Consider the following 118,166-nt stretch of genomic DNA (forward strand, 5'->3'; position numbering starts at 1 on the left):
TGAAACCGTTTTCGACGAAAAAAAAAAGAAAAGATATCTTTCTGATATGCCATTCATTATTGTAAGTACATTGCAGTTAGTAGGAACTACTTCATCAGCGGTTCTCAACCTTTTAAGCTCGGCGACCCCTTTTTACAATCCCCCACTCTGCCGCGACCCCCCCCCCCCCCATACACATACAGCAATTTAAGAGTAGACAATAACAATCCATTTTTTCGATGGTCTTAGGCGACCCCTGGCAAATGGTCAATCGACCCCCAAGGGGGTCGCGACCCACAGGTTGAGAACCCCTGTACTAGATCAACAGGTTTCTATTCAAAATCTTTCAGATCAGTTTCTTTCCGTTTTTTTTTTTTTTGTACCTTTTTGGTCATGTGGCCCGCGACACGAGTGTCGGAAATTAATTTGGCCCGCAGGTTAAATTAGGTTGGGTATCACTGGCTTGGGAGGTCAAACTCATACCTTTCAAGAAGCCAGTAATAGGCCTACTTCTGACTGTTGAGGACTAATTATCACTAATTATCACTAATTATCACTAATTATCACTAATGATCGACACTTTGTAGTGTAACATGAATAAGTCTGTCAAATGAATAAGTCTGTCAAGTGAATAAGTCTGTCAAGTGAATAAGTCTGTCAAGTGAATAAGTCTGTCAAGTTGCTTTAAGTTGCTGCTTCCGCTGTCTTTATATTATTGACTATCAAAACCACAGGGTTTGTAAGATGATATTGTTTAAGGTTACCAAAACGTCGTCCTTTTTGAGGTCTTGTCCTCCGTCCGGCAGACTCAGATCTAAACGATGAAGGTGTCCGGATTTGGTTTAATTACTGAAACGTCATATATTTATCCAACAATGAATTCACTCCGTCTTATCTTATCTTATCTATTACAGACGATGCTTCAAATCAGAAGATAATTGCGTCTTCTGGTTTAAACTCATGAAACTCATTTATAAAATAACTAGTCGACCCATGGCGTAGCATACGCCGTTATTTTGCAGGGCCAATGCAACCAATAAAGGGGGCCGCGCACTTTCAAAAGACCAGCGCTAATTCTAGGTGAAAATTATTAAATTAAACCATTTTATAACTTATAACAGATTTCCCGCGCCGCCTGATTTACCAGGAGCTCTTTGAAATCTCCTGAAAGGGCAAAATATACGAAAAAGTCCTGGAAATCTCCTGAAATATATAAACAAAAAATTGTCATTTTGGAGTGTCATTCAAAATGGAAAACGCCAATCCTACGCGCGATGAAAAAAACGGCATTATGCAATACCCGTAATGTTTTGTAAAATGTTTTACATGTTTCGGATGTTCCTTCAGAGTTGAAGATAGTTTACTTCCTAGTCCAAACCTCCCGCAGGACGACGGGGGATGGCAGCGGGCAGGGTTTGAACCCTCGACCGTCGATAAATCCGAACGACAGTCCAGCGCGCTAACCGCACGACCAGGCAGCCATCCATCCATCCATCCCGTAATTGTGGAATCTGGTGAAAGAAACTTCTCGCGCCTCAAACTAATGAAGAATTACTTGAGGTCAACAATTCTCGAAGATAGATTGAAACATTTGGTAATTCTTGGTATTGAGCGTGATCTATGTAGGATATACTGTATGGTTTCGATACACTCAAGGCTCGTAAAGTAATTCTGTAGGTAGTAAAGAATGAATTAAATGCAAAGACGAATTTATTTTCTAATACAAATTCTTAATTTTCACGTATTATCCTTATCCCTACTCAAACTTGGCCCCGCCAAATCCGTTTTGCATAGGGCCCCACAACGGTTGGGTCCGGCCCTGCTATTTAGTGAAGGGTGAATACAGAGTAGATTACTTGTTCTCGTAGAAATAAAAAAAAGAGTGATCTTTCCATGACTTCATCTTAAAATCATTTGCAGGACAGAAGGATGACACTTTCTAAGATTTACTAGCTCCTCTACGAACAGTGGGGCTCGTAGGCATTACCCGTGGTCGTGAACACGGCCCTCAAGGTCTGTGCATTTATCTTTTGAGAATACGTTGTTTTTTTGGTTTTTGCTGTTCTACTCACAGTGGCCACACGGTGAACAAAAGAAATAAACCCTCCACACTTAGACTCATTGACTCGGAGTATCATTTTCTCACAAAGAACAAAATTAACAAATGTATTTTTTAAAATAATAAACTGAAGAAAATATAGCTTCAATTGAGAAAAATGATACTTGGTTTTACTGATATTAAGAGTAACAAAAAAATTAAAACAAATAAATTCCACTTATCTTATTCATGGTAAACCAGTAACACAGACTAAAAACGCAAAATACATAGGACCAAGGTGTTATAATAAATGAGAAACCATCATAGAATCCCCATATTGATGAAATAAACAAAAATCAAACAAAGCATTAGGGCTTATTAAAAGCAATTTCTATAAATCAAATAAGAACATAAAACTAAAATGTTATTTTACCTTGGTTTGGCCAATAATAGAATATGCATCCTCTGTTTGAGACCCCTCAACTCAAGAAAACATTAAGAAACTGGAACAGACACAAAATAGAGCTTCATAACAAACGAATATTCACATTTGACTAGAGTAACACCTTTAGTAAAATCACTAAATTTAGAAAACCTTCAGGACAGCAGACTTAAAAGTAAAGTAGCAATTATACATAAAACACTGAACCATAATATTCAAATACAAAATTTAATAAAATACACAGAAAGATGCAAAGATATAGGCACATTCCTCGTCCCATATGTTAGGACAGACTTGTACAAATACTCCTTCTTCCCTAGTGCTATTAGAGCATGGAATGGGTTGCCTGAGCTAGCCAGGAAAACCAGTGACTTAGTAGAATTTAAGTCGTTGGTTAACATACTTGACTAAATGCATGACGCGTAGGACGTAATCATCTTTTTTTAAGTAACGTCTATATTAGATAAGATTAGAAGATAAGATATTTTATCAATCAAATTTTAAAAAATGTAAAGGTTCCCTTTCAGACCTTGCGATCTATAGGGCAGATGAAGTAACGTCTGTATTATATAAGATAAGATAAGGTTAAGGTCATCTGTTTCTGAGGCCCACTGTTAACGAGGGTGTCACGTGGCTACTGCTTGTACTTACCTTACTTACATAGGAACACGCATAAGACGTAACCATATACTTTTTTTAAAAATAACGTCTGTATTTTATAAGATGGGAAGATAAGTCATGATTCGCCAAATCTGCGTGAGTGAACTCTCTTTGACAAGAACACAAATTGTAAACTCAGAGAGCGCTGTGTTATACCGAGACCAATCGTCATAGTCTAGTAATAGTTTAGCCCAATAGCCACGTCACAGATCTATACAACGTGGCAACGAGCAGGGCCGGTCTTAGGCCACTGCAACCTATGCGGTCGCAGTGGGCCCCGCGCTTTCATAGGCCCCGCGCTAATTCTATGTCTAATTATTAAATTGCAAAATATATACGAAAAATTCTTGGAAATCTCATGAATTTATTAAAATCTCCGGAAAAATAGACAAAATTGTCATCTGTGGGTGTCATTAATTTCGGAAAACGCCGACACTACACGCGATAAAAGAAAAAAAGCATTTTCAGCTTTCATGTAATAAATTGTAAATGTAATAAAATCGGGCGAATTTTCACCTTAATCGGAGGTTCCAATATTTTATTTACTTTTATAGTCACTGGCATATAAATATGCCATAGGTTGTAAGGTTCGTAAAGTAAAGTTAATTTGATCGCAATTTTGTACTAAGTAAAGAATGAATAAAATACAGAATCTTAATTTTCAATTATTATCATTATTTCCACACAGACTAGGCGCCGCGCAATCAGTTTCGCATAGGGCCCCGCAATTGTTAGGACCGGCCCTGGCAACGAGCTATTGGTCTCCACTGCCTACACGCTGCGAGTCAGTGTATAGGCCTTCTATAAGGAATAGTCTTTTTTACGTCATTTTCGCATGTTAAAATATCCCAATACTTGCTATTACACTGCGTTCTTCTCTAAATTTGTCACAAAATAATACATGGAACGGATTTCTGTATCAGCAATTCAACCAGCACAATGAATTAGTGGCACTGCTAACACCCACACACACACAAAGTGAATCTACGCTGGAGAAAATTGTTAAGAATACTGGTGAATAAAATTATTATTCTAAGAAAAAAAAGATCAATGTCACTAGCATATATACGTTCAATCAAAGTTTCAAATTATTACTTTTTCATTAGATAGACATTTTGTAGGTGCAATGCCCAGGCAAAGTAAGGAATAGAAAAGTTATTTTATCCTTTGAAAACGTCAGACATTTCAAGAATACTGCATGTACAATACCTAGGCAAAGTAAGGAATAGAAAAGTTATTTTATCCTTTGAAAACGTCAGACATTTCAAGAATACTGCATGTACAATACCTAGGCAAAGTAAGGAATAGAAAAGTTATTTTATCCTTTGAAAACGTCAGACATTTCAAGAATACTGCATGTACAATACCTAGGCAAAGTAAGGAATAGAAAAGTTATTTTATCCTTTGAAAACGTCAGACATTTCAAGAATACTGCATGTACAATACCTAGGCAAAGTAAGGAATAGAAAAGTTATTTTATCCTTTGAAAACGTCAGACATTTCAAGAATACTGCATGTACAATACCTAGGCAAAGTAGGAAATAGCAAGGTTATTTTTATACTTTGAAAACGTCAGGCATTCCATAGAATAGGCATACTGCATGTACAATACCTAGGCAAAGTAGGAAATAGCAAGGTTATTTTTATACTTTGAAAACGTCAGGCATCCCATAGAATACTGCATGTACAATACCTAGGCAAAGTAGGAAATAGCAAGGTTATTTTTATCCTTTGAAAACGTCAGGCATTCCATAGAATAGGCATACTGCATGTACAATACCTAGGCAAAGTAGGAAAGAGCAAGGTTATTTTATCCTTTGAAAACGTCAGGCATTCCATAGAATAGGCATAATGCATGTACAATACCTAGGCAAAGTAGGAAATAGCAAGGTTATTTTTATACTTTGAAAACGTCAGGCATCCCATAGAATACTGCATGTACAATACCTAGGCAAAGTAGGAAATAGCAAGGTTATTTTTATCCTTTGAAAACGTCAGGCATTCCATAGAATAGGCATACTGCATGTACAATACCTAGGCAAAGTAGGAAATAGCAAGGTTATTTTTATACTTTGAAAACGTCAGGCATCCCATAGAATAGGTATACTGCATGTACAATACCTAGGCAAAGTAGGACATAGCAAGGTTATTTTTATACTTTGAAAACGTCAGGCATCCCATAGAATAGGCATACTGCATGTACAATACCTAGGCAAAGTAGGAAATAGCAAGGTTATTTTTATACTTTGACAACGTCAAGCATTCCATAGAATAGGCATACTGCATGTACAATACCTAGGCAAAGTAGGAAATAGCAAGGTTATTTTTATACTTTGAAAACGTCAGGCATCCCATAGAATAGGTATACTGCATGTACAATACCTAGGCAAAGTAGGACATAGCAAGGTTATTTTTATACTTTGAAAACGTCAGGCATCCCATAGAATAGGCATACTGCATGTACAATACCTAGGCAAAGTAGGAAATAGCAAGGTTATTTTTATACTTTGACAACGTCAAGCATTCCATAGAATAGGCATACTGCATGTACAATACCTAGGCAAAGTAGGAAATAGCAAGGTTATTTTTATACTTTGAAAACGTCAGGCATTCCATAGAATAGGCATACTGCATGTACAATACCTAGGCAAAGTAGGAAATAGCAAGGTTATTTTTATACTTTGAAAACGTCAGGCATTACATAGAATAGGCATACTGCATGTACAATACCTAGGCAAAGTAGGAAATAGCAAGGTTATTTTTATACTTATTTTGAAAACGTCAGGCATTCCATAGAATAGGCATACTGCATGTACAATACCTAGGCAAAGTAGGAAATAGCAAGGTTATTTTTATACTTTGAAAACGTCAGGCATTCCATAGAATAGGCATACTGCATGTACAATACCTAGGCAAAGTAGGAAATAGCAAGGTTATTTTTATACTTTGAAAACGTCAGGCATTCCATAGAATAGGCATACTGCATGTACAACACCTAGGCAAAGTAGGAAATAGCAAGGTTATTTTTATACTTTGAAAACGTCAGGCATCCCATAGAATAGGCATACTGCATGTACAATACCTAGGCAAAGTAGGAAATAGCAAGGTTATTTTTATACTTTGAAAACGTCAGGCATTCCATAGAATAGGCATACTGCATGTACAATACCTAGGCAAAGTAGGAAATAGCAAGGTTATTTTTATACTTTGAAAACGTCAGGCATCCCATAGAATACTGCATGTACAATACCTAGGCAAAGTAGGAAATAGCAAGGCTATTTTTATCCTTTGAAAACGTCAGGCATTCCATAGAATAGGCATACTGCATGTACAATACCTAGGCAAAGTAGGAAAGAGCAAGGTTATTTTATCCTTTGAAAACGTCAGGCATTCCATAGAATAGGCATAATGCATGTACAATACCTAGGCAAAGTAGGAAATAGCAAGGTTATTTTTATACTTTGAAAACGTCAGGCATCCCATAGAATACTGCATGTACAATACCTAGGCAAAGTAGGAAATAGCAAGGTTATTTTTATCCTTTGAAAACGTCAGGCATTCCATAGAATAGGCATACTGCATGTACAATACCTAGGCAAAGTAGGAAATAGCAAGGTTATTTTTATACTTTGAAAACGTCAGGCATCCCATAGAATAGGTATACTGCATGTACAATACCTAGGCAAAGTAGGACATAGCAAGGTTATTTTTATACTTTGAAAACGTCAGGCATCCCATAGAATAGGCATACTGCATGTACAATACCTAGGCAAAGTAGGAAATAGCAAGGTTATTTTTATACTTTGAAAACGTCAGGCATCCCATAGAATAGGCATACTGCATGTACAATACCTAGGCAAAGTAGGAAATAGCAAGGTTATTTTTATACTTTGAAAACGTCAGGCATCCCATAGAATAGGCATACTGCATGTACAATACCTAGGCAAAGTAGGAAATAGCAAGGTTATTTTTATACTTTGAAAACGTCAGGCATTCCATAGAATAGGCATACTGCATGTACAATACCTAGGCAAAGTAGGAAATAGCAAGGTTATTTTTATACTTTGAAAACGTCAGGCATTCCATAGAATAGGCATACTGCATGTACAATACCTAGGCAAAGTAGGAAATAGCAAGGTTATTTTTATACTTTGAAAACGTCAGGCATCCCGTAGAATAGGCATACTGCATGTACAATACCTAGGCAAAGTAAGGAATAGAAATGATTTTTTTATCCTTTGACAACGTCAGGCATTCCATAGAATAGGCATACTGCATGTACAACACCTAGGCAAAGTAGGAAATAGCAAAGTACTTTTATCCTTTGAAAACGTCAAGCATCCCATAGAATAGGCATACAGCATGTAGGCATACTGCATGTAGGCACATTCTAAAATGAGAACTACATGTAAAGGCCAAGTTTGAAACGTGGATTGAAAGTATGCTATCAATAACATTGATCTAAAAGGTTCAGAATAATCTTTCTTTTCGACCACGACGGCACGAGGACTTAGCTCTGAAGTTGTTTCTGTTTGGACACATCTGCACCATACTTGGACGGTCTCCAACGTTTGTGTCTCATGTTGTAGTATAATTCTCCAGCTGTCTCTATCCGAAGATTCTTCCCTTGTTCTCTGTGTCAGTAATACTTTGCTGACGTCTGAGCTGGTCTTTTAAAGCTATGTTCGCTTCCTGATTGAAAAAAAAAAAAAAAAAAGAAAATTTGGAATGCGCTCATTCCACATAGGTGTTGCCTTTAAACTATCAACATTTGCGCACCAAAAAAAAAACAACAACATGGGTTGAGTAGTTCTGTCATATACATACGGACTATAGATAAAAATCTAGCTAAAAAAAATAATTATATTTATTATAATAATAATAATAATCTTTATTATCCGTAAGGAAATTTGTCTTACAATTTGTGCATTACACCAAACAAAAAACATTATAACTATAAGAAACCAAAGTGTACATTCACACCAGACTCACTCATAATTTACATGTGACAAAGTTTATACCAGATTGTTCTTATTTAATGATTTGATTGCCAGGGGAACAAAAGAGTGTTTGTGTCTGTTTGACTTTGCTATCGGTGTCTTGTATCTCTTTTGTGATGGTAAAATCACAAAATCCTGACACAAAGGGTGATTCTTTATTTCGAGGATCTAGTTAGCTTTTTTATAGATGTTTGTCTCAAACAACTGCCCAAATGGGGTTTGTTTTTTGCCAATGATTTTGCCAGCAGCATTTAGGATTCTATTAAGTTTATTTTTATTTTTAATGCTCAGATTGCCATATTCTAAGTGTTAGGCTAACGATGTTTTTTTTTTTTATCAATTCTTACTATTAGATCACATTTCATTCATAGCTAAAAGGGTGGAAGGTGGTGAAAAACTCACTAAAAAAAAATGAATCATTTATTTCTTGATAAAATTCCACACCTAGTATGTCTAGTAGTATGGGTAGTTAGCTAAGCTGGCAGAGTGCCGCACTAATGCGATTTAGTAGAGTTTAAGAAATGTTTTTTGTTTGGTGTAATGCACAAATTGTAAGACAAATTTCCTTACGGATAATAAAGATTATTATTATTATTATTATTATAAATTAACATGCAATAAGATTTAGTAGAGTTTAAGTCTTTAATTAACATGCAATAAGATTTAGTAGAGTTTAAGTCTTTAATTAACATGCACGACTAGTTTGACTTATGAATACGCGTTAGACGTAATTATCGTCTGCTAAGAAAGAACGTCAGTAATTTATAAGATAATAGCTTGTTAGTTTTTTTCTCCCCACTTCAATTTCTCTATGGCTTATTTGAGACGGCTTTGCTTTTATCTCTCTTTGTTTCGCGTTAAAGTTAAGCACCCGGCCCCCGATAGCAGTCCGACTAACTCAGCCGCACCCTGGCAGGGCGATACACCGAAAACAAGGGCGCCACCGTACATGCTCCCGACATATCACATAGAAATCACCCCCCCCCCCTTAGCTAGTTATATAAGTCCTACTATTAAATATGTCTATAAGTTACCCGATACGTTTAAATCATGACACTACTGTTTCCAATAGCGTATTCTTGTCTCACTGGTAGATTTACACGTTTTACTAGCATGATATCTCTCTCTCTCTTTCTCTCTATAATGAGATATACCTCCTTGCTAGGAAGCCCTCACAATGGATCTCATTCACCAATTGTAAACAAACAACATTTGGCCACGTGGTGCTCTATCTCTTCTATATAATTTACGATCTCATGTTTAATTCGTGATGGTTGTCACGTGACAGTTTTTTTTCCATTGTTTTCTCAATAAGATCACGTGACTAAATGTTGTTTGTTTACGATTGGTGAATGAGGTCCATTGTAAGATCGCTTCTGGATATTAGGTCCAGCTGTCATCGTCCAGCAGTGTGACGTCAGACCTGGGAAAAAAGGGGGGGGGACCTCAATAGTTTTATCCCAAGCTTTTTCTTTTCAAACAACTCAGTTATCTGTATTGACAAATGTAGGCGATCTAGGCGTCGGTAGGCAATCTATAGGGCGCGTAGGATTTTCATTGACACAGTAAAGACCAGCAGTGTACATGCATGCACACCACACACACAAACACACTAGCGCGTTATTTGCATAATTAAAACCCGCCATGTGCATTTCAAAAAGGTCAACCAAAAAAAAAAAAAAAGTTTGTTACAGAGTTTTCAAACAAATTCAACTGCTTTGGGACGATATTTAAGCGCAGGGTATTTCATATTCAGATGGAAAGGGTGAGCCTGCATGCTCAGTGATTTCAATATATATCTATATCTATACATATTGAATGGTTTTAGACCTACTGTTGGTTTAAACCAGTGAGCTATTAAGCGATTATATAATGCCTATAAATACTTTATTGTCTCTCCATCATATTGTTACGTGCGCATTGAAATGTGAATATGGAATGGTGCGCATGCGCGTTGAAAATTAGAACAGGAAGTCTCATGTGCTCGTAACACTTAGAAATAACTGACTTCCTCGAAAAGAGAAGCTAATGACGTCCTACGCGTGTCCTCTTGTTCATCTAGTCACGCTCTACCCCCTCCCCTCACCCGTTAAAAAAAAAAGTTTCCCCTTCCAACTCCAATGTTCTGGACTCTGTATCCGCCCCTACGCAGTATGTGTTTTGACTTAATGTGCGGCCTGCGCTCACTGTAACTGATCCTCCCGGGGAAAGTTTATTGGAAAGTCCTGGCTGTTGAAACGGATTAACTTTTGATGTCAGAGCTCTTCATGCGAACTTAACAAAGACACATATGTTTTTTCGTGGTTAATCCTCTGACATGGATACCATGATGGAATGTGACTTGAAAAGGATTGCGTTATGAAATTCATGCATGTATCGATTTAGAAATGGATCTATGTTTTGGGCTTATTTCCAGTATCCGAGATGTAAGCCTGACAAGAATGCTATTCATGTATTGTAAGGCCCAAGCGCTAAGAGGAGTAGAATTAGCGAAAATCATATTATTGCATTTGAGTAAACAATCTAATTCGCTTGGACATACCTACATCAACACACATTTGCATAAACTAAGCAAATTTCATATAACATTGCCTCATAGTTCATAAACACAAAACATTTGAGACCAAAGAAAGGCCTATATAAACACACAGAGATAGTAGGATAAGAAAGTCACGTTTCAGTGATGGTAGGATGATGAGAGTCAAGTTTCAGTGATGGTATTATGATGAGAGTCAAGTTTCAGTGATGGTAGGATGATGAGAGTCAAGTTTCAGTGATGGTATTATGATGAGTCAAGTTTCAGTGATGGTAGGATGATGAGAGTCAAGTTTCAGTGATGGTATTATGATGAGAGTCAAGTTTCAGTGATGGTAGGATGATAAAGGCAAGTTTCAGTGATGGTATCATGATGAGAAAGTCAAGTTTCAGTGATGGTATCATGATGAGAAAGTCAAGTTTCAGTGATGGCAGGATAAGAAAGGCAAGTTACAGTGATGGTATTATGATGATAAAGTCAGGTAACAGTGATAATAGGATGATAAGGAAAGATACAGTGATGGTAGGATGATAAAGGCATTACAGTGATGGTATCATGATGATAAAATCTAGTTACAGTGATGGTATTGTGATGATAGAGTCAAGTTACAGTGATGATATTATGATGATAAAATCAAGTTACAGTGATGGGTGAACGAGAAAGATGTCAAGCCTACACCCTGTACGGAGCAGTCCAGAACAACAAAGTGCTACTGTGCTTTTCACGACACACACACAAAGCCCATAAACCCTAAAGCTAAAGTCAGCAGAAAATAAAAAGTTCGCCTCGATCTGGACCTGGATAGAAGAAGCAATTCTCACATGAAACGTTACATATACATTTCGTTAAATTCAAATGAGCAGCAACTATGTCAATGTCTTGTATTGATATGTTTACTTTTTATATTCCTATAGTGCAGGGGTTCTCAACCTGTGGATCGCGACCACCTTGGAGGTCGATTGACGATTTGCCCAGGGGTCGCCAAAGACCATCGAAAAAATGGATTGTTATTGTCTATTCTTCTATTGCTGTATGTGTGTGTGGCAGGGGAGGGGGCGGGTCGCGGCAGAGTTGGGGGGGGGGGGTTGTAAAAAAGGGGTCGCCGAGCTTAAAAGGTTGAGAACCGCTGCTATAGTGACAAGACGTGAGTTGGAAGAAAGCAGACGCCAAAAGGAAGAGCACAGACTTTACTTTACACAGTTAACTTACCACACACTTAAGCAAATGTAGGCCTAGATATGATACAATACACTAAGTCATCAGAAGAAACACAAAGCAAACGTCTGTACCCGGCCTAGTCTATTTCAATCTATCTATAATATAAAGCAGAAAGTGAGGCGTATTTATTCATGTAAGCATGTCCCGAATAAAAATCAAAACCGTTTAACAAATCTTGATAAAACTTAGCATCGCGGAGACCAAAGTATAGGATTAATTTCCGTCCCACATCCAGAGGCCCCTAAAAATAGACAAAGATTACCTTATTGTATCTCTATTAAAGAACGAGACGTTTTAACAAATCGGGTAAACCCGTTTTCACAGTATTTAATATTGGATATGAATATGTTGGCTGAACGGGCAAACCCATTTTCACACCCTACTTTCATTTTCATGGCAAAATTTTAAAAAAATGTGTAAGGAACATTCCCCATGTTTGACATAGATCTAAATCCAATCCAGTAGATCAGTAGTACCCAAAATAAGGCCCACAGGCTAGTATTTCGATAAACATAAGCCGAATTCCAGTTGAATATTAAACCTTGAATCTGACTTATCCAGACCGGTGTACCAATGAATATAACATAAACTTCATTCTCTGCTAAAGCACGAAGTGTTGATATTGACATACGAAAAAATAAAGCATTGAGAATATCGATTAGGCTCCTTTTGTTTTTCAGTACCTCCTATCAGCTCACACTTTCTTTATAGTCACAAAGTGGAAGATGGCAGGATGATGGAAGATGGTCAAAAGACAACCATCAAAAACTTCTTTTTTGAAGTAACGTCTGTATTATATAAGACAAGATCAAGTAAAAAAACTGAATCGTTTATTTGAGGCGAGTTTGAGTCTAGAATTTCGCAGATTGTAGTGTGGCAGTGTAGATATATAAGTTGATAGAGCGTCCTTCTAATAACGAGAATGTCGAGAGTTTGATGCACACAGGGGCCACTAGTTTTTCTTTTTTTTTTCCAACGAGAAATGAAGGTTTAGTTTAAGTTTACTTTATTATTTGACCACAAAGTGACCAGCACATGGATTTAGTAATACCTATATACGGACATTTCCGTGTATGGCGGTTAAATACAAAGTGACCAGCATATGGATCTAGTAATATCTATATACAGATCTTTCCGTGTATGGCGGTTAAATACAAAGTGACCAGCATATGGATCTAGTAATACATATATACAGATCTTTCCGTGTATGGCGGTGAAATACAAAGTGACCAGCACATGGATCTAGTAATATCTATATACAGATCTTTCCGTGTATGGCGGTGAAATACAAAGTGACCAGCACATGGATCTAGTAATATCTATATACAGATCTTTCCGTGTATGGCGGTGAAATACAAAGTGACCAGCACATGGATCTAGTAATATCTATATACAGATCTTTCCGTGTATGGCGGCGAAATACAAAGTGACCAGCATATGGATCTAGTAATACCTATATATGCATAATTCCGTGTATGGCGGTAAAATGTAAATAATGAACTTATTTGTGTAACTGGTGTACAGAATATAAGAAGTGTTTTTCGAAATTTTACGATTTTTTTTAATGCACGTTTAAAGGACTGTAAAATCACCTTTCTAAGCTATATTTCCACGAAAGCGCACACATTTAAAAAAAAATATATATTTAGTAGGCTTAGGCTGCAGTGATCAATCAAAATGGCGTTCTTGACATTGTTTCGTTTGTAAAAGTCTTTTAAAATTTCTCCCGATTTTCTCTTTCTTTTTTAAACGTGTTTCTTTAGGTTTCCTTATATCCCCTCTCTTTTTCTCTATATAGCTTTCTCTTTCTTTTCTATGTTACTTGATTTCATTGCTCAAAGACTGTAAACCGGATCTTACAAATCGAAAGCTAAACAAAGAGGAGATAACTCTATTTGTAACATGCATCGTGAAGATAACCCACATACGCTTTACATGATCAATATAATCCCAGTACCACGTGATCAGCGCCTTTCCTAACACGTTTTTTAAAAGTCCTGGTTAACCTTCAAAAGAGGTCATGTCAATGTCATGTGAATGTCATCTCACGAGAACATCATATCATTAAAATGCCATGTCACAAGACTGCCATGTCATGGGAAGGTCATAGAACTTGAATCTGATGTCAAGAGAATTTCATGTTATGAGAATTTCATGTCACGAAGAATGTCATGTCAAGAGAATTTCGTGTCACGAGCGTGTCATATAAGAATGTCACGGTACATCACGAGAATTTCACGAATGGCATGCCATCATTGTCATGAGAATGTCATGACATGAAAATGTCATATCACGAAAATGTCATAACAAGAAATGTTCATGGGAATTTCATGTGACGAGAATGTTCATGGGAATGTCATGTGAAGAGAATATTCATTGGAATGTCATATCACGAGAATGTCATGTTACGAGAATGTCATGTCACGAAGAAATCAAATCTCGATAATGTCACCACGATGTCATATTATGAGAATGTCATCCTGGCTAGTAACCATATATGACACTGGTTTAAAAAGACACTGGTTTAAGTGCAATGTTTATACAACAAAAAGTACAGCCAGAGTGACGTTTAATGTACCAACATTAGTCTCAACAAATATGGCTACTATCCGATCTCTATTATTTTAGGCCTATATATACCGGTATTACATTTTACAAAAGTTTTTACAGATGCCATAAGGGTCTACGTATTATTTTCTAGAAAATAAATTAGGGCCTATTGTCTTATAATTTAAAAAAAAAAAAAAAACTCTTCACCAGTTGCATTACAGCCCCTGCGCATCGTTAATATTATAAAACATGTATCGGAATTTTTTGGGAGGGGTGCGCGGGGCGATGTCGAAGGCGCCGGCGGAGGTCCACTGATTAATTTATAGCACAAGCTGTTAGTTACATTGTTGTAATTTTTTTTTTATTTGCAAGGTAATTTGGAGATCTGTATGCTCAGAAACATGTGAATACAAAATTTATTTAAAATAAAATACAAACTGTATTTACAATCAATAACACCCAAATCATCTAATGTACTTTAATATATATATATATTTTTTAAAAAGCTTACGTTAAATTGTGTACACATTAAAACAAGACATGTATCTAGCACAAAACAAGACTGAAGCCCATTGGCTCAGTGCGGGGGGAAACCTCCGTGACCTACATTCAACGCTAAGCGAGAGCGGCATTAAATTCTCGTGTTTGATTAGTTGCCGCGCCTATCATGCCATGACTGGCGGTGTGGCGAAAAGTCTGATTATAAAAGCGAGGGTAAAAGGATCTTTGAAGTCCTGTCGGCTCTCGGATCTTTACGATCAAGTCATCTGCCTAACATTTCTTAGCCAAGCCAGTGTAGTGTTACTGTGTATTAGATTCCGGTGAAATCATTTTTGTCTTGAAGCCGCTGTTCCATTTTCCCCAGAGTTTTAAACGAGCCGAGAGTGTCGTCATCACCGACTAGTGGAATTTTCCTTCTAAAACACACAAGAGCCTCTCTCTTTTTTTCCCCTCTTAAAGTCGCATTCATCGCTACACGGCACAAATTACCATGGCTACGACAGGAACCGCTAAATGTGTATTATCTTCCGTGTTGAGGTCAGCAGCTACACAGCTATTGCAAAAAGGATCTAAAGGTATGTTACTAAACATTTTCATGTGTAGCCAACAATCAACATGTTTTATTTTTATCTTCTGCTACTGCCGGCTGCGAATGTGAACTTGGCGTGAGCTAAATTAGTGACTCAACGCCCCACACGAGACGAGTAGTGCCAGCTATTTTTAGGTACCATGCTTTTGGGTCATCCGCCCCTTTTTAACTTCCGCTTTCTAATTGTGATAATCGAAATATGAGAACTAGAAATGCGGTTCTTAAAGTAGACCTAGAAATCGTTATTAAATCTAGATCTAGTAAATCTATTTTAAATTTTAAGCTCGGATCCATGCTAAATTCTTTTAACATTATTTACTTACCGGGCTGGCCTCCAAGGGTAAGTGTATTTGGTGGTGCCTAATAATGAAATAAAATACAAAATAAAAAGCGAAAAAATAAAATAACGCAATTTATTTAAAACCTAGTCTAATCGATCACCGGCGGAAATGGTTATGCGTGCCCTGGATGTGGCAAAATATGTAGGTCACAGCTGGGGCTGCATACCACGGGAAATACTGCATTCCTCATAAATCTTCGGATTCGAAGACAAGCCTTATTATTATTATTAGTGTGCTCCATTAATAACATTGTGGACAAGTCTCGATCCTTCGTCTTTAAAAAAAAAAGTTATAGTCCTGAATGAGGCCCCCATCAATCGGTGGCTCTAGGCAGCTGCCTAGCTTGCCTATGCCTAAGGCCGGCCCTGCTACTTAAATCCAGTTTAAGTGCAGAAGACAGTATAGCTTATGAATCTAGTCTGTGTAGTTGACACCGTATACAGGGTCGTTATTTATACTGCTTTGTATTCCCACCTGAATATTATTCTGATAGATTTAGAGACCACACAACGCCTAGATTTGTGTTGTAGAAGTGCTTGTGGTTTCGCGTGTGTGTGTGTGTGTGTGTGTCGGCCCGGTTATAAGATCGTAAGTGAAAAATGGGATTAGCCCTGGGCGTGTCAGGTGCCACGTGACCCCCAGGTGGCAGACGTAATACTACGTTTAAAAAAAAAAAACGTGTGTCTATTGTTATAATTTGAGTTTGTTTGCTTGGTTGCTGATTCGTAGAGGGAGAGTTACACCGTATACTTTATAGGGTATAGATTATGGACTGGTACGTGAAACATACGATTAGATTTATCTTCTTTGGAGGAACGCCTGTGACTTAATAAGATAAGAAGATAATGGCTAGATCAGCGGTTCTCAAACTTTTAAACTCGGCTGCTCCTTTTTTTTTAATCCCCCACTCGGCCGCGACCCCCCCCCCTTTCCCCACAAACACAGCAAAAGAAGAATTGACAAAAACAATCCATATTTCCGATGGTCTTAGGCGACCCCTGGCAAATCGTCAATCGACCTACAAGGGGGGTCGCGACCCACAGGTTGAGAACCCCTGGGTTAGATGGACAACGATTGGAACGTTGAGCAGATTCTTTGAGTTCCGTAAAATTATAAGTAGCTTCCTCGATTCCAGATATACTGCTGGGTCGTGTTGCAGGGTTCACCTTGGTCAGCACTGGTCATGTTTAGTTCACTTTGCTTATTTCATAGTATTGACCTACAGCATCGCTACTTGAAATTCAGCGCAATCATTTCCACAGCACCAAGACACAGAATGCATCTATAGATACTAGTTAATACATCACACAGTTACATGGAGATGGAGACTTTCTCAAGCAGAGTCGACGAAGCATCTCTCTCACTTCATCTGTCTCTTGACATTCCTCGTAGGGTTGCTGTGACAGTTGCCGTGAGCCAATCCCTACACGTATCCCGTCGTTCAGACCAGCTTCTCTTTGGGCGACCGTTTCTTCGTGCTCCCTTGAAGGATGACTTTTTGACAGTCATGTCTTAGACAGTCTTACGACATGACCGAGCCAGCTTGGCATTCGTCTCTTCGCGGTATCGGGGAGTTCCCCCATTGTGCCAGCCAGAGTGTCGACTTGTATACGGGCAAGTTGAAGAGGCCTCTAGTGCATAACATCAGACGAAGATCTAACAAGGGAAAGTATGCACAGAAACAAAAATAATAGTAATAATTTTTAAAAAAAAATCTGAAAGCTATAATTTCGTCTCGCTGTCTTCTTTGGATCATATAGGTTTCATATAGGTTTCATATAGGTTTCTTATAGGTTTCATATAGGTTTCATATAGGTTTCTTATAGGTTTCATATAGGATTCTTATAGGTTTCTTATAGGTTTCATATAGGTTTCTTATAGGTTTCTTATAGGTTTCTTATAGGTTTCATATAGGTTTCATATAGGTTTCTTATAGGTTTCATATAGGTTTCATATAGGTTTCTTATAGGTTTCATATATGTTTCTTATAGGTGCTGACGTGTGGGCAGCCCAGCACTCGCAAATTTACCGCCCAGGCTTTCCCCCAGCAATGGAAGGTCACTCCATCTCTGACAGTAATGTCTTTGAAAAAACACACACGGAGAGTGGTAGTTACCGGTGATAAGTTCCTAGCTGATTGGCGTAAGATGGAACGCCAGGGACCACTCTTGACGGCAGGAGGGGCTTTTTAGCCTCACTGGATAGCTACTGCCTGACATACGCCCAACCTGCGATCGCAGCTGTGTATCAAGGATTGGCCTCTTTAGTCCCACAAGAAGTTGCAAAGGGAAAAGATCGTCTCGAGAGATGTAAAATGCCACAGATAGGTTTCATCATCTAGCTGCTTTAAAATCATAAAGATTAGTTTATCGAGATACTAATTTTATCACATTTTTTTTTCATTTCGATCTAGCTGACCTACTTCGATCTAGCTGACCTACTTGCTGGATACCATAGAGCCTACTTCGTCTATCAAAGTTGTTCTATAAATCTATGTATATCGTGTCGGGTGTCATCGATTAGGGCACGTGAACCTTATCCAGGTCCAATGCTTCCCCACAAAGTAAAACCTTCTTCTATTCAGGTTGCTTATATTAATTAGATTATTACAGTTTCACTTATTTGATACGTCTTCCGGTGAATCTGATTATGACGCAATTCGGATATTGAAAAGGTTTGTTTAATTGATCGCCGCTTTGAAACATTGATCGTCTAATTTTGGCAGCACGACCTCATTCGATTTTGCATCCACGAAGGCAGTGCTTAACAGAAGACAGCAGCGACATGACTACAATGGAATGATGAGGGGCAGTTGTTGGGGGGGGGGAGGGGCAGATAGATTGAGGTGAACAGCACGTGTCAGGTCGTATGACAGATAATTTATGCATATGGATCGCGCGAAACTTTCGGATACCGATAGGGGGCGGGGCTTTCAAACCGTGAGCTCGGAGGAGGGTGGGTGGGTGGGTGTATTGATCGACAGACTCATTACAACAAGGTGTTAGGGTCTTAATGACCTGCACGTGCAACATGTACCTGTATGAACTAGGGGGCGGGGGCGGGGGGTCGATCTAGTTTTCTTACCACTCGTGCCATGAATTGAGACTGCAGTGGGGCGTTGAGATAAAAAAAAAACCATTAGGGGCCTATATATTTAACTTTGGATGTTACAAAGTTAAACTGTAAAACAAAGTCATTATCATTGATGTAAGTGTGGTGGAGGTAGCCTTGGGGCTAGTTTCTTTTTTTTTTTTTGTTCTAAATGGTCACTTGTGGGGAATTAGGGAGATTTGAAGCGATATTTTTCCTTCGGAACTTAAGATCATTTTCCAGATCTAGCATTTTCAAGATCTAGCATTTTCCGGATCTAGCATTTTGCAGATCTTGCGAACACACTTTCATAGGTCGTGACGTGTAAACATTGCAAACGAGAGTAAGGGGTATATCAGAACACAGACGTGATAAGGTGACATTTTAAAGGGCGAGAAACCAGATTATTTAAAACTATAACTTTATAATCAAAATGATGGCAATATTGCTTCATATCTTCACAGGGGCGTAGCTATGAATTTTCTATTGTTTGTGGGCCCGGGGTGCTTGACCTCTTTGGGAGCCCCTGCATTTTGCGTAATGTTTCATTTTTAATGTAAAAAAACACTCATTTAGGGGCCCCTCTATCTAATGGTGGCCCTGGGGAATTTTCAAATTCTCCCCCCTCCTCCCCCACCCTAGCTACGCCACTGTATCTTCAGCCAGTCTGACAATGTGTGCCGTTTTTTTTTTATGGTAACAAGTGCAAACCTCTATGTCTCTGGTTCAAATCCTGGTATGGTATACTGATCTCACCCCAAACCATCTTATTGACGTCTTATGCCCCTCCCTAACCCACCTTTGGCAGACCCTACTTCCACTACAGCCCAACATAACCAACACCCTGTACGGCAGTGCTGAACAGCTGAAGAAAACAGCACACTTTTTTTTCTTGGCACAGTCTGCAAAAGAGCTCACAGCTCAGCAGCAAAAAAGCTGGCTAGAAGAAGAAGATGAGTTGATACAATACTCTCTAAGCCAGTCTAAGCTCTTCTGTCTTTTCATTTAACTCTCGGCCCTTACACTCTTATATTTGACAACGTCAACGCCTCCGCGTTATAAGATAATTGTATACCGTTAGTGAACGACAGGTCCAATGGGAGACAATCAGGTGGTCAGTAATAACACGTTTCTGCTTGTCACCTTCCCGCCTAAAGCTGTAGTTATCTACCCTGTCATTTCATTTCTGGTGGATTATTATTTATTACATCGTATTGTTTTCTTTACTTTGTGTGCACGCTGACGGGTTTATTGCCCCTATCGATCAGTACTGCATTGTCCTAACGGGATTTACAATGCTGCGCAACAGAAACGTACCCACGGGGCCCGGCTCATGTTTCTTAAACTCCTTCTTTAAATTCTATCGTTGAGTTTCTACTGCCCCCCCCCCCATCCGAATTCCTGTCTCCTGTGCTCATGAACTATGGGTGTGACCGCATAGTGAACAACTAGGCCTCCTGACGTCAGACTGATATAAAATAAGGATGTCAGTCCAGTAGTGTGACCTGGGATTTAATATAATATATGCATAACAAAATCCCGCTTGCACCCATATTATCAACAAACAAGGGAGGGGGGAAAAAAACCAGCAAATTAACATAACACTCATGATAAAGTTATGTTGTTTTAAAAGAAGAAATGACACATACATTTCAGGGTTTAGCTGAAAACACAAAAGTGTCGCTATTGTAGTTGCTGTTCTGTTACTACTGAAAAATAAGTTACTGTAGACTAATATTGTAGAATTAATAGAGGCTTCATAGAGGCTAGATTTAGCGTTGGTTTAAGCGGCCCACAGGTTGCGACGTTGCAGGTCAGTGTTCAGGCCTGCTATCACAAGTGGTCTCGACTGAACTCGTTTTTTAAAACTATTCTTAACCCCGGAGAAAGTCATTTCAATTCTGGGATCTATACAATACCTTAGCGAGGCAAGCCATGTGTGACGGACCACGTGACCTGGCATAGTCAAGGAAGCAGTCAAAAGGGGGTGTGTGGCGAACTGACCTTTCTTTACCAGAGGAGGCAAAAATATGTAACAAAAGTAAAAAAAAAAGAGCAGGGAAGATATTTAAGACTTGATGAAAACCAAAGAAGAAACATGGCGTCCTATTAGGTATCAGGGGAAAGTAAGGAAATTAAACGTTTGAGGCGAAGGGTAAGGGGTGGTGGTGGAGGGTCTTCTATAATCTATTTGTACAGACAGTATGATAATGTAGATTAACATGCACAATAATAGATCTATTCAACAGATAAGAGAGACGAGTTCCTGTTTATCAAGGTGAACCATGCCAGTTTTTTTTTTTCATATTGCGTCATATCCTGACAACCGTTGTCCACAAAAACAACAATAAATGATGACGCAATAATGTAACCGAAACACACCTGGGTGGAGGGAGTGTATATGTTAGCTCTTAGTATTCCGTTCGGCGTGTCGCTAAAACACGCTAGATTTAGCGTATTGTATTTTAATAACGTAGAATTGTTCCCTGCTGTAAAGAGGATAGATTTGGCATACCGGTGCTTGAAATAAACGACTTAACCTAATTAATATTGTTGGGATCGATACGGACTTGATCAGTCGTTGCCAAAAAAAAAAAAGAAAGATCGCTGTGAATGATTTTTATTATTTAAACTGTTTTCTAGGTCTATGCACGCAGTCTACCGTAAATTTCAAAACCCGGCCTCTGGTGGGTACCCGAACACAAGGGAAGCCGAACAGGCTAGCAGACTCTTTACTCTTTTTTTTTAACAAGCGGCAACCAATCAGACACATTGTCAACTGGGTCAACACCATGTACCTACTGTTAGAGTGACGTTCTTTGTAGAAACCCCCCCCCCACACACACACACACGCTACCACACACCCGCACACACACACACACCTTCTCCGGTACGTTACATTTTTTTGTTTTTATTGTAGTGTTGCTAGCGTACAGTACCATTGTGTAGGAGAGATATGAGTTCGCCTCTCCTCATTATCGCTAGTTTTTTTTTCTCTTCAGGCTTGAATAATGTTTAATAACTCTGGGGTGGTGGGGGGGGGTATAGATTTAAATTACATGTATGCCCCGCGGGTCCCCTTGCGAAATCTACACTATAATTCACTTACGAGGAAAAGGTGGAGGGTGAATTTAGGTTGTAAGAGGTCTTTTTTTTTTATTAAGAAGTTTTGCACTCCCAAAAAAAGATTCGCAATTTAAGATAAAAGTTGATAAAATAATAAGCTTGGAGTTACAATCTTCATTATTTAAATGGGAATGTTTTACAATGTAAAAAAGTACAGTATCTGTAATATATAAAACACTAAACCATAATTTACAAATAAAAAAACAAAACCTAATGAAATACTCAGAAAAACACAAAGATAGAGGCACATTTCTTATTCCATTCGCTAGAACAAATTCGTACAAGTGCTACTTCTTTCCTAGTGCTATTAGAGAATGTAATGGGTTGCCTGTATCAGCCAGGAAAACCAACGACTTAGCAGTCGTGGATTAACATGCTATCTTCTTTTTTTTTTTGAGTAACGTCTGTAATATATAAGATAAGATGTAAATGCATAATAGTTTGTATGATGCTTTAGAGAACCCCTTTGTTTTTTTAAATTTAGTTTGAATAAAGATCCGTTTGAGAACCAGTGTTCCAGTTTCCCTCGTGCTACATTATTCAATAACTTTGTTATCTAGTGGGTCAATGAACATTTCCAGGCCCGGTGAACCGCAATGTCGGCCGTGGTTCCAGTTATCAAATCGCGAGGGAGCGCAATAGCAGACGTTACACCGCGTCATCAATGCTGATAGTGATTATGCTAAACCACGTCACCAGTGCCGATAGGTGATGGGTGTACTGCGCCACCTATTGACTATCTTCAAATAGTTGTATGCCTTGTCACTACTTTCAGGGCAAACTTTGTCCTGACCAAGGAACGCTGGAATGTTGAACTTTATTCTTGTAGACTATTGACACTATAGCAATGTACTTCACTCACTAAGTAGTTCAGTGTACTTCTCACACAATTGAAGTATTTATCACACCATGTAGTAAAATGCTTTGTTTTACATGTTTTCGGATGTTCCTTCAGAGTTGAAGATAGTTTACTTCCTAGTCCAAACCTCCCGCAGGTTGACGGGGGATGGGAGCGGGCAGGGTTTGAACCGTCGATAAATCCGAACGACAGTCCAGCGCGCAAACCGCACGACCAGGCAGCCATCCATTTAGTACTTCTTGTACCATGTAGTACTTCTTGTTACATGTAGTACTTCTCATACCATGTAGTACTTTTCACACCAATGTGCACTTAATGTCAGGGTTGGGTTTTAAGCCTTAGCTCGTTTGCCCGGGCCCCTGACATTCAACATGCACCTTCGTGCTTACAATAAATAATTGACTAGATATTAACAATATACCTGTTTAATGAGATGAAAGTAATTTACAATGAATAAACTGATAAAGTAATATGTCATTGAATTTAACAAATATTATACTATAGCTGTTATGTTAATCAAATAACCATTCTGCACCTTGCTGTCCCCAAGTACCAACACAACACATTAGTAAGTATTTGGCCTCAACGCATCAAATGTACACCACTGGCCCACTGCTGACTCAAATGTAGAAGCCCATCACTAACTCCCTGTAGACAAGTAAGAACGACAAATTGAAAGGACTAATCTAATACACTATGGCAGCGAAACAGCTTAGATGCAGTAATGCCTTAGATACTCACCCTAAACAGGGGCACACAGACAAACCTCAAAGAAACCTAATATCAGCATAGTAACAGAAAAACTACATCAGCTAAAATGCAATGCAACAAAGAAGGTGCGTTCAAAAATTGTGGACCTAACAAGAATTGGTGCTAGAATAATATAACCTAAGTGCCGACACGCCACACACCATGTAGTACTTCTTGTATCATGCAGTACTTCTTGTACCATGCAGTACTTCTTGTACCATGCAGTACTTCTTGTACCATGCAGTACTTCCTGTATCATGTAGTACTTCTCGTACCATGTAGTACTTCTAGTGTCATGTAGTTCTTCTTGTATCATGTAGTACTTCTTGTATCATGTAGTACTTCTGGTATCATGCAGTACTTCTCGTATCATGTAGTACTTCTCGTATCATGTTGTAGCCTACTTCTCGTCTCATGTAGTACATCTCGTATCATGTAGTAGCCTACTTCTCTTATCATGTAGTACATCTCGTATCATGTAGTAGCCTACTTCTCTTATCATGTAGTACATCTCGTATCATGTAGTACTTCTCGTACCATTTGGTATACATGTAGTGCTTCACACATAGTACTACTTTTACACACGTATCGTAGTTCATAGATAGAAATACTTCCTTCACTATTGTGGTACTTCACAAACCATTTATCACTTCAAACACTATTTAGTATTTCATACACCATTTAGTTCTCCTGTATCATACAGAAACCCCACACACCATGTGACACTTCAGTCACATTGTGCTACGCGCCGAATAGGGAGACCAATCGCTTTACAAGGCAAGTGACGTGGCAACGAGCTATTGGTCTAAATTGCCTACAGGATGCGACGTCAGTGCTCAGGCCTTCTATAACGCTGTCTAAGGGAGTATCCATAAGTTGCGTGGGTCCGACCACATACCAGACACAGAAATCTTAAAGCTGTCCAACATGCACAGTATCAATGCGACAGTAAAAAGGTCCCAACTTCGATCGGCGGGACGTGTAGTCCGCATGCCAGACAATCGCCTTCGCAAGGGAGTTGTGTGCAGGAAAGCGCTCCCAGGGAGGCCAATACAAGCGCTACAAAGACACTCTCAAGAGCTCCTTCAAGGAATGCGATATCGACATTCGCGGCTGGGAAGCACTAGCTCTCGATCGCTCCTCATGGCGTGAAGCTGTGAATCTCGGAGTCTCAAGATTTGAAGCAGGAAGAGTGGCCATGGTGAAAGAGCGCCGAATCAACAAAAAAGCTGAGAGAAGAAGCAGGCCTATCTACAACTGACCTAACCCACCCATGCCATAAATGCGGCCGGCTTTTTTAAAGCGAGGATTGGACTTTACAGCCATCTTCGAGTCCATAGGAAATGAGAAATGTGCTCATCTTCGATCACGATGGAGGAGCTATATATATATAACGGTTGGTCTCGCATATAGTAGGCGTATTCCCTTCACGATTTAGTGTGTCACGCGTCTTGTGGCTATTCCCACGTAAATCTAAATCATAGAACTAGGAATCCTATTTAAAAGCAAGTTGCTAATCAATATCAAAATATATTTGTTGAAAGTCAAACCCCCGAAAATATTTTCCTTCTATTGTAAACTTTCTTGTATCAAAACATATACACAAAGATACCTCGTCAGCGTTTGCGATTGTTAGATGGTGGCGCATGTCTGGACCTTAGCACTGAGAATATTTCTCTGAATTATTATCGTGAAGCCTGTTTTCTGTAGGCTTTATAAAAAAAAAGGGGGTGGGTGGGAAGTACAATACTATTTACTACAACTCCTGGTTCCTGCGTCTCCTTAAACTAGTGTCTCTGCGTATGATAGCGATACATCTGTCTGTTGGTGTCTCATCTGTCTTGTGTGCTACAATGGGGCATACAGATGGATGACATTGATACATCTGTTCGTTCTCTCGCTGATGTCATCTAGGCTCCTGTAAGAAATAAAATGACATTCATTGATCTTAGGACTAAAGATGAAAACAAAGGCGACAATAAAAATATAAACCACAAGATCTCAATTGAAATGTTTCTACAGGACAATAAAAATATAAACTACAAGACCTCAATTGAAATGTTTCTACAGGACAATAAAAATATAAACTACAAGACCTCAATTGAAATGTTTCTACAGGACAATAAAAATATAAACTACAAGACCTCAATTGAAATGTTTCTACAGGACAATAAAAATATAAACTACAAGACCTCAATTGAAATGTTTCTACAGGACAATAAAAATATAAACTACAAGACCTCAATTGAAATGTTTCTACAGGACAATAAAAATATAAACTACAAGACCTCAATTGAAATGTTTCTACAGGACAATAAAAATATACAAACTACAAGACCTCAATTGAAATGTTTCTACAGGACAATAAAAATATAAACTACAAGACCTCAATTGAAATGTTTCTACAGGACAATAAAAATATAAACTACAAGACCTCAATTGAAATGTTTCTACAGGACAATAAAAATATAAACTACAAGACCTCAATTGAAATGTTTCTACAGGACAATAAAAATATAAACTACAAGATCTCAATTGAAATGTTTCTACAGGACAATAAAAATATAAACTACAAGACCTCAATTGAAATGTTTCTACAGGACAATAAAAATATAAACTACAAGACCTCAATTGAAATGTTTCTACAGGACAATAAAAATATAAACTACAAGACCTCAATTGAAATGTTTCTACAGGACAATAAAAATATAAACTACAAGACCTCAATTGAAATGTTTCTACAGGACAATAAAAATATAAACTACAAGACCTCAATTGAAATGTTTCTACAGGACAATAAAAATATAAACTACAAGACCTCAATTGAAATGTTTCTACAGGACAATAAAAATATACAAACTACAAGACCTCAATTGAAATGTTTCTACAGGACAATAAAAATATAAACTACAAGACCTCAATTGAAATGTTTCTACAGGACAATAAAAATATAAACTACAAGACCTCAATTGAAATGTTTCTACAGGACAATAAAAATATAAACTACAAGACCTCAATTGAAATGTTTCTACAGGACAATAAAAATATAAACTACAAGATCTCAATTGAAATGTTTCTACAGGACAATAAAAATATAAACTACAAGACCTCAATTGAAATGTTTCTACAGGACAATAAAAATATAAACTACAAGACCTCAATTGAAATGTTTCTACAGGACAATAAAAATATAAACTACAAGACCTCAATTGAAATGTTTCTACAGGACAATAAAAATATAAACTACAAGACCTCAATTGAAATGTTTCTACAGGACAATAAAAATATAAACTACAAGACCTCAATTGAAATGTTTCTACAGGACAATAAAAATATAAACTACAAGACCTCAATTGAAATGTTTCTACAGGACAATAAAAATATACAAACTACAAGACCTCAATTGAAATGTTTCTACAGGACAATAAAAATATAAACTACAAGACCTCAATTGAAATGTTTCTACAGGACAATAAAAATATAAACTACAAGACCTCAATTGAAATGTTTCTACAGGACAATAAAAATATAAACTACAAGATCTAAATTGAAATGTTTCTACGGGACAATAAAAATATAAACTACAAGACCTCAATTGAAATGTTTCTACAGGACAATAAAAATATAAACTACAAGACCTCAATTGAAATGTTTCTACAGGACAATAAAAATATAAACTACAAGACCTCAATTGAAATGTTTCTACAGGACAATAAAAATATACAAACTACAAGACCTCAATTGAAATGTTTCTACAGGACAATAAAAATATACAAACTACAAGACCTCAATTGAAATGTTTCTACAGGACAATAAAAATATACAAACTACAAGACCTCAATTGAAATGTTTCTACAGGACAATAAAAATATACAAACTACAAGACCTCAATTGAAATGTTTCTACAGGACAATAAAAATATACAAACTACAAGACCTCAATTGAAATGTTTCTACAGGACAATGAAAATATACAAACTACAAGACCTCAATTGAAATGTTTCTACAGGACAATAAAAATATAAACCACAAGATCTAAATTGAAATGTTTCTACAGGACAATAAAAATATACAAACTACAAGACCTCAATTGAAATGTTTCTACAGGACAATAAAAATATAAACTACAAGACCTCAATTGAAATGTTTCTACAGGACAATAAAAATATAAACTACAAGATCTAAATTGAAATGTTTCTACGGGTATGTCTTTGCTAACAAAACTGGTGTCAACTAATTAGAAATAAAACGCATGGAAAGATAATCGAAAGGCGGCCCCCTGCGGTTGTTCTCACAGGTTGCTCACAAATGTGACCCTTTACATAGATGTTGCAGGTGAATGATCGAGTATGCAGTATCTGACGTGGCTACAGACCCTGCTATGACCTAGATTTGACGCAATGTCACATTTGTTTTTTGCGGAATAATAAAGTCACTTCAAGCATTACAATTTGAAGGATAGCTTGTCTGAATGCTGTCTGGCAAGCTTAGCTCTGTGGTTGAACGAAACTGAGTCCTATACAAAACTTAAACAAGCAAACAGATGCAGTGTAGATTTAGCTCCTATATACTATATAGCCCATGTCGTTTACCTGATCTATGTGATAATTATTTTGTTTTTACTTTGTCGAGAATACTACAAACTCGAAAACAGTCTTTCACCCGATTAGTATGTTTGAACGTGTATTGCCGCCCCCCCCCCCCCCCCTCTATTTTTCCCATTCAAAAGCATTAATTGAATTCAAGAAATACTAAACCAAACCATATTTCCTTTCTTTATGCACATGGCATTTAAGGTAGACAACTCTAAGAACCCCAAATCTATTGCTGGTTGTTTTAAGTCGAAATCTGTGCCGCATGCCTTCCAAATAGATCTTTATGTTTCGTTGACGCAGAGCTAGGCGTATTTCTTCTTATCGCGGTGACATTTATATCAATGATCGATCAAAAGTACGTCCGGTGGCGTAGCTTCAAGTTTATATACCCTAGGCTTAGCGTCAAACACCCGTGCATGATGTGAGCTCTTCTGTCAGGGTGTGTTGTTTCACTCATAAACCCTATTGATCAGATTTGAACAATTTACTTGCTGATAATAAGGATTTACTTAATACTAAGCATGTTCAGATGTTTAGATTTTAACGTTTGCTGTAGTTTATTATTTAGCTAACTCACAAGAGAGTTCGTTTTTTTTGAGGAGTTGTAAAATTTAAGGACTCAACCATGACACGTCCATTGTATTAAAGATGTACTTGTATCCTTGTTGCTAAGTGTCAACAAACTCTTCTCTTGGCGTCTCTGCGTTACTAAGGGATTAGAGATTACTGCACTATTCCATATAGAATACTTGTCATTGCAAGTTCACGTCTGCAATTTCTGGTTATTATTCTGTCTAAATAGAAGGCACTCTCTAAAATGAAATATTCATGGGCGGCGACTGTTTTAGAAATAGGAGGTTCAAATTATTTGCTTTTTTTCAAGAGGTAGTTTTTTTTTTTTACTTTATTCAATTAGTAGTTGTTAATTTTTTCACCCAAGAAAGTTACGGGGGAATAAATCATGAAATAGTCTGCTGTATTTCACTTCCTCTTCACGGGATTCTTTTGTTCGTTGTTAGTTTTTGGATCAGATTTGGATTGGGCATGACGTCTGCTTAGGGACAAGTACATAATAATTGATTTTTTTTTTTTTGCACTCCATAATTCACCTTACTGTATTACTGACATTTCTTTTAGCCTAGTATAGATCTAGGCCTCTGTCTACATGGAACCCGCTCTCTCCGAAGAAAAATAGGCAGACATGTCTTTCAATACGTTTCCCTAGATCTAATGAATGAAAATGGTAACAAGTTTTCAATAGCAACATTGTTACGGTCTGTGTTGGGAAGCGCGTTTACAAATCCGGTAGCCTGAACACTGCCAGTTAATGTAACGCTTTATGGCTATTGAGCCTATTGGATCTTGCCTAGCTGTGACCTAGTAAACGTCTTAAGTTCGTAACCTGACCTTACCCATTTAAAAGGGGTCAGAAGTGTCAATTACGGAACTGGTCGGTGCCACTTTGTTGCTACTTCAGCATGTGTGAACATAGTTTCTGGGATCTAGATATTAGCAAGAGTTACAGTTCGACTTTGCAGGCCTACTGAAAGGAAAATAGTTTTATTAGCGCTACAATGCCGGCTCATCTAATAAGTCAACGAGGCGGCGACTCGTTATAAAAATATTTTACTTTAAAATTATACGTGGACTCTCTGTTACTGCCAAAAATATTTTGGCATTAAAATTGTTGCCAACTTCAAGTTGTTCAAGAAATGGGTTTATATATAGGAAATGTGTTGGATAAATGTATTTAGAAAGCGATCACCTAGATACACCATTCTTTCTCCCCATTTCCAACCCAGACAAGTGATAGGATCATAGCGTATTGAGAAAGCTAACAGCGTGATACTGCGCTAAACAAAAATAATTGGTAAAAATATTTTAATCGCACAGATTGTTAGTCTAGATCTATTATAAATTTAATTACAGGACTGATCCAAACTAATTGATATACTACGCTTAATATAAGCTTTTTTTAATTTTTTTTTTTTTTGTTTTTCATGTTAGTTTCCTAAAAAGGAACTTTTGGTTTTAAAATAAAATATTCAACTATCGCAAATAAAAGGGGGGGGGGCGGAGGTTCACTTTTCTTGTCCTGTCTAGAATCTTTTCACTAAACACTAGGTTTGAATATTTCCGCACAATTAAATGCTATACACTCTACAATTGTACGTATTCTCTATTATTATTTTGTGTCAAGTCAAAATTATATTTTTCCCTCTCCAGCTGAAGTGTCAGCCCCTTGTTTCTCTTGTCAGAGGCGTCGCTATGCTGTTGAAACGGGAGTCAAGGTGAGTCTATTCCTTCGCTGTAAGCAGCTTAAATTTGGCTAGTGGTATTGAGAACAATCTACTGGGGAGGAAGTGTGTAGTCTCCTGATATGTTCTGTCCAATCGATGTGCTGATCACGTTCCAAAATGCTTATCTTTCACCTATTTTACTTCCTGTTTCGTAACTTAACTTTCACCCAAAGAGAAATAGTAACAAGAGCCGGAAGACATGATTGCTGTTGCCAGGTGGACATAAGTTTAACAAGTTCATTGTTTTGAAAAATAAGGCCTGACATCTGTCCGTGATTGTGCAAGACAGAAACCCTCAATGATCTGTCTCAAAGAGCTGAGATAATAATTTCAGTACGCTTTTAAGAGTTGACCTGTATATGCTTCGCCCATAGACCATAATATTATAGGCCTATTTAGGTCTATGGCTTCGTCTCTTTGTTAAAATTCTCTCTTGACATTCACCAGGTTCTTAAGTCGTTTTTTTTTTAAAAAGAAGTTTTAATGGTGCTGATTATTATGAACGAATAATAACAAGACTCTGGATATAACTTATAAGACATGAAATCAGCAGTTTAAATCTAACGCCATTTTGGTTGTCAACAACATTTACAAGGGATGTTACTCCCAAACACCGAGTGGTGCAACCTATATAAAACACACATCAACAAATGGAGCTAGAAGCTTGAGTGTCGAAACAAACGAATGTGACTCTAGACCAGTGGTTCCCAAACTTTTTTGTCTCGTAGACCCCTTGCCATGTTTTCTTGTTTTCGGTAGACCCCCTGCTCAACTTGCTCAACTTGCACATTTTTGCAAATTCATTAACATTTTTTAAACAAATTTCTAACTGTAGTGAGTTGAGGAGTGAAAAAGTAATTTTAAACTACACAACTAGGATATTATGTTTAACATACGAATTTGTCGTTCTATGAAGTAGTCTTTCCAACATTAAATATTATTTAATTAATTATTATGCCTTAAGTATCATTGTAAAAGGTTTCGCAAAGAGCAGTTTCTCGTGTATTTCTTGATCTTTCAAGTGTGGTTCAAAAGTTGAATCTGCTGAACTGTTTTCATTAACAGGAGATGGGTCAAAGGCGAGTAACTGGAGCCTAAACCAGTGAACTTCGAGCAGGAGGGGCTCATTTGCCTTAGCTTGCTACCCACCTAGCAGAAGGAAAACTGAATTCAAACCTCTGCTGCCTTGCTACTATACCCAAACATGGGAAAGGTCTCGTGGGTCAACACTAAGAAAATATAAGGAGACGGTGACCATTAGCGCCATGTATTTCTGGGCCGTCCCCTCTTTCTCTTTTCTTGGGGGTTCCAGGTTAGGGCTCGCCTTGTTATGTTGGATGCAGGCTTGCGAAGGGTGTGAACTATCCATCTCCAGCGTCTCTGAAGGATATCTACTTCAGTGGGCTGTTCTTTGCCACAGTTCCTCATTCGAGATCTTGTCTGGCCACCGGATCATAAGAATCTTCCTCAGGCAGCTATTGATGAATAGTTGGATTTTTTTCTAGGTGGTGATGGTGGTTCTCCAGGTCTCCGCGATCTGAAAGCAGATGGGCAAGACGTGGCGACAGTTAGAGAGATTCGCTCAGAACCGAGATGCCTGGAGGAAGCTGGTTGGTAACCTATGCCCAGAAGGGACTACAGGCATAGATGAGATAAGATGGTGACCATTATATAGTTTGTAGCACACAGCGCTACACCTTGTCAGACCAAACTGTATTTATGTATTTTGCAAAGATTTACATAAGAAGCTTTTAATTTTATAACTCATGCCACCGAAGCGACATTGAACTGTATTGTTGCTTAAAGAAATTCTTTTAATAATAACAGATGTAGGTTGGTGTAAAACGACTGGTAGAATCAATGTTTGACCTTTGCTGTTTTCCGTATTTTGCTATAAGAAAAGAAATCTTGTAAGACGCTCACAAACCATCATCTTCTCTATATGATGTCGAACTATGATTTTGCGGGTCTATTTTGAACTTTGAGTGTTCGAAAGTTTTTAAAATCTTTATTTTTGTCAGGGTAGCATTGTCTCAGATGATCTTCCAGCGAACCTGGTTCATATCGTCATAAAAAAGTCACTTAGGCTTGTTCGACAAGGAAAGAATGAATCCCAATTTTAAATAATGAATGCTGTACTGTCTACATTTTTTTTTGTTCTAAATATTAGTTACGTGTAGACCAGTGGTCTTCAACGGGGGCGATATCGCTCCCTAGGGGGCGTTTTTGAGATTTTGGGGGGCGCTGAGAGCCAAAGGGGCGGTAGGAGGGCGCTGGGCACAAAATGGGGCGGTAAGGGGGCGCTGGGCATAAAGGCGGAAAGAAGAAACCTAAGGTGCTCTGAAACAAAACAAATTAAAAAATTATTCAACATTAAAGCTGGGAAACTAAATATAGACAAAGTATAGTTATCTTGTTTCTAATTTAAGAACAGAACAGCGTTAGAAATTGAGTTCGGGAATCCCATTTTCTATTTTTACATTCTTACTCTTTTGTTATGATCGGAGAGTATCTATTGTCCTTGAATATTTCGCGTATAAACGTTTAAGATTTGATCAACAAAGTAGGTAATACGCCTTTTAGATTATAGTTTATTTTATCTACATATGTTAATATATTGATATGTAAAAGTTAATTGCAAAAAACATTAAAGGTAACATTTAATAGAATAATTTAACTTTTTAAAAACAAAAAACATTGATAAAATGTTGTTACGAAAACTCACTGGTATGCAGGGGAGGACTGGCTATATGGGCATTCGGGCAAATGCCCGGTGGGCCGGTACCCAAATGGGCCGGTAGGGCAACCTAAATGGCTTCATATAGAAGATTTTATAAATATTTTATAATATCCCTTGTAAAAAGAGGCCCTCTAAGCTAATTAAATCTAACACATTATCCGAAAAAATGTAATAGCCTACATCCGTAGACAGTGCTACTAGTAGGCTTCATTATTTTAGGGCCTATATACTTAGTGACTAAAACTTTACATAAGACCTGTATTTCTTATAAAGATATAATGTTCTCTTTATCCATGCTTTTAGTTATCACTACATTTTACAACTTAATGCAATGATTTTGAGGACAGGGAGACCTAAAATTGGATGCCCATCATATGATATACTTTTTGTGGGCTGGGTTGTATAGAAATGCCCGAGCCGATTTTAATTCCCAGTCCACCCCTGCTGGAATGTCATGTAATATTTCCTTGAGATTTAGTGAATTGCCACTAGAAAAAAAATAAGTTCTACTTTGATGGCATTTTCAGATGAGGTTATGAAACCAAGTCGGCTTCACGAACATATAGCGATATCCAAAAATAAGTTAAGAATATTCATGAACAATTATAAAAATCTACAATTAAAACAATTTTAAAAACAAAAAACGGCAAAGCAGGATATGTTTTAATGGCTTTTTAGAAAAATGCATAGTTTTTTAAAAATTCGTATGATATTGTTGAAAAATTGATTAAAACTAAATTTATTTTAAAACATATGTAACACAAGAAGACTTTTTTTCTGTTAGAATTGAAATATTATTTCAAAATTTTCTAGTTATGTAGCTTATGAGGACATATAGGAAACCATCAGTGGTTGGACGCTACAATGACTTTATAGGTAATATAGAATAAAGAACAAATCTATCCAGTCTATATTTATTTATGTCTATGGTTATGATATACAAGAAAAGTTTAGCCCGCAATTTCATTTCTATTGGAATCTAATTATAAAACTGTAAATAAAATTCAAACCCATGCCGAAACAGTTTTGTGAAACAAATGATGAAAAAGATGTTAGACTCTTGTTGTAAAATGAAGTTCGCTGGATTTCGAAAGGGGTTTATTAATTGTTATGGCTCGTATTTTTAAGCTCTTAAATAATTTTCTTTTTTTTTTTTTTTTGAGAAACGGGAAGATTCAACGTTTGGCGATGACTTAAAGCAGGCTAAAAAATTGTTTTACAGGGTAGGCATCTCACACAAATGAATGAAACGAACCTCTGACTGCTAGGAAAGAAATTGACTTTTATTGATAATATCATTTTCTTCTTTTATCGAGATATTAAATCTATTTTACAGAGTTTTACAATCTCACATAATTTGTTTGTTAACTAATGAATTACTGCCCAAGGACATCGATATCTATGCAATTCCCATAGCAATGCTCTATGAAGAAATTAAGATTCGCTTCTAAAATTTAGAAAAAAAAATATAAATGACAATTATTAAACATCTGTTACTGACGTTCAAATTGAGTTGCATGAAAAAATAGATTTACAAAACTATGTCTTCAGTAAAAAGAATGTAAACATAGGAGGCACACAGCGGCGTAGCTAGGGTGGGGGTAAGGGAAAATTGAAAATCTCCCGGGCCCCCATTTAAGGGAGGGGCCCAAACTAGTGCTTTTTTAATTAATTAAATTAAATATTACGCAAAACGCAGCGGCTCCCAAAGATGTCAAGCCCCCTGGACCCCAAACGATGGAAATTCCTAGCTACGTCCCTGGAGGCACAACAGAGATGTGGCTGCATTTAAATGTTTCAGTAAAATTCCAAGACTGTTGTCGAAATTGGAATTATGTTTTAGCTTTTCAGTAAACATGGTTAACCTAGATTTAGTACGTAACAAAGTTAATGAATAAGCAAAGAAATAGACTGGATGTAGCCACTAGAGGAGACCTTCGCCTTGCTTTGGCTAAATTAAAGCTGGAAATTTCTAATATTGTCAGACCGCAGGGGACATAAGGTTCCCATTAGCTTAATTTCATTTTGTAGTGAATTCTGCAATAATAATATTTATATTAAAATATAAAGCTAAATTTACAATTAAACCTAAAAACAGTAGGCCCTAATATTCAAAAATTTAAACGGAGACTTTTCTTAGGATTTGAAAGAAAGTCTTTACAATTAATTTTTGTGTGTAATCACTGCAAATTATTTGGCAAAATTTTTGCATAATGATAATATTGGCTGTTTTTGCCTTTAATTCCCAAGATTACCGCTGAGTCCAGTGTTTCACATAACTACGCAAACACAACTGCGATCTACATATTTTCCCGAATTTGTATGCAGACAAAGCCGTTGTATGCTGGCTTTTCTTTGAGTATCAAATGTTTGTCCCGCAGTTTTTGTAAGAGCTCTCGAACTGTTTCTCTCAGAGGCTATCTGCTGCCAGAGAATGCTGCCAGTTACTTTCCTCTATGCCAGTGAGAGCGAAATGGCGCCTGAATGCCTGAATAAATCTTCATAGCGCTCACGGGGTAGGGGGGGGGCACCTCTGTAACTCAGTCCTCCTTAAAGCTCGTCAGACATAGGCCAAGGAGTTCACAACAATCGCCTTTGGCATGCGGTCGTCTCCCAAGCGGGATAAGTGTTATTGACAGCATACTAATTAATAGATAGATGATATTTTGTTCAAATTTGCCTTCTCGCGCTTCTGTATAACTGTTTTTCTTAGAGGGGGGGCGCTGGCGGATTTAAAAAAAAAAAAAATTCGAAAAGGGGGCGGTAGGCCAAAAAAGGTTGAAGACCCCTGGTGTAGACAAAATTAAGCTATTTAAATAAGTATTGAAATTGATTACAACAATTTTTCATTTGAATAGCAGGATAAATGTTTAAAGGATTAACGAAGATACAAATCATATATTAGTGTATGCAATAATTACATTAGTGGAATGTGAACATAAAATGTGCTTAAATGAAATCTGTTATCGTAGACCCCCGTGGGCATCTCATGGACCCCCAATTTAGTTTTTTACTTTCGTGGACCCCTTGGAGGTCTTCGTAGACCCCTGGGGGTCCATATAGACCACTTTGGGAATCACTGGTCTAGATCCTTGTTCAACATATGTAATATGACTGGTCGAAGCAAAAAAATAAAAATAATGTGCTGCGTACAATTAGCATTTCATTAAAACTCCAGACATTCTTCAGCATGTCATCACGCTAAGTGCTCGAGCTACACGTCTCTCGCGTCACCACGGACAACACACGTGCACGTCTGCCGTCTTTTGTCGCGTGGGCACGTGACTTGCGAAGAGCTAAAACAACAAACTTTGAGTTGTATCCTTGTAGACTGTGAGTGCTGTTAGGAAAGGAGTACAATATAGTGAGTGGTATAAGGAATGTGGGGGGCCAGGGTGTGATTGGATGAGAAAGGGGGGTAGGGTATAGCTCTCAGTTAATGTAACTAGTAGTAGTAAGTACTGAAATTAGCCGAAGCATGATAGCAAATAGTAGTAAGTACCGAAATTAGCCGAAGCATGATAGCAAATCGACGTCAGTACCGAAATTAACCGAACATGATAGCTAATCGAAGTCAGTACCGATACTAGCAAAGCATGATAGCAAATCGTAGTAAGTACCGAAATTAACCGAAGCATGATAGCAAATCGACGTCAGTACCGAAATTAGCCGAAGCATGATAGCAAATCGACGTCAGTACCGAAATTAGCCGAAGCATGATAGCTAATCGAAGTCAGTACCGATACTAGCCAAAGCATGATAGCAAATCGTAGTAAGTACCGAAATTAGCAGAAGCATGATAGCCAATCGACCTCAGTACCGAAATTAGCCGAAGCATGATAGCAAATCGTAGTAAGTACCGAAATTAGCCGAAGCATGATAGCAAATCGACGTCAGTACCGAAATTAACCGAACATGATAGCTAATCGAAGTCAGTACCGATACTAGCAAAGCATGATAGCAAATCGTAGTAAGTACCGAAATTAACCGAAGCATGATAGCAAATCGACGTCAGTACCGAAATTAGCCGAAGCATGATAGCAAATCGACGTCAGTACCGAAATTAGCCGAAGCATGATAGCTAATCGAAGTCAGTACCGATACTAGCCAAAGCATGATAGCAAATCGTAGTAAGTACCGAAATTAGCCGAAGCATGATAGCAAATCGACGTCAGTACCGAAATTAGCCGAAGCATGATAGCAAATCGACGTCAGTACCGAAATTAGCCGAAGCATGATAGCTAATCGAAGTCAGTACCGATACTAGCCAAAGCATGATAGCAAATCGTAGTAAGTACCGAAATTAGCCGAAGCATGATAGCCAATCGACCTCAGTACCGAAATTAGCCGAAGCATGATAGCATATCGTAGTAAGTACCGAAATTAGCCGAAGCATGATAGCTAATCGAAGTCAGTACCGATACTAGCCAAAGCATGATAGCAAATCGTAGTAAGTACCGAAATTAGCCGAAGCATGATAGCCAATCGACCTCAGTACCGAAATTAGCCGAAGCATGATAGCTAATCGAAGTCAGTACCGATACTAGCCAAAGCATGATAGCAAATCGTAGTAAGTACCGAAATTAGCCGAAGCATGATAGCAAATCGACGTCAGTACCGAAATTAGCCGAAGCATGATAGCAAATCGACGTCAGTACCGAAATTAACCGAACATGATAGCTAATCGAAGTCAGTACCGATACTAGCAAAGCATGATAGCAAATCGTAGTAAGTACCGAAATTAACCGAAGCATGATAGCAAATCGACGTCAGTACCGAAATTAGCCGAAGCATGATAGCAAATCGACGTCAGTACCGAAATTAACCGAACATGATAGCTAATCGAAGTCAGTACCGAAATTAGCCGAAGCATGATAGCATATCGAAGTAAGTACCGAAATTAACCGAAGCATGAAATAACGACAAGTTTTTCCATTGGTTTATCAGCTGTCGGAACAGAAATTCCCACTTTCAGTCCTGGTTTGACTTCAAAGGAGTTTCCACCAGTTCACGTGCAAGTTCATGATGCGAGTTACTTTTGGCCATTCTAAACTTCTGTTCATACAGTTCAGTGCTCTTGGACTTACATTGGCTGCGAGGGTAGGTCTACGTCTCCGTACCTTTGGGCGTGATTCTCCAACGTTCTGAATAGACTTGGCTAAATGCCGTTAGCCTTACCAATAGACAGCTCAGTCGTCATATTTCAGCAAAGAAATTGGGTTAACTTCATCGATCCAATGAGAAAATCTCACTGGATCACTTATCACACTCTGTCTCCTATCTCAGTGTTGTGTTTTACCAAGGAAATCTTGTCTGTGTCAGTAGAATGCTTCTGTTCGTAGACTAGGCCTACCATGATTTGCTCAACCTCACACCCTCACCTTCAGTGAAGTCCAGTAGGGAATCGGCGCCTTTGTGGGCGCCATTATCCCGTTGATTGTTAGAAAGGCTTTTATCCAACAACCAGGCCTGGACATTGCGTACAGAGCGCACCGTCCTCGTTTCTGGACCCCACTCGCTTCAAGTGGCCGAGAACAGTGCTGACTGCGGGGAGTTTATCTCATATTCCTATACTGTAACCGTCACTGTTCCTTGCAGGGACCGCCGCTCCAGCTAACGGGATACTGATGACGGCCCCCTTTGTGGAACGGCATGGCGGACTTTTTGGACCAGGGGTGCGGGCTACTTGTTCCATCCCTACCCCGAGTGAGATAAAAAAAAAAAAAAGCTTACACAGGGGGTCCCGCAAGGGCCTTGTTCGCTACTCGTACTTAGCTTATCTAGTTCCACTACTAGTTTCCACCGGAGGCGCCACGCTGAGGCGACGGGTAGCTGGAATCCTCCGGTACCCTCATCAAAAATAAGAGTTTTAGTTCATATTCATGATCCCACGTGTAGACGCCTCCTTTTGAGGGCGAGGCCCTTGGCAGCTACCGTAAATCGGACCCTGGACATCAGTGTTGGACTCAAGGCTGCTTATTTTACCCCTTATCCCTGTTATATCAGCTCTAGGCAGTTGGTCAAGCTATTTGATGCTTACCCTCATTATGTTGTCCAATACACACAGAAACACAATTAGTCTCCATTGCCACGTCTCGTGTGCCCCCCCCCCTCCTTCCCCATACCCTCCCTTTAGTACATCAATAATTAATCTACATGGGCGATGTTTGATTGTTGTTAGTTCCCCTGGTAAACCTACAACAGCTGCTGGGAGAGTTATCGTTTCTGATAATGCCTGTTTAAAAAAAAGGAAGTTTAGTTATCTGGACTAACAACTGTTAGTGTAATAGCAAGAAGTCAAAGATTTGTACGAGTGATAGACTTAGAGCTATACTACGTGTCCAGACATTCTTGTCCTACTAACACTGGCTGTGTGTGTCTGTCTGTCACTAATTGAAGGGGAGATAAGTCACTGATTAAGGGGCAGATAATCGATATTGTGTGTGTGAAGAATCCTTTAAAAACTCACATCATTAAATCATTCTAAAAAAGACCCTTTTTATATCCAGAAATTTTCCATAGTGATAAAAAAAAACACAACTTTTCTGGTGTTTATTCTAGTCTTTAACAATCATTCGTAGAAAGGAGTTACATGTTCATTCAAACATCTCCAGCTGTGTATTTGATTGTCAACGTACTACATTTGAATTATTGAATGTCCCAAATCAGTTAGCTTGGGTGGTTACTCCATGGGGTAGAAAAGTAAAGGTCAGAATGCGGACAATGTGTTTTTCAAAACTTTTCTAGGGTGACATAAGAAAAGCCTCTAAAAACAACTGTACCCAAATGCTACATTTTTATAAGTTAATGGGATCATAATGCTAAAAATTTGCTAGCTTATGTATAATCAACCACAGCCATACAATGTCTGTGTTAGATGCATCAAAATGTTCTCATCCTAGCTTGGTGAAATATTGCACTCTTTCCAAATGAACTTAAAGAGAAGTCTAATTTAATCAGAAGAAAAAGTTTACTGATTTAATTTCAATAAGATGCAACTGTTAAGTGATGGCATAAATTTAGTTTTAAAACACTACAAATTTAGACCCTGTAATTAACTTTTTTTTTTTTTTATTTTATTCCAGAAATCTACCAGGCTCAGGAAGATGCTATTATCTTCTGAGCTTGAGTTCATTATGGAAGCCCACAGTGGGATCAGTGCCTGTATAGCTGAAGAAGCAGGTAGAGCACTTTTAACAATATTTTAGTCTGAATCTAGAGAATCTGTTCTTATAGAATCTAGAGAATCAGTTCTTATAGAATCTAGAGAATCTGTTCTTATAGAATCTAGAGAATCAGTTCTTATAGAATCTAGAGAATCAGTTCTTATAGAATCTAGAGAATCTGTTCTTATAGAATCTGTTCTTATATAATCTAGAGAATCTGTTCTTATAGAATCTGTTCTTATATAATCTAGAGAATCTGTTCTTATAGAATCTAGCGAATCAGTTCTTATAGAATCTAGAGAATCTGTTCTTATAGAATCTAGAGAATCTCTTCCTATAGAATCTAGAGAATCTGTTCCTATAGAATCTAGAGAATCTGTTCCTATAGAATCTAGAGAATCTGTTCTTATAGAATCTAGAGAATCAGTTCTTATAGAATCTAGAGAATCAGTTGTTATAGAATCTAGAGAATCAGTTGTTATAGAATCTAGAGAATCAGTTCTTATAGAATCTAGAGAATCAGTTCTTACTAGAGTAGTGCTGATTTAACTTCAAATTTGTGTGTTTATTACTGCTATCCAAGAGATAAGACGGATTTTCCTTCAAAACTAACACAAGTACCATAGCAAATCATTCAAGTCAGACAGGGCAATGCTATGGCCAACACATAATACATTTTTTATTGCATCTGTGTATCACAGAACATGCTCAGTGTGTTGTGGTCCAATCACTTTTGTGGACATGTGGGGGGTGGGGGGAGAGGTATCTGGGAGAGGAATTCATTTTTTTAGGCACTCAGCAAACACTTATCAGCTTGAGTCAAGGTTTGAAAATGATAGGTAGCCAAAGTGATTTATGCCACGGCAGCAACACATCTCAAGACAGACTGTATTAGGATAGAACATAAACAAGACTGTCACATCTCAAGGCAGACTGTATTAGGGTAGAACATAAACAAGACTGTCACATCTCAAGACAGACTGTATTAGGATAGAACATAAACAAGACTGTCACATCTCAAGACAGACTGTATTAGGGTAGAACATAAACAAGACTGTCACATCTCAAGACAGACTGTATTAGGATAGAACATAAACAAGACTGTCACATCTCAAGACAGACTGTATTAGGGTAGAACATAAACAAGACTGTCACATCTCAAGACAGACTGTATTAGGGTAGAACATAAACAAGACTGTCACGTCTCAAGACAGACTGTATTAGGGTAGAACATAAACAAGACTGTCACGTCTCAAGACAGACTGTATTAAGATAGAACATAAACAAGACTGTCACATCTCAAGACAGACTGTATTAGGATGGAACATAAACAAGACTGTCACATCTCAAGACAGACTGTATTAGGGTAGAACATAAACAAGACTGTCACATCTCAAGACAGACTGTATTAGGATAGAACATAAACAAGACTGTCACGTCTCAAGACAGACTGTATTAGGATAGAACACAAGACTGTCACGTCTCAAGACAGACTGTATAAGGATAGAACATAAGACTGTCACGTCTCAAGACAGACTGTATTAGGATAGAACATAAGACATTCACGTCTCAAGACAGACTGTATTAGGATAGAACATAAGACTGTCACGTCTCAAGGCAGACTGTATTAGGATAGAACATAAACGACACTGTCACGTCTCAAGGCAGACTGTATTAGGATAGAACATAAGACTGTCACATCTCAAGACAGACTGTATTAGGATAGAACATAAGACATTCACGTCTCAAGACAGACTGTATTAGGATTGAACATAAGACTGTCACGTCTCAAGGCAGACTGTATTAGGATAGAACATAAACAAGACTGTCACATCTCAAGGCAGACTGTATTAGGATAGAACATAAGACTGTCACGTCTCAAGACAGACTGTATTAGGATAGAACATAAGACTGTCACATCTCAAGACAGACTGTATTAGGATAGAACATAAGACTGCCACGTCTCAAGACAGACTGTATTAGGATAGAACATAAGACTGTCACGTCTCAAGACAGACTGTATTAGGATAGAACATAAGACTGTCACGTCTCAAGACAGAGTGTATTAGGATAGAACATAAGACTGTCACGTCTCAAGACAGACTGTATTAAGATAGAACATAAACAAGACTGTCACATCTCAAGGCAGACTGTATTAGGGTAGAACATAAACAAGACTGTCACATCTCAAGACAGACTGTATTAGGATAGAACATAAACAAGACTGTCACATCTCAAGACAGACTGTATTAGGGTAGAACATAAACAAGACTGTCACATCTCAAGACAGACTGTATTAGGATAGAACATAAACAAGACTGTCACATCTCAAGACAGACTGTATTAGGGTAGAACATAAACAAGACTGTCACATCTCAAGACAGACTGTATTAGGGTAGAACATAAACAAGACTGTCACGTCTCAAGACAGACTGTATTAGGGTAGAACATAAACAAGACTGTCACGTCTCAAGACAGACTGTATTAAGATAGAACATAAACAAGACTGTCACATCTCAAGACAGACTGTATTAGGATGGAACATAAACAAGACTGTCACATCTCAAGACAGACTGTATTAGGGTAGAACATAAACAAGACTGTCACATCTCAAGACAGACTGTATTAGGATAGAACATAAACAAGACTGTCACGTCTCAAGACAGACTGTATTAGGATAGAACACAAGACTGTCACGTCTCAAGACAGACTGTATAAGGATAGAACATAAGACTGTCACGTCTCAAGACAGACTGTATTAGGATAGAACATAAGACATTCACGTCTCAAGACAGACTGTATTAGGATAGAACATAAGACTGTCACGTCTCAAGGCAGACTGTATTAGGATAGAACATAAACGACACTGTCACGTCTCAAGGCAGACTGTATTAGGATAGAACATAAGACTGTCACATCTCAAGACAGACTGTATTAGGATAGAACATAAGACATTCACGTCTCAAGACAGACTGTATTAGGATTGAACATAAGACTGTCACGTCTCAAGGCAGACTGTATTAGGATAGAACATAAACAAGACTGTCACATCTCAAGGCAGACTGTATTAGGATAGAACATAAGACTGTCACGTCTCAAGACAGACTGTATTAGGATAGAACATAAGACTGTCACATCTCAAGACAGACTGTATTAGGATAGAACATAAGACTGCCACGTCTCAAGACAGACTGTATTAGGATAGAACATAAGACTGTCACGTCTCAAGACAGACTGTATTAGGATAGAACATAAGACTGTCACGTCTCAAGACAGAGTGTATTAGGATAGAACATAAGACTGTCACGTCTCAAGACAGACTGTATTAGGATAGAACATTAACAAGACTGTCACGTCTCAAGACAGACTGTATTAGGATAGAACATAAACAAGACTGTCACGTCTCAAGGCAGAGTGTATTAGGATAGAACATAAGACTGTCACGTCTCAAGACAGACTGTATTAGGATAGAACATAAGACTGTCACGTCTCAAGACAGACTGTATTAGGATAGAACATAAGACTGTCACGTCTCAAGACAGACTGTATTAGGATAGAACATAAGACTGTCACGTCTCAAGACAGACTGTATTAGGATAGAACATAAGACTGTCACGTCTCAAGACAGACTGTATTAGGATAGAACATAAGACTGTCACGTCTCAAGACAGACTGTATTAGGATAGAACATAAGACTGTCACATCTCAAGACAGACTGTATTAGGATAGAACATAAGACTGTCACGTCTCAAGACAGACTGTATTAGGATAGAACATAAACAAGACTGTCACGTCTCAAGACAGACTGTATTAGGGTAGAACATAAGACTGTCACGTCTCAAGACAGACTGTATTAGGATAGAACACAAGACTGTCACGTCTCAAGACAGACTGTATAAGGATAGAACATAAGACTGTCACATCTCAAGACAGACTGTATTAGGATAGAACATAAGACTGTCACGTCTCAAGGCAGAGTGTATTAGGATAGAACATAAATAAGACTGTCACGTCTCAAGACAGACTGTATTAGGATAGAACATAAGACTGTCACGTCTCAAGACAGACTGTATTAGGATAGAACATAAGACTGTCACGTCTCAAGGCAGACTGTATTAGGATAGAACATAAGACTGTCACGTCTCAAGACAGACTGTATTAGGATAGAACATAAGACTGTCACGTCTCAAGACAGACTGTATTAGGATAGAACATAAGACTGTCACGTCTCAAAACAGACTGTATTAGGATAGAACATAAGACTGTCACGTCTCAAGACAGACTGTATTAGGATAGAACATAAGACTGTCACATCTCAAGACAGACTGTATTAGGATAGAACATAAGACATTCACGTCTCAAGACAGACTGTATTAGGATAGAACATAAACAAGACTGTCACGTCTCAATGCAGACTGTATTAGGATAGAACATAAGACTGTCACATCTCAAGACAGACTGTATTAGGATAGAACATAAGACATTCACGTCTCAAGACAGACTGTATTAGGATAGAACATAAGACTGTCACGTCTCAAGGCAGACTGTATTAGGATAGAACATAAACAAGACTGTCACATCTCAAGGCAGACTGTATTAGGATAGAACATAAGACTGTCACGTCTCAAGACAGACTGTATTAGGATAGAACATAAGACTGTCACATCTCAAGACAGACTGTATTAGGATAGAACATAAGACTGTCACGTCTCAAGACAGACTGTATTAGGATAGAACATAAGACTGTCACGTCTCAAGACAGACTGTATTAGGATAGAACATAAGACTGTCACGTCTCAAGACAGAGTGTATTAGGATAGAACATAAGACTGTCACGTCTCAAGGCAGATTGTATTAGGATAGAACATAAACAAGACTGTCATGTCTCAAGACAGACTCTATTAGGATAGAACATAAGACTGTCACGTCTCAAGACAGACTGTATTAGGATAGAACATAAACAAGACTGTCACGTCTCAAGACAGACTGTATTAGGATAGAACATAAGACTGTCACATCTCAAGACAGACTGTATTAGGATAGAACATAAGACTGTCACGTCTCAAGACAGACTGTATTAGGATAGAACATAAACAAGACTGTCACGTCTCAAGACAGACTGTATTAGGATAGAACATAAACAAGACTGTCACGTCTCAAGGCAGAGTGTATTAGGATAGAACATAAGACTGTCACGTCTCAAGACAGACTGTATTAGGATAGAACATAAACAAGACACTAATGAAATGATCACCACATACCATTCTAGATAAGCAGAATAATTATGGTTGCCTGGACTATGGCATGTGCTTCGGACTGCCATTACAACATTCTGATGGTTAACGAGGGTGTCATGTGGCCAGCATAACGACCATCTGCCTTTATTCCCTAATTAATATCAGGTAGCCATTAGAGTTGGATGGATTCAGGAGTGTCCTAAAAATCCCCAAATTCAAAATCCCATTCTTCACCAAGAATCAAACCTGTGACTTCTCAGTTCAGATGCTAAGTGCTTTAAAACTCAGCCACCACATCGCCCTAAGAATTTGACATACTTTTTTTCTTTTTATTGCACATTTCTTAAGGCCTGATGGATCATTCAGACCGAAATCTTCAAATACAAAAACAAAATTTAAAATACTCTGAAAGACACAAAGATAAAGGCACATTCCTCGTCCCATATGCTAGGGCAAATTTGTACAAATACTCCTTCTTCCCTGGTGCTATTAGAGCATGGAATGGGTTGCCTGAGCTAGCCAGGAAAACCAGTGACTTGGCAGTATTTAAGTCATTGGTTAATATGCATGACTAAATGCATGACGCGTAGGATGTAATCATCTTCTTTTTGAAGTAACGGTCTGTATTATATAAGATAAGATAAGAAATATCTTCCTATATCAAACACTTGGGTAGCTCTACCTTCAATGCTTAACATATCCATGTTGATGTGAGGTTTTGTTTGTCTTCAGTACTGAATGGAGAGAGATGTATTTCTAGTTCATGAAACCCTTTCTTATAAGCTAGCTGCATTTCAAAAGAGAGAGAAGGCTTACTTTTATGTTTTTTGACGTCATATGTAGAAAGCAAAACATTATAATAACTAAAAAAAATTAAATATAGACTATTATGACTATTGATCTAATACTAATGATGATGATAATACTAGTAGTATTCAGTAGTAAAATAGACTAATAGTTAATAGACTTAGACGTCACTAGACTCTAACTCTAGATCTAGTAAAAAGTTTTAAAATAAAAAGAGTCGACATTTCTTTTAGATCTATAGTAAAGCAAAATTCTTTGCCTGCAGCTATACAGGAACACACTGGTGTTTAATAAAAAAAGAAGCAAAATGTAGATCTATAGAATCAGGATTTATCAAGCAGTGAAACTTGCTAGAAATATAATGAACACGTGTATTTTTTTTTAAAGGCGGGAATAGCGGCCATTACAGGGTAAAGGTCAAAAGGCTTTCTAGTGACCTGTGCACCCTCTAGTTTATTCTCCTCTCTATTATTCATTAAATATATTCTCCAAATTACATATATAGATCTAAATATTTATTGGTGTGTATGTTAAAAAAGTTTGTAAAATTTGTAATTAAACTTTTTAGTTTGTAACTAAAAAAAAAATAATTAAACTAGGATTTTAACTAAACTTTTTTTTTTAAATTAAACTTTGGCCTTAACTAATTTTTTTTAGTTAAACTAAAAGTTAGCAACTTTTTAGTTAACTTTTGCCTATCACTATGTATCTGTATTACTTTAGTCTTTACCCTAATGCGCTGATTAAGTGTTTCTAAATTTTGTGACTAAATGGGGGGTGCGGTACATTATCTTATTATTCTAATTATGTTGGTAATCCTGAAAAAAAATGTGAAAATGTTTGCATAAAGTGTTGAGCAATACCTAATCACGAGACTGTTGCCCACAAAGTGATTGTAGCAGGAGCAACTGATAAAGTCATTTTAGTTAAAATGTAGAATACTTGAGCCTCAAAAATAAAATTTGATAAAAAGAAATGAAACAATTACTTGGTGACAAGCTGGCACACATTCTGTTGATATGGTGCGCAAAGGTGCACGCGTTCAATATAATAAAGTATCATTCTCCGCCATGACACTATTGGTTGTTGTTTGTTTATTGCTGACTGTGAACCTAGATCATAATTAACATGGTGGCAGCGGTATATTAATGATCAGAGGTAATCATTAATCAGTATATAAAGGTTTATTGTTTGCAATAATAAATAGGCAACAATTCAAGGCTACGCCGTGCAATGGCAGCTAGAAATTTCCTTCCTGTACCCGAGCCGCTCGAGGTAGAAGGAAACATGGCCGCTAATTGGCAAAAGTTTCACCGGAGCTGGCGAAACTATGAGTTAGCCACTAAAATGTCGGAAGAATCAGAGGAGGTCAGAGTGGCCACCTTTCTAACAATTATAGGGACAAAAGCGATGGACATATATGAAGGTCTTGAAATTGAGAAGGGAAAAGAAAGAAAGATGGAAGAAATAGTGAACAAATTTGAAAGTGTTTGCTTTGGAAAAACGAATGAAACTTATGAGCGCTATGTGTTCAATACTCGTGAACAGCAAGAAGGCGAGGACATTGACAAGTACATAACAAATCTGAGAAGACTAGCAAAAACGTGTTGTTTTGAACGCCTGGAAGATAGCTTGATTAGAGACAGAGTAGTTCTTGGTATTAGACATGAATGCCTCAAAATGAAATTGCTACAAGATAGTAGTCTCACATTGCAAAGGTGCAGAGACATTTGCAGAGCGTACGAGACCGCCAACAAACAGTTGAGACAAATGCAAGCCGACCCTCCAATCATAGAGAAAGTATCAACACCTTCAAGAACAAACATTCAGAAAGGTAAATGCAGGTATTGTGGAAAGATTCACGAATACATTAAAGAAAAGTGCCCTGCATGGGGTAAAATGTGCCTAGCATGCAAGGGGAGACATCATTTTGCTGTAATGTGCAAAAAGAAAATTCAGCAGGTGTCAGATGATATGTCTAACGATGAAAGACAGATACAGTCGGACACAAGAGATGATGTCATGATGGTAAAAAATGAATGGGTGATGTCTTTGGAGAACCACAAAACGAAAAGGATGACAGCAGTTATGACAGTAAATGGTCACCGTGTAAGGTTTCAAATGGATAGTGGAGCTGATGTAAATACCATCCAGGAAAAATACGTAAATAAGAATCAGATAGAAAAGGCAACGCAAAGATTACTAATGTGGAATAAGACTGAAATGAGACCCTTAGGGAAAGCCACTCTAACGACGAGAAATGAGAAAACTAACGAAACATTTGAGGTGGAATATATAGTTGTACCAAATAATCTAGCATGCCTTCTAGGTCATGAAACTTTAACAAGAATGAAGTTAATCAAAGTCAATAAAGATAGGTTCATAGCATCAGTAGTGAATAACCAAGAAGAAGACTGTAGTCCAAAGTTTACTGGTGATTTGGGTGACTTAGGAGAAGTGTCTTTAAAGATTGATAGCAGCATTAAGCCCAAGGTTCTGCCGTGTAGAAAGATCCCTATTGCTTTACAAGAAAGAGTTAAGGAGGAGTTAAAGACCCTAGTGCAGAGAGGAATCATAGAACCAGTGATAGAGCCTACAGAGTGGGTGAGTCAGATGGCAATTGTGGAAAAAGCTAATGGAAAAATTAGGATCTGCATAGATCCACAAGCCCTGAATAAAGTTTTACTAAGGGAATTCTATAATCTTGCTACTTTAGATGACATATTGGCAGATTTGAACGATGCCAAAATATTCAGCAAATTGGATGTGCAAGAAGCTTTCTGGCATGTCAGACTAGACACAGCGTCATCTAATTTGACAGCAATGATAACCCCTTTTGGTAGATACAAATGGAAACGATTACCATTTGGACTGAAAGTGAGTTCAGAAATTTTTCAGAGACGATTAAATCTAGCACTAGAAGGACTGAAAGGCTGTTTCAATTACGTTGATGATATTATAGTGGTAGGAAGAGGAAGAACGAAAGAAGAAGCACTCAGAAATCATGATATTAACCTAAGAGAGCTGATGAAGAGATGTCAAGAAAAGAAGATTAAACTGAACCATGAAAAGTCTGTTTTTAGAACAGCTGAAATTAATTTTTTGGGTCATATTATTACAGAAGCAGGAATAAAACCAGACCCGAACAAAGTATCTGCGATTTTGAGTTTGAATGCTCCAAAAGATATTTCATCAGTCCGAAGATTCTGTGGCATGGTTCAATATCTTGCAAGATTTGTTCCAGACTTGTCGACAGATTTACAGCCCATAACAGAGTTGGTCAGAAAGAACACACCATTTGTTTGGTCTGATCAATGCACACGAGCTTTCAACAAGATAAAACAGAAAATATCGACTCATGGCACATTGATATATTTTGACCCTAACAAAGAGCTTACATTACAAACAGATAGTAGCCAAAATGGGTTAGGAGCAGCGTTATTACAAGATGGCAGTCCAATAGCATATGCTTCTAGATCATTAACTGATACTCAGAAAAGATGGGCACAGATTGAAAAAGAATTGTTAGCAGTGGTTGTTGGTTTGGAACGTTTTGACCAGTATACGTATGGCAGGACAGTTATAGTTCAGAATGACCATAAACCACTGGAAAACATCCTTCAAAAACCACTCAGTTCTGCTCCAAGAAGGCTACAAAGTCTAATGATGCGTCTTTATCGTTACGATATCCAGTTTCAATATGTCAAAGGCAAAAATTTGTTCATAGCTGATACTTTGAGTAGAGACCCATCAGAGGAAAAGAGTGATATCCCTGATGTTTGTGTCAATACAGTGGGACTGGCAATACCAGATGCAGTGCTGGAGAAAGTCAGAATCGAGACAGAGAAAGATAGAACATTGCAAACACTTATTCAGTATATCCTAAATGGATGGCCAGACAAACATAATAGTTTACCTGAACTCAAACAATATTTTTCACTTAGAGACATGTTAACATACGAAGACGGACTCTTGTTGAAAGGAGAACAAATAATCATACCGATATCACTTCGCAAGGAAATAGAAGAAAAACTCCATGCAGCACATCTGGGAGTAGACTCAATGAAAAGAAGAGCAAAAGAAACAGTTTTCTGGCCTGGATTATCAGCTCGAATACAGGAAATAGCCAACTCATGCTACATTTGTCAGAAAAATAAACCAGCAAATCAGAGAGAAGAATTAATACAGCACGAAATAGGTTCTAATCCGTGGGACAAGATTGGAATTGATTTATTTCAAATGTGTGACCAACAATATCTAGCCATAGTGGACTATTATTCAAATTTCATAGAGGTAGAAAACATGCAGTTGACAACAACACACGCAATTATAAAGAAACTGAAAGTTTTATTTGCAAGATATGGGGTGCCCAAAGTTTGTATATCTGATAGCGGACCTCAGTTCACATCGGAATATTTTTCCAAATTTATGATGGAATGGGGAGTGACTCATTTGAAATCTTCTCCAGGACACCATCAATCCAATGGAAAGGCTGAGTCAGCAGTTAAAATTTTGAAGAACATAATGAAGAAATCTAGAGAATCAAAGTCAGATGCTTATGAAGCTCTTCTGGAATTTAGAAATACTCCAAGGCAAGACACAAATCTAAGCCCAGTTCAGATGTTTTTTGGTCGGATGACTCGAACACTGATACCAAACAAAAGGAGTAACATTAAGATTTCTACATGTCAAGAGAACATTATGAGAAGGAAAGAAAAACGTCAGATGAGTGTAAAAACATCTTATGATAAGAGGTCAAGAAATTTAAGTCAGCTGAAAACTGGACAGATGGTCTATTTCCAATCTCCTAATGACCCTACATGGAGACGTGGAAGAATCCAGTCTCAAGTCAATCAGAGAGCTTACATTATTCGAGGTGACAATGGTGCAGTGTATCAAAGAAACAGAGTGCATATTAACCCGAACAGAGAAACAGAAGAAGATATATTTCCCGATACTGATGCCAACTTACAGGACAATAGAACTCAGGATCAACACGTTCGCCACTCATCAACTCATCATTCCCTGCGACCAAGGGATCAGTTGAAGAAACCGACAAGATTCAATGACTATGTGTCTTAATGAACTATTGAATGTTGATTTTTAAATGTGATATGTTTCATATTGATTGAAGCGTATACATGTATGTTATGTTTAGTTGTTTATGTTGTGGTTTTGTTTTATTTTTTTTCTATGATACTCCCCGAAATGTTTTATTTTTTTTTAATTTTTTTTTAAAGAAAAGGGGATGTTGATATGGTGCGCAAAGGTGCACGCGTTCAATATAATAAAGTATCATTCTCCGCCATGACACTATTGGTTGTTGTTTGTTTATTGCTGACTGTGAACCTAGATCATAATTAACACATTCACTTGAGCTTGAACCTCAAAAAATAAAATTTGATAAAAAGAAATGAAACAATTACTTGGTGACAAACTGGCACACATTCACTTGAACTTGAGCCTCAAAAAATAAAATTTGATAAAAAGAAATGAAACAATTACTTTGTGACAAATTGGCACACATTCACTTGAACTTGAGCCTCAAAAAATAAAATTTGATAAAAAGAAATGAAACAATTACTTGGTGACAAACTGGCACACATTCACTTGAACTTGAGCCTCAAAAAATAAAATTTGATAAAAAGAAATGAAAAAATTACTTGGTGACAAACTGGCACACATTCACTTGAACTTGAGCCTCAAAAAATAAAATTTGATAAAAAGAAATGAAACAATTACTTGGTGACAAACTGGCACACATTCACTTCAACTTGAGCCTCAAAAAATAAAATTTGATAAAAAGAAATGAAACAATTACTTGGTGACGAACTGGCACACATTCATTTGAACTTGAGCCTCAAAAATTAAAATTTGATAAAAAGAAATGAAACAATTACTTGGTGACAAACTGGCACACATTCACTTGAGCTGAGAACATTTGATAAACTATCAGTGGATAATGTGATGACATTGTGAAACTTGAGAGATAACAAAAGAACTATTACAAAATAGAGAAGAAAAAAGTCAACCACTGTGTTAATGTACTGTTATAGTATTTCTCTGAGGAGATGTTGATAAGTGTTTGGTGACTTCATAGAACAGCGGTTCTCAACCTTTTATGCTCGGCGACCCCTTTTTACACACCAACCCCCCACTTTGCCGTGACCCCCCCCCCACGACACACACACACAGCAATAGAAGAATAGACAAAACTATTCATTTTTTAGATGGTCTTTGGCGACCCCTGGCAAATCGTCAATCGACCCCCAAGGGGGTCGCGACCCACAGGTTGAGAACCCCTGACATAGAACAAGCATGCGAGATTGCTCTAACACATGATGATGTATATGTCAGGACTGGGTTGACTAAAGAACAATATCCTCAATTACTTAATTGTAAAAACCTTGATTATCTGGCCCTGACTGATGGCTTGAAGCTTAACCTTTCATTGGCATGTCATCATCTACAGGCCTTTTCCCATCGATCCATCCCAGTGTCGCTACAGCACATAGAGGGCTCTGGCCTGCTTTAACACATCCTTCCATTCTGATCACTCCTGAGCCTTTCGTCTCCATGCCCTAACCCTAAGCTGTGGAAGATCTGCCTCACATCACCAATCCATCGCATTCGGGGTCTGCCTTTAGGTTGCCTTTTTGTTGTTCTGGTAATTAGTCTTATCTTTTTTTCCACTTTAAAATATTTTTTAAAAATATTTAAGTTTTTTTTTTTCTCCCATTCAGGTTTCAAGGGAATATGGGCCAGTGGGTTGTCCATGGCAACACAACTTGGAGTCAGAGATAGCAATGAAGCCTCATGGACACAGGTTCTTGAAGTTTTGGAGTTTATGAATGACGCCTGTACTGTGCCCATCCTCGTTGATGCCGACACTGGTTATGGCAATTTCAACAATGCCAGGAGATTGGTTCGGAAACTGGAAGATAGAGGAATCGCAGGTAGGCCTGCCTAAGAAATTTATAGATTAACTTGTTGCTCTGGGGTACAAGCACCAGAGATATCTTTGTGTCATCACTGGCCAGTTCATATTAATTTTGCAATGGTATAAAAAAAAGTAAATATTTGTATTCCAGGTGCTGCAGTAGAGGATAAACTGTTTCCAAAGACCAATTCTCTGTTAGATGGCAGGGCTCAACCACTGGCTGACATTAAGGAGTTTGCACTCAAAATACAGGTTAGCTTTTAGTGTGGGATTTAAACTTCAATGAGACATCATCTTCACCTTCACCTATCCCTTAGTCTGTTGGGCCTTTGGGGGACCACACAAGATTAATTGACCATTTTTCTCCATTCCTCACTGTCTTTTGTCATAGAATCTCTTTCAATGTCAGGCCATCCATTCTTTTATGCTGTCGTCCCATCACTTTCTCTACCTTCCTTTTCTTCTTTTTCCTGGTACTGTTCCCTGAAGGAAGGTCTTTGCGAACTTTGAGGAACTTGTATTATGGCCATAGAGTTTTAGTTTGTGCTTATTCACAGTAGTTAGCAGGTTGTTGTGGGGTCCAATCACTGTCTTGTGATGCAGTCTTTGTATGTGATACCTAGGATCTTCCTGTAGCATCTCAATTCCATAGCTAGGAGGATCTTTTATTTAGGTCAGTGAGTAACAACTCACAGTGCCATTGATAACAAATATCTGACTTCTGTCAACTTGATAGTCCAGGGTTCCCCCCCTTCCATTAAAAACCAAGTTTGAGCTAAAAAAATAACAATCTTCAAACTGGAAGGGATTTCTGTTATTTCATAATCTTGTTTTCTTTTATGAATACAGACTTTATGGATCTGTTCTAAAAGCATCTAAAAATGTGTAAACAATCTCATTGTAATGTCTTTGAAAATAAAAATAAATTTGTCAATAAAATTTTTAAAATGTAAATTACCCCTTTCAGACTATGCTGTCTATAGGCAGATAATGTAAAGGTCATCTGTTTCTAACCATTTCTAACCCTAACTGCATTTACTTATGCTCAACTAATGTAAGGTACCCATTAGAGACTTAGAGGTGCCCCAAGGATCCAAAAATTAAAAATCCCAGTCTTCACCAGGTTTTGAACATAGATTTTAACATAGGTTCCTCCAGTTCTGAAAGCAAGGGCTTTACCACTCAGCCATGTGCCACTTAGCTTACTTATGTCTTTTTATTGCACATTTCTTAAGGTTTAATGGACCTTTGAGACCAAAATGTCTTCCCATATTATTCACTAATTATACTTGTACAGAAGATTTCTCTAATGAAGATTCTTCCATCCTTTGATTCATTTCTAATTTGGTCTTTTGTTATTTCATAATTTTAAGTTTTTTTGTTTTTTTTTGCTAATATAAAGTAAAAATTAAATTTCCTGAATCATTCAGTATAACTTAATACAATTAAAATAACATAGATCAATACATTCATTAACAAACATTTTATATATAAATATATTGAATAAACTAGTTTTATCCAACCTCATAGTTTAAAATCCTAAGTAGATTTCAATAATATTGTGTATTAACAATATGTGATGTTTCTGCAGGCTATGAAAGATGCACAGCGAGATCCAGACTTCAACATTGTGGCAAGAGTTGAAGCTTTGATCGCTGGCTGGGGTGTTGATGAGGCCTTGAAGCGAGCAGATGCTTACCTGGCAGCAGGAGCCACAGCTGTACTCATGCACAGTAAACTGTCTGTGCCCAAAGAAATTGATGAATTTTTGAAAGCTTGGAACAACAAGGTTAGATTAATTTTTTTATGACTTAGACACGGCTAGCTGGTAGCATTAACTTTTTATTTTCTATGCTGGTGACATTAGAAAAAGGTGGTAACATTAGAAAAAGGTGGCGGCTGGTAGCATTAAGGATTAGCTGGTAGCATAGGGAACAGCTGGTAGCATTATGGATTATATATATATATGGCTCCTTTTGTCTCGAAAGGCAATGGATGCGCCCAAATGAGTCACTGGTTTTGGCTTAATCTTGAGACGGGGCAGAATCTGGTGTGGCTAATCAAGCCAATTCTAGAATGGCAGACTTTGCCACAATTCGTACATGTGTATGCCTCTGATTTAGGGCTAGCAGACAGGGCAGCTTTCTTTTTATCCCTCTTGATTAAAGCCGCTTCAATTCTTTTGTTCTCAGCAAGGGTTGTCCCAGCACGCACAGTCTGTCTCCATGCACTCCGGTCTTTGGCTATGTTTTCCCACATACTTTCGCTGATGCCTGAGGCTCTCATGTCTCGCTTGCAGACATCTCTATATGTTAGTCTTGGGCGGCCCTTGGGTCTGACTCCTTCCACAAGCTCAGCATATAAGATATCTTTCGGGATTCTGCCATCTAGCATGCGGGTGACATGTCCGAGCCAGCGTAATCTTCTTTGTGTCAGGAGAGCATACATGCTGTTCATATTGGCCAATCTTAAAACTTCCTGATTGGAGACATGGTCCCTCCAAGAGATGGCCATTATGCGTCTCAGGCAGCGCAAGTGGAAACTATTCAATCTGTGCTCTTGGTACATGTATGTTGACCAGCTCTCACTGCCATAAAGGAGAGTGCTCACAACACAGGCGTTGTAGACTAGGATTTTGGTCGCTGTGGTCAATTTACCATTTTCCCAGACGCGCTTGGAGAGTTTTGCCAATGCTGTGGTAGCTTTTCCTATCCTTTTTGTCAGCTCGATGTCTAAGTCTAGGTTACTGACAATTGTTGAACCCAAGTAGGTAAATTCCTGCACCACTGAAAGGGTGTGGTTCCCAATTTGTATTATAGGTATTTCTGCGACGTCTTGTGCCAGGATTTCGGTCTTGGAGAGACTTATAGTAAGGCTAAACTCTTGACAAGCAGCTGCTAAGGCGTTCACTAGCTTCTGTAGACCTCCTTGTGAGTGAGATACGAGTGCCGCGTCATCGGCAAACAGCAGCTCCCTTATCAAGATACGACGCCTTTTCGTTTTGGCTTTAAGACGTGCCAGGTTGAAGAGCCTTCCATCAGATCTGCTATGGATGTATATTCCGTCTTCCAGGGATTTAAAAGCACTGGATAGTACGACTGAGAAGAAGATGCCAAATAGTGTAGGGGCCAGTACACATCCTTGTTTGACACCGCTCTTAATGGAGAATGGCCTGGAGGAAGAACTTTCAAACTGAACGGTGCCCTGCATATTTTCGTGAAAAGCTGACACTAGTTTTCTTAACTTATTTGGGCAGCCGATTCTCTCTAGTACAGCAAACAGACCGCTTCTGCTAACAAGGTCAAAGGCCTTGGTCAAATCAATAAATGCTATGAAGAGGGGCTGCTTTTGTTCTCTGCTCTTCTCCTGTAGCTGCCGAAGAGAGAAAATCATATCTGTTGTAGATCTACCTGCCCTAAAGCCACACTGCGACTCTGGATAAACACGATCTGCCAGGATCTGTAATCGCTTTAGTAATACTCTAGCAAAAGCCTTTCCGACTATGCTAAGCAGTGAGATGCCTCTGTAATTGTTACAATCAGAGCGGTCGCCTTTATTTTTATAAATTGTAACAATGTTGGAGTCTTTCAATTCCTGGGGGACCATTCCTTGTTCCCAGCACAAGCTTAGCAGTTCATGGAGTGGTTAGATTAGGGCATGTTTTCCAGCCTGAATTACTTCAGCAGGAATGCCATCTCCTCCGGGTGTTTTCCCATGTGCAAGCATGTCAATGGCAATGCTCAGCTCCTTTACTGAGGGCGTTTCGTCTAATTCCGTCAAAACTGGAAGTGATGGGAAGTTGGAAACAGCATTTGGTGAGATGGCGTTTTCAATCTGGTAGAGTTCTGCATAGTGTTCAACCCATCGTTCCATTTGCAGCGCACGATCGCTGATGATTGAGCCATCTTTTGACTTGAGCGGAGCACACTTGCTGGTGTGAGGTCCAAAGGCTTTTCTCATGCCCTCATATAGTCCTCTTATGTTACCACAGTCGGCACAAGATTGAATATCTTCGCATAGCTCCTGCCAGTATTTGTTAGCACATTGTCTCGCTACTCTTTGGGCATTGTTACGTGCAGCTCTGAGCCTTTTTAAGTTGCTTGGGGTGGGATCCTTCTTGTAGATTAGCATGGCTGCTCTCTTGTTCGTAGTGGCAGTTTCCATTTCTGGTAGACTAGCTTCAAACCAGTCTTCGCTTTTCTTGGTTTTGTTTCCAAAGACCAGTGATGATGTTTGGTAGATTGTATCACGCATAAACGTCCAGCTTTTTTCTACCTCAGTCACAGAGAAGTTTTTAAAAGCTTCCTCTAATTTGTTCTCAAATTCGTTGCAAAGATCAGGATTTTTTGTGCTAGTAGTATTCAGGCGTGATTTTCTTTTTCCCTGTGATGTGTGGATCTTAGTTGGCAGCAGTCTTGTCCGCAGGACACTAAAGTATGATCAGTATCACAATCCGCGCTTTGGTAGCTACGTGTCAGCAGTATATTTCCAATGTCCTTTTTTCGTGTCAGTATCATATCCAGCTGGTGCCAGTGCCCAGACCTAGGGTGCCTCCATGAGACACAGTGCTGTGGTTTTGTTCTGAAGTATGTGTTGGTAATGCAGAGCTTATGGTATGTGCAGAATTCAAGCAGTCTTTGTCCGTTCTCATTCATCTTTCCGATTCCAAAAAGCCCAAGACAGTCTGGCCAGGTAGTGTGATCTGATCCTACTCTGGCATTGAAGTCACCTAGAAGGATCATATGTTCTTTTTGAGGAATGTTTGCAATGGCTTCTTTGAGGTCTTCATAGAACTTGTCTTTGTCCTCCTGAAGCGAGCTTAGTGTGGGGGCATAGGCACTAATTAGAGTGACTTTTCCAGATGCTGTCATCATACTTATGCTTAGTAGCCGTTCCGAGCCACCAACTGGAGGGACTATCATGGGAAGAAGACTGTTCTTGACAGCAAAGCCCACACCATGTATTCGAGTCTCATCCTGTGCTTTCCCTTTCCAAAAGAAAGTGTAGTCAGTCTCGCGGAGCATGCCGTTTTCGGCCAGTCGGGTTTCTTGCAGGGCTGCAATGTCGATATGTAGCCTTTTTAGCTCGTTGTTTATAACTGCCGTCTTCCTTGCATCGTCGATCTGCCTTAGATCATCAGTGAGACCAGGACACATTGTCCTGACATTCCAAGTGGCCAGTCGCATGACAGGGATTTTCTTTTTCAGTTTAATTTTTCTTCTTTAGTTGCTTGGTGCAAGTTTCCAGCCTACTTGTCGTTTTAAACTAAGCTCTAAGCACCCATTAGAGCAGGCAGGCTGTGGCGGATCAGCACCTAACTGACTGGGGGCTGCCCAGGTTGAGGCGGGCGGTAGCTGATCAGTGAGGCGCGAAGACCTCTCCCACCGTCAGAGACAACCCGTGGCGTCATAATGTATGCATTATGGATTAGCTGGTAGCATAAGGAACAGCTGGTAGCATTAAGGATTAGCTGGTAGCATTAATAATTAGCTGGTAGCATCAAGGATTAGCTGGTAGCATTAAGGATTAGCTGGTAACATTAAGGATTAGCTGGTAGCATAGGGAACAGCTGGTAGCATTAAGGATTAGCTGGTAGCATTAAGGATTAGCTGGTAGCATAGGGAACAGCTGGTAGCATTAAGGATTAGCTGGTAGCATTAAGGATTAGCTGGTAGCATAGGGAACAGCTGGTAGCATTAAGGATTAGCTGGTAGCATTAGGGGTTAGCTGGTAGCATCAAGGATTAGCTGGTAGCATTAAGGATTAGCTGGTAGCATCAAGGATTAGCTGGTAGCATTAAGGATTAGCTGGTAGCATAGGGAACAGCTGGTAGCATTAAGGATTAGCTGGTAGCATTAGGGATTAGCTGGTAGCATTAAGGATTAGCTGGTAGCATTAAGGATTGGCTGGTAGCATTAGGGAACAGCTGGTAACATTTGGAACAGCTGATAACATTAGGAACAGCTGGTAGCATTAGGCACAGTGTTCCAGTACCGCCTCATCATGGTCGCTGCTCATAGGGTGGCCAAGGGTACTGGTTGCTCGCTACTGATAAATGAGCAGGCAGTGAATGTAAAATTACACTAAGGGGTTATGTCTAGCCCCGCCACCCCTTATTGGGCCCTGTGGCAACGGTGAGTAAGAGATCTAACAGGATCTCTGAAAAGCAGGTAGCGCTGGACACCAACTCAAGGGTAGGTCAGGATCTCCTGGATCCTAGCCTATTTGCAGGTCTCTATATGGGCAAAAACTGGACTGACTGGTGAGGCCTTCGCAGGCTGTGCCGGGCGGACTGGTTGGCGCCCACGAACTAGTCTCTAACTAGCCCATTCCCTAGTGTGCTAGTAGAGAAATATGCCGCAAAAATGGTAATTTTGAAACTAGGAATGTCAAGGAGCATGCGACGACCTACTCCTGTCATGCAGGAAATTTGTATCCTAAACAGTGGTAGTGACACCTGAGGCAGGTTTTCTCTTATCTCAGGTAGCATTAGAAACAGCTGGCAAAATTAGGAATGGTTGGTAGCACTAACCTTTTCAGACAAAGTATTAGTGTGTAACACAAACTTTAAAACAGCTTGATTGGATAATATTGACATTTGAAAAGTTATCAACTCAAGCTCAGTTGTTGTTTTTCTAAAATCTGGACACAAAATGCTCAGCAATGTATGTGTGTGTGTGTGTGCAATCTAGTAGAGAAAATTAACAAAGTCCTATCTGAATAAGTTAAATAAAAAATTATTTAATATTTCTTACCTGTTACTGATATGCCATAGTGATGTAGGAGCCTATATTTTGTTGTTCACATAGATCTGTATGGGAGATGTTTGAAAAAAATAAACTAGAAGAATCTAATCTATAATGGAATAAGTGTAATTAATTCAACCACAATTTGTTTTTGAAGCCTAAAACTTTGCTTTAACTTTACAAACTGTACTGAAAGGTTGTTGAGCTTGCTAGGAAGTTGTCATGTTATAGGTATTCTACATCTAGTGACATCTCTGTTTGCCACGTCTTTGTGTCATTTCAAACTGTTAACATGCTAAAAATGTCATTCTCCAGGGACCAGTTGTTATAGTGCCCACAACCTATTACAAGACGCCTATGCAGCATTGGAGAGATCAGAAAGTTTCCATGGTGATATGGGCGAATCACTCTGTCAGAGCATCAGTCAAGGCCATGCAGGAAGTGACAGCTCAAATTTTTAAAGAGCAAAGCACTGTGGGAGTTGAAAAAAATGTAAATATTTAAATTAAATACACCCTAGAAAACTCAATCTTTTTAAAACTGCAATTTTGATTTGTTTTTTAGTGTGTCATAAAAAATATTTTTAAAAAGTGTAAAATTCCCCTCCAATTACACGATCATAGATACACACAGATAAATACACATGGGAAGCATGGTCGAGAGGCTAAGTACGCTTGAACTTGGCTTGGCTACCTTTGAAGGGGGCTCGAGGTTCAACACCAGACTCGAGCAGAATTGTGTCTACTGAATGCCTAAAGGCAGCACGGAAAACATTTTCCCAGATACTCCATCCCCCACTGGTCCACAAATGAGATTTGATGATAGCATTTTGAGCGTGCTATAAGCATGAAAATAGCGCTATATAAAGCTATAATTTTTTATATATATATATATATATAAATACAGGCATAAAAATACACACATATGTACATTGCCTACAGTCTATCTATTCTGTTTTCAGATTGCAACAGTAAAGGAGCTTTTCCGTTTGACAAAAGATGATGAACTGAAAGTTGCAGAGGATAAGTATTTGCCCAAAGCTTAACTGACACTTAACAGACACTGGTACTTCAGCTTCTAGCCCAAAAATATGCATTTTGAACCCAATGGAAACAAAGAATCATTTCATTTATTTTAGCTCATACATTTAATGTAATCATTTTGATGTAAAAAAAATAATTTTTGGATTGCATGGTTAAAATAGGAGAAATATAAATTGTTAAATATTTCAAGTTTTGTTTCGGTAAATTTAAATCTGTCATCTCAATTGATGTGTGAAAAATATATATGAAGTACTATCCATCATATTTATTGTTACTTTTATAAGATGGGAACATCTAGCCAGATTTTTTATTGAAAGCATGAGTTTTGTTCAGTATTCAGCATTATGTAAAGATGAGGAACAGGGTTACAAGTTTGACTGTATTGTGGGAACAATTGCAATGTAAGGAGTTGCCAGGAATGTTTTAATTCTGTCTCTGACTTATATTAGTGTGGACTATTGTTATGTAAGGAGTTGCCAGAAAAGCTTTTATTCTGTCTTTGACCTTTTTTATGTAGACGCTTGTGATTTTGCTTTCTTAAAAAAAATGCTTGTCTTTTTTTTAGTGCTTAAGTTTCAATATTTAAAAAAAAATATTCTATTTTTTGTTTTGTAAAATGTTCATTATTTATTTGAGCTTCTAGATCTAGTTTCTTTCCAATTTGTAATAAATTATATGGAGATTTTATTTATTTATTTTCATGTCGATCGTAAAGGACTCTTTTCTTTACCAAAGTTGTAGTTTATTATGTTACTCTGTCAGTAAGCTAGGATATAAATTAACTGAAGAAGTTTTAAAACTGAAGTCCACACCTGAAAATAAAGCATTACTATTATTGAGTGCGTGGATTTTCCGAAATGTTCTTTTAGAAGCCAAAAAATAATGTCCTAGCCCAAACCTTCTTCATGGACGTCAGAGGATTGCAGGGGCAGGAGTCCAAAACCATCTTATCGACTGTCACACATACCACATGACTAGTAGACTTAAGTCAATATTTCTACTTATAGCTTTCATTCAGCACCAAAATATTAGTCTTAGGATTAAATAGCTGAGTGCAAATATTTAAAAAAAATATCAGATTCTTATTTCAATCTGTCTTTTAATGTAAGCAAGTTTAAGTTTTGGTACTATGACCCTCAGCTGGGGTTGTTAGAGTTAGAGAAGAATAACAATGCTGATAATGATAACTTCAAAGTCTGAACTATTATATAAGTATATCATGTTTTTTTCTTATGATAACTGTGTGTATTATTCGTATATGATCAGTATATCATGGGCTAGAAGAATCACTTAATTTGGGCTCAGTGGGTTGAAAGTGAAAGAACCCCTGCAAGCTTTTTTTTTTCTTTTGCTTTCTGTTCAGTTTTACAACTTTTCAACTCCATGACACATGAGGCCCCAGTTGAAGCAGCCATCAAATGACCTGTCAGCACTATCAGTCATGATCTCTCTTAATGACTTGTGTGACGCTGGACAGTGATGATAGCTGATGAGGGTGACGAAACCTTTGACCGACCAACCGTTGACCCTTTCAACACTTGGGTCACTCATTTATTTCTTTGTATCTGCATAAAGCACTTCATGAACCCTAAAACCCTCAAAGTTTCTAATTTTTTTTTCCCCCACGACTTTTAGTTTAAATCTAATCCGATACAATAATACACAAACATGTTAACACATCCACATCCAGACTGTACAACCCGTTCAAGAGTTTAACATTATTCAGAGGTCGTTCATAGTCCATAAACATTTTTATTGTTCTATTTTTTTGTATTTAATCAGCAGAAGATTACATTGCCAGGAACAATGATCTATATACAAACCCTACTCGCCTTACATTTGATTGGCATGCTGCTTTACTTTATACATAATTACATTCAATGTTATTTTGGTGTTCTGTTTATGAATTCTGGCTCTGTTTAATATTCTGACATGTGTTTGGAAGTCATGAAAATGTAAACAGGAAAGGCACAAGGTAGTCTACTGAATTATTTCCCTTCATCACTGCACTGTGGCATGTACATATATTTGTATATGATTAGTGGTCTATTTATTCAATTGATTTCATATTACGGCTGCAAGTAATTATAGATTGTATGTGTGTGTGTGTTTACCAGTGACAGTGTATGAGGAGGTAGGAGAGGGGGGCAAAAGGAGAGAATAAAATGCAATGATCACCCCCACCCCACATCTAGCATGCTCACTAGTCTGTGTGTTATTAATGTCACATATCAGTATAACCTTTATGTCAACATAATCCAGTGTGGTCACCTCCCAGGCACATTCCTGAGTTGATCATAGTCACTAGCACAAGCCATCCGTTGTGTGACCCTCCCTAGCATGCTAGGTTTCTCTTCCAAAACCTGGTTTAGTCATAATATAACAGTACACACTTGTGTAGACTATTTAAGAATGATTGACACTCCAGATCTGTTCCTGGCTCCTAAAAGCAATTAGGCGTATGCAGTGACAATGGACTAGGGAAAAAATTTGAACCAAATTGATCCTTGGCCTGCTTTTTAACCTAACCCTTGGCGTGCTGGGATAGATTTGAATTATAGAAAAAAAAAAAAGGGAAGATGGTAGTAAAGAAACAAGTCTAGCTAGTCATTCGGTGGTGTCACTTGTTATAGACATCATAGTCATCTCTTGTTATAAACATCTCACAATATTTATTCAATAATAGGCATAAGCATCAATTGATAAGTAGAGATTGATGCTTTTAGGAGCTCAAATTTTTTAAAACCTTTACAAGTTCAGTTTCAGATCCACAACTGGTGATGATAGAAATGCATATGTTGTTACCTCACAGTTTTGACCCAGTCCAACTCACATGATATTGTGATCAGACAATCTTGTTCTATGTTGTTCGTTTTTTTTGTACTTTTTAACATTTTTTTTCCAGTGTCTTTTTTTTTTCTTTCAATGTTTTCTGAACATTTCTTACATATTATTTTATCTCTGCTAGAAGATGCTATTTTTAGAAGCTGTTTGCTAGGCTATTGCTTCATAGAGCCCTATTCTTTACTGCTGTCAGGTGCTGTCATTAATAAAAGCTGGAAGGGCTTTTATTAGACTTGAATGAACAGCATTAAAGTGTAGTGTGTGTACAGCATGTTGAGAAAACAATAAACACTCCCTACGTCTGATCTGAGGGAGCAGCCTTAATTTATTTTACATATACAACGTCTTTTTTTCCCCTCATTGTTATTGTCATATCTTTGTATTCTTCTCTATAAATATATATGTCACATTTTTGCATGCTGTATTTTATCCATTACATGGTCAGCTTTGGTTTATTGATAAGTTAATTTTTAATTTTTTTTTTTTTAAATTGTTTTTTTTTTTATGGATCATGTTTTACACCCTAAAGAAGTTTCACAAAGAATATTTTATTTTGAAGTTAAAGATATTTAATTCTGTAATGTCAGTCATGGGTAGTTGATTGGAACAAAGTTTTCTTAGTTTTTTTAATATTAAGAACAAAATGGAAACAAATTTTAAGTGGTTTCTTAACTCTTTCTCTCCGTAATTATTTACCACATTCAGGTGAAATCAACGTTGGTATCGTCTGTTAGGAGAGAAAGAGTTAATCTCATTGGGTTGCTTTGACATTTCTCCTCCCATACCCGATTCCTTTTTCAAAATAATGTTCACATTTTCAAGTTCTTTCCCCTGAACATCTTCATTGCCTTTGCTAGTGCTTGAAACCAAAGCTAAAAACAATAAAATAGAAGCCATGTAATTAAGGGATTGAACAAGTTTTATTCTCTTAAATATGCAAAATTTGATCAAGACATCTGGGGACAAGTTTGGGTGGTTAGCATATATATATATATATATATATATATATAATATGTAATTAGTTTATATTTTGTTGATAACTTTTAAATCAAAAATGTTAATGAGTGTATTGTAGATAAATGGTTTACAATTGTTTTTTTCCTTTCTGTCTATTGAAGCTAATGAAGGCTAGTGGATTTCAACTATTGTTTGTATTCTCAGTGTTACTATGTATAGATTAAAAGCTTTGAATATTTCTGCCAGACAATCTGGACATCTTGCTTTTTAACTGTCTGTTCATCTTTGTTAAAAGAAAACACTGGGGAAATGTAAATGCAAGGAAAACTTTGATTTGAAATTTTATAGTTGCTTAATTTTTGGTCCATTTTTTTTGTTTTTATTTGTACATGGGTCAATCTAAAATGTATCAGGAGGTCCCTATTTTTGTTTCCATGTCTTATATTTGTAATCCATTGCTCATTTATTGTCATGAATAAAAAAAAATATAAGTTTAATAAAATACATAAAACTAAAACTTAAAAAAAAATCTGGATCTACTTACGTCTAATTAGTTAATTTTATACGAATTATACAAATTCATCACTGACCTGTATAACTTACAAAAATAATATGATCATTAAAGTAAAATCATTTTTAATTAATATTATTCTTTTATTTATTTAGTTTCTGGGGTTTTTTTTTACCTATAAACTTTAAAGGATGAGAAAACAAACTTAATATGTGTCATGATTTATTTTTAATTATGTTTATGAAATTATTTAAATAAAACCTGAACCAAGTTCTTTTTTTTTTTTTTTTTTTAAAGGAAATTTGCTCACTGCTCTACCCAAACTGACCATTTTATAAATTGTTTATTTATATATTATTTGTTGACAAATTAGTTGATGTGCACCTGAATATTTATTATATACTTATTTATTTAACTTTCATTTATACTGCTTCCTAACTTTTTCTATTATCCTTAAATGTATTTTTTTTTTTATGCTGGGGAGAAAACTATTGGAAAATTTTGAATAACTATTTGGACATATTGTGCTGTGTAATGCAATCATTGGCTGAATGTTCTGAGGGGATTCACTCTGTGATAATTTTTAAAATACAAATCTTTTATCCATGTACATTTTGAATGTAGAGTTTGGTCTATGTTTTGACATTGTCGGTTCATTTCTTTATCATAGAGTTGAATTCTTTTGTGGGCTTCACTGTCATGTTTTTTTTTCCTTACTGAGAAATAAAATAAAGGGGGCTTTTAACAAACGAAATGTTCAAGTTTTCTGACTTATTTTGTTTCGAAACAAATGTGTCTCTTTGGAACTAATCTTCCTGCATATACAAATGTTATCTTATTGATGTGGAGATTTCCAGGATAAACTAAACAATGTCAAGGATGCTTAATTAAAACTTCAATGTTGCCAACTAAAAATCAAATTGAGCTACAAATGGAAGAGCTAAGATCATAGGATTCTTCACTACCAAAAAGTGCACAATAATGATTATATTCCTTTTAAAAATAACTAGCTTAGCAGCACTTTATTCTGTACAGGATACACCAAATAAAAACTAGCTATTTATAGTTTGTCTACCATAGATGGGAAAGTTTAATATTGTCTGGAAGAAGTATAGAATATCTTTATCTGAACAAGTATAGAATATCTTTATCTGAACAAGTATAGAATATCTTTATTTTAACAAGTATAGAATATCTTTATCTGAACAAGTATAGAATATCTTTATCTGAACAAGTATAGAATATCTTTATCTGAACAAGTATAGAATATCTTTATTTTAACAAGTATAGAATATCTTTATCTGAACAAGTATAGAATATCTTTATCTGAACAAGTATAGAATATCTTTATCTGAACAAGTATAAAATATCTTTATTTTAACAAGTATAGAATATCTTTATCTGAACAAGTATAGAATATCTTTATCTGAACAAGTATAGAATATCTTTATCTGAACAAGTATAGAATATCTTTATCTGAACAAGTATAGAATATCTTTATCTGAACAAACGTAGAATATCTTTATCTGAACAAGTATATAATATATTTATCTGAACAAGTATAGAATATCTTTATCTGAACAAACGTAGAATATCTTTATCTGAACAAGTATAGAATAACTATATCTGAACAAACATAGAATATCTTTATCTGAACAAGTATAGAATATCTTTAGCTGAATAAGTATAGAATATCTTTATCTGAACAAACGTAGAATATCTTTATCTGAACAAGTATAGAATATCTTTAGCTGAATAAGTATAGAATATCTTTAGCTGAATAAGTTTAGAATATCTTTATCTGAACAAACGTAGAATATCTTTATCTGAACAAGTATAGAATATCTTTAGCTGAATAAGTATAGAATATCTTTATCTGAACAAACGTAGAATATCTTTATCTGAACAAGTATAGAATATCTTTAGCTGAATAAGTATAGAATATCTTTAGCTGAACAAGTATAGAATATCTTTATCTGAATAAGTATAGAATATCTTTAGCTGAACAAGTATAGAATATCTTTAGCTGAATAAGTATAGAATATCTTTATCTGAATAAGTATAGATTATCTTTAGCTGAACAAGTTTAGAATATCTTTATCTGAACAAGTATAGAATATCTTTATCTGAACAAGTTAAGAATATCTTTAACTGAACAAGTTTAGAATATCTTTATCTGAACAAGTTTAGAATATCTTTATTTGAACATTCAACTGAAGTTTGTTTTGAATTCATCAATCTAACTTTACGCAAACGTACAGCAGATAGATGTATATATAGAATATGTTTATCCAAAGTTTACATTGTAGTTTGTTGTTACAAGAATCCTATCTTGAGGTATATTCAGTAGTTATTCCTAATTGACCTATCTTGAGGTATATTCAGTAGTTATTCCTAATTGACCTATCTTGAGGTATATTCAGTAGTTATTCCTAATTGACCTATCTTGAGGTATATTCAGTAGTTATTCCTAATTGACCTATCTTTAGCTATATTCAGTAGTTTCAGCATTGCCTTTTCTTCTTTCTTTGCTGTAGTTGACTTTAGTTCAAATAAATATGTAGGAGACAAAATCAAGAGACTGTATTTTGCTAGTAACTAATGAACAACACACACACGCACCTACATCAAGTGATTTATTTTGTTTTTACAATCAGCCTTGACATAGATATAACATAAAAAAAAAAAAGCACTTTTCAACAAAAACAAAAATTATCAACAGGCTCAAGAGGGAAAACTCAGACCTTGTGCCAGTGACCCAAATGTAAATGTTTGTATGATGTCCCCCTAGATATTGATATTCAAAATGAATAGTTTGTTGCTTTGCAAGACATTTTCATGGTTTTAGACATTTTATCAGCTCTACAGAGTTTTGTTGTGATTAACTAATCAGGGATTAGTTTTCTTTTACTAAGTAGAATTACTATTTTATGCCAGTGTGTATATAATTGTGTGTCTGAGAGTCTCAGAGGCTACAAGCAGAACTGACATCAAAAGTTTTTGATTCCCCGTTTTCTTTCTAATCTTCTAACACTTAATCTTGGGCAATGTTTAAGATATGAAGGACTAAAGTGATAGATGGAGATATAAATTTAGACTTTCTAAAGAGTACCTGGCCACTTCAGCAGCCAAATGTTTTCCTGCTGCCACCCCTTCCCCTCTTTTGTATTGTGAAGCCATTCAAGTATAAAATTGAAACTATTCTGGCAATCAATTTTTCTGGTATGAATGATGTTTGGAGAAAAACAAAATTGAAAAAGTTTAACCAATCAGATAAATACGAAACAATGTGTAAAAAAAGATAAAAGTTGTATGATATGATATTCTGTTTTGTTTTCAAGTTGACAACAAGCTATTTATTTCCTGTGTGTGGGTCATTGTGAACTTGATGAAGGTCAAATATTGTCTTTGCACTATGTTGTAAAGATCATTTAATGTTACTACCAAGGACTTTTTAAAAATGTTTTTTTACAGAAAATGATCAGAAATCAGACTACTTAATAATTTCTCCAGAGTAAAGAAGAATATTTAGCCTTTATCAATATAACTTTAGACTCAAAGTTATGATTGTTTAGCTTTGATCAATATAACCTAAGAGTTATGAGTGTTTAGTTTTCATCAATATTACCTAACAGTTATGATTGTTTAGCTTTTATCAATATTACCTAACAGTTATGACTGTTTAGTTTTTATCAATATTGCTCTTAGATCACACTGCTAGTCAGGTTGTCTCTTTCTACTTGACTTTAAAAAGTTTAATAGTCTTTTCAGTGCCCCATTACCATCATACATAGGTTGAACTGTTCTTTTTTTCCCTTTCTAATAATATTTATCTTTTCTTATGAAATACAGACATTACTTCAAAAAAGAAGATTACTACCTCCTGCGCATATTCCTAGGTCAATCTAGTCCTGCATGTTGATTTATCATTAAATACATATCTGCAATATTGTGAATCCTATTATTTTAACTCTTTCTCTCCGTAATTATTTACCACATTATGGTGGAATCAACGCTGGTAGCGTCAGCTAGGAGAGAAAGAGTTAATAAAGATCCAGTAATTAGCAACAGAACTGTAAAAGAAAACTGGAGGAGAAAAAGCTGAAAAGATAATTAAGCATAAATAACACTTCACTCATTATTATGATAGAGCCAATTATCTTTCACAAATGAGCTCTGTGGGAGGTTCTTTACACAAGCCAAATTCAAAAGAAGAACACATGTTGAAGTCAGGATGGCTGCCTGGTCGTGTGGTTTGCGCGCTGGACTGTCGTTCAGATTTATCGATGGTCGAGGGTTCAAACCCTGCCCGCTCCCATCCCCTGTCGTCCTGCGGGAGGTTTGGACTAGGAAGTAATTATCTTCAACTCTGAAGGAACATCCAAAACATGTAAAACATTTTACAAACATTTTTACAAACAAAAGGGAAAAAATATTTATAGGACTGGTAACAGAATGCTAAAAATAATTTAAAGAAATAAAAACAAAAAACTATTTTGTTTGATGTAATAAAGTCTGCCTCACTCATAATTAAATGTCTTCATGTTAAAAGTCTGCCTCACAATTAAATGTCTTCATGTAATAAAGTCTGCCTCACAATTAAATGTCTTCATGTAATAAAGTCTGCCTCACAATTAAATGTCTTTGTGTAATAAAGTCTGCCTTAGACATAAAATGTTTACTCTGATTATGTTTTGTTTCTTTGAGGATACATTCTCAAGTCATAGAATAAGTTGGAAAAACAAAATATTGTACCCTGAGGTCTGAAGCACTGGTGTTTGTGTTCGACAAGATACTTCCAAACCTGGCCCTAAAGGGCACAGCTTGAAACTTAAAGCATTCATTCGCAGACATTCCAACAAATGTGTTGGACTAATTATTTTTCAATTTTACAGATTTTATTTTCATTCTGTGCTACCGGTACTCTTGATTTAAATTAACCCACTAACTGCAAGATAGATTGCTACTTAGAAGTCCTTGAAATATTTCTGTTTTAGCGTATGTGAGGCTGGATTGTTCATGAATATTTTCCCTGTGACGCCCTCAGGTTGTGATGAAAATTCTAAATAAAATGTTTTTTAGCACAATGACCAACTGCCTTTACTCTTCTCAACTAATGTCAGATACCCCTAGAGTTGGATGGACTCCTGGCATCCTAAAAATCCAAAATTAAAAATGCCAATCTTCACTGAGATTGGAACCAGAGATCTCTCGTTTAGAAAGCCAAGCACTTAACCACCCATTCACCACGTTCCATAGAAATTCATCTTAGCTTGCTGTCATATAGATTATTTTTAATCAAAATTAAAGTGTAGAATATAAACACACAAAAACAACATAATAACAAACAAAAAATGATTGGTTATTTATTTTTATTATGACATTTCTCTTCAGTGTCAATGTTTTTGTTTTGTTCTGAATGATTACAAAGAATTCTTCAAAAGCTCAGATATTAAATCATGACTACACACTGTATTTATTTCTTGAGATTTCTCTTTGGGAAATTGATTGGAAAAAGTTATTAGTTATTAAGTTGATCAAGTTTTTAGCATAGAAGATTTTGAATTAGCATCAGCTTGGATCAAAATTTGATCATCAAGTATGAGGTCTTATTACAGAGACAGTAAGTTGTGGAATGAGAATCCTTGAATCAATTAATCAAATGTTTTTGTTCATAAAATGCTAGATTACAAGGAAGACATTGTCTAAACTACTCTCTCTTGTTATCCATTTTTAAAATGCTTAAAAATCCCAACAATTAAGAACTAGAAAAAAAACTAAAAATATCTTTCTGTCATGTGATCTGACGTCTCAGTTTGAGATTGATATTTGAATGAGCACTCAGAGAGCATGCTTGTCTCCCTTGAATCGATAAATGAAAGTATGTTCAATGGAGTACATCAATAGACGAATGCTCTGTACAGTATTTAACAAATGCAAGTAACATTTGAAGACTGCATAGCTCACGTAGGTAACTCTCAAGATTTTGTTGATCTTTATCAAATACTAAAAGTATCTGATAGTTTCCAGGTTGAATAAATAGATTTGGATATTTACTTGCTACTCTTAATGGACTTCTTAAAAAAAGATCACATTAATTGTTTGGTTAAACTGACTCGTCTAAAGAACACAGGAGTACTCAGTAGGCAGTTCTGAATTTTCCCTTAAAAAAAACTACTTGTAAAAAGTGATAATTATTTGCTCATATATTTTGTTTTTTAGTTAGCTTGTAAAATGTGAAAAGAACTTAAAACTTTTGAATGACATTGCAGGTAAATAAATATTTATACAATTTTAATCTGAGCAAACTGAACAAGTTAATCCTCCAAAAAGTAAATAAATAAATTGGATATGGTCCCTTCTATGTAGGATAATGGTCCCACCTTTGCGGGCCAACAATCTTTTGTTCAGCTTATGTATAAACAAACATTACTTGAACAAAACTTGTGAATGTAAAAATTTCATTGTACAAATATATAGTTTTTTTCTTTTTTTTTCAGGGGAATGAATCCAACATTTTCAAATAATAAATTAAAAAACATTTACAGTAGCCTGCCCTTGTCTAAACAAGTTACCTTATCTAGATACAAATTATTTCTACTTCACAATCAATATTAAGTTAAAATAAATGTTACCATCAAGTTGTAACTAGACTTCAACTAGTGGCATGGCAAAAAAACAACTTTCAGACTGCATTGAAACAGCCTGCACAATAAACACTTGGTGTTGCATAGGTTCAATTAGAGACTAAATGCCAGGCACTCAGTTGGCATGGACTCTGTTTTCAATGGCAGGGAACAGCTTATCATCTCACAAACTTTACAAACATTTTCCAGGGCCTAAAAGTGACAAGAACTTCAGGGCAGGACCTAAATGACATCTAGTACAAGGTAGGACCTACGTGTCATCTAGTACAGGGTAGGACCTAAGTGACATCTAGGGCAGATCTAAGTGACTTGTTAAGGGTAGGACCCAAATGACATCTAGTACAGAATAGGACCTAAGTGACATCTAGTACAGGGTAGAACCTAAGTGACATCTAGGGCAGATCTAAGTGACTTCTTAAGGGTATGACCCAAATGACATCTAGTACAGGGTAGGACCTAAGTGACATCTAGGGCAGATCTAAGTGACTTGTTAAGGGTAGGACCCAAATGACATCTAGTACAGGATAGGACCTAAGTGACATCTAGGGCAGATCTAAGTTACTTGTTAAGGGTAGGACCCAAATGACATCTAGTACAGGGTAGGGCCTAAGTGACATCTAGGGCAGATCTAAGTGACTTGTTAAGGGTAGGACCCAAATGACATCTAGTACAGGGTAGGGCCTAAGTGACATCTAGGGCAGATCTAAGTGACTTGTTAAGGGTAGGACCTAAATGACATTCACTTCCTAGCTACTAAAAAGGAACACTTTTACTTTTAACACAATTTGATTGTTAACATTGCAAGTACAAAGTAAACAAGTGTTTCAGCCTCAGGCTGCAGTAAAAAGTGATATTTCAATGACCTAAGATCATAACAATACATAATACCTGCTACTTATACTGTAATAAAACAATAGTCCAACAATATGTATAATGTTAAAATATATTTTATCATTTGATTTTGGCCAATGCAAAACATTCAATCACAGACTTATTTTTTTTACCACTGCTAGACTAACATTCAGTGGACATCAGGGCAGGCAATATAGAGCCTTTATATAACAAGTATTCCAACAAGTTCAAGTCTTACATTGGGGAGTTCATAAAGACTCACTTTCAACTTTTACAAAAAAACAGATTTCTTTATACATTAGTTTCATAAATAAAATTCATTGTGAATACATTGACAACCAGTGACACAACAATAATTACACTTCATTTTTGAGGCTGGAAATTTGGTCCGTAACATTGGGCCATACAGGCTACATCTTTAACACGTTTGTTTTGGTCCTTGACATTGGCCCATACAGTCTACATCTTTAACATGTTTGTTTTGGTCCTTGACATTGGCCCATACAGTCTACATCTTTAACATGTTTGTTTTGGTCCTTGACATTGGCCCATACAGTCTACATCTTTCACATGTTTGTTTTGGTCCTTGACATTGGCCCATACAGTCTACATCTTTAACACATGTTAGTTTTGGTCCTTGACATTTTCCTGTAGTCTCAGTCATTAAGTTAACACTTGTGCCGCAAGAAACAAATCAGATCCAAAAAGTGATATCAACAGCACTTACACATTTCCTTTTCGCAAATCTTGCAACGAGCGCCGCAGTCTTCTCCTAGATGAGCTGAGTCCTCGTTCATGCCCGGGGCTGAGAAAGAAAGGGAGAGTACTGTAGGACCAGTTTGGCTTATCCTGTTTGGCCGGAACATCTGGGCTGTTGCTGGTGGTCAGCTCCGCTAACATCTCGCAGGACTTTGATCTACTGTTTGAGAAAATAACACTGCTGTCCACGTCTAGAGTCAATGAGCACTGTTTGTCCAGTTTCCTATTCAGAGCGTCCATGGTGTTGTCCAGATGGTCCAAGTCTTCACATTTCTCTTCAATGGTGTCCATACTGTTGAGCTCCGTCTCGTATCCAGGGGAAGTAAATGCTGGCGAAGTGGAGTGGGCAGAGGAGTTAGAGCCAAGGTACACTAGACTTCGAGGTTTTGAGCCTGGCTTTGTGTCCTGGTTTGGTGAGGAAGGTGAAAGAAAGACGGAAATATTGGTGCCAGTGCTATGAGGGGGGGAAATCTGTATCCCAAACTCTAACTGCATTGTAGATCTGTCCTTAGACGGGGACTGGTCAGACGGTGAAGGAGAAGCTCCGGGCCGACTACTCAAGCAACAATCCACAGAGTGGTCAGTGTGGCTAAGAGCAGTGCTGGTAGACTCTTGATGTGTGGATCTCAATGATTGGCTGCTGGTGAGATCCAGTGTACTCTCATTGGATGATGAGCCACTCTGGGCTGAGACAAACTCTTCCACTGAGAGGCAAGGAGAACACGGGGAAAGGGAGGATGTGGCAGAGGAACAAGAAAAATAAGCCTGGTCCTCCGCAGTTGCTGGAGTCGTTGCGGTCACACTGGAATCAGTGAGGGTGACCCCTGCTGAGGGCTTGTTAAGTTCTTCCTCTGCCTCCTCCCCGTCACTGAACAAATTTCTGGCATTTTCTTGACTGGCGTTGGACCCACTACTTCCTGAGGAACAAGAAGCTAGCTGCATGCCGTCAACGACATCAAAAGGTTTGGGTTCTTTAACATTGTTCTGGTTCACATCAGTGCTGGGTTTATGCTCAGCCTGGGTACAGCTGTCCACGTCTTTAAAGTTCTCCCCATACAGTGACTGCTTAAGATTGCGGTAGAACTGGACGGTGCTGCCCTGAAGTTCTGGAGGCACTGCCATGCCATGTTCCACATGCAAGTCCAAGGCTTCACAAAGCATGTGAATTTTTTCAAAACTTGGTCTGGAAGAAAACAAATATTTGTACTTTCATTTTACAAAAGAGTGCTTAGTTTTAAAAATTATTTATTGGCGACCACACAATACAATTTGAGTTGTTTTCCATTATTTACTGGCGGACATTATACACATGAATAAATCATAATATTTGTTTAATCCAATAAAAGGTATTATAATTTTTAAAATAATAAAAAAAAGAGACATTGAAAGCCATATTATATTATAGCTTTTTTTTATATAGCGCTACTTTCATGCTTATAGCATGCTCAGAGCGCTCTGGTCCAATCTCATTTGTGGACCAGTGGGGAGAGGGGGTATCTGGGAGAAGGTTTTCCGTGCTTTCTTTAGGCGCTCAGTAATCACAACTCTGCTCGAGTCGGGTGTCGAACCTCGAGCCCCCTTCATAGGTAGCCAAGCCAAGCGTACTTAGCCTCTCGACCATGCTTCCCATAATGTGAATCAATTACTTAATATAATTAATTATTTTAAAAAGGCAAAGATGCCAAGTGATTCTGTGCCATGCCCTGTGACATTTCGCTAGTGCAGAATGAATTCAAGCTAATGATCACAAATTAAATCCCTTTTACCTCTGATCAGGTTCAATCTGGGCACACAGGACAGCTAACATGAAGTAGGGCTCAGGAGAATCTTGGCAGAACCTTTTGTGGAAGGCTTCAACATTTAATCCAAAGTCAATGGACCGTGGCAAATAATCTGGGTCAGCTGTGACTCTAGCAATAGTCTGTGGAGCAAATAAATGTGTAAACCAGATGATTTGAAAGCAGAGTACCGAGGAACAATAAGAATTGATCAAGTGTACACTGACCTTATAATATTTTTTTATGAACTAAGCATTGACCTCACTGACTATTAACATTTGGTATCAACTAAATATTAACCTCACAGACTAGAATATTTGTTATGAACTAAGCATTGACCTCACACACTATCAACATTTGGTATCAACTGACCTCACAACTATATATAATATTTGATATCAACTAAATACTGACCTCACAAACTAACAATTGCTATCAACTAAAAACTGACCTCACAAACTATTAACATTTGGTATCAACTGACCTCACAACTATATATAATATATTGTATGAACTAACTTCACAGACTAACATTTGTTATCAACTAAATACTGACCTCACAGACAATGATGCCATATGAAAACACATCCACCTTCTCATCATACTCTCCTTTGGTCATCATCTCCGGGGCCATCCAGTAAGGATTGCCCACCACTGTCTGACGTTTCCTCCTGGAGAATCTCTTCTTCTTGCCTCCCAGCTTACCACCTCCTCCTCCACCATTGTTGGCCTCTTTCTCCGCCTGGGAGTGCAAGTGAAAATTTTCATGATGTGGAAAAATCTTGGCCAGGCCAAAGTCAGCCACAACAACTCTGTGATCCTGTGAACACAAGGTGTTTGAACAGATGAACACAACGTGTTTGAACAGATGAACACAAGGTGTTTGAACAGATGAACACAAGGTGTTTGAACAGATGAACACAAGGTGTTTGAACAGATGAACACAAGGTGTTTGAACAGATGAACACATGGTGTTTGAACAGATGAACACAAGGTGTTTGAACAGATGAACACAACGTGTTTGAACAGATGAACACAAGGTGTTTGAACAGATGAACATAAGGTGTTTGAACAGATGAACACAAGGTGTTTGAACAGATGAACACAAGGTGTTTGAACAGATGAACACAAGGTGTTTGAACAGATGAACACAAGGTGTTTGAACAGATGAACACAAGGTGTTTGAACAGATGAACACAAGGTGTTTGAACAGATGAACACAAGGTGTTTGAACCGATGAACACAAGGTGTTTGAACAGATGAACACAAGGTGTTTGAACAGATGAACACATGGTGTTTGAACAGATGAACACAAGGTGTTTGAACGATGAAAACAAGGTGTTTGAACAGATGAACACAAGGTGTTTGAACAGATGAACACAAGGTGTTTCAACAGATGAACACAAGGTGTTTGAACAGATGAACACAAGGTGTTTGAACAGATGAACACAAGTTGTTTTAACAGATGAACACAGAGTATTTGAACAGAACAATACATTAATTTAGATCTTGATAACAAACACTAACTAATAAACTGGTTATATACTTTATAACAAACAGCATGGCTAAACCTCGAACATAAAAAATGGATATACCTTATAACAAACAGATAGCTATACCTAATAACAAACAAAATGGATATATTTATAACAAACAGAAAGGATATACCTAATAACAAACAAAATGGATATATTTATAACAAACAGAAAGGATATACCTAATAACAAACAAAATGGATATATTTATAACAAACAGAAAGGATATACCTAATAACAAACAAAATGGATATATTTATAACAAACAGAAAGGATATACCTAATAACAAACAAAATGGATATATTTATAACAAACAGAAAGGATATACCTAATAACAAACAAAATGGATATATTTATAACAAACAGAAAGGATATACCTAATAACAAACAAAATGGATATATTTATAACAAACAGAAAGGATATACCTAATAACAAACAAAATGGATATATTTATAACAAACAGAAAGGATATACCTAATAACAAACAAAATGGATATATTTATAACAAACAGAAAGGATATACCTAATAACAAACAAAATGGATATATTTATAACAAACAGAAAGGATATACCTAATAACAAACAAAATGGATATATTTATAACAAACAGAAAGGATATACCTAATAACAAACAAAATGGATATATTTATAACAAACAGAAAGGATATACCTAATAACAAACAAAATGGATATATTTATAACAAACAGAAAGGATATACCTAATAACAAACAAAATGGATATATTTATAACAAACAGAAAGGATATACCTAATAACAAGCAGAATGGATATATTTAAAACAAACAGAAAGGATATACCTAATAACAAACAAAATGGATATATTTATAACAAACAGAAAGGATATACCTAATAACAAACAAAATGGATATATTTATAACAAACAGAAAGGATATACCTAATAACAAACAAAATGGATATATTTATAACAAACAGAAAGGATATACCTAATAACAAACAAAATGGATATATTTATAACAAACAGAAAGGATATACCTAATAACAAACAAAATGGATATATTTATAACAAACAGAAAGGATATACCTAATAACAAACAAAATGGATATATTTATAACAAACAGAAAGGATATACCTAATAACAAACAAAATGGATATATTTATAACAAACAGAAAGGATATACCTAATAACAAACAAAATGGATATATTTATAACAAACAGAAAGGATATACCTAATAACAAACAAAATGGATATATTTATAACAAACAGAAAGGATATACCTAATAACAAGCAGAATGGATATATTTATAACAAACAGAAAGGATATACCTAATAACAAACAAAATGGATATATTTATAACAAACAGAAAGGATATACCTAATAACAAACAAAATGGATATATTTATAACAAACAGAAAGGATATACCTAATAACAAACAAAATGGATATATTTATAACAAACAGAAAGGATATACCTTATAACAAACAAAATGGATATATTTATAACAAACAGAAATGATATACCTTATAACAAACAGATAGCTATACCTAATAACAAACAAAATGGATATATTTATAACAAACAGAAAGGATATACCTTATAACAAACAGATAGCTATACCTAATAACAAACAAAATGGATATATTTATAACAAACAGAAAGGATATACCTTATAACAAACAGATAGCTATACCTAATAACAAACAAAATGGATATATTTATAACAAACAGAAAGGATATACCTTATAACAAACAGATAGCTATACCTAATAACAAACAAAATGGATATATTTATAACAAACAGAAAGGATATACCTTATAACAAACAGATAGCTATACCTAATAACAAACAAAATGGATATATTTATAACAAACAGAAAGGATATACCTTATAACAAACAGATAGCTATACCTAATAACAAACAAAATTGATATATTTATAACAAACAGAAAGGATATACCTTATAACAAACAGATAGCTATACCTAATAACAAACAAAATGGATATATTTATAACAAACAGAAAGGATATACCTTATAACAAACAGATAGCTATACCTAATAACAAACAAAATGGATATATTTATAACAAACAGAAAGGATATACCTTATAACAAACAGATAGCTATACCTAATAACAAACAAAATGGATATATTTATAACAAACAGAAAGGATATACCTAATAACAAGCAGAATGGATATATTTAGCAATAAAACAAATTTCATATTTCTAGTGACAATCAATTGGGATATAACAAGTAAATCTGATCAATATAGAATATACTGCCATTATGTCCCTTCCATTACCAGACCATTTTGAATTATGCAACAAAGTTATTTAGCTTTAAATTGTTTTAAGTCACTAGCTTGACAGTTTTATTCTTTGAGAACCATACCATTTTAAACTTGCTGAATGATTTTTCAAAACAGAAGGGAAATAAAAAAGCCCATCTCATCATAGAATTAATTTCTCTTGCTCATACTGAATTGTTTCAAGAGACACATCTCTGAATTGTTTCAAGAGACATCTGAGTTGTTTCAAGAGACACATCTCTGAATTGTTTCAAGAGACACATCTCTGAATTGTTTCAAGAGACACATCTCTGAATTGTTTCAAGAGACACATCTCTGAATTGTTTCAAGAGACACATCTCTGAATTGTTTCAAGAGACACATCTCTGAATTGTTTCAAGAGACACATCTCTGTATTGTTTCAAGAGACACATCTCTGAATTGTTTCAAAAGACACATCTCTGAATTGTTTCAAGACACATCTCTCAATTGTTTCAAGAGACATCTGAATTGTTTCAAGAGACATCTCTGAATTGTTTCAAGAGACATCTGAGTTGTTTCAAGAGACATCTCTGAATTGTTTCAAGAGACACATCTCTGAATTGTTTCAAGACACATCTCTGAATTGTTTCAAGAGACATCTGAATTGTTTCAAGAGACACATCTCTGAATTGTTTCAAGAGACACATCTCTGAATTGTTTCAAGAGACACATCTCTGAATTGTTTCAAGAGACACATCTCTGAATTGTTTCAAGACATATCTCTGAATTGTTTCAAGACACATCTCTGAATTTGTTTGATTGCAATGAACATAATTGCAGCAGGACACTTTAGTTTTTAAAAGAACATTAAGTCATTGATAGGATCTCAAATACAAGTTGGAAGAAACAAGTTAGTATCTCAACAGTTGATATCATAAAAAACAAGTGAACTATTCAAAAAATCACAAGGACTCTATACAAAGACAAACAAGGGTCACCCCCCAAAAAGATGTGGAAGTCTTTCCAATACAACTTACTGAGCCAATATTTACACTTGGTCCTATAGTGATGCTAGACCCAATATTCATACTGTTACTAAACTTTATATCTTTTGTATGGCCTACTAAATGAAGGAAAGCGTTCTCAAGGTGGTCAAAGAAAATGCTTCAGGAACACCCTCAAAGCTTCTCTGAAAGGGTTCAGCATAGACCCAGCCACCTGGAAGACAAAGGCACATGACAGAGCATCATGGCGTCGCGCTGTGAAAACTGGCGCACAGGTTGCTGAGGAAAAGAGAACAATGCAGGCAGAAGAAAAACACCAGAGAAGAAAAGCAAGGCAAACGACACTAGCTCCAGCTGGAATAACCTGACCAGTGTGCGTCCGAACATTCCGGGCTCACATAGGTCTCACCAGCCACATGAGGAGGCATAAACCCCAGTGCAAAGCCCTCAGCCCCCTGGATGACAAAATGGTCATCATCGAACCACGATGGACGAACTATATACAAAATAAAACTAAGATAAATTTAATGTATGCTTCCAAATCCAGTGTACTGACCTTTCTAACTAAACAATTTTGTGAGTTTAAGTCTCTATGGATGACATTCATGGAATGTAAGTATCTCTGGGGATAGAGAAAACAATAGAGAAAACAATTGATAAAAACATAGAAATAACTAAATTGCATTTAATTTTCATCAGATACAATCTCAATATAATTATCAGGGGAAAAAATATATAGGTCCAAAAGTTTACCATTCCTGCTGCTATGTCCTTGGCAAAAGCTACTCTCTGTTTCCAGGAGAGTTCTACACTGTGATCCAAAAGTAAGTCAGACAATGTACCACCATCAATAAATTCTAAAAAAAGGAAATACACAAAAAAAACAACAATTAATAACAAATAATAAGTCTTATAGAAAAAAAACATAATGATTACAATTACTTATGTATTTATCTATTTACAAGTTTCAGATATTCCTGCAAAATTATTAAAATGTTTGTTTGTTTTGTAAAATGTTTTACATAATTCGGATGTTGCTTCAGAGTTGAAGATAGTTTACTTCCTAGTCCAAACCTCCCGCAGGACGACGGGGGATGGGAGCGGGCAGGGTTTGAAACCTCGACCGTTGATAAATCCGAACGACAGTCCAGCGTGCAAACCGCACGACCAGGCAGCCATTCTAGCCCTAATCCCATGAAGGTCTGCAGGATGTAATGGCTAAAAACTCTGGTCCATCTAAACAACAGACTAATGTACCAGACCAGGTACCATTTGAAACAGAGTTTGAAGTAGAGTTTTTAAAGTTTAGAAGCAAAATCTAGATATTTTAAAATATTTTGTATTATATAGTATTATTATTGAAGTGGTGGAAAAAAGGTTCTAAAAATGAAATTTACAGTTGGTTAAAATTGGTGGCAACTTTTGGCACTAAGTTTGCCCTTAATGTTCAGAAGGTTGTCAGATATTTATTGCATGATGTATGCACTGCTGCATTGAATATGTGTTGCATAGCTTGTTTTGAATTTGTTTTGTCATGTGTTTAAAGAGCCTATTTCGTTTTATATGACAAGGGTCACAGATTATACCTAGAATTATCTCCCTCACCTGTTACAAGGTTCAGTTTCTTGTCTCGGTACAAAACTCCCATAAATTTGAGCACACAGGGGTGAGACAGACTTCTCAACATAGACACCTGAAAACATAAGGAAAGACACCCATTAACAAAACAACAGACACCTGAATGAAAACACAGCATAAGTAGAGAAATACATAAACAGACCAACTCAACAGACACCTGAAAACACAGCACAAGTAGAGAAGCACATAAGTCTGAAAACACTGCATAGTTGAGACACATAAATCTGAAAACACAACACAAGTAGAGAAACACATAAATCTGAAAACACAGCATAGTAGAGATATACATAAATCTGAATACACAGCACAAGTAGAGAAACACATAAACAGAGCAATTTGTTCAAGTCATCAGTGAAATTCAATAAAGGAAAGTTGTTTCAATTTTAAATCTTAAAAAATAACATTAAAAAACATTCTCAATTTACTTTTTTAAGGAACAAAAAAGAATTTAAAAAGAGCAATGTGAAGTTCTAAATGGCAAATTTCAACTGTCTTCCTAAAAGATTATCTGCTGCAGTGTAAACAAAATGAGTTCAAGGTCGTACCTCTCTAAGAAAACTTTTCTGGGCATCCTCATCGAAATTGTGAAGCTCTTTGAGAACCATTTGTTCCCCCGTGACACGGTGAGTGGCCTGGAAGTGCAAAGCAACAGTTCGGGTCATTAAGCTAACAAGGTTTATCCCCCCTTAACTTGTTAACTGACCTTTTTTTCTTTCTTTCTGCTAATTAGCTTCAAACAAATTAAATTACACTAATTAGATTTTTGTTTAAACCGCTAAGAACATACGAACATAATCTAACAGTGTTCCTACTTCTAAGCAATTAAATTGATCAACCGGATAGAACATACACACATGCTGCGCAGAGGAAAACTTCTTTATCTTTATATATAGAGGTAGAATTACTGAAGTTTAGTACTGCCTCTCCCTCTCCTCACAATAGGCACTAGCCCTCCACTTAAGTCTAGAATTACTGAAGTTTAGTACTGCCTCTCCCTCCCCTCACAAGAGGCACTAGTCCTCCACTTAAGTCTAGAATTACTGAAGTTTAGTACTGCCTCTCCCTCCCCTCACAAGAGGCACTAGCCCTCCACTTAAGTCTAGAATTACTGAAGTTTAGTACTGCCTCTCCCTCCCCTCACAAGAGGCACTAGCCCTCCACTTAAGTCTAAAATTACTGAAGTTTAGTACTGCCTCTCCCTCCCCTCACAAGAGGCACTAGCCCTCCACTTAAGTCTAGAATTACTGAAGTTTAGTACTACCTCTCCCTCCCCTCACAATAGGCACTAGCCCTCCACTTAAGTCTCCCTTCTTTGAAGATACACATTTACATTTAGGGTACAAAGTAAAAACAGGAGGCCAGCTAATGTCATGTAATACTTTAAAAAGTTCTGAGTGCTTCCAGACTGAGCCCACATCATAATTTCCCTTAGTCAGTTACCTTGATGGCCTGGCCAAAGAAGCCTTGACCAAGCAGGTCGCCAAGAATCAAGTCCACAGCTCGAAACACTCTGTGGTCCTGTTGGCGAGTGGAGAACGAATGAGATCTGTTCAGGTCGATACTTTTCTGCCGAGTCTGTGGGCACGGTGATGGGGACTTACTTCGCCTACGGGACGGACTGTGTCTAAAAATAGATGAAATATATCGCTATTAATGAATAAACAGTTTTTGTCCATGGACTATTAGGAAACATAGTTGCTTACTGAAGGAACTAAGATTATTTCATACATAATAATATGTGCTAATGAGACCTCAGAGGGTAAACAACGCAACAAAGAACAAACATATAGTTACACAAAGGGGGCTGTGACATCACTATTGCGGTACCATACATTTTATGCCAAAAATGATTTTCAATCAGACAGTCCTTTATGCTCATTAACAAAATTCACTTGCCCTACTCTCAGAGAGAGCGGACACAAATGATTATTTCAGAGAAATAAAAAAAATATTGAAAAATACTGTAATGATAATTTTTTTATATCAAATGTAAAAAAAAAGATGATTATTGATTTTTGTTGGGAAAAGAAAATGACACTGTTTCTGTAGGTGGAGAGAACATTGAAATAGTGCAGACTTTTAAACACCTTGGTATGTCTTAGACAATAAATAAAATTTTACAACAAATACTGTTTATATCACCAAACAAGCGCTAGAAAAAAAGATTATTTTTTAATAAACAAAGCTTATCTAAGGGAATGAACTGCTAATTACTTCCATTTAACCGAAAATGGCATGATTAGCTTCATTTATGCTGCATAAAACAAAATTAATTAATTAGTACTAATTGTTTAACTAATTGTTTAATTTTTTAGATTTATTTGTCGACAATGAAAAATGTTTCAAAATTAGTAATAGTCAAGTATGTTTGTTTGTACTATGATACTTATATTTTGATTATTTAATAAAAAAAACACATGCTCTTTTTCATAGTAATTCAATTCTTTGATTGACCTAGATATTTTTGGTCGCTAGTTTTGTGTCAGGAGTTTACAAATTATCAAGTACTAATTTCACGAGTGGAAAACAAACTAAGAGTCTAAAATGTCATTCTACTTTATTTGATAATCACCACTTTCAAGATGAAACAGTGACTTACCCTTTAGCCCTCAGAGATCCTTTAGGTCTTAGTTTGACAGGTGTTCCTTGCACCACAATAGTCTCGTTGTCTGAGGCTGCGGAGCTGTTGGGGTCATCCAGTGAGCTTCTGGACAGGGACTTGTTAAGCGGGCGAGGCGAGATCTGACCAGTGTCATCCTCTGGAGGCAGTCTCAGAGGAGACAAATCTCTCTCCACCATTACATGGACAGGCCGTTGGTAGTTGGTCAGTAAAACATTGATCTAGAAGAGCATAGACAAAGATGTAAATCAGAGTTACATTTGTACATCACACAGTAGACAACACAGGTTCATTTGTACATCAGATAGTTACATGAGTACATGGGAGTTACACTATAGTGGAGCATAACAGAGCTACTTCTACATAACAGAGCTACTTCTACATAACAAGAGCTACTTCTACATAACAGAGCTACTTCTACATAACAAGAGCTACTTCTACATAACAGAGCTACTTCTACATAAGAGCTACTTCTACATAACAGAGCTACTTCTACATAACAGAGCTACTTCTACATAACAAGAGCTACTTCTACATAACAAGAGCTACTTCTACATAACAAGAGCTACTTCTACATAACAGAGCTACTTCTACATAACAAGAGCTACCTCTACATAACAGAGCTACTTCTACATAACAAGAGCTACCTCTACATAACAGAGCTACTTCTACATAACAAGAGCTACCTCTACATAACAGAGCTACTTCTACATAACAAGAGCTACCTCTACATAACAGAGCTACTTCTACATAACAGAGCTACTTCTACATAACAGAGCTACTTCTACATAACAAGAGCTACCTCTACATAACAGAGCTACTTCTACATAACAAGAGCTACCTCTACATAACAGAGCTACTTCTACATAACAAGAGCTACCTCTACATAACAGAGCTACTTCTACATAACAAGAGCTACCTCTACATAACAGAGCTACTTCTACATAACAAGAGCTACCTCTACATAACAGAGCTACTTCTACATAACAAGAGCTACCTCTACATAACAGAGCTACTTCTACATAACAAGAGCTACCTCTACATAACAGAGCTACTTCTACATAACAAGAGCTACCTCTACATAACAGAGCTACTTCTACATAACAGAGCTACTTCTACATAACAAGAGCTACCTCTACATAACAGAGCTACTTCTACATAACAAGAGCTACCTCTACATAACAGAGCTACTTCTACATAACAAGAGCTACCTCTACATAACAGAGCTACTTCTACATAACAAGAGCTACCTCTACATAACAGAGCTACTTCTACATAACAAGAGCTACCTCTACATAACAGAGCTACTTCTACATAACAAGAGCTACCTCTACATAACAGAGCTACTTCTACATAACAAGAGCTACCTCTACATAACAGAGCTACTTCTACATAACAAGAGCTACCTCTACATAACAGAGCTAATTCTACATAACAGAGCTACTTCTACATAACAAGAGCTACCTCTACATAACAGAGCTACTTCTACATAACAAGAGCTACTTCTACATAACAGAGCTACTTCTACATAACAAGAGCTACCTCTACATAACAGAGCTACTTCTACATAACAAGAGCTACCTCTACATAACAGAGCTACTTCTACATAACAAGAGCTACCTCTACATAACAGAGCTACTTCTACATAACAAGAGCTACCTCTACATAACAGAGCTACTTCTACATAACAAGAGCTACCTCTACATAACAGAGCTACTTCTACATAACAAGAGCTACCTCTACATAACAGAGCTACTTCTACATAACAAGAGCTACCTCTACATAACAGAGCTACTTCTACATAACAGAGCTACCTCTACATAACAGAGCTAATTCTACATAACAGAGCTACTTCTACATAACAAGAGCTACCTCTACATAACAGAGCTACTTCTACATAACAAGAGCTACTTCTACATAACAGAGCTACTTCTACATAACAAGAGCTACCTCTACATAACAGAGCTACTTCTACATAACAAGAGCTACTTCTACATAACAGAGCTACTTCTACATAACAAGAGCTACCTCTACATAACAGAGCTACTTCTACATAACAAGAGCTACCTCTACATAACAGAGCTACTTCTACATAACAAGAGCTACCTCTACATAACAGAGCTACTTCTACATAACAAGAGCTATCTCTACATAACAGAGCTACTTCTACATAACAGAGCTACTTCTACATAACAGAGCTACTTCTACATAACAGAGCTACTTCTACATAACAAGAGCTACCTCTACATAACAGAGCTACTTCTACATAACAAGAGCTACCTCTACATAACAGAGCTACTTCTACATAACAAGAGCTACTTATGCTTAACATGGGTACAACAAAAAACGTTAGATTTTACACTTTTCAAGCAAGTCACTTATTTGATAATCAGTTCCTGAGGAAGCAGTGGGAGAAGTGGCTGTAAAGGAGGGTAAAGGTCAAAGGTTATCCAGACCAGCTAGTTAATGACCAAAAAAAACTAAAAGGTGTTCACTAACCTCTTCTAAAGTTTTATCTCTGACTGCTGTCCCATTCACTTCCAGGATTCTGTCCCCTACTGCCAAGTCTTGAAATGCTGGACTGGCATCTATACTGGGAAAAAAAAAAAAAAATATAAAAAATAAAACAAAGTTAAGATTTAGCTTTTACATTTTAAATATTTTTTTTTCTCTACATTTACAAAAAGTGTTGATCTACAAACAAATTCAAGAAATTAAAAGTGTTTTCAATTTCATAATTTTTCTTGCTTGAAGTCCAAATATCAAAGTGTTCTGTAAGACCAATGTACATGTCAAACTATTGAGTTTAAATCAATGTGAATATGAAGCTGCTTATGTTTAGATAGAACTGAATGAAAAACTATTGATCAAAGCCTGTCGGACAATAACTTTAGGTCTAAGGGATAACTAGTGCATCAACACAGGAGACTCTTGTTAGAAATATGTGGCCAGAACAAAGATTTAATAAATAAATTGTGGCCATAATAAAGGTTAATAAATAAATTGTGGCCAGAATAAAGGTTAATAAATAAATTGTGGCCAGAATAAACGTTAATAAATAAATTGAGGCCAGAACAAAGGTTAATAAATAAATTGTGGCCAGAATAAAGGTTAATAAATAAATTGTGACCAGAATAAAGGTTAATACATAAATACATAAAGCGCTGTTAACAAACAAATTGTAGGCTCAAGGAGCTGTAATAACATTACAAACACAAACACGACAGCTAAAATGACAGTTAATCTAAAAAAGTTTTAAACAAGTAGGTCTTAATGTTCTTCTTAAAAGTGGTATAGCATGTTGTCTGTCTGAGATCAACGGGGAGTGAGTTCTTCGGACTCGAAGACAAGCCTTATTATTATTATTTATTATTATGTAAATATATATATGTATATAAATTTCAAATACTTAAGACTTAAGGAATAAGCAGCAAAGTTCGATAACAAGAATCTCTACCTGACTTATCTAAACAAACAAAAAAATAATCATGATAATGCTAAGAAATTGTCGATTCTTTGCTCACCCAGAGATTTGTACACATGGTGGCATACGGCCACTTTCCAACAAAAAGCTGTTCCGGTAGCCGACCCCCAGGGTGCCGCTCTCGAAAGGCGTGGCCAGCAGCGACAGGTGGAAGTTGTGCTGCTCCTTCTGCTGCTGTTCTTGCCGCTGCTGTTGCAGCTGACGCCTGTCACGCTGGTGGTGGAGTTGGCTGCTGTCTGGCGTGGGTGGAATCTCCACCATCTGAATGGAGTGGGGCTTTCTCCGAGGTGACCTCACAGTCTGAGGCGGTTGCTGCGTGGGCTCAGGAAGTAAGGAGGTTGATATGGCAACCCTCGATTTGTAGCACTGACCACTGCGGAAGAATTAGATTTTTTTTTTTTTAGAGTTTTTGTGATGAATCTTAATATCTACAACAGACATTAATGGAACGAGGTCCACTTTATGCATATTAAATAGGTGTATTTTTTTACTATTCGGTTTACTATCCGGTAGTGATATCCGACCGGAGCCGAACAGCACCGGATAGTAAAAAAATGCCGGATATTTGGCAGAAGCCGGAGCCGGAGCGACTATCCGGTGCACCCCTAATCTACACATTAACTGAATGAAATAATGTTAAAGTTTGACATCTCAACAAGAAATATCGCAAAACATTGAAATCTGAGCGAGAATCATTGAAATGCTAGAGAAAGCTAAACTCTTGTGGGTGTGGGCTTCCTTCTTTTTGCTAAAAGACTTACAAACTGACAAGTTAAATTAAGTTAGTGTAAAAACAACAACAATAACAAAACAACCTTACAAAAAAAAAAAACAACATAAAAGGGCAGAGGATAAAAGAACAAGAAAAAAAACAACATTTGGATCTCTAAAAGTTTGTAAGGGTTCAAAGTGAAAGACAAGACTGAACAGAGTCAACATTGACAGGAGACACTCCACTGACTAAAGGAAACTTTTCAAGAAGCTTGTAAGAGTTGACATACATAACAAATGTCTCAGAGCTCTGTTTTCGTTTGTTAGTGATTAGAGTATTAACTGACGCACTGCCCTTTTTTTTTTCTCCCACATAGAAGTGTGTCCTTGCCTCAACCCAGCTCAAACAAGAAATCTTGAAAAATATTATTCCTCTCTTTAAGAACCGCAATGCCGAGACAGTGAAAGTACATTTGGGATTGTCGCAGGCCCAGAGTCGCAGATATTTATGAAGTCGACTAATTGTTCCAATTCAACGGACCTCCAAACTGATGACGACATAACTAACCAGTCCCCGGGATAGCCCTCCAAGTTCTAGTTTACTCTCTAATCTACTAGCTGATCATTCATCGAATTCCGTTTAGATCAGCGACCCCGACGACCTACTCCAGATGACCTTCAAAGAATTGTGACATTCACGGACCAACCCTGAACCTAATCAGGGCGCTGGGGAGAGTGGAGGGGCGTGGTAGAACGAGGTGGACCCCCCCCCCCCACCAGTCGCCACGTTGTTGAAAATCTGTTCCAATATTTGAGGAAGAGTTTGGAGAAGCTGGTAGAGACTTAAAGGGGAAGTAACAAGGTCTGGTCTACACCCACTGTGAAAGCACACACACTCACGCAGTGTCGCATTGACTTACACACGCACAGTGTCATGTTTACACACACACACACATACAATTCCTCTATGACGAAAGCGAACGCAAACACACCCAAAACCATTAGTTTTGTAACACGACCCAGAGATGCTACGCTTAACCCTTAAATCGCGTGTGGTAGTTTAGCCTCTAAACATCAAAATTGTGCATGCACTCATTGTAAAACAGTTCAGCACTTTAAGGGTTAAGATCATCTGATCTTTTATATTGCAGACGTAACTTCAAAGAAGATAGAAGATAATCACGACCTACGCATTTCCTGTGTCAATGCTAGTAACAAAAAAAAAGTTCCCCTTTCAGACCTTGAGGTCTATAGGGCAGATGATGTAAAGGTCATCCGTGTCTGTGGCCTACGGTTAATGAGGGTGTCATGTGGCCAGCACACCATGTAGCTAGCACAACCGCCTTTACAATTCCCCAACGAACGCCAGGTACCCATTATTTCTGGGTGGACTCAGAGGCGCCCCAAGATCCCGAAATTAAAAATCAAAGTCCTCACCGGGATTCGAACCCGGAACCCCCAGTTCGGAAGACAAGCGCTTAACAGCTCAGCCACAGTGCGCCCCCTAAACTCTGCTAAGTCGATGGTTTCCCTGGCTGATTCAGGCAACCCGCCAAGACGTGCATAAACGTAGCCAATGTCCCTTCACTACAGCAGCAAACTGACGAAGCATTGACACATACTAAGCGGGGGGGGGGCAGGAAAGGAAAAAAGGGGGCTGTTTTTTTTTTTTTATAAATCTCAGTCTCTGTGACGTCATCAGGTTGATGTCCCAGAGAGGTTTCAACGCCTTGAAGTTTTGCCCCCCAGGTTTGAAGTGCGGACCAAGAAGAAGTTGAAGTCTGTGACCCAACCAGCTAGAAAATAGTGACGTGTACTTCCTGGACGTTTTCTGCACAACTTTCACCGCCAACGGTCTCAAAATATTGACTCGTACACTCCCGTCAACTGCTTCAAACATACAGGGCTGAACAACGTTTATAAACTTGAGAACCTTTAAGTGAAAACCTTTTGTTTTTGTTGTCTACATTATAAATAAACTTTGATCAAAACGAACGATTCAAACCAACTGTTTGCCATTACATTCTATACAACAGTTCTAAATAGATTGGTGTTGTCTCTGAACGGGGTCAATGATTGAGTTGCATTCTACGAAATTAACACGTTGAATGTAAACAAATGATCACGTGAATGGATTCTTTGGTCACGTGTCTCTCCAGCTACAACTTAACAGTTACGTTTTTTCTAAATACATTTTTTTAAAATATGTCCGAATCGATATTTCTGTGGATGTGAAAACGTCTGCTAGTCCGAGTGGTCCTGCCTCCACACACAGAAATGTGACAAATTAAAAAACAATGCGGACAAAATTGATTAATTACGTCTGTCCCCCCCCTCCCCCTCCAGGTGGTCACTGGGCACCTAGATCTAACCGGCTTACCGCCATCCCTATCAAAGCCTAAGGTAAGGTAGCCATTGACCTTCAGATAAGTCACCGGTGATGACGTACAATGACCTAGTTACATCTCGCTCCTCCAGGTATGTTGACATTTCACCCAGGTTGTTTGGACTTCCTCCCAGCATTAAGACTTAGCGCCCACGCTTGACTGAGCTTTGGACTTGGACGTTTTAGACCAAGTCTTTGCTTAGCTGTTAGGTGCCGAGTGGTAAAGTTTCGAGGGGTCTCTTTACTTAGCTGTAAGGTGCCGAGTGGTAAAGATTCGAGGGGTCTCTTTACTTAGCTGTAGGGTGCCGAGTGGAAAAGATTCGAGGGGTCTCTTTACTTAGCTGTAAGGTGCCGTGTGGTAAAGATTCGAGGGGTCTCTTTACTTAGCTGTAGGGTGCCGAGTGGAAAAGATTCGAGGGGTCTCTTTACTTAGCTGTAAGGTGCCGAGTGGTAAAGATTCGAGGGGTCTCTTTACTTAGCTGTAAGGTGCCGAGTGGAAAAGATTCGAGGGGTCTCTTTACTTAGCTGTAAGGTGCCGAGTGGAAAAGATTCGAGGGGTCTCTACTTAGCTGTAAGGTGCCGTGTGGTAAAGATTCGAGGGGTCTCTTTACTTAGCTGTAAGGTGCCGAGTGGTAAAGATTCGAGGGGTCTCTTTACTTAGCTGTAAGGTGCCGAGTGGAAAAGATTCGAGGGGTCTCTACTTAGCTGTAAGGTGCCGTGTGGTAAAGATTCGAGGGGTCTCTTTACTTAGCTGTAAGGTGCCGAGTGGTAAAGATTCGAGGGGTCTCTTTACTTAGCTGTAGGGTGCCGTGTGGTAAAGATTCGAGGGGTCTCTTTACTTAGCTGTAAGGTGCCGAGTGGAAAAGATTCGAGGGGTCTCTTTACTTAGCTGTAGGGTGCCGAGTGGAAAAGATTCGAGGAGTCTCTTTACTTAGCTGTAAGGTGCCGAGTGGTAAAGATTCGAGGGGTCTCTTTACTTAGCTGTAGGGTGCCGAGTGGAAAAGATTCGAGGGGTCTCTTTGCTTAGCTGTTAGGTGCCGAGTGGAAAAGATTCGAGGGGTCTCTTTGCTTAGCTGTAGGTTGCCGAGTGGTAAAGATTCGAGGAGTCTCAAGTTTAAATCTCTGTAAAGATGTTAAACTCCCACCAAGCTCTAAAGGGTACCTGAAACACTTCATGGAAGTAAATACCCTTGGACGATGTGCTGGCCACACGACACCCTTGTCAACTGTCGGCCATAGAAACATATGCTTTGGATAATCTGCCGCCATAGTTGGCGAGGTGTGAAAGGGTTAACCGTCTTGCCTTACTCAGTTGTGAGTTCTGTTATAGATTCAAGCTGTCACATACATGTCTTTCAGCATGACATACTGTCTTTAAGAATGTCAATATTTACAAAAGTCAAATAACAATCATTGATCCTTTGCAATATTCTAAATAAAAAAAAAAAAAAAAAAAAAAAAAAAAAAAAAAAAAAAGTTAATCCCCCCCCCTTTCATATAGTTCGATCTATGGGGCAGGTGATGAAAAGGCCGACAGTTAACTCTTTCTCTCCTAACTGACGATACCAACGTTGATTCCATCAGAACGTGTTAAATAATAACGGAGAGAAAGAGTTAATTAATGAGGGTATCATATGACCAGCGCAACGACCAACGGCCCCAACTAAAGTAAGGAACCCATTAGAACTGGGTGGACTCAGGAGCGCCCTCGAGGTCTCGAAATAATTAAAAAAAAAGAAAAATTACACTCCACCTAGATTCGAACCCGAGAGCCCTCGCTTCGGAAGCCATTAAGCTCTTTACCGCTCAGCCACTGTGCCCCTTACTCTAAATTTTGTAAGTGGCAACCATTCAAATAAAAGACTCTATCAACAGCCTACAAGATGTTTTTAAGACTCTTTCAATAAAACTTGATACAACCGAGCCATAGGTTAATGAGCTCGCTAAAAATGTCCAAAGTTAAAGTGACTAGATTTAGAAAAGCGTTTTTGCGAAGACGACAACGTGGCCGAGGTTCGAATCCCGGCCGATGGAACTACAACAGCTCTATAAACAATTTGGGCGATTTGTTCTCTTAACCTATTTTACGATTATACATTTGTAACACAACACCCAACTACTGGTAATTAGAAAACACAAACATCCAAGTATTAGTACTTAGAAACACAACATCCAACTACCGGTACTTAGAAATCAACTACCGGTACTTAGAAATCACAACATCCAACTATCGGTATTTAGAGAACACACCTATACAGACACGTAAGGCTTTCTCTAAACTGAATCACTTCATTGTTTTGTTTGATTCCAATGAACTGGTCAATCGAGTGTTTAGCACTACACTGAAGACACAATGGTCAGTGGGCTAAGAGTTGTAATGGTCAGAGGGCTAAGAGTTGTAATGGTCAGAGGGCTCAGAGAGGTAATGGTCAGAGAGCTTAGACTCCTTGGAGTTTTAATGGTCAGAGGGCTTAGACTCCTTAGAGTTGTAATGGTCAGAGGGCTAAGAGTTGTAATGGTCAGAGAGCTAAGAGTTGTAATGGTCAGAGGGCTAAGAGTTGTAACGGTCAGAGGGCTAAGAGTTGTAATGGTCAGAGGGCTAAGAGTTGTAATGGTCAGAGAGCTAAGAGTTGAAATGGTCAGAGGGCTAAGAGTTGTAATGGTCATAGGGCTAAGAGTTGTAATGGTCAGAGGGCTAAGAGTTGTAATGGTCAGAGGGCTAAGAGTTGTAAAGTCTAGCCTAAGTCTACAAAAAGACCAAACAGTTGCTAACTCACCTAAGCGCCAAAAAAAAAAAAAAACACTCCAATACAACGAATAGGAACACTAAATGAATCCAGTACTAGATCTACAAGAAAGTCACCACCAGCACATGTTACAAATCCTACACAAGACCTGCACTGTCTCTAGAGTGCTGACACAAACCACGAGCTGCGCATGTTCAAGTGACTTAAAACCTTAACAGCCTGACCACACACAAGTGCAGCAGTTTCTGTAGTGGTACAAGTTTGTTTGTTTTTTTCCCCGGTAAGTCAATTGGCCCATTGTCTACGTCGGACTATCCCATCACGAGTCGCAATCACACTACTCCCCTCTCCCACACCACCATTGGCTCACCGCCACCATCCCGCGGTGCACTTTTCTGACCTGCGGGCAGGGGTCGCCACCACTGGCGTAATTAGGCGGATGAATACGCGTCATAAAAAAACCTGGCCAGATAATCGCTGGTGTGTCAACGCAATCACGTCTTTTTTTTTTTCCTTGGCCTGTCGGGCCTTCTCTAAAGAACAACTGAACAATGGTGCCCAGATTGGGAAGAGAACGCATTCCCACACCCAACAATAAGACGCTGGACGTAAGGCAAGGCTGTCTTCAACCACGAAGGTCACGACGTGGGTCAGTTGGTAGGTAGGCAACTGCTGTGGTTAAAAAAAACAACAACAAAAAACAATCAAGCATGAAGGTGTGACCAAGGGAGAGTTTTGACATTTGAGAGAAGTATTTTAAGGATTTACTAAGGTATTGTGTGGCTAGTTCAATGACCAGACGTCTTACCAGACGTCTTTACTCTACTCTCCACCCCCCCCCCACCCCCATTTGGAACTCAGTGATTGGAAGACGAATGCAGGAAAGCGAAGATAAGGCAATCCACAAATAACATGGCGTCGCACCTTCTCAGAAAACCTCAAATCTGTGGGTACCAGCTAGGAAGCCGCTGTTAAATTCGATCTCTGTGGAGAGAGCTTGCCGCCTAAGTCTACGTAAGAATGAAGGGGCGTTCTCACGGGTTTAGTAAATGAAGGCCGCATCACAAACAATAAGATTAGAGACAGACTTACTGCAGCGATTGGACCCCATGATGACCTGCTAACTATTGTAAAAAAAACAACAACGCAAGCTTAAAATCTATGGTCATATTACAGGATCTTCGGGGCTCGCAAACCCCTTCCTTCAGGGAACAGTACCAGGAAAAAGAAGAAGAAGCAGACAGAGAAAGCGACGGGAGGACAACATAAAAGAATGGACGGGCCTGCCACTGAAAGAGGTTCTAACTAAGGCAAAAGACAGAGAGGAATGGAGAAAGACGGTCGACGAGTCTTCCATGGTGCCCAACGGTACAATAGACTAAAGGTAACGGTAAACGTGAAGGCATCCTGCAGTTCCTCTAATGGTCATACAAGACTACGCGAAATATCTATTTCAAGTCTTTATCAATACGATAGACAAGTCTCACAATGGTCATACAAGACTACGCGAAATATCTATTTCTAGTCTATATCAATACCATAGAAAGAAAACTATATGGAGAGCTCCCTGATTTGGAAACCACTGCGCAGTTCATCTCATGCATTGGTCTAGTCATCAGAACGCTCCAACATAACAATGAGAACGAAGAAGAAGAAGAAATACCATAGACTAGCCTCACCTCCATTATTCCACACAAAGCGGCTTTACTTTGATATTAAAGACATAAAAGTCTGTCCAAAAGATTCTAAAATAAATCCGTCTCGACCCAGGAGCGTCCCGCCAGGTCTTAAGTAAACCCCACTCGGCCCGGGGCATGTTTTCGCAGTGTATTGTCGTAGAAGAAAGATAAATGTAGTAAATGGAGAGGGCCAATTTTCACCCTGCCTCCTTTTAGTGCCCCCCCCCTCTCCCCTATTATTTCAGTTCTACACATTCTCGGTAATGACCGATGGACAGGCTAATCTAAAGTAACGAACTAACAATGAAACTGATTGGTTGAAAGCCGCCACAGAGGAGACAAAGCTGTTTGGTCAATGTGTGAACACGTGATTTGGACATGCGCAGAAGACATGTCGCCCAAGCCCCAATCTGTCAACGCTACAACACCTTTGGGCGGCGTCAGAAAACAAAGCAAGAGACGTGCAGGACAAAAGGTCTTCATTATCGGGCGTCATACCTCCACATAGAAACGTCTCTACTTTCTCAGCCTAATTAAAAAAGATCGTTATATAATAGTATAGAGGCCTATATATTTACAAAGTTATGTTCTATGCTACTAGGCAATGCTCATTGCGCCATGTTGCATTCAAGCTGAACACGGCTGAACATTTCAAGCTGCGAGTCAAATGTGGAGTTTAAATAAAACGTGTAGCCTCCACATAACCAACACCCTGTACGGCAGTGCTGAACAGCTGAAGAAAACAGCACACTTTTTTTTTCCTTGGCACAGTCTGCAAAAGAGCTCACAGCTCAGCAGCAATAAAGCTGGCTAGAAGAAGAAGAAGAAGTGTAGCCTCCATCGGAATATGAACCCAAATTCCCTCAGCCCTTCTGCAGGATGTCGTAGCCCATTTAGAGAGAGAGCTGTTGCTAGAATGCAGCTTACTGAGAAAGTTGTGAGCTCTCTTTCAAGAATGCAGCTTACTGAGAAAGTTGTGAGCTCTCTTTCAAGAATGCAATTTACTCAGAAAGTCGTGAGCGCTGTTTCTAGAACGCAACTGAGAAAGTTGTGATAAACAAGAAGATCAATCCTGTCTAAACTGGTCTCTGTTTACACAATCGTTGGATATGAAGTGGAATTGAAAGTCTGATTTGCTTGAACTAATCCAAACCCTAATCCATACACACACACTTTTCCAAAACTAAACTTGTATTCTTGGTTGAGAAATACTGTCAAGTCCCAGTTAACACCACCCCACCATCACCCCCACCTCTATGATTGAACACGCACGTGCAGTCCAATGAAAGCCCATTGTCAAAACATGAGAAGGACAAAATATGGAAGAGGGGCGGCAAATGATTGATTCGATGGTCAACACTGGCTGTGGGAAGGGGGGGGGGAACTGGACATCAGGATGTGTACAGAAACAATAGAGCTATTTATAGGTTCCACCGAGTGTCACCTGGATCTGTTTCCGCCGTCACAACAAATGACTTAAGTCAGCGAAATATTTGCGCTAGTGATTCACCAAAAGACTTGAACACAAGCAACTCGTTCCTTTCCTTTCACCACTTGTGCCCCACCTCCCCGGGGGCATGTTTAGTGTTATGTCTATCCAATACAAATAAACAAGAATTTCTCTCCTGACGACATCTTTCACGGCTTTTTTCATTGGTCGTCTGCTCCTGGTCACGTGATCCACACTGACTCACAAGGGGGGAGACAACAAATGTGAATGAAATGAAAAGCGCCGGTGGACAGATCATCAATTGAGACCGAGTCACCGGTGTTCTAAACCTTCCATTATGTTGGATACTTCGACACGCTAAGCCTAAACTTAAATAGCTGTAACTTTTTTTGAAACAAAATATTTTTTTCTTTATCTATAGCAAGCGATTAGGAAAAGGAGAGGACCGAAGAGGCATTATTTTCACAAAATCTAAAGTGAAGCCTCACTTTCAGACCTTGTGATCTATACAGCAGGCGATGTAGGCCTCAAGGCCATCCGTTTCTATGGCCGGAGGTTAACGGGGTTACCATGTGACAGGCACCCATTAGAGATGGGTGGTCTAGGGGATGTGGTCTAGGGGACGTAGTCCAAACCCAGATATCCCAGTCCCGAGATTCGAACCCAAACGAGCCAAGCGCTTTACCACTCAAACACGACGATCCTGATGGTATTATTTTAAGGTCAGTAGAATCCCTCCCCCCCCCAACACCCATTGTCTTTTTAAGTGTCAGCATGAGGCTCTCGGGTGGAAAGACAGCCAGCCGAATCAAGGCTACACCATCTTGGCAACAAGCATCTCGAGCGCCTCGGCACAAACTGGCCTGTGGCGGAAAAATTAAAAAAGGCTCGAATCTCATGGCCAGTTTGGTGGTCAGTGTTATATCTAAGCTGAGCTGGGGTTGTAATGCTAATGACCAACATTTTCTATTGAAGAGTATTCCGGAAGAGACACTTACCAATAGAGGAACGATCTCTCCACAAGGGCGTACGCCTCCCCGTCGCCGATGAGGCACTGACACGTGCAGCACTGGAAGCACTCGGGGTGGAATCTGTGCTCCCCAGCCACCTGTGGGTAGATGTACAAACACACTTCAAGGAGAACGAACACACACACACGTTTTTTTAAATGCGAGATAAAAAAAAGGAAATTAAAAAAAAAACTTAAGAAATATAACATGACATCATTAAATAATACAATCGTACATAGTCCCGTAATAAAATTTGTTGATGTTATTCATAAACGTAAACACCTTATATTAGAGTCAAAACTAAATAATAAGGCTTGTCTTCCAGTCCGAAGTTTAGTGTGCAAAATCATATTTCCCATGGCTACGCAGCCCAACTGTGACCTACATATTTTGCCACATCCAGGGCAAGCATAACCATTGTCCGCCGGTGGTCGATTAAGATTTTCTTTTCGCCGCCTGCGTCTGACCTCGGCAGCGGATTTTCTTTTGGTCTCCAATGTGCATCCCTGCACAGCGTAACTGTCGGACCATACTATACTATCCATACTGACGTTTGCAAGGACATCACTGTTTGTAGTGCGGTCCTGTCACCGTATGTCCAAGCATCTTTAGTGAAAGCGCCCAATTAGTCTTAGTTGCTTCCTGTATAATACCCATATCTCAGATCCATATAGAAGGGTCGAGAGAACCACCGCCTGGTAGACATTGATTTTTGTAGTCAGGCGGAGCGATTTATTCCGCCAAACTCTCGCCTGAAAGCGCCCAAAAGCACTACTGGCCCTGGCCAGCAAGGCAAGTAGATCTACATGAACTTACCAGGAGTGGACCTGAGATCTAGATGTACTTATCATGAACCGCCATGAGATCTAGATGTACTTACCATGAGTAGACCTGAGATCTAGATGTACTTACCAGGAGTGGGCCTGAGATCTAGATGTACTTACCAGGAGTGGACCTGAGATCTAGATGTACTTATTGCACTTACCATGAGTGGACCTGATATCACTTGAGAACATCTGTTACATCGGTCCCCTATCTTTGACCAATAGTCATCCTTGCAGTACAGACTGCCATTGTTCTGGATGTACCAGTTATTGAGACGGCTGCCACATGTTGAGCACCTACCGATGGAAAGACATAAAACTATTAGAGAAGTTCCATTAGTCTCTTGGACTTTTCATGTGACTACATCGAAGGGGGTGCGGTGGCTGAGTGGTTAAGCCTTTGGCATCCAAACCTGGGGTCCTGGGTTCGGATCTCGCTGAAGACTGGGATTTTTAATTTTGGGATTTTTTGGGGAGCCGCAGAATCCACCCAACTCTAATGTGTATCTTGTTTAAGTTGAGGAAAGTAAAGGCGGTTGGTCGTTGTGTTGGCCACATGACACCCTGCTTGTTAACCATTGGTTAAAGAAACAACTGACCTGAACATCATTTGCCCTATAGATCGCAAGGTCTGAAATGGGGATTGCTTACTTAAACTTCATTGAGAACACAAATAAAGGTCAACACTAACACTTGCATGTAGGTTACAGCGAGAGAGACAGAGAGACGGTCATGCAGAAAGGCAAAGAGACAGAGACGGTCATGCAGAAAGGCAAACATATAGAGAAAGAGGGAGGGGGGGTCAATAGATACCAGCATTAAAAGAATCTCTTGGGGAGAGGTTATGAATTGTTTTGTTAATTTGTGTTTTGATTTCATGACTGAAAATTCAACCCCACCCCCCTCTCTTACGTGTAATGCAATCTAACTACTATAAGGTGATCATCTAGTGTATAGTCACACAAGTCGAGTGTTGCAATGTAGTTGTGTAATGCCCACACAAGATATCTCATAACACTCTCAATCTCTGACAATCACTTAGTCAATCTAACACTCTCAATCTCTGACAATCACTTAGTCAATCTAACACTCTCAATCTCTGACAATCACTTAGTCAATCTAACACTCTCAATCTCTGACAATCACTTAGTCAATCTAACACTCTCAATCTCTGACAATCACTTAGTCAATCTAACACTCTCAATCTCTGACAATCACTTAGTCAATCTAACACTCTCAATCTCTGACAATCACTTAGTCAATCTAACACTCTCAATCTCTGACAATCACTTAGTCAATCTAACATACTGAATCTCTGACAATCACTTAGTCAATCTAACATTCTGAATCTCTGACAATCACTTAGTCAATCTAACATTCTGAATCTCTGACAATCACTTAGTCAATCTAACATTCTGAATCACTGACAATCACTTAGTCAATCTAACATTCTGAATCTCTGACAATCACTTAGTCAATCTAACATTCTGAATCTCTGACAATCACTTAGTCAATCTAACATTCTGAATCTCTGACAATCACTTAGTCAATCTAACATTCTGAATCACTAACAATCACTTAGTCAATCTAACATTCTGAATCACTAACAATCACTTAGTCAATCTAACATTCTGAATCACTAACAATCACTTAGTCAATCTAACATTCTGAATCACTAACAATCACTTAGTCAATCTAACATTCTGAATCACTAACAATCACTTAGTCAATCTAACATTCTGAATCACTAACAATCACTTAGTCAATCTAACATTCTGAATCACTAACAATCACTTAGTCAATCTAACATTCTGAATCACTAACAATCTCTAAGTCAATCTAACATTCTGAATCACTAACAATCACTTAGTCAATCTAACATTCTGAATCACTAACAATCACTTAGTCAATCTAACATTCTGAATCACTAACAATCTCTAAGTCAATCTAACATTCTGAATCACTAACAATCTCTAAGTCAATCTAACATTCTGAATCACTAACAATCACTTAGTCAATCTAACATTCTGAATCTCTAACAATCACTTAGTCAATCTAACATTCTGAATCACTAACAATCACTTAGTCAATCTAACATTCTGAATCAGTAACAATCTCTAAGTCAATCTAATATTCTGAATCACTAACAATCACTTAGTCAATCTAACATTCTGAATCACTAACAATCTCTAAGTCAATCTAACATTCTAAATCACTAACAATCACTTAGTCAATCTAACATTCTGAATCACTAACAATCACTTAGTCAATCTAACATTCTGAATCTCTAACAATCACTTAGTCAATCTAACATTCTGAATCACTAACAATCACTTAGTCAATCTAACATTCTGAATCAGTAACAATCTCTAAGTCAATCTAATATTCTGAATCACTAACAATCACTTAGTCAATCTAACATTCTGAATCACTAACAATCTCTAAGTCAATCTAACATTCTGAATCACTAACAATCACTTAGTCAATCTAACATTCTGAATCTCTAACAATCACTTAGTCAATCTAACATTCTGAATCACTAACAATCTCTAAGTCAATCTAATATTCTGAATCACTAACAATCACTTAGTCAATCTAACATTCTGAATCACTAACAATCACTTAGTCAATCTAACATTCTGAATCACTAACAATCTCTAAGTCAATCTAACATTCTGAATCACTAACAATCACTTAGTCAATCTAACATTCTGAATCTCTAACAATCACTTAGTCAATCTAACATTCTCAATCTCTAACAATCACTTAGTCAATCTAACATTCTGAATCTCTAACAATCACTTAGTCAATCTAACATTCTCGAATCTATAATTCAAACTTTTTTCCCCCGGCTGAATAGAACTGCCCTGGTTTTATGCGTTGTCAGCATATGTCCCCCCCCCCCCAAACCACCCCCTTGTTTAGCCAACTCGAACAAGATCAAACTCGCAGTTGCAAAACAGGCACAGCTAAGAGATGCACGGGCTGTGTGTGTGTGTTCAATGAGATTATGACACAACCAGCTTCCACCACAGTGACTTCTAATCGATACTCTCATTGTTACATCCAGTTCTGTAGCAGCACTCCGTCCACTTAGCAGAAACACGTATTCTACTCTCTGTACCTCCGTCCACTTAGCAGAAACACGTATTCTACTCTCTGTACCTCCGTCCACTTAGCAGAAACACGTATTCTACTCTCTGTACCTCCGTCCACTTAGCAGAAACACGTATTCTACTCTCTGTACCTCCGTCCACTTAGCAGAAACACGTATTCTACTCTCTGTACCCCCTTCACTTAGCAGAAACACGTATTCTACTCTCTGTACCTCCGTCCACTTAGCAGAAACACGTATTCTACTCTCTGTACCTCCGTCCACTTAGCAGAAACACGTATTCTACTCTCTGTATCCCACTCCACTTAGCAGAAACACGTATTCTACTCTCTGTACCTCCTTCACTTAGCAGAAACACGTAGAACGTGTGGGATAGAACGTGTGGGAAACATCTCTCACGAGTGTGAATAAACAGCTCACAAGAATGTGGGGAAACAGCTGCCACAAATGTGAATGAACAGCTCCCATGAATGTGTGGGAAACTGCTATCACGAATGTGTGGGAAACAGCTCCCACGAATTTCGGGGGGGGGGGGGGGGAGAAATGTTTGTGATGGAGACAAATGAGAGAAAAAAAAGGCTTGAAGGTGTGATTAGGTGAACAGATCAAACGGTTGTATTGATTTCTCTAATTACAGGCAGGTCGCAGAGTATCAATTGATCATGATGCCAACAGAAGTGCTGGTCACGTGACACGTTCATTGAGTGTGTGTGTGTGTGTGTGTCCCTGCTGCACAGACCTATACAAAATCAATACTATTAATTTTTATCAATAATTCATGTACCATTTAACCAACGCCCAGACCAGAGATAAAGTCCGTTCCTAGCACACAGCTCTATCACATCAGTCAGTTATAATGTGATACTTGGCCAGTGCATACAAGACTTGGCCAGTGCATATAAGACTTGGCCAGTGCATGTAAGACTTGGTCAGTGCATACAAGACTTGGCCAGTGCATACAAAACTTGGCCAGTGCATATAAGACTTGACCAGTGCATTTAAGACTTGGCCAGTGCATATAAGACTTGGCCAGTGCATACAAGACTTGGCCAGTGCATACAAGACTTGGCCAGTGCATACAAGACTTGGCCAGTGCATATATGCATGTCCCCATCTTAATGGATGCTTGCGCAGACTATTCCAAGTTGATGCCAACGTTGTTTTGTTCTCGTAACCTAAGAACACTTAACTATCAACATCACTTTCTTATCCTTTTCATTCCAACACGCTTTCAATGATCAGCTCCCACTTCAACAATGTTCAAAGTAAATCAAAACCAAAAAAACCCATTTCCGACAAGCTTTGAATGCGCCTTGAAATAATAACCCAAAACAAAACAAAGTGTTTATAAAACTTTTGCTTCTGGGAAGTGGACATCCCTGTCTTTATCTAATCATCAGTTCCGTGACAACTTTCCCGATTAACATGCGATCGTATGAGTCAGAGACAAATATAAAGGCCTACATAAATACACACACACACATATATATATATATATATATATATATATATATATATATATATATATATATATATATATATATATATATATATATATATATATATAATAAGGCTTGCCTACAAGTCCGAAGATCAATGAGGAATGCAGTATTTCCCGTGGCTACGTAGCCCTAGCTATGACCTACATATTTTGCCACATCTAGCGCATGGCATAACCCTTCTTATCTTATATAATACAGACGTTACTTTAAAAAAAGAAGATGATTACGTCCTACGCGTCATGCATTTAGTCATGCATATTAACCAATGACTTAAATTCTGCCAAGTCACTGGTTTTCCTGGCTAGCTCAGGCAACCCATTCCATGCTCTAATAGCACTAGGGAATAAGGAGCATTTGTACAAATTTATCCTAGCATATGGAACGAGGAACTAGGTACCAGAACGCATTGTTAAAGTATTTGCAATACTTCTTTTCGGTGTCCTCTATCTTCTGGTGGAGTTCGATATTTGGGGTTATGAAATTATCGGATTTTAGTATTAATGCATTCGTCAAGTTTGATCAATCAGTAAGTCATGATGGGTTAACACTAGTGTGAATAATTAACTGTATGTAGCGCCTCTTCAAATGTTACATCTCTACAAAATTACTGCATTGATGAACGATAGACAGATGTAGATCTCCAGGCGGAATCCCCTAATCACCAAGGGGAAGGAAGTCGACTGTCCTGATTTCATTGTGCCTGCAAGACACAGAGTGATCTTCCCGTGCCGAGGCTTGAGACATGTACGTGTCGAGATGAATGGGTCGATTCTATGTGCGGTCACCATGACTTGTGTGGGCTGGGTTTGTTATCGCGATGAGCACGTCGGGGCGCCACAATGGCTGCCACAGGGATTCTCAAAGTGATCATGTTTGAAGCCTTATTCTGTTTACCATCAGCTGCCGGGGTGGCTTACCACTGACACCACATAAACATAGATGTAAATATATGAATAGACTTGTAAGTAAAGCCTCGAGACAGGAGCACCAGTTATCCCTTGGACTCGTTCATGCAAGACGGCTCCATTAGGCCGAGTGTTTGCAGTGGCGTAGCTAAGGTGGTTAGGGTTGGAGTTGAGGGGGGGGGGCCCAAATGAGTGTCAGACATTTTTTTTACATTAAATATTAACTATTACGCAAAATGCAGGGGACCTCTAAAGAGGTCAAAGCCCCCGGGCCCCCAAATGATGGCAAATTCCTAGCTAAGCCACTGAGTGTTTGTCATACTTTTAATTGTGACGTTCCAAAACCAAACAAAAATTTCGTTCGCGCCGTTTAAACCCCCCCCCCCCCCCCCCAGTGATCGAGAGCCCAGCATTCTAAGGCTCAGACTCATAACATCATTCACTTGGTGGTCGTCAACGTGATGCAGATATCTGAGAAAAGAAAAAAAAAAGAAAAGCTTCTACTCGTCTGTTAGAAGTCTTTTTGGCATCTCGATTGCTTGTTTTAATCCTACAAGCAACCATGTAGATGACGGGGCTTTATCTCATCTTCCAAATCAGCGATCTAGACTTCCTAGTACCCGCAATAATCGCGACCTGCTCGCTACACTGAGAAGGTGGAAGCTGGCGCACCCTAGGGTGCAAGGCATCCAACATTTTCACCCCCCCCTCCTTTTAGCTGACACGTGAAGACGGCCACTGCAGCAAACTGCCATCTCGAAAAGTAATACCTAACAGGCCTAACTCATTGGTAAGTTACCTAACAGGCCTAACTCATTGGTAAGTTACCTAACAGGCCTAACTCATTGGTAAGTTACCTAACAGGCCTAACTCATTGGTAAGTTACCTAACAGGCCTAACTCATTGGTAAGTTACCTAACAGGCCTAACTCATTGGTAAGTTACCTAACAGGCCTAACTCATTGGTAAGTTACCTAACAGGCCTAACTCATTGGTAAGTTACCTAACAGGCCTAACTCATTGGTAAGTTACCTAACAGGCCTAAGTCATTGGTAAGTTACCTAACAGGCCTAACTCATTGGTAAGTTACCTAACAGGCCTAACTCATTGGTAAGTTACCTAACAGGCCTAACTCATTGATAAGTATGTTTCTGCTGACCTTGAACCCGGTTTCTCGCCCACTCTTCTTTTAGAAGATAGAATTGATTTCATCTAAACTAAATTAGATCGAGCATGGCAGAGCTTTGATTAATACATTTCATTTTGTTTTGCGTAATAACAAGAGAATGAAATACACATTTTATAAATCGAATACGTCAAGATAAAGATTCAAAGAGAGTCAAGAGTTATCTCCAAACGAAATAATAAAAAAAACACATTGTCAATTGACTTATTAGCATAGCCACGTTGTTCAGTATGACGTAATAACAGGGATAAAAATATACGAATCTTTACTAAATAACTCATTTTACATGTTTAATATACTTAGAATTCTTATAATCTTTTTTGGTACTGGTTCATTAGAATAACAATCAATTCTCACTTAGAAGGGGGGGGGGAACAAGGACAAACATGAGATGTAAAAAAAAAAGATAACCTTGTAGTTTTAGGGTTAGATGAACAAGTCATGTGACGGATTTAAGAGCGGGTGGAAACAATGATTTCTGTCAGGTGAGGCGAACCACTGAACAGTGGCGCGTGTAGGAGTGGAACGTCAGCAATCAATATCATCAATACTAGCGTACTACTCACACTGAGCCGTGACTTAGTCGACAGGAGGATACACACACACACACATGCATGAGAAGCAAAATAGCCAGACACACTCATACACAGCCATCCAAACACGCACACTTTTGGTACACACACACATTCCGACCAAGAGTGAGTCTGCTTGAGTTATATCTCCAGATCTATACATGGAATAAGCAGGCTTAAACAAGGCTACAGCCTCTAAATAAATACATTGGAATCGTTCACACATATATAGATCAGTGATGCTTGACACTACTTTCAACTCTAGACCTATCATTGCCGAAAACCTAGTGGAGATTTGAAATTAGGTTTTACATGTTTCGGATGATCCTAAAGAATTACATTCTAGCCCATATAAGAATTGTAGATAATTACATTCTAGCCCATATAAGAATTGTAGATAATTACATTCTAGCCCATATAAGAATTGTAGATAATTACATTCTAGCCCATATAAGAATTGTAGATAATTACATTCTAGCCCATATAAGAATTGTAGATAATTACATTCTAGCCCATATAAGAATTGTAGATAATAACATTCTAGCCCACATAAGAATTATGTTTCCCGGTCACTTCATCCCCGGTCATTTCATCCCCCGGTCATTTCATCCCCTGGTCATTTCATCCCCCGGTCATTTCATCCTTTGGTCATTTCATCCCCTGGTCATTTCATCCCCTGGTCATTTCATCACCTGGTCATTTCATCCCCTTTTATTTACACCATCTGATAAGTTTATCTAACAACTAGTAATTGTGAAAATCCTGGAATGACCACTACATTGTATTTCACCTTTCCCTTTTTTTTTATTTAAATGACAAAAAGTGTAACACATTAGATAAGAATAAAATTAAAATTAAATGCCATTAAAGACTACAAAAAATTTATCATGTATAAATATAGAGTTAATGTAAAAAAAGTGTTATCCTGATATGGGTGAAGTCAGCCTTTACTAGACAAAACAAAAATACAACCTTATTTCAAGGCTAAAAATGACGAGCCCAATTTCAAGAAAGAGCGATTGAAAAATAAAATAAAGTGAAACATGGTCGTACTATCACCACACATTGGCCTTTGATGATAAGTTATTAGCGGCATAATAATAATTATTCTAATCGCACTTCTATCTCTCAAATGATTTCCACTACTTGCACCACACATTGGCCTTTAAGTTATCAGCGGCATAATAATAATTATTCTAATCGCACTTCTATCTCTCAAAAGATTTCCACTACTTGCACCACACATTGGCCTTTGATGATAAGTTATCAGCGGCATAATAATAATTATTGTAATCGCACTTCTATCTCTGAAAAGATTTCCACTACTTGCACCACAGCTTGGCCTTTGATGATAAGTTATCAGCGGCACGGTCATAATTATTCTAATCGCACTTCTATCTCTGAAAAGATTTCCACTACTTGCACCACACCTTGGCCTTTGATGATAAGTTATCAGCGGCACGGTCATAATTATTCTAATCGCACTTCTATCTCTCAAAAGATTTCCACTACTTGCACCACACCTTGGCCTTTGATGATAAGTTATCAGCGGCACGGTCATAATTATTGTAATCGCACTTCTGTCTCTCAAATGATTTTCACTACTTCCACCAAACCTTGGCCTTTGATCATTACGTCATGCGCAGGATAATATTATAATATTACAACCCCCACATCCAATAGAAGCGCTATAGCTAAGTACACACCCAGATTGACAAGATTTTACAAGATTTATAAGATTTCTCATCCAGAACGTAAAGTGGAAGAGGAAACACTATAAACGCATTAGTAACATGTCAAAAAATATCAAAAAGCATTCGACATAATCACATTTATATATTAGATGAAATGAGGGGTTAAGGTCGAAGCTTTAACAGCACAATTAAACAATGAAAAAAGAAAAATATTTAATTGGGGATGAAATGACCGGGGAATAAAATGACCGGGGAATGAAATGACCAGGGGATGAAGTGACAGGGGAATGAAATGACCGGGGAATGAAATGACCGGGGATGAAGTGACCGGGGATGAAATGACCGGTCACCAGAATTGTAGATCATTAAATTCTAGCCCCAGCCTCCAGCAGAACGACGGGGGATAGAGGCGGGCAGGGTTCGAACCCGGGATCATCGAGATGTCAGTCCAGAGCGTTTACCACCCGACCAGAAATTATATACGCATTTAAGTCACACAAATATTATTTTTTTGCACTAAATTTAAAATTCTACTAGTCTCTGAAGCTAAAAATAAATGGAACAATCACATGACCAGTCAACAAACAAAACACAAGCGAATATAGATGTAGTCAACCATTTAGTCAATATATGTAAAGCACACAGTAGTTCTAAAGGTGAACTCTAATAATGACATGCAAAGCAAGAAGTAATCGATAAGGCGATGTATACTATTGATACCTCAAGTACTTACAGTGAGATGCCCCTAAACTTCATCAGCGACCACTGCTGGCCCATTTCTCCAGCACAGCCACAACAAGAGTCCAAAAATTCCCCGGCATACACAAGTCCCTTATGGCGCCATCTCATGATGAGCTGGCCTCTAAACTCAAGTTCACTAGTCACCGAAACACTTCTCTGCCATCATAAAACTCAATATCTTTTCTCTAGATTCGAATCTTAAAATTGATTCCTTCTACCAAGTCCACGGATAAGAAAACACAACTCACTCATGTTTGAAGCGACATTCCGATGGTTAGAAACACAAAAGAGATCACTGATGATGTCTTGATTAGCCAAACATCTCACTAAGGTGAATTCAAAATATTTCGTGATTCTGCAAGATGAAGTGATCAATTAATGGCGCTAACGAGCAGACTTCCGGTTGGTGTGCCTTGATACATTTATATATATTTCAATACTGACATCAAGAGAACGAAACGTTAACTCTTTCTCTCCTAATCGACGATACCAGCGTTGATTTTGACCTCATTAAATTAAATTAATGTTTCCTTTTTTAAACTTGACTTTGAATTATTTGAAAGAGCTTGCATTTCCCTTTAATTCTATACCAAATACAACATTTTCTGATAACAAACAACAAAGCTATTGAAGCCCAATCATAACAGGGGAGTGAAATAGTCATGAGCAAAATGAAGAATTCCTTCCAAAACGCGGAAAAATAATTACGGAGAGAAAGAGTTAAGTCATTATAATAACACTAATTAATATCACACTAATAAGGAAAAAAAAAGGGGGGGGGTTTGTTCTCTAGATTTAGACGGCTGGATAAAAAGGTATTTCTTGTTCCATATGCTAGATTAAACTCATGTAAGAACTTTCCCAGAGCCATTCGAGCGTGGGTCGGCCTGACTGGTACGTTAAGGGAAATCAATGACTTGGTTTCTCTCTCAAACGTGCAGGACAAGGTCAACACGTCAACACACGTAGGTTAGAATATCGTCTCTTTCCCTCACAAGCAACGGCCTGCGGGCTTTTTCAGTGCATGGACCGAAGAATTCGGAACTCACTCCCCGTTGATCTCAGCCAGACAACATGCTACACTACTTTCAAGAAGAACATTAAGACCTATCTGTTTAAAACTTTTTTTTAGATTAGTTTGTCGTTTTAGCTCTCGTGTCTATGTTTGTAATGTTATCATAGCGCCTTGAGCCTACATTTTGTTTGGTAACAGCGCTTCATAATAAAATTATTATTATTATTAGCTATTTTAAAATAATGTTCAAACATCTTACATGTCAACTAACCCCGAATGTAACATCTTTACATGTCAACTAATCATGAATGTAGCATATTTACATGTCAACTAATCATGAATGTAGCATCTTTACATGTCAACTAATCATGAATGTAGTATCTTACATATCCACTAATCATGAAGTTAACATCTGCACGACAATTAATAATCGTAAATATAACATCCTACAAGTCAACTAGTCGTGAATATAACATCTTACAAGTCAACTAGTCGTGAATATAACATCCTACAAGTCAACTAGTCGTAAATATAACATCCTACAAGTCAACTAGTCGTAAATATAACATCCTACAAGTCAACTAGTCGTGAATATAACATCCTACAAGTCAACTAGTCGTGAATATAACATCCTACAAGTCAACTAGTCGTAAATATAACATCCTACAAGTCAACTAGTCGTGAATATAACATCCTACAAGTCAACTAGTCGTAAATATAACATCCTACAAGTCAACTAGTCGTAAATATAACATCCTACAAGTCAACTAGTCGTAAATATAACATCCTACAAGTCAACTAGTCGTGAATATAACATCTTACAAGTCAACTAGTCGTAAATATAACATCTTACAAGTCAACTAGTCGTAAATATAACATCCTACAAGTCAACTAGTCGTAAATATAACATCCTACAAGTCAACTAGTCGTAAATATAACATCCTACAAGTCAACTAGTCGTAAATATAACATCCTACAAGTCAACTAGTCGTGAATATAACATCCTACAAGTCAACTAGTCGTGAATATAACATCTTACAAGTCAACTAGTCGTAAATATAACATCCTACAAGTCAACTAGTCGTAAATATAACATCCTACAAGTCAACTAGTCGTGAATATAACATCTTACAAGTCAACTAGTCGTAAATATAACATCCTACAAGTCAACTAGTCGTAAATATAACATCCTACAAGTCAACTAGTAGCGAATATAACATCTTACAAGTCAACTAGTCGTGAATATAACATCTTACATGTCTATAAGTCATTTGTATTTTAGCTTTTTGTTTTCTTAATTAGTTTTCAACCGGTTTCTGAACAAAAATCCTACACGCAATCTCTAGGCCAAACTCCAACGCTGAAATCTTTCTGAATCCTTGACATCAATCTAAGGAGCAGACACAAAGAGAACATTTGTTGACAATAATCCGTATCAGAAGTAGCTATCCCCACTGCAGTGACTACATTCCTCACATTTCAGACCTCAAGCGATGCGCCCGGTCCACCAGGGACTGTCCCCCCCCCCCGCTCCCCTCTCACGCGTGACACAAAGGTGCTCAACTGAGGGGGGGGGGTGACGACGACTCGCGACACCGCGTTGAGTCATCCACAACAGGAGCTCTTGTAGAAGCGCCGTGACTCATTCAAGAAATGAGATGGGGGGGGGGTGAGTCGCAAGATGTACAGCTAACCGTGGATGGAGGGTCGCAAGATGTACAGTTAAGTGGGGATTAGCGCTTTACCCCATCTGTACACAAGTGTAGAGAAGAGAAAAAAAAAAAGGGGGGGTACATCATTACTTACTTTACATTGTGAACTAGAAGACGTCAACTGACTCAACCAGATAAAAAAATTAATCAGAACAAAACAAAAAAAAAATGTTTCTAACAGATTATGAGGCGGGGGGGGGGGGATGGATAATACAGAATTTGATCCGCGCGCCTCCATAGCAACTGAAACGAATACAGCCCAGTAACGAACCTAGCCACTAGTAGCGAGCGTGCTATTTACACACACGATCTTAAGAGTGCGGAAAACAAAAAAATATCAAAAACTAGAAATCGCAATCTAATACAGCATCTTGAAACACAAGACATGGGCGGTGAGGAGTATCATTAGATAGCAGTATATGTTTTCTTTAGAATCATCAGGGTCAGGTAAGGAACTTAAAACAGAATTTGTTGTTCTTTAATCCATTGACACAGATATATCCGTAGGTAGGCTAATAGGATAAATATTCATACGTAGGCTCGTAGGACAGATATCCATAAGAAGGATAGAAGATATATGTATCCATACGTACGTACGTATATACTCTGACTTCAAACCCCCGCTGCCTTGCGGTACTGAGGCTTCAGGAGACAACCTCGAAGAGAAATCAGGAATAAACCCCCTAAGGCGTTGGGAGCATCAGCTTGAGTCTTCAGGAGACAACCTCGAGTAGAAATCAGGAGTGAAGCCCCTTAGGCGTTGGGAGTATCAGCTATGAAATTCCCTCCGGCAGCTTCTGCAACTGAGTTGGTGACAAATGTAACGCAATGCGAATGCGTTTCTTTGGATCACATCAGCAAGGTCGAGAGAGGGATCATGACGCATGGGCCACCCATGATCCCTTTATCCAAGTCCGAGGAATGCGCCCCAGAGAGGAAACTCTGGTGCTGCTGATTAAACCAAAACCAGTGACTCATCTGGGCGCATCCATTGCCTTTCGAGACAAAAGGAGCCATATAAAAAAAAAAACGTATATATATGTATCCATACGTAGGCCATATCTCCATTTGTAAGTTAGTAGGGCCTGAGTGTAGCGTGCATGCAGAAGCTTGGTGACGTCACGGAGAATGGACACTCAAGAATAGAAATGGCGACACGGAATGACTTAAAATCAAAAAAACATTTTGTATCCAACCATTCTGACTAGAACTGAAGCAGACGACGCTATAACGAAACAAAACTAGTTCGACTTTTTAGATTTTTTCGTTTAAGCAATCGACTTTCTGAAACAAGTATCTGTTGGATCAACTACAAATTAAAGTTGGCAGTTGTTTCAACGTCAACCTTGAGTTAGTTATGTGTGTGTGTGTGTGTCTGCATTTAATGCTAATAAAAGATATTTCACAGTTAGGGTCCCAGAGAAACCCTGTAGCCTACACTTTGAACAGGATCCTTTTCCCTAAAAACTCCTAATAGTAAAGACTAGTCACAATTCTTCACCGATTATGACCAAACACGGACGACTTCGGCACTGCAGAAATCTATGGTGAAATGCTCATTCTGCGTGGCAAGACCTCATCAAAGATGTCTATCACCGTATCACGTCATGGAAAAGATCCGATTTCAAAAAGACTTCCTAGTCAAAATTAAAACGGAAAAACTACTTAAACACAACTGATACACATCACCTAGATCGATGACTAGTACTAAATAACTACAAGCACGATGAATCTAAAAATAAACGAGTCTTTTGTTTCCACGAAGAATCAGTTCATCCAACGAGTCTCTGTTCAATAGTGAAATGAAGAACTAACAAACCAAAAAGACGGAACACCTAGCAACCAATACATGCAAGGAACAAATAGTTCAATAGAAACACGGTAAAAAACCCAGAAACAAAAAGTTCAATAGAAACACGGTAAAAACCCAGAAACAAAAAGTGTCCCTCTCCCCCCCCCCCCCCAATGTTTTCCCCAGGCAACTTTTATTTTCTAATAAATGTAGGATACAGTATGTTTTGATTCCCCCCGTTACGACCAGAAGAAGGAAGGCAAACTGATCCAATGCACAATGCAAACACATGTAAACACGCGACTATTCACATTGTAAGTTCTCCAATCTGAACAAGTGTGACCGCTGAACACAGAAGTACAACACAAAGTCTAGATCTAGATGAGCGCGCCAATGTACACCGCTGCTCTAGAAAGCTGAGATGTTCTGTATTCCAGATCCAACTGTTTCTAATGACTCTATAGCACGTGCATCAGCTCGCCAAACAGATGGCGCTCTGTTGACCCACTGTGTTGAGGAGCCCAGAGATCCATGGGCTACGGTCTGGACAGAACGGCGTGGCTCCATGGAACCCGCACGATCAAAACTAGATTGATACGGGGCGTGACCGGCGCTCGACACACGAACGTAATCCAGGGGCGAAACTAGCAGGTGGTACCGCGATTAGTGAATTCGAAGATTGACCAAAATGTCCAAATGTACTGATTACGAATTAAATATCAGACAAATGTGAAGGATTCTAGGTAACAGCAATCAGTATTCACTAACACACACATACACAACCTCAGTGAAACATAGACGAGATAAAGATCTTAAATAAAACCTCAACATGTGTCTCTGCCTTTCCTGAACAAACCACAAACAGTTGAACGCTTGGACCACATAATATCACATGCAGCCGATGCCAACTCAACACCATGTCGATCTATTTTGGTAGGAAGAGAGAATAATTTGGTACAAAACAACCGTGCCACCCCCCCCCCCTTTTTCTCCCCCAGATCCTGTAGTCACGTGATACAGAGGGTTCTGGTCAACAAAATATTGAATGGGGTGGGGGGGGGCATTGAAAGAATAAAAAAAAGGAAGGGGGTGGGCTAGAGAGGAAGGCATGAGAGGGGGGGGGGGAGAGCTTGGTCCGTGAGATACTGGACGAAGATAAGACCGGCAGTTGAGTCAGCACTACCCAAGTCAAGCTGACCTACGGGAAACTAGCCCCAACAGAATCGGGCGATAAAAGCCAAGTGGCGGAGGGAGGGTGGGGATATAGTGGAGAGAGGAAAAACTATTGAACATTCAAGGGAAGAGAGAGAAGATAGAAAGAGAAAAGTGAGAGAGAAGAGAAAGAGAGAGAGAAGAGAGAGAGAGAGAGAACGAAAAAATAGTGAAGAAAGAGAAGAGAGAAAAGAGAGAAAAATAAAAAAGAGAGAAGAAAGAAAAGATAGAAAGAGAAGATAGAAAAAGAAAAAAAAGAGAGAGAAGAAAGAAAAGGGAGATAGAAGAGAGAGAGAAGAGAAAGAAAGAAAGAAGAGAAAGAGAGAGAGAGAGTTATACGAAATTCAAACGTTACATGACATTAGAACTCCTTACAATTTTTGTATTTAACCAAAGGATGTCCTCTATAACTAACAGCAAGTGTAGGCCTATATAACAAATTATTGTTTCTGTACAAGGTGTGTGTGTGTGTTTGGTCTGGTAAAGGGAGGTATTAGGTATAACTCTACCAAAAAAACTGCAGTGCGCTCGCCAAAAAAACTCAAGGGATCGAAACACAAACTGGCATTAACCCATTGACATCTGTAGGCTACCAGAGACCTAAGTGATATGTTGGAATCGAAACACAAACTGGCATTAACCCATTGCAGACTACCAGATACATGCTAAGTTACTTTAGGTACACAAGTAAAAATAAGCCGAGGCGCCGCCGCTACGAGAGAACAGTTAGGGCGAAGAAGGGGAAAAAAGTGAACAGGAAGTTGTTACCCACTTTTTTTTTTTGGGGGGGGGGGGGCGGCCGGAGGAGTAGGGCCAGCTATGTTCTGGGGAATGTTTCAAGTTATGTGGGGAGACACTTGCCGAGTCTGGAATGACCACCAGCTGTCTCTGGAATGTAATACCGCACCAGAAGACAACTAGTTTCCTTGAACTAGTATGGCTTACTGACTCTACCAATAACTTGTCTACATTTATATGCATAGATCTAAACGGAATACACAGTGTAATTATAGCCCAAGGTGCGTAGCCACGCAAAGGGAAATAACTCCTCTTTGATAAATTAGAAAGGGAAATAATTTTAGACATTTAGGGCGGAATCACTGGTCAGTAATTTATCATTATTAAAAAGTCATGGAAAAATAATATAAAAAAAAAAACTTCACGAACCCAAAATTAAATGTGGTGTGATCTGAATGGATTTGAAACCGGAGGAGCTACCCGTCGCCTCAGCGTGGCCTTCCTAGTGGGTGGAAACTAGATAGGCTAAGTACGAGTAGCGAACCAGGCCCGGCCGGGCTTCCCTGGGTGAGCTTTTGTTTTTTTTCTCTCACTCGGGGTTGGGATGGAAAGAACGCCCGGAACCCAGTCCAAAAAGTCCGCCACGCCGTTCCACATGGGGGCCGTCAACAGTATCCCGTTAGCTGGAGTGGCGGTCCTCGCACGGAATAGTGGCGGTTACAGTATAGGAATATGAGACAAGCTCCCCGCAGTTAGCTCTGTTCTCGCCCACTTGTAGCGAGTGGGGCCCAGGAACGGGGACGGTGCGCTGTGTACACGGCACGGCCCGGTCCGGCCCAGTCAACCGATATGGCCGTCTACCGTTGGGAGCCCTCAGACAGGACAGGGGTGAAGAGCCCCATGTCCAGGCCTGGTGGTTGGCCTTTCTAACCATCAACGGGATAATGGCGCCTACGGCGCCGACGCCCTACTGGACTTCACTGAATGGATTTGAAATGGGGAAAAAAATGGTAGAGGATAGTTCCACAATCGAATGAATGAAGAGAGCGATATTTTGATACTGAAACCAAAGCAGAGAGGTCAAACACTTCAGCAATGAACGACTGCAAGGAACACCCACGCAAATGTACACCTGCGATGTGATTGTTTACCTGGGGAACTCTTGAATCTCGCTGTGAACTTGATCTAGTGAGTCGCTGTGAACTAGATCTAGTGAGTCACTGTGAACTAGATCTAGTGAGTCGCTGCGAACTAGATTCAGTGAGTTTGTAGCGTAGTTTGTCTATACTCAATAGGGCCAGATTTTTAACACTAAGTATTACCTAATAGCTAATTTATTCAGGACAAAACAAAATATAAACAGTAAATATAGCCATAAACAGGCAATAGAAAAAAAACTTAAAAAACAAAAAACAAAGCTTATCTAAGGGAAAGAATCGCTAATTACTGAAAATTACTGGTTTTACCTCCATTTCTGCTTTCTGGTATATAAAACAAAATTGATTAATTACTACTAAATGCTTAATTGATTGGTTAATTTTTGAAATTGATTTGTTGTATTGTCATCAACTATGAATAAGTATACGCAATTTCAACTTGCTCAGAGAATGGGAAGTGGGAGAAATAACGTGTCAAAACTTAATAAGGGGATGAAATCCATTTATACATCCACACCTCTCATTAAGTAGCATTTATTCCCTTAATTTCGATATTAAACAAAATAATTAACCACCAACAATTAATTAATTAATTAGTTAATTTTTTTTTTGGATCGATCCATGTCTTGTCAGGTTTTAATGAATAATTGTGTCAAGTTTTAACATGATCCGAGAATAGGAAATGGAAGAAAACAGATGTTCAAACATTTTACCAGACAGTTTTAATATAGTTTAATGTAGTGTATGTTTTATGTTCACTTTATCATGGCCCCCGAAAGGACAAACTGCTATTGTCTTTGTGCTGTCTGTCTGCCACTTTAGAGGTCAAAAACTAAGGCCGCTTATGAAAATACGCGACCAACGTACTAACGTTTCATCACCAATACTGTCAATTTTTTTTTTTTTTTTTTGAATTTTCAAGACTAAAAAAATAGTTTACTATATTATTTGAGCATAAAGTTGAAATTAAATATGCATTACTGTTCACATACTTATAAACCAATTTTTAGCGGCCCCCGAAATGAGAAAAGACGCTATTAGTTTTGTGTGAAATGTCTGTCCGTCACGTTTAGATCTCGTAAACTAGAAAAGAAAGTGAAAATTCGACATCATAATATTTTAGTCCATTCAAAGTTCTGATGCAACGGCTACTTTTTCTTTTATAAAATCGAAACATCTAATTTTTTAAATCACTTATGCAAGCAGTTTTTTTTTCATAAAAAATACACCACTTTTACAACTATTCACTATTAATAGTAACATACATGGGAGGCTCTTTAGCAGGGGAGATAGTAATTTACCATATTTTGAACATATTTATGTAAACGGTTTTAAACTTTTTGCATAAAAAATAAATATTTTTTTTTACATTTGTATTGCTACGCTATGTAAGTTCTGTCCTACTAACTACTACATTTACCAAAATTATTGTTAACTTTTTTTTAAAAGAAAAAAATCTATTTAGTATGCATTTAAGTTGGACAGAATTTAAAACAACAATTAATAAGTACGTTTTCATAATATCACATGAACTGCATTGCATTACACACGGAATATTGGTATTTAGTTCATATCAACAGCGTGAATACAGCGTCAACATTTAGTAGGACCGTAAGGATATATTATATACAGTAATATACACACACAAATATTGCAAACAATTTACGTCAACTTTGAAAAGGGAGTTAAGTGAAAGTGCACCAAGTAAGAAAATAATTTATTTCCCTTCCTTTTCAATTCGCCATACCAACACACACACACACACACAGGCATGCACCTGTCAAGACTTGATAGAAATCAGGTGATGCTGTTCAGTCCAGAACTTAACATCGACTCCTGGGGCCAGGAAGACCTTGTGCACACGTGACGTGAAGGTGTCTC

At 38.0% G+C, this 118,166-nt stretch overlaps 2 protein-coding genes across 4 annotated transcripts; one reads left to right on the forward strand and one right to left on the reverse strand.

The window, feature by feature from the left end:
- The first annotated feature begins 15,104 nt into the window (after positions 1-15,104).
- LOC106079080 (phosphoenolpyruvate phosphomutase-like) lies at positions 15,105-66,318 on the forward strand. Its single transcript, XM_056005542.1, has 8 exons — positions 15,105-15,499; positions 30,500-30,564; positions 40,399-40,495; positions 53,267-53,479; positions 53,615-53,715; positions 55,055-55,252; positions 60,525-60,701; positions 61,171-66,318. Exons 1-8 carry the CDS (start codon positions 15,415-15,417, stop codon positions 61,252-61,254), a joined length of 1,020 nt encoding a protein of 339 aa, XP_055861517.1. The 5' UTR covers positions 15,105-15,414; the 3' UTR covers positions 61,255-66,318.
- A 4,601-nt stretch (positions 66,319-70,919) lies between these two features.
- LOC106052117 (LIM domain kinase 1-like) lies at positions 70,920-113,226 on the reverse strand. 3 transcript variants are annotated; one of them, XM_056005966.1, is made up of 15 exons: positions 112,825-113,226; positions 108,652-109,071; positions 99,107-99,242; positions 98,110-98,219; positions 88,179-88,511; positions 87,154-87,247; positions 84,634-84,875; positions 83,475-83,658; positions 82,580-82,666; positions 82,002-82,089; positions 81,150-81,253; positions 80,953-81,018; positions 76,157-76,420; positions 75,589-75,743; positions 70,920-75,005 (listed from the first exon to the last, which is right to left on the reverse strand). In XM_056005966.1, the coding sequence occupies exons 2-15, from the start codon at positions 108,765-108,767 to the stop codon at positions 73,787-73,789; spliced, it is 3,198 nt and encodes a 1,065-aa protein (XP_055861941.1). In that variant the 5' UTR covers positions 108,768-109,071; positions 112,825-113,226; the 3' UTR covers positions 70,920-73,786. The 3 variants fall into 3 exon arrangements, with proteins under 3 accessions (XP_055861941.1, XP_055861942.1, XP_055861940.1); XM_056005967.1 differs by lacking the exon at positions 112,825-113,226 and adding an exon at positions 111,008-111,202 and having other exon boundaries at positions 108,652-109,014; XM_056005965.1 differs by lacking the exon at positions 112,825-113,226 and adding an exon at positions 111,008-111,202.
- Between the last annotated feature and the right edge of the window lie 4,940 nt (positions 113,227-118,166).

The sequence above is a fragment of the Biomphalaria glabrata genome, chromosome 12 (assembly GCF_947242115.1).
Source record: "Biomphalaria glabrata chromosome 12, xgBioGlab47.1, whole genome shotgun sequence".
NCBI lineage: Eukaryota > Metazoa > Mollusca > Gastropoda > Planorbidae > Biomphalaria > Biomphalaria glabrata.

Excerpts from the sequence above, each read along its gene's own strand:
- LOC106079080 (XM_056005542.1), top strand. The coding sequence starts at position 15,415 with ATGGCTACGACAGGAACCGCTAAATGTGTATTATCTTCCGTGTTGAGG. Across the intron at positions 53,716-55,054 it reads AGTTTGCACTCAAAATACAG|GCTATGAAAGATGCACAGCG; the intron begins GTTAGCTTTTAG and ends ATGTTTCTGCAG. Across the intron at positions 60,702-61,170 it reads CTGTGGGAGTTGAAAAAAAT|ATTGCAACAGTAAAGGAGCT; the intron begins GTAAATATTTAA and ends TTCTGTTTTCAG.
- LOC106052117 (XM_056005966.1), bottom strand. The coding sequence starts at position 108,767 with ATGAGATGGCGCCATAAGGGACTTGTGTATGCCGGGGAATTTTTGGAC. Across the intron at positions 81,254-82,001 it reads GAAACTGAACCTTGTAACAG|AATTTATTGATGGTGGTACA; the intron begins GTGAGGGAGATA and ends TCCTTTTTTTAG. Across the intron at positions 75,006-75,588 it reads CAGATTGAACCTGATCAGAG|ACCAAGTTTTGAAAAAATTC; the intron begins GTAAAAGGGATT and ends GTTTTCTTCCAG.